At 35.0% G+C, this 106,299-nt stretch overlaps 1 protein-coding gene across 1 annotated transcript; it reads left to right on the plus strand.

Annotated features, from left to right (window-relative positions):
- The first annotated feature begins 12,725 nt into the window (after positions 1–12,725).
- On the plus strand, positions 12,726–104,843 carry LOC130458498 (sperm flagellar protein 2-like). The gene is made up of 10 exons (XM_056824546.1): positions 12,726–12,891; positions 25,081–25,183; positions 33,410–33,662; positions 36,432–36,602; positions 39,478–39,618; positions 40,894–40,958; positions 55,836–56,016; positions 70,561–70,749; positions 73,835–74,022; positions 104,611–104,843. The coding sequence occupies exons 1-10, from the start codon at positions 12,834–12,836 to the stop codon at positions 104,789–104,791; spliced, it is 1,530 nt and encodes a 509-aa protein (XP_056680524.1). The 5' UTR covers positions 12,726–12,833; the 3' UTR covers positions 104,792–104,843.
- Positions 104,844–106,299: the final 1,456 nt, after the last annotated feature.

Below are 106,299 nucleotides of genomic sequence, written 5' to 3' on the forward strand. Positions count from 1 at the left end.
TTTCCATTTTTTCCCCATTTTTTAAAATTTGCGTGCCTAATTCATTGATCTGCTCTTTATCTTATTGATGTAAGCATTTAGATATTTAAATTTTCCCATCAGTACTACTTTGCCTGCATCCCACAAATTCACAAATAAATTTCAAGAGAATTTGATACATACATAATCATTAAGGTTAACATTACAGATGACAACTGTCACTTTAGTTGCTTTTTCTACTTGTACATATTATTCCTCCTCTTCTTCCTCTTTCTGGGAGATTATAATCCCTTAAAGGAAATGGACTACATTATGTTTTCCTTGTCCCAAGCACTAAAAAAACATTGTCTTTAACCTAGTAGTTCACAAAATAAAGTGGCCCCAATAAATGTATGACCAAAACATTGAGTCATCCTGACAGCCTGTCATAAACTATGACTAGGAATCATATGTCATGCCATTTGCTAGATTTCTTACTCAGTGCTCAAGAAAGAAATATAGCTGGATAGAAGCGTATTCAGTGATATCATGGTTCATTAGAGTCTAGCACCTGATATATTTCTCTGACCAAGAAAATCTAAGGTTGACTTAGTCAATCTTTTATGAACCTCTGCCAGCCACTGAGCAAGGATATAAGATTATGACTGCCAAAATGTTATGGTATTGGACAAATAAATCATTTGTGGTCAGGAGAACTGGAAGACACATTCATAAGGTTTACCTATTGAAAAAAGATATGGAAAAAAATAGACAGTAGTATGTTGGCAAGAATGTTGAATCTGGAGTCAAAGGACCTGAGTTTAAAATCTTAGATTCTGCTTCTTACTGCTTATATGACCTTGGGTAGATTATTCAGTCTTTGCTTCATTCTTCTCATCAGTAAAAATGGGAAGGTTGGACTATGACATCTAAATTCCCTTCTAACCCTTCTAACTCTAAATCTGAAGAAGTTTTAATAATTGGTTTGACATCTTTATTAGCTCAAGTGTGAGGAAATAGAGAGTAGAAAAAATTTCATTGTTTTTTGTAAGGAGGGTAAGAAACTTTGATAAATGAGTATTGAACCATCCATCCCAGACATACATTATGTATACCATTATGCAGGAGACACAATGGTGGTTACTACAGGATTTTATTCAAAATTAGATGTTTTTCAAATGTTAACAACTTGAATATTTTGCTGTTTGTTACAGTACATATACAAGTAAATTGAAGTCAGTCTGAAAAGTATGGTCCAGGAGAGAAAGGATCATAGTTTTCTATGAAAAATTAGTAATAAACTTCAGGACTCCAGAAATGGAGTTGAACTTTCCAAGGGATTGTTATTTCTCTCTTTAAATAGCAAGAACTAAAATCTGTCTCTCTGAAGTCTAGGTCAACATACAAAACTAATCAGGAAACACACTCAGGCAGCAAAATCTGGGCAAACTGTGGGTGGGAGGCTAGGGCCAAAGAATTAAATAGGTGATGCAGTTCAAGTAGAAGACAAAAAATAAAAATTTAACTAAAGCTGGATAGGAATAAAAGGAGTTTGCAGTCGAGAGAGCATTGGAATAGGAATCAGAACATTTGATATACCGTTATGCCTCTAATCACCTCTGTGACTTTGTGCAATCCTTAGTTTCATCATTTGCAAAAACAGGGATAAATAATACTTGTTGGATGATCTCACAGGGTTATAGTCAGTTTCAAATGAAATGTGTGCAAAAATATTTTGGGAACTCTAATGAGCTACAGGCATGTAAGAACTTGAATTATTACATGCAGTGGCAGAATCAAGAGATCTTCATTACTGAGGAAGCTTTTGGCTTCCATTTCAGAAAGATTTACATCCTTCCTGCTTAAGCAGAAACTAATTCCAAAGAGAGACAGGCTGGGAGACCTCCCAGAAAGAGACAATGAGAACACCTGGGGAGTGGGGGAGTGGGGGAATGGGTGGCTAGCTGACGACATTAAAGTGAAGAACTTTTCTGTTTATTAACGTTTCAATATTTCAATTTTAAACATCACTCAAATTTTAAAGTAATCCAGTTGTTTCTGAGTTTTATCTTTTGACAAATAGGAACAATGTCCCTACCGTAAAGCCTAAAACAGTTAAAAATCAGTCAGGAGGAAGGTAAGAAGAAAATGGTAACTCCAAAAGCACAGACAAAAGTCACCAACATGCCCTTTGACACCAGGGACAAGGTGGCTGAGGAGAATCCTATTTTTAAAAATACATTTGCACTTATTTTGGTTTTACATTTCCTACATTGTCAATGAATCTTTCCCCTTCTCTCTCTGGTTATTTAAAATAAAGAATCAAAAAATGTTTAGCAAATCCAATTAACATATCTAAAGTCTGTAATTATATGTTGTTGTTCTATACTGTTTTGTCTTCTGTTCTACAAAGAACCATATCTCTTGCCTACCTCTTCTCTGGGCCCAACCTGAGTCACCATAATTTCCACAGTATTCAGATCAATTATTTTCTTCTTGATTTTTTCCACTGACATTTAGTCTGTATGCATATTGTTTTCCTTGTTGTTTTCTCCATTTTTTCAATTGTGAAAAGATCATTTTTTAAACCCTTCCAAGACAAAAAAGTGGTAAGGGCTAGGCAATTGAGTTAAGTGCTCTTTTAGTAGACATTTAATAAATAAAGGTCTGTTGACTGAGTTGTGATAGTAAAATAGGATCTACTATAGAATATCACTACTGAAAGCTTGCTGCTTCTTACTTTAACCATAATCATTGATGTTCTCTATGCATATGTAGGAGATTCTTATAAAAATTTATGTAGATGAGAAAGATTGCATAGAGTTGAGTATTTCCTTGGCCATCATTCCTTTTCTGGTGCCAATGCGACAAAAAATTAAAAAGTTGAAAGATATAAGGAATTTAATATCCTTCTTTGCTTTATTGAATGCTGATTACCAAAAGCACTTAATTCAATAGTATAAAATACTCCCTTAAAAAGGCTCTCTTCCAGCAGAGTTTCTACTGTTTGCCAATAAAAATTTGAGAGTCTTTGGAAAATTGAACAAGAGGGAAAATTTTTGTTTAGTGACCTTTTGATCATAAACACCATCAGTAATAAAACATGGAGACATATGCTTGGAAAAAGTGGTCCCCAATAAAAGGGAGGAAATGTAACCCATAATCCAGGTCAGAGAAGGATTCCTTGTGGATAGTGAGGTCCTCCAGAAGCTTCTATTTGTGGTTGCCATCATGCTGGTTGGATCAAGCCTTGGAGTATTACTGAATCCTATGGAAGAAACTCATATTCACCCAAAAGAATTTCTTCTAAGTGAATTTCAAACTAAGTGAATAAAAATAGGTTCTTACCCAGAAAACTGAAATTCAGCTAAATAAACAACCTATAGAACTATTTTATTAATGCATATAAGGGTGTGGAGACCAGATTTGTTGTTTCATTAGTACAGGGAACACTTGGGTGAGGAGACTCCCTTTATCATTGTAGGTTGGTGTCTTCTCTTCAACATATGATCTCATAAAGTTACCTGGAGCCCAGAAAAGTTGAAGGACTTGCTTAGGGTTTCATAGCCAATACATGCGAGGCAAGACTTGAACATGCTTCCAAGTCAAATCTTATTCACTATGGCACACTGCCTCTAGAACAGAAAGTGCAAATGGAGGAGTTGGGTCCAGAACTATATTAAGATAGAAGGTTACATTAACCTTTAAGAAATTGGAAAATTCCTTTATTCATCCCAAACTTTTCCGAGAAACAAAACTCAACATTTTTAATACCAAAACTGGTATTATATTACAGCAAAGTATAGAAGGAACACTACAATCTCAAAGGAATCAAAACTGAATATGAATCAGATAGTACTGGAAAAGAGCAAGGTGGATAGGAATAAGCTTTGTCATGTAACAAATAAGGAATATCCAAGAAGAATCAGAGTAAAAGAGGAAGCCTGTGAGCAAAAAAGATGGTCCAGCCATATGGGTGTCTCTGTACTTCATTGATATCTTATGATTACAAAAGAAGAGGAAGTCTCCCAGGAACATGAACCTCCTGTCATGAATTTTAATATGTTACATTGGAAAGAATACTATTTCTGAAGTCAGAATTCACGGGTTCAAAATATGCCCTGCCCTCCATTCTATGACTGTTTTCAGTCTGGAGAGGAAGATAGACAGCTTACGACAGGAAGTTGCTGCTACCATTGCTTCTCTGTCTCTCTCCATATCTCTCTCTGACTCTATCTCTCTTTGTCTCTGTCTGTCTGCCTGTCTGTCTCTGCCTCTCTGTCTCTCTCTGTCTCTGTCTGTCTGTCTCTCTCCTCTTCCCACCTGAGGGCTTATTGAAACTCCTCTCACTCCAACACAGCTAGTAGTACTTTTTGAATGTACAATCAGTTTCAGCTTAGCAGACAATAAAAAAATGTTTCTTTGCCATTTATTTAATAGATCTGTGTATTCTCCAAAATGCAGAACAAGGTCCCATTACCCATGTCTTCAGGCATTAAACATTCTTGCTCTGTGGTCTTAGACAAGTCTCTTATCCCTTTTGAATTTGTGTCTTCAACTATTAAAAAAATAAAAGGGAAAAGGATTGGTTTAGATGTCCTCTGAGGTCCCTTCTAGCTTTACATCAAGGGACATGTAGAAGTATACCGCAAAGAATAAATAGGCATAAGTTGACTTCAATATCCATGTTTTGAGTAAACATACAAATTGATGAGATTGCAAATACACTTGAGTTTTTGAAAAGGAAGCCCCTTTGTTTAGATGGTAGATATTAGTAGTGGAAAAAATTTCTGGAACTTGAATATCAAATGAAATACATGTAAAATTGTAATGACTATTATAAAAGTTAAAATATATTTGTTGATTATTTACTGATACTCGGACTTTAAATGAAAAAAAATTTACTTAAAATTATCCTTGTTACAGAATTGTAAAATGTAAAGCTCTTTATGAATTTTAACAGACATTATTGTTACTATTATTAGAGAAGCATTGTGGCATAGTGGGTCAAAAGCTAGACTTGGAGTCAAAAAAAACATGGATTCCAGCCTTATCTCTGTCATTCAGGCTATATCACACTGAGATCTGGGCTCTACACACATGTCTAAGAGGATAAGTTTCAAAGAAGTTGCTGACCTGCTATGGTAGAAGGGATTTCCTTACCTTAGAGTTTCATCATAATGGAATCAGAGACCCAGATCCTATCCTACAGATGGCAACAGAGTTAAGAGGAGCTGAACTTCCAAGTACAATAATATACAGGGAGAAGAGAAGTGGATCTAAGAGAGAACTCTGAGGGACTCCTATGGATAGTGTGTGTGATCTGAAATTGGATCCAGCTAAGGAGACAAAGAATAAGAAGTTAAATTGAGAAAAAGCAATTTTATTTGACAATTAATAAATCATTGATAATTTTGGAAAGAATAGTTTCATTGAAATGATAAAGTCTGAAGTCAGATTGTAAAAGGTTAAGAACAGAGTGAGAAGTGCATGCCTCTATTGTAAATGATCTTTTTGAGGAATCTAGCAAGAAAGGGCAGAAGAAATGTAGGATAGTAAGGATGGAAGGATTAAGTCAGGATTAGGGAGAGACATAGCTTGTAGACATAGTTTGTAGGCTGTAGGGAATGAGCCAATAAAAAGGGAGATATTGAAAATAAGTTATGGAGCAAGGATGATAAAATATAAATTTTATTTTTACTATAATGGTGAAAAATCTAAATAAAAATTCTAAAGCAATTATGAATATTTTATTTGAGAGTCTGTTAGAATTAAAAGAAGCAATCCATTAAGACCTTGTATGCTTTCTATTACCTACACAACTTCACATTAAATTTCTTTTTTAACAAATTTTGGATGACAAATAATATCAATGAAATAAGTTATATATGAGAAAATATATGATATAAGATAATAATCATATAAACTACTGACTTTTTTATTTGTACAAAAATTCACAATATTTGGCTCAACGACAAACCCAGTTTTAAATCGGATTCTGCATCTTCTTTTATTTCTGTGCCATTTTTATTTGTTTTATTTTTTATTAAGACAAAGTGAATATGCTCCCTTATACAAATATATAATGGAAAATGATATTTAACCATTTGTTAAAAGATGGAAATTTAGCTTTTATTTTAGTCACCTAATCAATTGAAGAAAACAAATAGCTAGTTATAATATATAAAATTTACCTTTCCACGAGCTATTATTGACAAATCCTGTAAGTTTCCATATATTGATTCATTTTAACATTATTGATTAATGAACTAACTTTTGTAAGGAAAGAATCTGCAGAAGTGACTTTCATCTCTTCTCCCACTTGCATACTTGTTATACTCTCACAGAAACTCTACTGAAAACTGGCCAATGTCAACAAATTCTTTTTAAAATCTTCCAAATAGGATAGCAATAGAACTATAGGATAAGTTTAAATTGGAAAACAATTTCAAAACTGCAGTGAGGGCAAGAGATAGTTAATTTCTATAGATCACACAGGGTGGTCCATGATGGCTTGAAAATGCCTTGGAATGGAAATGCCCAGCAATTATGGTTTTCGGACAGTCTGACATAGGCTTTTCAAGAACATATATGTTAAATAGCACCTTGATGACATAATTGTGCAACTAATAAGAGACGATTACAGAGTAATAGTGGAGAATGAAAGTGCTGCTCTCATGCAGTAAGCAGAATGACACCAAGGGAATGCATCTGAATCTGGACATCCAAAAGTTTAAACCATTGTGTTGATTTGGGAATAATTCAATCACACTCTGAGAAAGTCTGAGTATAGGTGGCATTGGGGCAGCTAGATGACTCAGTGGATAGAGCCAGGTCTAGAGACAGGAGGCTCTAGATTCAAATCTGACCTCAGATAATTCCTGGCTATGTGACCCTAGGCAAGTCACTTAACCATAATCTTTAGTATTAATTGTAAAACAGAAGGTAGGAATTTAAAAGGAAAAAAAAAATAGGAGGCATTTAATCAGAAGTAGTAAAAGTATATTTTTATTGTTATTGAAAAAGTTTTCTTTTAAACTAAGTTGGACACAATAGGGTAACCCTTAGAAGTAGAGGTCACCAGGTTGCCTAAGGAGGGAAGAACTAGCCTACATCAGAAATATGGTGGGTCAGACCTTCCATGCCACTCACCAATGGGAGGAGGATTGGACCTGTGAGTGGCTGCTAAACATCTGACCTGAGAAAAATAAAGACAACGAATCTTATATAACATATAGTGTATTTATGTGTATGTGTATATACATACATATAGATATATGCATTCATATTTATATATACATGCCACACAGATCTAGACTTTATCATATAACCTATATATTAATATAAACAGCCTTCTCCATTTTATATCTTTTTATATTCACTTATTTATGTGTATTTGTTATATATATATATATACACACATATATAGATATAAAACACATGTTTGTATGCATATATGCATGTATTAGCACCCAAGATAAGAAAAGCCTATTTTTGTAACATTATATAAATATTAAATGTTCAGGACACAAAGCATTGTACTTTTTCTAGTCTTAATTTACTAGAGATTGTCCTAAGCTTTAAGAAGTATTATAATGGAATAAGTGAGGAGGGAGGGAGCAAGAGAGATAATTCATAATATTTTTTGGAGGAATCCACTCCTAAATGATACATGGACATACATAACTTTAAACAAGTTTGTCAGAATATATCAGCTGTTTGCCAGTGTATGTAATGATCTATACTGTTTGAAAAAGGAGGGTACAGAGCAGTGCTGCTTATATTAATGCAAAAAAAAAAACTTAAGCAGAGTTGACCTCAAACATTTTCTGGAGAAGTGAGATACTTGTTTGGTTATAAAGGATGTCAATAAATAAGAGAATTCTAGTTGATACAGTAAAATAAGTTAAAATATAAATTCAACAGCAAATATTGAACACATCCAATCACTAGATATATTTTAATGGCTATTGATTTTTAACATAAATGGTGTCCTAGCAGCCTGGCCAATATGGCAGCAAAAGAAAGTAATGAATGCTGGAGGAAATGTGGCAAAAATCAGGACATTAATTCATTGTAGGTAGAGTTGTGAATTGATCCAACCATTCTGGAGGGCAATTTGGAACTATGCCCAAAGGGCGATAAAAGACTGTCTGCCCTTTGATCCAGCCATACCACTGCTGGTTTGTTACCCCAAAGAGATCATAAGGAAAAAATTGTACAAAAATATTTATAGCCACATTTTTGTGGTGGCAAAAAATTGGAAAATGAGGGGGTGTCCATCAATTGGGAAATGGCTGAATAAATTGAGGTATATGTTGGTGATGGACTATTTATTCTGCTGAAAGGAATAATTAACTGGAGGAATTCTGTGTGAACTGGAAAGACCTCTAGGAATTGATGTAGAGTGAAAGGAGAAGAACCAGGAGAACATTGTACACAGAGACTGATACTTTATGGCACAATCAAATGTAATAGACTTCTCTCCTAGCAGCAATGCAATGACCCAGGACAATTCTGAGAAAGATCACTATTCACATCCAGAGAAAGAATTGTGGAAATAGAAATGCAGAAAAAAAATATAAGATCAATCACATATCTCAATGTGGATATGATTAGACTTTTGATGTTAAAAGATGACTCTACTGCAAATATGAATAACTTGTAAATAGGTTTTGAACAATGATACATGCATATAACAGTGGAACTGCATGTTGGCTTCAGGAGGGGGGGAGGGGAAAATCATGAATCATGAAACCATGAAAAAAATAATAAAGAAAAAAAGATAAAAGATGTACAGCTAGAACTGAAAAAGTCACTAATCTGCTTTTGACAACTGAATAATCTGAATCTTTTATCACTGTTGCTCCAGTGAGAATAATTCAAATTTTACATAGCATTTTTATTACCACAGTCTTGTAATGTAAATGATGTATACATCATTCTGACAATTTTAGAGATAAAGCAATAGGCTCTTAGAGGTTAAATGATTTTCATCTGGCCACATGACTAATGTCACTGAAGACTGAATCCCTAACTTGAAGTGATCTAATACATCCTCTGAATCTTGCACACAAATTACATTTTTTATTCAATTCAACACACATTTGTTTAATACTGCGTATGCCTATGAGGCACTAACCTGGATGATGAGGAAGTTACAAAGTTAAAAATAAACCAAGATCCTGCCCTCAAGGTAGTTAGAATTTGGAAAACTCATAAGATCAATTTCAAATTTAATCATAGTGGTGTTTTAATTAGCCTATTAGAGTCACATGAGGTGCACTTGCCCCTAGGTCCCTGGTTGCCTTTTCTCCTTAGTGTTACCTTCCCTGGGCAAGTGACCAAGCAGCAGCCATCAGACATTAGAGATGAATGATAGTTTCATGAGGTTTGCCCACTGGTACCCAAACTGGAAGCAGAAAGCCTGCTGAAGAACAAGTATTTCTCAGAATATTAGTTTCTAGCTCTTAAGATCAAAGTAGAGACTTGGAAAGCTAGCATTAAAAAAATCTAAAACTGGAATTGGAGGGGAAATTAAAATTAATTTTAAAAAAGAAATCTAAAATAGCACAAACTTTAGCATCCTCAAGGTACCAACAACCTGAATGTTTCCAGCACACACTGATGAATATATTAGAGACATTGGAATCATAAGAAAAATGTGGCTTTCTAGGTACATGTATTCCATTTTACTTGGAATATCACCACCACTAACTTTATACCCTGATGAGACTCAACCATATGTTCAGGAAAGGAAATACAAAGCAGCTGTGAGAAGTACTTTCTAGTGTTCTAGGTATACATTAAGGGATTTGAATGTCTTTTTTCTATAGCCATTGGTTTGAGTCCTTAATAATTTTATGTCCTTCCAAAATAGTAAGTAGCAATTGTTGCCTCCTCCCCATTCTATTTAACTACTTAATATCCATTTTTACATAGTGATATTTATTTTAAAAATATAAGCAAGAAAAATAATAACAACATTGTCCTACCCAAATCCTCAGTAGCATTACACTGGTTCCAATGACTTCATGTCTAAATGTCATATGACTGTTGGCTGAGTCTCTGTCTCATCTGTCAATAGGCCACTCCTTGCTAATCTGGGTATTGACATTGAGATGAATGAAAATCCCGAATTCTAGTACTTTCTGATCCTCAGACACTGGGACACCTGGTAGCCCAGACCCTTTTACTCCTGACTTTTCAAAACTCTTCAGATTGGAAACTCTAATTCTGTCATCTAAAACAGAAACAAATAAACCCAAAGGCCAAGCAACGAGGCACATTTTATAGAGCTACATGTTGGCCCCAGAAGGAGGATTTTATCATAACTAAGAAATCTAACCAAGAGAATTTTTTTAAGTGGTCAAAGCGCTGACCTTTTGAAGGTGGCTCTAGTTCCATTTCTGCAATTAAAGGCAATCAATTATCTTGTAGTCCTACAAATGTTAGCAGTACAGAACCAGTTACAGAATTTTGATACATTCTTCTGAGTTTCTCTAACGTATTTCCATTACATGTTATTGCAACCCTTCCCAGAAGCAAGTTCCAGGCTCTTCCATGTAAAGAAACACAATAAGAGGTGTTGTGTGCATGTACCAATCCCATTATACAAACAAGGCAGCCAGGGAAGTAGGCTTAAGATGACCTAGTTGGTCCCAGGTTCCTCTTGGAAGTGGAAGATAGAGTTAAAGAAAATATAGCCTCTCCCATCCTATGTCTAGGGGAGTCTAGAGACAGAGTATACTCTTTATGAGACAGGGTAGAAGCAAAAAGCAAAATGGAAGAAATGGCTCTCTCTTTTTAAAAGTAGAACCACCAGCTCCTGTGGATGAGGAGCCACCAAAAGCATCATTTCATCCTTACAAAAACAACCTTACAAAACCACTGTTGGCCACCTACATCATCTTTTATGTTCCTAAATGCTGAGTCACCAATTCCCTGGCATCCCCCAAAGCTGCCAGGGGAGCACCTGGCATATACTCCCTGGAATGCCTTCCTCTGTTATGAAATAAATTAGTTTCTTTCTTTCTAGGCAGGCTACAAGCTTGGTATTACTCATGGTGATTAATATGCCGGCAAATACTTTTTTAAGCAGTCTTTTAAAAATAAAACTTTTCATCCTGATATTCATAAAAACAGTCAATATATCCATACCATGCCAGGGACTCAACAGGTCAATAGATATCCCTTACCACATTGCCTGCATGTAACTTTGTGCTGTGACACCCCTACCTTTCAATGAAAATCAAATTTCCCAGCTATCTGGAAAGCATTTATTTCATGCAACCAGTTTATTCTCTTCTCAAATTAAAAGTTTGGAAATGTTTTCCCTAAGGCGCTATAGGCATCCTTTAAAATACACCCGCTAGCCTGACAACAAACAGAAGTGCTGCTGAAGCCATTTCTAGTCCCATACCGTCACACTTTATGGTGTGCACTGGGAAAAAAGTTTGTGCTGTAGGGAGATATTTTTGTGAGATATTTTCCCCAGACTCTGGTGGTTACTTAGAATTTAATATTCTACTCAATTTGTCTAACTTTAAAGCAAAAAAGTTCAAAATACTAGGCTCTATTCTGTGAACTATGAATCTATCACCCACTTAAGCACTCTGCTTGAAATATTGTATGTGTGCTAGGTATGCTGAGCCTATTCCTAACTGGACAAAAATAATTCTGTCTCCTCACAAGGTGCCTGAAGCAGCCAGTCTTCAGATTTATCACCCTATTGGATTTTACACCGAAATGGGAACAAAATGATTTGTACGTAGAAGGTGGCATATGAGGGGAGAAGATATTTTTACTGCATTGAGAAGAAATGAGGAGCACTTAGAAAATATACAAAAGCCAAAAAAAATATCAAAATGAAAAGAAGAAGATGATTTGGCCAGATAGAACTCAGGTTGGCTGGCAGGTATAAAATACTTTGAAATACTGTATAAATCCAAGGAAGAGTTGACTGTTAAAATTTGCACCTTCTGCTCTGGTCACGCAGACTAATTTCAAAGGATAGCATTGCTTTGCTCTATACAAAAGAAGCAAACGAGTCTGTCTGGAATTACTGCAACCTCTAAATTCTATTCTTCTACTTTAACACTAAAAATTGGGTGTTAGCTAGATACAATACGGGGTGGGAGGGGGATACCATACAGGGGCTGATACGGGATTTGGAGTCTAGAAGAGTTCTAATTTCCATTCCAAGTACTGCCCTACTTTGAACAAGAAGTTCCTTACCTTCTCTGGGCCTCAGCTTCCTTATCTGTAAAATGTAGTTTGTAGATGAACTTCAAACTGATGGTTTTTTAAATGAAATTTTAAATTACTTGTAAGATGGGTGAAAAGGATTTTACTTATTCCTTTTAAAAATAAGAGGATAGAGATAGAAAAACAAGGGAGTCAATTTGAAACTTTCCCAATTAATTTTTTAAATTATTTAACATTATTTTTCTTTTCTTTGGCCTTTTAAATGTGTCTGAGAAGTTTGATATTTCTTCTAACTTGAAAATATTTTCTCGGATTGATTCCCTCCTTCTTCCAAATTCTTCTGCTCCCTCCCGCGGCCTTCTTCCAGGTGCTTCTATTACCATTAACTAAGGGCAAGGGTCCCTGCCTCACTGGCCTGAGGCCCTTTGGGGCTTTCTGCGCCTGCGTGTTAAACCTTTTGGGCTGCCTGGCCCCAGAACCTGGCCGCTCCTCAGTGGCCCCCTAGGATTTGATTCCTCCTCCGCCCCTAGCAACACTAGGCGCAAGCTTGGAGACCCGCCCTGCCCTTCGCAGCTGGTTGCCCCTAACAACGAGAGGACGCGGCCCGCTCCACCGGGCGGATCTCCCCAGTCTACAGGTGCTTGCTGCCCGGGAGAGCAAGCAGAGCCATGTCGGACATCCTGTGCAGGTGGCTAAACCAGGAGGTGAAGCTGTCCCGGACAGTGAGTGAGTGACCAACCAGGGGGCCCTGGGAAGGGGAGGGAGAAGCCCACTCCCCCACCAAGTTGAAGAATTTATATTGAAAAATAGTTCTCAAAATATTTTTTTAAGTTCACAGACCTCAGGTTAAGAACTCTTCCTATCTTCTACAGTAGCTGTTGATATCTCAGCCCATCTTGGGGCTAACCTCAGAAGCTTTCTCTTTCCAATTCCTACTCCAATGCCCTCATTCTCTTGTTAATTTAATTAAGATTTCACAGAATTTCACATGAGGAGGAATTTCTTTTCTCGTCTGAGGAAAAGGAGCTGATGAATGTCTCTTTTACAAGCATGGAGAGAAGAAAATACCACTCACTAGAAAAATATTTGAAGAATACCTTATCATAGATTAGAACCGGAAAGGATCTTAAGAGTTCATCTTGTCCAATCTCTGTTTTAAAGATGAAAAAAGCAAGGGTCAGAAGTTAACATTATTTAACTTGCACGAAATTCCATAGGTGGTAGCAAGAATTCAAACTCAGAGGTCCTTCTTACTCAAATATGACTTTCTTGAATATTGACCCCCTGTCTGTTATCAGCTTGGGCTACAGGTCAGCAAAATTCATACTTGCCTTATGCTGAATACTTTTTATCAGCAGTACACATATAACTCAGTGCCAATTTCAGGGTTGATCTGTATATTGATGATGATGACAATGATGATAATATCAATGACTCATTTATAAAGAATTTTACAGTTTGCAAAGCACTTCCTATATATTATCTAATATGATTCTCAAAACAACCACTTTGATCACTATTTTAGATCGGTAAACTAAGGTCTAGAGAAGATTCAACATATACCCACTGGCATACAGCTAACGGGTATTTAATATAACATTTAAGTCTAAGTCTTCCTTGACTACAAGTTCAATACTGTATCCACTACCCCACCTGCATCTTTCTCCTCCATTGTCATGAGAGACTAGATCCCATGAGAAAAAGTATCCCTAAAGTATGACAGGAGTTTTATTGATTAATTTCTCTGGGGCTAAATTTTCTCATCTGTATAATGAAGGGGTTGAACAAGATGGTTTCTAAGATCTTTTCCAGTTTTTAATCCTGTGATCTAGTTTAAGACAATGCTGTTAAACTTGAATTATCCCAAATCTATAGATCCTGTGAAGTGATATTCAAGGCTTCCATGGGGCTGGTACCACAGCAAGTACAGATGCTATATCTTTGTAGTAAAAAATGTAGTTAATTTCTGTGATGGGGCAGTGAGGTGTCAGAGAGGATAGAGTACCAGACTTGGAGTCAGGAAGATCTTAGTTCAAATCTGGTGTCTGATATTTACTAGCTGTGTGACCCTGGGAAAGTCACTTAATCCTGTTTGCCTCAATTTCCTCACCTGTAAAATGAGTTAGAGAAGGAAATGACAAACCAATCAAATATTTTGCCAAGAAGATTGCAAGTGGAATCACAAAAAGTTGGGCAAACTCAACAATTTCTGTGATGATATAAGACTTATTTCCCTACCCCCATTACAGAGAGAAACTTCACATGCTGGCAGACTTATATAACACTGCTGTGTTCCCGCAATAATGTACCCCATCAGTCACACCAGCTTGTCACGTTCCCCTTGTTTTAACAAAGCATTTTGTAATCTATGCTATCCAATTTCTGGACTTTTTACTGAAGAGATCTTACCATGGTACCAACCTCCTAGAAACTCTAATAGTATGTTTCCATGATCTAGTAGTTTTGGTGCAATTTCATCTTAAGGCCATCTCTCTAAAGTAGATCATGGCCTTAGAGATGATACAGTCCAACCTCTTTATTTTGTGGAAGTGTAAATTGTGTCCAAAAGAAATTAAGTGGCACAAATATTGGCTTTCATACAATAGTGATAGGTTTTTCAGTAACAATACACTGGGTTTTCAAAAAGCAGATTGCATTTTGCAGTAGAAACGTGATACTATTCTTTTACCAAACTACAACTCCTATATTGAGGTACAATAGGTAAAACTCAGTACTAGGCTCTGTCGTGGTCCCACAGTGGATCTTATTGTCCCCACAAAATATATTAACAGATGATATTTAATATCTTTTACTTAAAAACTTGCTTCTTTCATTGTGTAAGCTAGAATGCAATGATGTTTTATTAACTTGGATTTCTATTTAGTAAAATTATTACCAGATTGGTTAGCTTATTTTGGTTTGTTTATTGCTTAGTAAAAACCATTGCTCAAGATTCTCCAGGGCTAAATTACAGATTGAAACACTTAAAATAGATATATAAAATAAATTTTAAAAACCACAGAAGAACAGAAGCATCATTATAATTTTAATCCGTTTTAGTAATGCCAGTTTGAAAAAAAGTGGATTTTTTTAAGTTTAGAAGACTGTAACTTTTCAAGGAAAGGTCCTAAAGACATGAGCTATTAATGGAAAATTCCCAGTTTATGCTTGCTTACTTGGTGGTTATTAGCAGAAACATCCTGGTCTAATATAATGCTTCCTCTATATCCTACAAATAATTTTTCATCTTAACTGCTTGAGCAATATATTGAGAAAGGGACAAACCACTAGGGAACAAAATTCTATATTATATGGTGTTTTTCAGAATAATGGTAATACCTTGAATTACAATTGGAAATAAATATCAGTGGAAAATATAAACAAATGGTATAGTACATTCCTTACTGTTAAAACACATTTCTATAAGCTACTCTGTGCTACATACTAAAACTTTTAGATGATTTTAAGGAAAATAGGGAGCCAAGTTCAAGATAAAGAAACTTAAGGAAAAAAAATCTAATTTCCAATTAAAATAAAAACAGCATTATTGTTGATTATAGGGTGATGTTGTTTTTTTTTTTTTGCAAGAATTTACTCCCCCCCCAAATAGACTTCATTTTTTGTTGTTCAGGAATTTCAGTTGTGTCTGACTCTTAGTGACCACATTTGGGGTTTTCCTGCTAAAAATACTGAGGTGGTTTGCCATTTTTTACTCCAGTTCATTTCACTGATGAGGAAACTGAGGTAAAAAGAGCTAAGTGACTTTCTTACAGTCATACAGCTCTGAAATGTTTGAAGATAGGTTTGGAATCAAATTTTCTTGAATATAGGTCTGATGTTCTATCCACTGTAGAGCTAGCTACCCATACTTTGTTATCCAGGATTTTATTTGTTAATGGTAGAACCATGGAAGTATATTAAGAAATTAACTCTTAGATCATTTGTTTCTTTAAGTCTTTTCAACTGTAGTTTGTATGCTACCCTTGTGGTAGTATAGTCTGATATTTATATAGTGATTGATAACTTGTTTTGCCAAGTACATTTCCTAGACCAGCATGATGGAGGAATGCTTTTGCTCCACAGATCACACACTGGCTCCCATCTGGAAAGAAAAATGAAAGGCAGATTTAGTAGCTTATCTTAGGAAAGTGTGCATAGCACTGGTCAGGTTATCGGGTTCCCAATCTGTAAAATGAGATAGTTGGATTAGGCACCCTCTAAGTCAGCTGTAAATTCTTTGATCCAATACTGATCTTAGAGACTTGCTAAAACATAGGAAGCAAAATATGAATGATGGTCCTTCTATTGCCTCAATGACTCTGATTCTGGTTTACAGAATGAAGAGGAGTTAATTAAAATTGTTTAATAACTAGAAAGAGTAAGACTTGAGAAACTCATAATTTTTTTCACATGTTCTAAGCATCATAGAATTTGAAAATAAAGATCAATTTAGACATCAAATAAGATGAAAAGATACTGAACTGATGATTGGTATCCTTTTAATCTTTAGTATCCTTAGTAGTTTCCTCTTAAGAAAACAAAACAAAACCTTGCCTTCCATCTTAGAATCAATACTACGTATTGGTTCTAAGGCAGAAGAATAGTAAGGGCAAGGCAATGGGGGTTAAGGGAACTTATCCAAGGTCACATAGCTAGGAGGTTCCTGAGTCCATTTTTGAACCCAGGTCCTCCCGTCTCCAGGCCTGGTTCTCTATCCACTGAGCCCCCTAGCTGCCCTTTAGTATTTTTCTCTTAATTATAAATTTGGGACCTACCACCTTCACTAACAGTTAAAACAAAAATTATGGAGATGAGTAGATTATGAATAAATCCCAAAGAAGGAAAAATCAAATCTGTTCAGGATTCTGACACTAAGATCAGATGAACTACTTTTTGCTCTTCTATTGAGCAAAGACTATTCAGCAAATCAGATGTAACCATAATTACTTTTTTATTACGTATAGAAACAATTTTTAACAACTTGACAATTGTTTTCTGATATATTACAATTCAGATTCTTTCATTCTCTCTCTTCCCTCCCTGCCAGAGGTGGTAAATAGGTTACACCCAAGCTTTCATGCAAAAAATATTTCCTTATTGCTCATGTCGTGACAACAGACACATATTACACATATAATTAAAAATTTCATGAAGGAAGTAAAATGAAAGATAACATGCTTTGAATCTCAAGTTAGACAAAAAGTTCCTTTTATATCCTGCAACTTTGCAGTAAATAGCATTTTTCATCATGAGTCCAATGTGGATATTTTGGAAGTTTGTTTTGCTGAAAATGGTTTAGTCCTTCACAGATGATCTTCATATAATATCTCTATTGCTGGAACAGTGTCCTGGTTATTTTACTTTGCATCCATTCATGTAAGACTTTTCTGAACTCATCCTATTCATCATTTCTTGGAGAACAATAGTTTTCCATTACAACTATATAACACAATTTGTTCAGCCATTCCTCAATTGATAGATGCCCCTTCAGTTGCCAATTCTTTGTTACTACAAAAAGAGATGCTAAAAATACAGGTAGATCTTTTCCTCTTGTCTCTGAGCTCTTTGAGATACAGACCCAGTAGTGATATTGCTGGGTCAAAGGGTATGCATAGTTTTTTGGCCCTTTAGACATGGTTCCATATTGCTCTCTAGAATGGTTGTATCAGTTCATAGTTCCATCAACAGAGTATTTGTGTCTCAATTTTCCCACATCCCTTCAACATTTATAATTTTTCTTTTTGATTATACTAGCTAATCTGATAGGTGTGAGGTGGTATCTCAGAGATAGTTTTAATTTCTTCCTCTGAGAACTCCCTGTTCATATCCTTTGACCATTTGTGAGTTGTAGAATGCTTTGTATTCTTATAAATTTGACTTAGTTCTTTATATATTTAAGAAATGAGGCTTTTGTTGGAGATGCTTGCTATTAATTTTTTGCCCAATTTGTTGTTTCCCTTCTAATATAAATCTAATTTCTAATCATATCATATCATAATATCATATCATAATAATATAATATAAAATGATTCTAATATAAAATCTATTTCTAATATAACCTAATTGCTCTCCAATTTAACAATTTTTTATAATGTTCTCTGTGTCTTCCCTTCATAAGTCTGATAGGTAAACGTTTCCATGTTCCCTTAATTTATTTATGGTGTTACTTTTTATTTCTAAATCAAGTATCTATTTTTGGCTTTATCTTGGTGAATGGTGGGAAATGTAGCCTAGTTTCTGCTATAGTTTTCCATTGTTCTCAGCACTTTTTGTCTAATAGTGAGTTTTTCCTCCAAAAACCTGGATCTTCAAGTTTATAGAACATGAGGTTACTGTGGTAATTAATTATTGTGCATGGATTACCTAATATATTCCACTAATTCACTTCTTTTTTCTTAACCAATGCCAGATTGTTTTGATGATTACGTCTTTATAGTATAGTTCTAGATCTGGTATGGCTAGGCGTCCTTCTTTCTATCTATTTTTTTTTTCATTAATTCCATTGGTATTCATGACCTTTTGTTCTTCCAGATAAATTGTTATTATTTTTCTAGCTCTATAAAATATTTTTTGGAAAAGTTGATTCGTATGGCACTGAATAGGTAAGTTATTTTAGGTAGGATTGTCATTTTCACTCTTTTGACTCAGGCTATTCATGAGTAATAAATATTTTTCCGATTGTTTGGGTCTATATAAAGAGTATTTTGTAATTTTATTCACATAGTTGCTGGGTTTCTTTGGTAGGTATACCCCTGTGTATTTTATATTTTCTATAGGAATTTTGAATGGAATTTACTTTTCTGTTTCTTGCTATTGGACTTTGTTGGTGGTAAATAGAAATGATGATGATTTATGTGGTCTTATTTTATATCCTGCAACTTTGCAATAATTTCTTCAAGAAAGTAATCTAAAAGATAAATGTTAATTAAAATTAACTACTAAAATGTAATAGACTATGAAAGATTAATCTTAGCACAAAATTATTTTTGATATTTTACAACAGAAAAGAGCAAGTAGATAATTATACTTTCAATAATATTTTGTATAATTCTTGATGCATTTTTCCCTGATAATATTGTTTATATTTTTTACCACATTATTACATTTGTTAATACCTACCAGTACAATACACAATACTAGACACCGTGGAAGATACAAAGTTAAATCAAGATCCTTAAGGATCTTACAGTCTCCTAGCAATTGAGTTATTAAAAACATATATTTTCTCAAATAAAAGGGAACCCTCTTGATTTCATCTGTCATATAGATCAGCTTGAATATAAAGAATTCTAAGGGGGGCAGTTAGGTGGTTCAGTGGGTAGAGAGTCAGGCCTTGAATCAGGAAGACCAGGGTTCAAATGTGGCCTCAGAAACTTCCTAGCTGTGTGATTCTGAGCAAGTCATTTAACCCCATTCAAATGTCAAATGAGCTAAAGAAGGAAATGCCAAATCTGTCCAGTATCTTTGCTAAGAAAACCCCAAATGGTGTGACAATGGGGCTAGACATGACTGAAACAACTGAAAAACAAATTCAAAAGAAACAATACATAACAAAATTTCCAACTATTTTTTCACCTTTCTAGTGAAGTCATAGTGTAACATAGACTTTTATCCCCTCCTAAATTAAAATTATGGGATTATCTTAAAGTCACTTAAAATCAGAGAATTTCAGAGATACAAAGAACCTTTGAGTTGAACATTTTCTTTTAAATATTTTAGGACTCTTCCTTCCTAAGGAACTTCCTTAGGGTTAATTACAGATAGATCTAGATCTAGAACCAAGGTCTTCTGATATAGCTTTTCCCATATATCACAACTCTAACTTGTCTCACGTTTCAGACATCAGGTTCATCAGAAAATTTATTCCTTTTGATATTAATATAATAGACTGAATTCAGTATTCTTTGAATAACTTAACACCATCGTGCTTTACTATAGTTCAGCTCAGAATGAATAAAAGTCGAGATAGTGAGTCTAATAGCACCTAGGCATTGTAAAAAATAAAAATCAAAGCATTCAGATTAACTAATAAAATATTTTCCCCAAAATTTCCAAGAAGAGAATGACAGTCTTGTTGAACAAAGCCATAATGTGCAAATTGAGATTTAAGGACAGATACCAAGACTTTTTTTGAACCATATTAAATATTTAAAAGGGATAGGTCGTTAAAGTTGATAGTTTCATTGTCATACTAGAGAAAATTAAAATGGAACTAAATTGACCTGTTTTTCAAGTAGGCTTAGACACAGATTAGCTCTTTACTTGCTGAATGTTGATCTTTTAATAAAGCCATCCAACTTATATAGTAGTGTTTTAATTTTCCTAGCTTTAAATTTTTTCCCATTGTGAATGATCGAGGGAGATTAATTGCAGTCTTTATAATAACAGTGTGAGAATCAGAATTTTCTAAAAATATCTATTGAGATGGGCAACTAGGTGACTCACTGGACAATGAACCAGGCCTAGAGAAAAAGTCCTGTGATCAAATCTGGCCTCAAACACTTTTTAATTATGTGATTGTGGGCAAGACACTTAACCCCAATTGCCTAGCTCTTACCACTTTTCTGTCTTGAAACCAATACTTATATTGATTTTAAGATAGAAGGTAAAGAATTAAAAGAATGTCTTGAAGTAAATATGGAAATGTTTATGCAGATTCTGACATAGCTCGTCTGGGATGCTATGGAAACTCTTTCCTACATTAATCAGCAAGTCAATAAATATTTATTAAGCTCTAACTATATGCCAGGCTCTATTCTAAATGATGGGAATACAAAGAAAGGGCAATTCAATCAAGAGGATTCAAGGAAATTATAATTTAATCATTGAGTTTTAGTTAGGCAATTGCATTTAAGAATCCTACTTTTTCCTTGCCTTAAAGGACCTAGCTGCATTAGTTAGTACAGCTCAGATGTAACCATGGCATAATAACAAGCTGAGCCATGATACATGATAATTCTGTAGTCTATATAGGGAGTTTATACAAAAACAGTCGAATAGAGTTCTCTTTGTTATAGAAATCTTTCCAGTGTCTTGATCTCAAACTTTCTCTGGTGAAAAGATCAAAGGATGTCCCATCTCTAGGCTAAATGAAAAGGCAAAAAACTGGCCCATCAATTTGTACATTTGGAATGGAAACTTTTACATACATGTATATATAGATATATGTATGTACCTATACATATATATAGCATGCATATTTGGAGTACATGCTTTACTTTTATATGTTTTATATATATATATATATATATATATATACACACACATTTAAAAACATATATGACTTGTATAGACAGAGTGCTAAGTTCAAATCCATCCTCAAACACTGTATTAGTTATGTAACCCTGGGCAAGTCATATAACCTTGTTTGCCTCAGTTTCCTTATCTGTAAAATGAACTAGAAAAGGAAACGGCAAATCACTTTAATATCTTTTCTAAGAAAGCCCCCAAAGGAGTCAGAAAGTGTCAAACACAGCTGGAAAATAAAATTAGGATGTTATACAGTTATTCTCTCCTGTTATCTATATGAACAAATCAGGGAGATGTTGATTAAAGGATAATACCATTAGATAGATTCAGAATTAATTGAATAATTGGCTCCAAACAATAGTCATTAATTGCTTGATGCCATCTTTGACAGAAGTCTTTAGTGCATTGTTCCAAGGCTCTTCCTTTGCCTCTGTGCATGCTTATCAGTGGAAGACATAGAAGGCATACCTGTCACACTTGGATTTTTAAAAATATGAAAATTGTATGGCTAGATATCAATTCCTGGAAAATTATCTTAAGGTCATAAAAAACTGAAGTCTTTCATCTTGACAAGCCAGTCAAGAAAACAATGACATCCTAGACTACACTGAGCAATACAGTATTCAGAACTATGCAGAGGAGGATTATTACTCTTCTATTGTGCTCTGGATAGAGTAATGGGATAGCTGAGCATTGTGTTCAGTTCTGGGAACTGAATTTTAGAAAGTGTGTTGATAAGCTTATGTATTTTGAGAAGGTGCAACCAGTATAGTAAAGGAAATGATCAATCTACTATATGAGACTTGGTTTAAGGAAATTCTGATGTTTGGAGGGTAAAAGACACAGGGGGAGCCTGAAATCTTCAAACAATTGTAGGAATCATTTTATGGAAAAAGGATACTTGGACTGCTTGGTCATAGAAGTTAGAATTAAGAAGAACACAAGAACTTTCAACAAGTTATTTTACACCTGTATACACAGAAAACCTCTTGACAATTAGGGTTGTATCAAAATAGAATGGGCTGTCTCCCTTCACAGCCTTTGAGGTCTTTGAGTGGAAGTGGGTAACCACTTTTCTATGCAATTGTATGAGTCTCTTGCTCTTGTGGACAATGTGGACCTCTGAGGTCCCTTTCAATTCTGATATTCTTGGTATATGGCAATATTTTTACATTTTTCTTCCCGCCAGTTTAGTCACTTAACTTATATATCAGGACATTGTTTGGTGGCATTATAAATCTTACTGGAGAAGAGATTTTGTAACAAAATTTGATCTTATGCACTGACTCTGAGTAAGACTTTCAGTTTCATCACTAGGATCCAATATGCAATTTTCAAGATGTTTATCTTTGAAATTAGGTTAAAATATCAATAAGAAGTTGGAGAAAATGCAAACTGATTTTGTGCCTGTAAGACACCACTCTGGACATTTTTACTAGATTTCTCTCCTGCAACCCTCTCCTTCACTCTTATGTGCTGACTAATTTCCCTCAAATTGCCATTTTCTACAAAAAGCCTTTCCCAGTATTCCTTAATGTTAGTGTTTTCCCTCTGAGATTATCTCCAATTTATCTTGTATATCATAATTGTACATTTTTGCATGTTACCTCCCTCCATTAGATTTTTGTTGTTATTGTTGTTCAGTCATTTTTCCATATCTGACTCTTTATGACCCAGTTTGGTGTTGGAACTCCTTAAAAGCAGAGATTTTTGTCTATTTTACCTTTCTATCCCCAGTTCTTAGCCAAGTGCCTGGCACATTTGGGTACTTAATAAATGCTTAATGACGTTACTGACCACTCCACTTGATGTTAGACAACAAAATAACATGATAAAATTCCCCAAGTATTTTTATTATCAAGTCTTTTGCTTGCCACTCTAGCATTATAGTCATAGAATAGTAGAACTAGAAGCAACTCTAGAAATCATCTGATTTTAACTCCTTCATTTCATAAGTGATTAAATGGAATCAGAGGGAATTGAAATGATAGCTAGAGATTCAGGTGAAGAGTCAAACGTTGGAATACAGGTGTACTGAGTGACTATCCAGTGCTGTTTGTTTATAATTTTTTTTAATTTTACCAACTTCACTAGTATCTCATTTATTGTTGTCTATCGTGACTTTGGGCAGCTAGATGGTACAGTGGATAGAATAGTGAGCCTGAAGTCATGAAGACTCAACTTCCTGAATTCAAATTTGGCCTCAGATACTTAATAACCATTTGAGTCTAGGCAAGTCACTTAACTTCCTCATCTATAAAATGAGCTGGAGAAGGAAATAGCAAACCATTACAGTATATTCATAAGAAAACCACAAATGGGAACACAATGTGTCACAAACAACTGAAAATGGCTGAACACCAACAACAATGATTATATTTGTTTTCCAAAGATGAATATATTATAATGTGTAGTTAATTTGCACTTGTATGATTTATAAAACTATGTAGAGCCCAAGAGGTGTTGTGGGTAGCATTTTAAAGGTCAGATACTATCAGATGATGCTCATCCCCAAACTAGATAGCACTGAGGGATAACTTCCAATCTCTCTGACTCTCATACAAGTTCAGTTTAACTGCTCTTTTGTGGGGAGTAACATTTACTTTGTTAATTCAGTTCTCACTTCCCATCCCCCTCCCCTTGTCTTTTCTCTCCATTGCCCACTCCTTCACTTTCCTAATTCCACTAATAATTAAAATAAATGAATAGAATAATGATATAGAGATAAATATAACACATAATAAAATTACAATTAATTAGAATAAAAATTTAACTGATCAAAAATTATAATAAAATAGAGTATCAATGAGGTTGGGACTCCCATTTACCTATGTGCATAGCCACAAATTTTGATCTCCCCGTCCCTAGCCACCTCATTCCACCTCCAAACTAGCAAACATAGGCAAAAACCCCAGAATAAGGGAGTACACTCCAATTTATATGTAATTAAAAGATTAACTCTTGTCTTCTCATCATAACATAAACCTTCAATTTGGACCTTGGAGTCATTTGTCTCCAGGAACTCAGTTCATTGCAGCTTCTTCAGAAAGAGGTCTGATCTCATTTTATCTCTCACTTCTCTTCTAGCTATTCTTGTGCTCTTGTTTCTCTTGCTCTTCTAATCTACAATTTGCTTAGTTGCAATCTACCTATGGCCAAGCATGGGCAAAAGACTCCATCACACTATACCCAGAGAGCTTGGCATTCCTAAGTCCAAGCAAAGAGGGTATGATTTGGTTTCCCCTTTCTTTTTCAAAAAGTTCTGCCATTTGCCCTTTCCCCACCCTCCTGCCTCCTTGATCACAGGTCTATGGGCAACTCCAGCTTTAGCCTCATTCTCCAGCATACATTGAGGATGGAGTTAGGAGTAGGTTTTACAATCAGATTTGCTTTCCCTTGCTTTAAGCAAGGCCAGTAGTAGAGTGTCAGGTCAAAGGAAAAAGGAGTCCTATGTTAAAGAAAAATTCTCTTCCTTTTTGCCTTTAGATCTCTGCATGATGGATTATTTTTCAAAAACTTATTTTTATAACTCCAGTGATTAAATTTTTGTTTTGTTTTCTTTCGTGTGAATTTCATATGAGTGTTTTGTATTAATAAAAATAAATTTAAGATTTTCAAATGTGTTATGTCCATGATTTGAAATGTTTTAATCTTTTAAAAATTTAGGTTCAAAGGGGATTGAAAAAGATTTTTCTAATGGCTTCCTACTGGGTGAACTTCTGCACAAATATGAACTTCAGGATGACTTTCCTCTGTTTTCAGAAGGCAGGTAAGTGCTGATATGTACAGATTGTACTTACTATTAAGATCTCTTGAAGCTGTGGAGACAGAAAGGAAAAGGGCTAAACAAGTGTGCCCCCAGAAGCTTTAGGGGAACATACCTACCTACAGTCCCACTGGGTTACTGAAAAGTTCTAGAACATAATCTTATGTATGACTGGCATTGGTAAACTTGGAGGTTGAGAAATTGACCTAGCAGTGAGGAGGGAATGTAAAAAGAAAGCTAATGATTTGCAGTGTAAGTGGGGCTTCTTGTAAACAAATGGCATGAGATTGTCAGGGAGAGAGTAGTGGGTAGAGGTCTACTAGTGCTTGTTTACTTGAGCCTTAGAGAACCAGTGACTGACAGATTTCTCAGTCCTTTCTTCTCCTCTAGGGAAAGGGAAACAATAAGAGACATCTGGGCAAGGTGATAACATCGGAGAAATAGAAGTGCATTGCCAAGTGGTGATGAGAGGTCTCATACCATTTCTCTGCCTTGGAACCAATACAGAGTATTGATTCTAAGACGGAAGGTTTGGGGGAAAAAAAGAAAGAAGAGTTATGTCCAGGGCTAGGATAATCCTTTGATGCTAGTATTCTTCTCCATACTCCCCCTATACTCACATTTCAGTGTTTATCAGCAGAAGGAATTATGATCAAAAATCTATAAAATCATGCTTTGTGGTATAGATCATATTGGGATGTGGCTATGAACTCTTCCTATTTTGTTATCAAGAAATGATAAGCCAGGGGCCTTGGGGTGTTCTCGTTGCAGTTGTCTGACTTTATAACTCCATTTGTAATTTCCTTTGCAATGATATTGGAGTAGTTTGCCATTTCCTTCTCCACCTCATTTTTACATGTGAGGAATTGAAGGCTAAGTGACTTGTCCAGGATCATAGTTAATAAGTGTCTCAGGCCAGATTTGAACTCACTCCAGACTTGGTACTCTATCTACTCTATGACCTAGTGCCCCTTCTACCTACAGAGTTAACCTTAAAAAGTAAAATCTTCGCATCAAAAAGACAAAAAACATGTTGCTTACTGCTTTAGGTGGTTTTTCCAAGAAACATTCACCTCTTTTTTGTCACAATTCTCATGCCCCATTATTTCATCTCTTTGAATATCCCTTTCCACATCTCCTATGTGGCCCCAGCCTCACATGAAGATATCTATTTTGTTCAGCTGTCTACAATATGAATAAGATGAATAAGAAAATTTCGTGCTTGATAGCTGGTACATTTTTGAATAATTTTCCACATACATCTTCCAAACTTAAAAGGTCCAAATTGTCTCTTCCCTCCTTTCCCTCCCCCTTCCTGAAGATAGTAAGCAATTTGATCTGGGTTACACATGTATTTTCATGCAAAACATTTTCATATTATTCATTGTTATAAGAGAATATTCCTATAAAACCCAAATCCCCAAATACAAATGCAAATAATCTTAAGTGAAAAATAGTATGCTTTGATATGCATTCCAATTCCAACAATTATTTCTCTGGAGGTGGGTAGCATTCTTTGTTTTAAGTCCCTCAGAATTAGCTGATCATTGTACAATGTTGCTGTCACTATGTATAAAGTTCTGATTATATATCTCTGTGTCAGGCCATGTAGATCTTTCCAGCTCTGAAATCATCATGTACATCATTTCTTGAAGCACAGAAGTATTCCATCAATATCATATATACCTATATATGTATGTATATATACATATATATATATATATATATATAAACACTGTGTTCAGCCATTCCCCAAGTGATGGATATCCTCTCAATTTTTATTTCTTTACAACCACAAAAGCTGCTATAAATATTTCATACAATTATGTCCTCCCCCCTGTAGACCTAGTGATAGTATTACTGGATTTACTGGATCAAAGCCCTTTGGACATAGTTCCAAACTGCCCCAAGAATGGTTGAATCAGTTGACAATTCCACACCAACAATACATTAGTGTCCCAATTTTGCCATGTCCCCTCCAACACTTATTTATTATTTTATGATAATTTTGGCCAATTTAACAGGTGTGAGGTGGTACCTCATAGCTGAAAGTCAGCTTTTTGAACAGGAGGGTAAAAATCTGTATTCAGTCTTTTGTCATATTCTTCCTCCCCAGACTATATTCCTTTGAATGTCATATAAGTTGGTAAATTGATATTATTTCAGTGCCACAGAGCAAGCATACACTAAAAATAATTTTTTTCTCTTACCTTGTCAAAAGCCACTTTTATACTAGTTCTTAAGTCTGTGGTTCATTGCCTTTTGAAATATTGCTTAAAATTGTAAAAACTTTTTTTTCCATTGAAGAAGGATTAATTTTCCCTTCTTCCTCCTTCTTCCCCCAAAGAAAAGCAAAATCTATGTTGATTATATCTAAAATTTTGCATATCAAATTCATTACTTCTCAAGAGGTAGGCAATTTTTTTCATCATCATTACCCTGGAATCATTGGTAATCATTGTCTGGATCAAAGTTCATGCAAATCTTCCCTGGCTTCTCCGAATCTATCCCTGTTGTCATTTCTTATGGCTCAATAATATTCCATTATATTTATACGCTATGATTTCTTAAACTATACTTTTTGGATTCCAGTTCTTTGCCACTACCAAAAAAAATTTTGCCATAAGTATTCTTGAGACTATGGCCCTTTTCCTATTTTTTCCATCTCTTCATCAAGTAATAGTTTAACCAGGTCAAAAGATATGTATAATTTAGCATCTTTGGGGGCATAATTCCAAATTGCTTTTCTGAATGGCTATACTGATTCAAATCTCTACCAATACTGCATTAGTGTTCTTCTTTTCTCAAAGTCCCCCTGTTATGTCATTTTCTTTTTTTTTTGTCATTTTCATCAACCTAATAAAATGAAGTGGAACTTGAGAGTTGCTTTAATTTGCATTTCTACTATTATTAGAGACTTGGACTCTTTTTTATATAACTATTGATAACTTGGATTTCTTTCTTTAAGAACCACCTGTTCATATGCACTATTAGTTGAGTAATTGAGTAACTATTTTTAAATTTTGCAATATGCATAATTGGAATCTAGAGGATAGGAATAGGGACTAGACCTGTGATTTCACTGTTATAATGATAAAGGTCATCACATTCTCTGAAAATTATTGTCTTAGAGAATTGCTTGAAGCACTGAGAAGTTAAGTAGCTTTCTAGATCACCCAATCAGTATGTACCAGAGATGAGGCTTGAACCTAGGTCTTCTTGGTTTTGAATCTAGGGAATTGGAATAGGGATTCAATCTTTAATTTTCCTGCTATAAGAAATATGCAGAGCAGCACCTTTGCTAAAATCATTATCTTAGAGAATTACTTAGAGCATTGAAATGTCAAATGACTTTCTGAGAGTCCCAGAGCCAGTATGTGCCAGAGATGAGAGCTAGACATAGGTCTTCTTAGTTTTGAGGAAAATTCTTTTACTCTATGTCATGTTGCTTCTCAAATTAGAGTCTAAGGATGTGTGTGTGTGTTTTAAATTCAGCCTTAAAAAATGTTCTAAATTAGTTAAGAATATAAAATTGATAGGATCCCATTTTGAAACCTTCTTGTAATATGGAAGTGACTCTGGGTGCTTAAAAGATATGTAAACAGAGGACAAGCTCCTCTAGGCTAGAAATAGCCTTTGAGAATGGCCTCAGATATAAGAGTTATGCATTTCTGTCACTCTAGAACCAAATAGATCAATGTATGGGGGTAGCTCATCAGTAGAAGGATGACTCAGATTTTTCAGTAATGGAAACATGGATAAGTTATGATCTTTGTTGTTACAGAAATTCATACTTTGATGAAATCATTGTTGTTTCCAAGTATCAAAATAAGAAGCATTGGTTCTTATGGAGTTTGAAGGTACTTGCCTTGGGAATTGCCAAGGCTAGGGGCAATATTCCACATTCTGAAAGAATAATCTGCCTATGAAAATAGTTAGCCTTCCTGCTAAGGGTGAAAAGTGAGCAGAGTATGTACAAAAATGAACATGGATTTCCCTGGGAGAGTGAAATCTCCTCACTGTACAAGAAGAGTTATTCCCACAACAAACAGGGCACCAAAGGAGGAGAATGGTAGTCCCATGACAAATAAGAAGACAAGGTGGAAAGGGAGAATCCTTTTCCCAGAATACTTAACTTGCTCCTTAAGAAGTCATCATTTACATCATGTACTATCCCTCTAGAGCAAAGAAGTCCTTAAGGCTTAACTTACACACAAACAACTGTAGCATGAAGCCATTAATGATTATTATGATGCATTAACAAACCTACTTAGTGGGCAGACCATTGCCAATTTATGGATAGATCAAATTCTCAAAGTTTTAGAATTGTTTGGAACTCAGAAAGCATTTTCCTATTATAAAACCACTATTTTAAATGATGATTGCATTACCAAGTTAAATTGAAAAAATAATCTATTTGACCCACAATACAGCTAAACTGAAATGTTAATGCTACTTATCCTTATATCTGGGCTATTGGATCTGGGAACCATATTGGTGAAGAAAATTTTTTTCTTTCCTAATTCTAATAGAAGGGCCAGTCAAAGTTAAAATTAGGCATTTATTTTTAGTATATTCTGATCTTCCTTTCTCAAACTTCTCTCAAATCCTAGTGGTCCAACTTCCGTTGTGTCTATGATGCCCTAAGGTCCCCAACAATGGCACTCTACCCCCAGTCTTTCCAAAGACCCAAAGATTACTGTCCTTTAAGTTATCTGACTTCCTATGTCCTTAGCAAAAACAAACAAACAAAAAAACCTGTCACTTCAGCTAGTTAGTATGCTGATTGAACTAATTCTTTTTCCTTAATCCTTTCATAGGCACTAACTGATTCCAATTTAGGCAATAGCATGAAAAGTAAAGTGAAAAATTTCAGGTAGTAAGGGGAAAATAATTTTTGGTTGTTCTCATCATTCCTACTTTTTTTGTATTAAATTTCTCTTTTCCATCTTGTATTCATGGGAACAAAGATTCCTCTAGAAGACATCATATCCCTGACATCCCTCACTAGTCCTGGATTATATTCACTGATGCCTCTGGGCCAAGAGACATGTTTCTTATTCTTGATTATGACCTCCAGGTACTTTTTTTCTACCAATATCCCTGAACACCCTCTTCTCCTGAAAGGATTGCTCCATTCAGATGTATTATCCTCTTTTGATGCTGGTTGTTTACTGGTCTGAAAAATCATTTTCTTACATTTCTCAAGGAGAAGTACTGGCTCACATTCTTCCTTTTCACTGTAAACCCTACCATTTTTATTCAGACTTCAACAAATCAACTCTTGTTCTAATCTCATTTTCTTCTCCTCCAAATTATGACTATGTAGTTAAAGAGTGCAACTTTTCACTGCTCTCTATTCTTGATTGCGATTTTATGGTCAGTCATTCCTTTCCAGATTTCAGCCTTGGATTATTACCATCTACTTTCTCTACACCTTGTCATAGGAAGTCACATACGTGACTACAAATGCATCTTGTACATTTGAAACCATGTCATCACTGCTCTGGATCAATATTTTAAATTTCTCTTCCACTCCCCCGCAATGTTTGTTTAAAATTTCCCCTTCTTCATTCAAACCACATACAATGGTCAGCTAATTCCTCTCTAAGTAATCTACTGGTTCTTTTTTTTTTTAATCTATCCTTTCTCTAAGTTTAACTTTTTTTAATTAACAAAAATATGTTTTCTCTTCCCTTCATGTTCCATCCCATGGGGGAGATAGAAGAAAAATTCTTCATAATGCACATAGAACTAAGCAGAAAATCTCATTGTTTCTGTTCTACATATAATTATATTTGTGTGTGTGTGTTTAGTTGAAAGACATTTTTGAATTATATATATCAGAAAGTAGGCAATGTGCTTCATCTTTAGTCCTGTAGAATAATGAATGTCTTTCTGTTGGGCAGAGCTCTTATCACTTTCAGTTTTTTGCCTCTACAATATTGTTATTATTGTAGAAATCAGTCTTCATTAGTTGAACTGATCTGTAGATTTCTGAGAGGAGAAAAGTTGACATACCTAACTATTATAGTTTTACGGTTTAATTCCTCCCAATATTAAATTAATTTTTCTTTTAAGAATTTGGATGCCCTGCCATTTGCTGCATATACGTTTGGCATTGTTATTACTTCCTTGTCTATGGTACTTTGTAGCCAAATTCCATAGAGGGAAGTTTAAGTACTGACTGTGACACCCTCTCTCACTCCCATTTTCCCCTCTATTATAAAAGCTCTTTCTCATGAACTTTTTTATGTAAGATAATTTTCCATGTTCTTTTTCTCTCTTCTTCCTAATATATTCCTATTTTTCACTTTTGAATTATTTTTGGAGATCATTTTAACATAATCAACTCAGATCCATGTCCATGTAAGCTCCTCCTACTACCCTAATAATGATAAAGTTCTAAGGATTTACATTTATCACCTTTCTGTGTAGAAATAGAAACAGCTGAGCCTTATTATTTATGTCCCTTATGACTTCTCTATGTTTACTTCTTTAGACTTCTCTTGATTCTTATGTTTGAATTTCAGATTTTCATTTCAGCTGTGGTCTTTTCATTGGGAATGCTTTAAAGTCCTTTATATCATTAAATCATCATTTTCCCCTGAAGGATTAGATTCAACTTTGTTTGATAAGTTATTTCTAGTTGTAATCCTCTCTCTCTTCTGTCTATCACCCTGCCAAAAAAAAATCAGTGGAAGTATTTCTTTTTCCCAATGATAATTTCATCTATCACTCAGATCCCAATTTGTCTCCATAGCACCTGGCATTGTAGATAAGTTCTTCTAAATTCTTTTTGTTATCTTATACACATAAGAAAACATTCTCTCCCCAATACACCACTCTTTGAGCAATTACTGTGTTTTAAAACAATCTCAAAATGTAGCACTGGAAATGGTAGAAAGAAATACAACATTGACCACTCCAAAACATCTTGGAATTATGAAAAAGGAAGGTGAATCTCTAACAAATGTCAGACATAGGACTTTGTGAAATAAAAAAGGGGAAACAGAGAAGAGTTATTTGGAGCTTCTACAACCCCAATCTGGGCATATATTTGTAAACCCATAGGTTAAAAGCAAAGGAAAATAGATTCATGAAATAAGCGAGGATAAAGAAGTATCAGAAACAACTGTACTCAATAGCTTTATGTTTGGCAAATCTGAAAATGTAAACTCCTTAGGGACTGGCATATTTAATGGGAACTACTGAATAAATATATGAAGATAAGATAATGGGCTAAAAATAGAAACTGTCATTATTTGTTAGTCAAAACAGTGATTTCTGATTCTTTATGATTCTACTTGATTTTTCTGGGCTATAATACAAAAGTAGTTCAGTCTCCAGCTAAGAAAAGGGAGGTTAACAGGATTAAGTAATTTATTTGCCCAGGGTCATACAACTAATGAGTGTTTGAGGTGGGATTTGAACTCAGATCTTCCTGATTCCAGGTCTAGGACTATACTATCTAGATGACCTAGAAACACTGTAGTACCAGGGCAAGTATATTGGATTTATAGACAGGGATTTTTATTTAAATCCCCACTCTATCATCATCATCATCATCATCATCATCATCATCATCATCATCCTTAGGCAAGGTACCCTAACTCAGGTTCCTCACTTAAAAATGAAAGTTAAACCTCTTCGGACATGGCCAATTCTACATTGGTCCTAGGGTCTTATATGATTGCTATTAGGTGGCTAATAAGTGATGGAACTGAAAATAGAAAGAAGCTCTCCTGACTCTAGTACTGTGTTCATTGATATATGTGTGTATGTGTGAGGGTCTATACATACATACCTACATATACCTATGTATATATAATATATGGGTGTGTATATGCACATATGTATGAGTTTATTATATATATGTATATATATGTAATGTGTGTTGTACTTGTGTGCATAATTTTCTGAAGAAATTTCAAAAAAGACTGCCTTTTTTATTCAAGCTTAATATAAAATTAATCACTCTAGGGGCAGGGAAAAGCTTAAATTACAAATATTATAAAACTTTGAGTGAATTTATGGGAAAATAGAATTATTAAAGTGACATGGAACAATATGGAATCATGAAAGTACTTGTGGAATCTGAAATGTTGACTCAAAAAGAACCACTTCATACAATGATTAATTAATATTTTTATAGCTTCTTTAGCCATTGTTGATTTAGATAGGTCAACATCTAATAATATAAATTCTTTCTTTTTCTTTGCATTTTAGGGTTTCCAATGCAAAACTTAATAATTTTTCTCGCTTAGAACCAACATTTCAACTCCTGGGTGTTCAGTTCGATCAAAATGTGGCCCAGAATATTATGACAGAAAAGCATGGCTCTGTAACCATACTTCTTTATCAGTTGTACATTGCGCTTCAAAAAAAGAGAAAAAGTGGACTCACGGGAGTAGCAATGCAAACAATGAGACCTTTAGCACCTGCAAAGCTACAAACTATGAGAAGTGAGATTTATCGAGAGGTAGGTATATCAAATAATGCTAGTAGAACTGAATATGTTATACAGTGAGAGGAATAAGAAGAACTCCATGGAGTTCCATGAGAGGTCCCATTGGGCTTTTGAACAGTTTATCTTTCTTTTTTCCTTTTATCATTAATGGTAATTATTATTAGTAATATTAATAATTATATATAATCATATGCTAGGCAAAATTAATTAATATTATATTTAAAATTATACCTAATCAAACCATTATTATTAATGAAATTCAGAAATAAATTATTCCTTTTAAGGCACCTTGCTGACACAGTGAATAAAGGTGGCACCTGGACTCAGGAAGACTTGAATTCAAATTCTGAGCAAATCAATTAACTTCTGACTGTTTCAGTTTCTGCAAATGTAAAATAGGGATACTCACAGCACTTACCTCTGAGGGTTGTCACAAAGATCAAATGAGATAATATTGATGACGTGTTAGACACAGGGCCTGGAACACATTGTTCGGTTATTGTAATTGTGTCTTACTCTTTATCACTCCATTTCCCATTTTCTTGGCAAAGATACTGGAGTGGTTTGCCATTTTCTTCTCCAGCACATTTTATAGATGAGGAATTGATAGAATTAAGTAACTTGCCCAGGGTCACCCAGCTGGTAAGCATCTGAAATCATATTTTAACTCAGGAAAATGGGTCCTTCCTGACTCCAGGTCTGACTCTCTATCCATTGTGCCTCTTAGAAAAAACAAAAACAGCAAAAGGCATAGTAACTGGCATGTAGTACACACTTAATATAGTATTCCTTCCTCCCTTCCTTCCTTCCTTCGTTCCTTCGTTCCTTCGTTCCTTCCTTCCTTCCTTCCTTCCTTCCTTCCTTCCTTCCTTCCTTCCTTCCTTCCTTCCTTCCTCCCTTCCTTCCTCCCTCCCTCCCTCCCTCCCTCTCTTCCTTCCTTCCTTCCTTCCTTCCTTCCTTCCTTCCTTCCTTCCTTCCTTCCTTCCTTCCTCCCTCCCTCCCTCCCTCTCTTCCTTCCTTCTTTCCTTCCTTCCTTCCTTCCTTCCTTCCTTCCTTCCTTCCTCCCTCCCTCCCTCCCTCTCTTCCTTCCTTCTTTCCTTCCTTCCTTCCTTCCTTCCTTCCTTCCTTCCTTCCTTCCTTCCTCCCTTCCTTCCTTCCTTCCTTCCTTCCTTCCTTCCTTCCTCCCTTCCTTCCTCCCTTCCTTCCATCCTTCTTTCCTTTATTCTCCCCTCCCTTCCTCCCTCCCTCTTTGGTAGTTCTCCCTTATCCATCATTTACCAAAGCACAATATCATTCAGTATTAGAGGTCCTAGTAAAGACCTTACAGATAAATTCAGTATATTTCTCTCCTTTGACAAAGAAGGAAGGTGAAGCCAAGAGCTGAAGTTATTTCTCTAAGATCATACTGCAAGTAAACTATAGACCCAGAATTAAAATTGAAGCCTTCTGAATCCTAATGCTCTGGTTTCTCCATTATCCTCCATTTGATTCTTCTGATCTAAGACTCTCCTAATGTGTTTCATCTTTTCCCTGCCATCCCCCTGTTTGAGGCATTTATCATTTCCTGTTTCACTACAGGAGTCTCCGTCTTCCCTCCAACTCACCCTGTACATTGTTGCCAGGAGAATCTCATGCTATCGCTTTCATGGACTCACATCAATCTGTCCCATACCTTAACTATGGGAAAAATGCAAACTTTTTAATGTAACAGAATCTCTGACCCTATGACTTAGAGGTAGATAGACCTTAAGTCATCTGGTACCATCAACTAATGTTAAAGATGAAAAACAAACTGAGGGGCAGGGTTGTTAAACAGTGTGACAGCTGAGATTCAAATATGGGTCCTCTGATTCTAAATCTAACTCTCATCCTATACGACACTACATTCAATGCCTTTTACCTTCTGGTCTCAACTTACCATTTGGATTTCATGTACTAATGTTCCTCCCTTTATTTAACTACAGCTAGGTTGGTCTTTCCACTTTTCCTTTAATATACTTCATACTTTTCTACCTGTCCCAAAATAGCGCTTTTGGAAGGTTTATATCACTTGCTCAGATTTAGACATTTTGATATAGAAGTTAAAAACATTCAGTCAGATTCCTTGGGGAGATGTCAGTATGGTATCATCAGTGGTCCATCGTATCAGGAGAATCAAGAAGCAAAAGTATTGGCTCTTCTAGTTATTAGTCATGTACTCCTGATCACATAAGGGATGTTGACCTAGATGGTTTCTAAGTTTCCCTCCAACTCTAAAATACTTTCTTGGCTTCATTGTCACACCATCTGTTTCTATATAAGATAGGTTACTTTCCAGTGCATATACTGACAATCTAGTCACTTAAGGAGCTAATGTGCAACCATCTCCTAGTTTCCAGAGAGTGATTTGAATTGTAAGTTAAAGAGAATTTGCTTATTTTGTGTATGTGTGTTTGTGTGTGCATTTTTCAGGTGTTTATCAAAATAAAATTGGTACTTTAAAATTACTTTTTATGGCAAAGATCAAACTCAGGGTAAAATAATTAGCTATATGTGTAAATGGTAGATTATTTTATGAAAGTTCTAGCTTTTGTCTTTATTTTTAATTCCAAATTTTTACATTTTCCTTTGAATATATAACTAACATTTTCAAAGATATTTTGTGACTAAATTATTTTAAAAATATATTCAAATTATTCATTGCTTTTTATTTTTAATTTTTGTTGTGAATTGTAGTTTAAAAGACAAATGAGCCTATTAATTTCTAACTCCAGCATCTTTGGAAATGCTTTCTTTATTTAGAGACTTAAGAACCTGGTGCCTCGGCAAACTGATTTGAATCTAAGTCGGGTTTCAGAAAAGTTTGAAGCAAAGTATAAAAAAATGGAAGAAAAAATTGCTCGTGTTCATTTTCAAAATATCCGAAAATTTGAAAAGTTCCAGGAAGAACAAAGAATTCAAGATCTTGAAAAGGTTCTTTGAAATAGTATTTTTCAGGAATTTGATGCGATAAAATCAAAAGAGATCGCAAAGGGGCCAATTATAATTTTCTGCCTATAGTGTACTTGATATGAGCAGCAACATGCAAAGCTACATTTCCTGAATACCTTATTAAGTGTCATCTTCTCAGCCCTTCTGGAAGTCTTTTCTAAGAGCTGTTTTCTAGAGGGGATGAGGAGAATTCCTCCTGTATATATTGACAGAGCCTGCCACTATGATCTTAAGAGCTACCACCATTCATGGAAGCATGGGTCCTACCATCATTAACAGTGCAAAAGGTTAAAAAGGACCACTGAGACAGAAAGAAAATGTGGCTAGGGACTGTCAGGATTCCCTCATGCTTTTGTGCAATCTGCCCTGCTTTACTTCACCATCCTCTCCCCCCTTTCCTCTGTGGAAAGTCTATTCCTCTTTGCTCCCCCTTATAAACTGCCCCAGCAGCCTCATGCCATCCTTTTTATGCTAGCTTTGAACATCCTCTTGCCAGACCTAAAATTACCTTAAGATATCTTTAATGAACTCATATACATTTTTAGAACTAAATAAGAAAGTGGTATTTGGGGGACAGCTAGATGCCTCTATGGATTGAGAGCCAGACCCAGAGGTGGGAGATCCTGGGTTCAGACCTGGCCTCAGATGCTTTCTTGCTGTTTGACCCTGGGCAAGTCACTTAACCCCCACTGCCTAGCCTTTACCACTCTTCTGCCTTGGAACCAATACACAGTATTGATTCTAAGATGGAAAGAAGGGTTTAAAAATGGTATTTGAAATCATTGAAGACTTTTTAGGGAGATTTCAGGATGCTAGTTAACATGGAAGGTGTATACTATAGGCATAAAATTATAATTCCTATTCCATTATAAATAAATCTTTTTCTTTTGATTCTTGTGCTTACAATTCTAAGAAATTACTACGTATGATATGAATGCAGTTCTGCTAGTTAGTAGTTGTCATGATAAGGAATCTTCAAAGGAAAAAATTTAAAAGACAAATATAATCATAAAACTTTGTGATGCATACAGCACAAAGAAGGCAACGAATTAGGTTCCAAAAGCATGCTATTTCAGCATCTCCTTCTGTTTTATCAAGGAACAAAGAGTTATCAGAAAGTCTGGGCAGGGAGAGAAAGAGAGAGAGAGAGAGAGAGAGAGAGAGAGAGAGAGAGAGATTAAGTAAATTTTAAAGCCATAATTTTTTGTAAGAAAAAGCAAATGCAATAAAGTAAGGCTTATGTATTTCTGAGAAAAAAGAATATTGTTATTAAAAAAATAAAAATTTATTATATATTGAATATTTATCTTTTAAATTCTTATTTTTCTCAAAAAGTCAACTTTTGTGGTTCCTTTATGACATAAATCTAAATGCCAAAAAAATAGCTTTGTAGAAAGGAGATGGCAGAAAAATAAACTTGTATAATTATTAGTATAGCAAATGAATTACTAACTTTTTGGATGACTACTAACAAAAAGTTTCACTGCCTCCATTTTCTCACTTCTCATTCCAATACCTTTTGCCATTTGACTTTCAACCTGCTGCTCTGTTATCTTTAATTTTACAAAGGATCCATAAGTTTTTCTATCCAGTGGCCTTTTCTTTGTCATCAGCCTCCTTGAATTCTCTAAAATCTGGTCTCAGCTGGCTGTTCTCTCTAATGAGATATTCTTTTCTTCCTTTGGCTTCCATGACACTTCTCTATGTTGATTTTCCTCCTGTCTAATCTTTCTGTATCATCTTTGCTATATCACCATCTATTTCCCATCCCTTTAATGTATATCTGTCTTAAGGGCTTTGTTCCATTTCCTGTTTCCATTTGTATTTTATCCTTTCTTATCTGCTTTCATGGGTGTAAATATTATGTTTACATATATATATTTATATGTGTGTGTATGTATGCATGTATATATGTATGTGTGTGATTGTGTGTGTCCAGCCCACATCTCTCCTGAACCAGGGTCTCCTGTTGTCACTAGCCTGTTGAATATCTCCTAGAAGACTAGTAAGTATCTCAAATTCAGCCTGTCTAAAATGGAACTGGTTCTCCCCCACAAAAAGACATTCTCCCAAATACCCATTTCTATTGAATCGAATTTTAATGTTATTTAAAATACCAACATTTTGCCTGATGAGTTGATGTTACAATAATAATTTGAGTCACAATTTACATGTTGTATTAAAATCTTGGGCATTCTATCAAGATAAGTCCATGATTGTTAACAGAAGAGAGCCCAGGGTGTAATTTTAAAAAATCTTTAACTTTCATTGAAGAATATATTTTTCCTTTTAACCATGCCCTACTAATTCTGTTTCTCACAAAATAATTATTCCTTCAATATAAAGAATGATCACCAATATTCAGGGTTTTGAATGATGCAGTTCATTGTTTAAATATGATTGAATTTTTCAGAGGCTTATTAATTAACCTGGATTCAGCAGGAAATCTTCCAGAATCTTCAAATAAACGTGTCTTTCTAATAGATGTGTTTTTCTGCCAGTGTTCCACCAGGATGAAAATACATAATCACTTACCCATTATATGACAGTGTAGAAACTGCAACTTTCTTATCCTTCAAAGTGTTGCCAGGACAACCCAACCACCATTTTTCACAAAGTATCATGGAATGGGAGGACACTAAGTTGTCAAGCCCAGTTTACCTGTTGCTAAAGATTGCTCTGAAAACTCATCACATCATACAAAATATGTTTTAGAATATTCATTATATATGTAAAGAACATCAATTAATTTTTTTCAGCCATGCTATGAAATTTTCTATAGGTGAATTTTAACTAAAATATAGAGGATCCTTCTGAATAACTGACAAAAAAATTAACTTTCTATGTAAATATACAGCAGCGCCTGGGAAGAAGACGACAACATGAAATGATGGCTAGAATCCAAGCAGCCATTTTACAGATTCCCAAAACAGTACCCAATCGTACTCTGAAATCTATTGAGAGCCACAAAATGATGATGAAGAAAAAAGAGGAAGAAGTTAGTGATCTTTATTTTTTGTAATTTTATATCACATTACCCAAATATAGATTTTAAAAGCATATTGTAATTTAATATATATGGTGATTTAGAGTCCTAGAGGAGATAAGAAATTATTTTCTAAATTGCCCCTAACATTGTAGTGTTAACAATGTAACAGTCATCACATTGGGTGAGCAGAAACTAATTACATTTGTATGAAAGGAATTGACCCTACTCTTGGTAGACTTTATTGGACTGGAAATATTCCATGAAACAACTAGTTGACTTAGTGGAAAGACCAACTAGATGAGGAGTCAAGAAGACCTGAGTTCAAATGTAGTCTCAGATACTTATTAGCTGTGTAAGCCTGGGTAAGTCCTATCACCTCTTTGCCTCAGTTTCTTCAGGGATAAAATGGAGATAATAGCAGTACCTTTTTCTAGATGGTTATTCCAGAGAAGCAAATGAAATAGTATTGTAAGGCACTTAGCATAGTACCCGACATATACTATTTGCTATATAAATATTGGTGTTGTTGGGCCTATTGTTAGACAGAAACCAATGAAATGAATGTTCTTATTCTATAGCTATGTACTACACTAAAACTTACTATCTTTCATAGTAATTTCCCTTTTTATTTTGTAATATTAAAAATATATCACCCATACCTAGGTGGGAAGGGTCTTTTGTTTTTCAGTTTTCATTTCAATACAAAGTTCAATTTCTTTTTCCCTCTTACATGTGAAAATAATTTCTAGGATATAGCACAAATGAGGTTTTAGAAAAATATTTAAAATGTTTAAGTGAAAAACAAAGGGAAATATATATTTACATTAAATTGGTGATACATTAAATAACCAATGTAATGTAAATGTATTTTTTCTCATCATAAGTAAATTGGGTTTTAAGAGGACTTACTTTTCAACAAAAATGTTCCACATGTCAATATTATACCTTGGATTTTGGTCTTGATGGAATACTGATTGAGATTGATTATGGAGGTTCTTGTGACTTCTTAGGCAAACATTGTGTTGTAAGTAAGAAATCAATATTTCTTTTTAAATTCTGTAATTTAGACTTTTTACTTATTCAAACTGACCATGACCATAATTATAACAATTAATGAGGTCTTAATATAGCCTAATATCTGTATCACTTTATAAATTCTAAGCTGGTAGTTTAATACTTTTGTTTTTAGATATAATAATATAGTATATTATATGTTTGAGACATAATTATATATAGCATAAAGAGTAATATATATACTAAAATAATGGTATATATTTTCTTTAGGATGTGCTGAATGAAATTCAGAAGTTTGAAATGCTAATAAAAAAGGAGCTTGAGGCCAAAGGCAGGTAAGATTCAAACTATGAGTAAATGATGTTCGGGTTTATAGGATTGAATATTTTATAGAAACTGACATTCTAACAGAAGAATAAACAGGGGCATGTTGAAGCCAATGCACACCATCTTACAAGAGTTAATTATTAAATTTGGAGTGTGAACATTTATATTTTGGAAATAGACAGATACTATACAAAAAAGAACTTGATTTATTATTTCATTGTTTGCCTAGGCTTTGGAAAGTGTTGTTAATAATGTCGATTAAATTTTAAAGTATGTCATATGTATGTTTTTTCCCCAGGAGATCCAGTTGTTTATCATTTACCAGCACATCCCTAGGACTATGTCACATAAATTACAATCCATAGTAGTGCATAATAAGTGCAATAGAATGGTGTAAAACAATTTGCCTGGTGAGATTAAAAGGGGAAAAGACTGATAATATTGTGGGTGGGGCATCGATTAAGACTTTGCAAATTGTATTTTAATTGAATGGGTAATAACCCCACAGATAAAGGATAACTGGGATATTATGGGCTTTTGGAATAGTATGTGAACAAAGGCACACAGAATAAAAAGTATAGATTCTGTTCAGGTACAAGAGTAATTTAATTGATTGGCATATAGGGTGAGTGGAGTAGTATAATGAGATAAGACTAAAAATCTAGGGTGATGCTAGTCTGTGGAGAGCCTTCAATGCTGTATAAGAGTTTGGGTTCTACCCTGTAGGAGGCAGGAAACTATATTTAAGGATTGTGAACAGAGAATAAATGTAAAAATGGTTAATCTGGCTAGCAGTATGAAGGACAAATTAGGGGGAAAGAAAGTGGATCTAAGAAGCCCCTTTAGACTATAAGCAGTTTACAATTCTAAATATCTAGAGCATCAAACACATTGTAAAAACAGAACAAATTTTAATCAAAGAAGATAACATAATATTCAATAATGAAATGTATGAAAATTTAGAGGACACAGTGAAAGTAGTTCTGAGGTAAACATTTACATCTCTAAAATTTTCATGAGCAAAAGAAGGAACAAATCAATTAATTTTTATATTCAAATTTAAAAAAATGAGCAACAAAAATGAAATAAAAAGACCTAATTAAATAACAAAATGGAAATGATGGAAAAGATGAAATTAGTTCAGTAGAAAGCAAAAATGACTATTGAATTTATAAATAAAACTAGAAACAGTTTTAGAAACTAACAAAATAAACAGTTGGCTAATCATATTTGAAAAGAGAAGAAAACCAAATTGATCATATCAAAAAGAAAATTCACAATGTTTTGAAGAGGAAATGAAAGAATTTATTAGAAACTAGTTTGCCCAACTCTCTGCTAATAAAATTTGTTAGAGAAAACAGGTGAATACTTACAAAAATATAGAATATGGAGATTACCACAAGAAGGAATTAAATTTTTTAAATAATAAAGGAAATTAGATGGTGGAGTGGATAAAGACCTAGAATCATGAATTTGAAACTGGGTTAAAATTCTACTATAGACACTTACTAGATTTGTTTAACTGTAGGCAAGTTACTTATTCTCTGTTTGCTTCAGTTTCCTCAGTTTTAAAATGGGGTTTAAAAATAGCATCTATTTCTCAGTCAGTATGAGGATCAAATGAGGAATCTCCTGGATCTATGATAGAGTCCTCTCTTCTAGTGCCATTAGGACAGTGGCCAAATCTACTAGAGTTAGGTCATCCAGGACCAGAATATCATGTTTATCCTGATCAGAATCAGAAAGATGGTATGAGATGGCCCAGAAATGCTTGTCCTCTAGCTGGGGGAGAGAAGTACTCATTGAATCCATCAGCAGAGAGTTATATCTTTCCCTGAGGTCTCCACATTGGTAGGAATAGCCGTGAAGGGGAAGCAAAAGATATATTTCTAGATTAGGAGAGAAGATGCTGTATTTCCAGCAAAGATGCCTTTTCCTCTTGTTGGTCCTACAGACTTCTATTTTTTTCCTAGTAACTGATAGAGAAAGTTGACAGGTTTTACAAACTCTTTATTGCTAGCAGATATGTGGAAAGGTCAATGTTTAGCATGGATATCACTGAGCCAGGAGTTCCCCAAATCCAAATTATTGGGCTCTTCCTATTCCATTCCCAGCCTGAGCTGAGGGGTGGTTGGGAACATCATCCTTGTCTCTCCTCCTTGGTTCCAATGAGCCAGTTATGGGTTGGGGTTCTTTTTCCTCCCTCTCACAATACATGGAAGCTCTGGCCCATCCCTCCCACCTCTGAGGTCATAGAAAGTCATCTCTAAGGCTCCCCCTGAACTCCCAGGCTCCTGGCTGGACCAACTTCCCAGAATGACTCCAGGGACCTATCCAGTGAGAAAGAAGGGAAGTCCTCCGAGTCTCTCTGCAACTCTATCTAGTTTGTCTCACATCCTTGGACAACTCAAAGATGAATAAATATTTAGTTAAGAGGTAAAGTACTTGAGAGTTAGCCCTAGACCTATATAGTTTTTATTTTTCTCTTTAAAAGCATCGAATTCTCAGTGCCTAGCATGGCGCCTGGACATAGTAGTCACTTGCAAAATGTGAGCAATGCTTGTTGATTTTAACTAAATAGAGTTGGGTCTCAAGTCTCATATGGGTCCATGAAGACATTTTTAGTTGTTGAAATTGTTGGAGAAGCAACAACAGCAGCAACTTTGTTTATGGTGAATGTTTCCACAAGTGGAGAAGATACAATTTAATGAGTGTGGTCCTGAGAGTGAATTTATAAGAGCACAGAATTTAGAGCTAAAAGGAATTTTATGGAATATCTACGTGCCATATTTATGGGACAATAGTACCAGTACTTGCATTTTAAACATGAGGATTCTAAGTTCCCCTTGGGTTTGTAAAGCACTTAGCTCACTAACTGGATCATAGTAAGCACTACAGAAATGTTAGCTTTTTTTTTAATCCTCTGACATTCAAAGACCTTCATAACCTGGCCTTGTTCCACTTTTCCTTACTCTAACTTATACCTTATTCCTCCACACAGTTTCTATCTGTCTCTGCACCCTCTGGCCTTTACTAACAACCTCCCTGGATTCCTTTAAGTACCAACTTAAATCTCATCTTTTACCAAAAGTTTTCCCCAGTCCTTCCTAATTTTAGTACCTTGCCTTTCTTAAAATTACTTCTTAATTTATCTTGTATATAGCTTATTTGCATATACTTGTTTTCTTGTTGTTATCTTACCCTGTTAAATTATGAGCTTTTTGAGGGCAGGAACTGCCTTTTGCTTTTTTTATCTGAGTGCTTAACACAGTGCTTGGCATAGTAGTGTACACATAAATTTTTGTTAGCATACTATTTATTGACTAATAACCTAATATGGGGGGGAAGGGAGATTAAGCAAGCAATAAATGAATTCCCAATGGAATAAAAATTCAAGACCAAATGGACACAAATGAATTATATGAAACATTCATAAATCGTTTATAATAATAAGAAAAGACAAGCTTCCAATATTTTTCTATGATATAAATGTGGTATTTAAAGCAAAGCCATGGAGAGATAAAGTAGAGAAAGAAAACTGCAAAACAAATCCTAATGAATATTGATATTAACATTTTTAATATTTTAATATTTTCCAATTACAGGCAAAAACAATTTTCAACATTCATTTTTCAAAATCTTGAGTTCCAAATTCTCTCCTTCCATCCCCCTTGCTGAGAAAGCAAGCAATTTTATATAGTTTATTCATGTGCAATCATGAAAAACATATTCCCATGTTAGTAATGCTGTGAAAGAAAACATAGACCAAAAAAAGGTTAAGAAAAATAAAGTTTTGAAAAAAGTATGCTTTGATCTGCATTCAGTTTCCATCAGTTCTTTCTATGGAAGGTGGATAGCATTTGTCATTAGAAGTCCTTTCAAATTATCTTACATCATTGTATTCCTGAAAATAGCTAAGTCATTCACAGTTGATCATTATAGAATATTGTTATTATTATATACAATGTTCTCCTGGTTCTGTTCATTTCACTTCATGCATCAGTTTATTTAAATCTTTCCAGGTTTTTCTGAAAGCATCTTACATTTCTTATAGTTCACTATCATTCTATCACAATCATATACAACAACTTGCATAACCATTTTCCAATTGATGGGTATCTCCTCAATTTTCCATTCTTTGGCACCAAAAAAAAAAGAGCTACTATAAATATCTTTATACATATAAGTTCTTTTTTTAAATTTCTTTTGGGTATAGACCTAGTAATGATATGCAGGGTTTAATAGCCCTTTAGGTATAGTTTCATATAATGTAAGCATTTTAAGTAAAATGTTGGCAAATAAGCTACAATCACATATTAATATGAAAAAATATACAATATGATCAAGCTAGGAGTAATGCCAGAATTGCAGGTTTGATTATATAACAAATCATGTTGATAATATAAAATTAAGGGGGTTTGCACAAATAAACCTAATGTAATAAAAAATAGAATCAACTAAGTGACAGGGGAAAATCTTTGCAACAAGAACCTCTGTAAAGGCCTAATTTCCAAAACATATGAGAAATCAACTGAAATATATATATACTTAATATATATATATATATGTATACACAAACTATACAGATACTCATATGTATAAAACCAAGAGCCATTCTCTAATAAATGAACAAAAAGTTATAAATGAGTCTTAAGAAAAAAATCCAAGAATTCAATAATCATTTTGAAAATATCACTAATAAGTATATACATATATAATTATAGAAAGATATACTTTGCATTAAAATAATTTTGTCATTCATAATTATGATTTTCACAAAGAAGGGGAAAATGACAAATGTTAAAGTTGCTGTGGGAAATCAGCCACATCAAAACTGTTGGTAGAGCTATGATTTGAACCAGCCATTCTGGTAAACAATTTGGAACTACATCAGAAGGCATTATACTAGGTATCACCTTTGGTTAAGCTAATGTACGATTAAATCTGTTTGCCAAAGAAATCAAAGAAAGGAGCTATGTAGACACAAAAATAGACAAAAAATATTGAAGTGAGAACTGGAACAGTTTGTTCAATGATAATAGTATAGAATAATAGAATAAAACAAACTTGAAAGACTTTAGAACTATGATCAGTTTAATGATGAACAAAAATAAAGATGCAACTCATCTCTTTTTTTTTTTTTTTTTTTTTTTTTTTTTTACTTAGTAGATATTTATTTATTTTTTTTTTTTTAAATATATTTTATTTGGTCAATTCCAAGCATTATTCGTTAAAGACATAGATCATTTTCTTTTCCTCCCCCCCCCAACCCCCCATAGCCGACGCGTAAGTCCACTGGGCATTAGATGTTTTCTTGATTTGAACCCATTGCTTTGTTGATAGTATTTGCATTAGAGTGTTCATTTAGAGTCTATCCTCTGTCATGTCCCCTCAATCTTTGTATTCAGGCAGTTGCTTTTTCTCGGTGTTTCCACTCCCATAGTTTATCCTTTGCTTATGAATGGTGTTTTTTTCTCCTGGGTCCCTGCAAGTTGTTCAGGGACATTACACCACCACTAATGGAGAAGTCCATTACGTTCGATGATACCACAGTGTGTTTGTCTCTGTGTACAATGTTCTCCTGGTTCTGCTCCTCTCGCTCTGCATCACTTCCTGGAGGTTGTTCCAGTCTCCATGGAACTTCTCCACTTTATTATTCCTTTTAGCGCAATAGTACTCCATCACCAACATATACCACAGTTTGTTCAGCCATTCCCCAATTGATGGGCATCCCCTCATTTTCCAGTTTTGGGCCACCACAAAGAGCGCAGCTATGAATATTTTTGTACAAGTCTTTGTGTCCATTATCTCTTTGGGGTACAGACCCAGCAGTGCTATGGCTGGGTCAAAGGGTAGATATTCTTTTGTCGCCCTTTGGGCATAGTTCCAAATTGCCCTCCAGAATGGTTGGATCAGTTCACAACTCCACCAGCAATGAATTAATGTCCCTACTTTGCCACATCCCCTCCAGCATTCATTACTTTCCTTTGCTGTTATGTTAGCCAATCTGCTAGGTGTGAGGTGATACCTCAGAGTTGTTTTGATTTGCATCTCTCTGATTATAAGAGATGTAGAACACTTCTTCATGTGCTTGTTAATAGTTTTGATTTCTTTATCTGAGAACTGCCTATCCATTTCCCTTGCCCATTTATCAATTGGAGAATGGCTTGATTTTGTGTACAATTGATTTAGCTCTTTATAAATATGAGTAATTAAACCTTTGTCAGAGGTTTCTATGAAGATTTTTTCCCAATTTGTTGTTTCCCTTCTGATTTTAGTTATATTGGTTTTGTTTGTACAAAAGCTTTTTAGTTTGATGTAGTCAAAATTATTTATTTTACATTTTGTGATTCTTTCTATATCTTGCTTGGTTTTAAAGCCTTTCCCCTCCCAAAGGTCTGACATGTATACTATTCTGTGTTTACCCAATTTACTTATGGTTTCCTTCTTTATGTTTAAGTCACTCACCCATTTTGAATTTATCTTGGTGTAGGGTGTGAGGTGTTGATCTATTCCTAGTCTCTCCCACACTGTCTTCCAATTTTCCCAGCAGTTTTTATGAAATAGTGGATTTTTGTCCCAAAAGCTGGGATCTTTGGGTTTATCGTATACTGTCTTGCTGAGGTCGCTTTCCCCCAGTCTATTCCACTGATCTTCCTTTCTATTTCTTAGCCAGTACCAAATTGTTTTGATGACTGCTGCTTTGTAATATAGTTTTAGGTCAGGGACTGCAAGGCCCCCATCATATGTGTTTTTTTTCATTATTTCCCTGGATATCCTTGATCTTTTGTTCTTCCAAATGAACTTTGTTATGGTTTTTTCTAAATCAGTGAAGAAGTATTTTGGTAGTTCAATGGGTATGGCACTAAATAGATAAATAAGTTTGGGTAGGATGGTCATTTTTATTATATTGGCTCGTCCTATCCATGAGCAGTTAATGTTTTTCCATTTGTTCAAGTCTAGTTTTAGTTGTGTGGCGAGTGTTTTGTAGTTGTGTTCATATAGTGCCTGTGTTTGTCTTGGGAGGTAGATTCCTAGGTATTTTATTTTGTCTAAGGTGATTTTGAATGGGATTTCTCTTTCTAGTTCTTGCTGCTGAGCTGTGTTGGAGATATATAGAAAAGCTGATGATTTATGTGGGTTTATTTTGTATCCTGCAACTTTGCTAAAGTTGTTGATTATTTCAATTAGCTTTTTGGTTGAGTCTCTAGGATTCTTTAAGTAGACCATCATGTCATCCGCAAAGAGTGATAACTTGGTCTCCTCCTTGCCTATTTTGATGCCTTCAATTCCTTTATCTTCTCTAATTGCTACTGCTAGTGTTTCTAGTACAATGTCAAATAGTAGAGGTGATAATGGGCATCCTTGTTTCACTCCTGATCTTATTGGGAATGCATCTAGTTTATCCCCATTGCAGATGATATTAGCTGTTGGTTTTAGATATATACTGTTTATTATTTTTAGGAATGACCCTTCTATTCCTATGCTTTCTAGTGTTTTTAATAGGAATGGGTGTTGTATTTTATCAAAGGCTTTTTCTGCATCTATTGAAATAATCATGTGATTCTTGCTAGTTTGCTTGTTGATGTGGTCAATTATGTGGATGGTTTTCCTAATGTTGAACCAGCCCTGCATCCCTGGTATGAATCCTACTTGATCATGGTGAATGATCCTTCTGATCACTTGCTGGAGTCTTTTTGCTAGTATCCTATTTAAGATTTTTGCATCTATATTCATTAGGGAGATTGGCCTATAGTTTTCTTTCTCTGTTTTTGACCTGCCTGGTTTTGGAATCAGTACCATGTTTGTGTCGTAAAAGGAGTTTGGTAGAACTCCCTCTTTGCTTATTATGTCAAATAGTTTGTATAGTATTGGGATTAACTGTTCTCTGAATGTTTGATAGAATTCACAGGTGAATCCATCAGGCCCTGGGGACTTTTTCTTAGGAAGTTCTTTGATGGCTTGTTGGATTTCAATTTCTGATATGGGATTATTTAGGAATTCTATTTCCTCTTCTGTTAGTCTAGGCAGTTTGTATTTTTGTATATATTCATCCATTTCTCCTAAATTGGTGTATTTATTGCCATATAATTGGGCAAAGTAATTTCTAATGATTGCCTTAATTTCCTCCTCATTGGAGGTGCTGTCCCCCTTTTCATCTTTAATGCTGTGAATTTGCTTTTCTTCCTTCCTTTTTTTAACTAGATTGACCAGTACCTTGTCTATTTTGTTTGTTTTTTCAAAGTACCAGCTTCTTGTCTCATTTATTAAATCAATAGTTCTATCACTTTCGATTTTATTAATTTCTCCCTTAATTTTTAGGATTTCTAATTTGGTTTTCTGCTGGGGGTTTTTAATTTGATCGCTTTCCAGTTTTTTCATTTGCATTTCCAATTGATTGATCTCTGCTCTCCCTTGTTTGTTAATATAAGCATTCAGGGATATGAATTTACCTCTGATTACCGCTTTGGCTGCATCCCAAAAGGTTTGGAAGGATGTTTCGCCATTGTCATTTTCCTCGATGAAATTATTAATTGTTTCTATGATTTCTTCTTTAACTAAACGGTTTTGGAGTATCATATTGTTTAATTTCCAATTGGTTTTAGATTTGGTTTTCCATGTACCATTACTAATCATTATTTTTATTGCCTTGTGATCTGAGAAGGCTGCATTCATTATTTCTGCTTTTCTGCATTTGTGTGCTATGTTTCTGTGACCTAATGTATGGTCAATTTTTGTGAATGTGCCATGTGGTGCTGAGAAGAAGGTGTATTCCTTTTTATCCCTATTTATTTTTCTCCATATGTCTATTAATTCTAATTTTTCTAAGATTTCATTCACTTCTTTTACCTCTTTCTTATTTATTTTTTGATTTGATTTATCTAAATTTGATAATGGTTGGTTTAAGTCTCCCACTAGTATGGTTTTATTGTCTATTTCTTCCTTCAATTCTCCTAGTTTCTCCATTAGAAATTTGGGTGCTATATTGTTTGGTGCATACATATTGATTAATGATATTTCCTCATTGTCTATAGTCCCTTTTAACAAAATATAATTACCTTCCCTATCCCTTTTGATCAGGTCTATTTTTGCATTGGCTTTATCAGATATCATGATTACCACTCCTGCCTTCTTTCTATCAGTTGAAGCCCAGAAGGTCTTACTCCATCCTTTAATTCTGACCTTGTGGGTGTCAACCCGCCTCATGTGTGTTTCTTGAAGACAACATATGGTAGGGTTTTGGATTCTAATCCATTCTGCTATTCGTCTACGTTTTATGGGTGAGTTCATCCCATTCACGTTCAAAGTTATGATTGTCATTTGTGGACTCCCTGGCATTTTGATTGCCTTCCCTAATTCTAACCTTTTCTTCTTCGGCTCTACCTTTTAGTCCAGTGATTTACTTTGAAACAGTCCCCCTTGTCCCCTCCCTTGATGTTTCCCTTTTTAGTCCCTCCCTTTTTGTTCCCTCCCCCTCCCCCCTCTCTTACCCTCCCTTTTTGTTCTCCCTCTCCCCCTCCCCCCCTTGGTTTTCCCTTCTCCTTACCCTTGTTGAGTAAGATAGAATTCAAGATCCCAATGGATCTGGAGGTTTTTCCCTCTCAGAGCTGCTTTCCCTGAGATTGAGGTTTAAGTAACCCCCCCCCCCTCTCTTCCTCTCCTTCTTATAGGAGTTTTCTTCCCCTCCCCTTCCCATGTGAATCTTTGTGTGAGAATGATTATTCTATTTGGTCTTTCTTTACCCCCTATTTATACATTACATTTTCCCCACATGTTAGTATACATAGGTTGATATAAATGTAGTCCTTATAGAAGAGAGTTTGAGTAAAAGAAGAAGATAACATTTTCCCCTTTCCTTAATATTTACCTTTTCAGGTATTCCTTGCTCTTTGATTTTCGGTATCAAACTTTCCACAGAGCTCTGGTCTTTTCTTTGCAAAAAGTTGGAAGTCTTCTATTTTGTTGAATGCCCATACTTTCCCTTGGAAGTATATAGTCAGTTTTGCTGGGTAGCTGATTCTTGGTTGGAGACCCAGCTCTCTTGCCTTTCTGAAGATCATGTTCCATGCCTTACGATCATTCAGAGTAGAACTTGCAAGGTCTTGGGTGACCCTGATTGGCATTCCTTTATATCTAAATTGTCTTTTTCTGGCTTCCTGTAGGATTTTTTCTTTTGTTTGATAGCTTTGGAATTTGGCAATTACATTCCTGGGAGTTGTCTTTTGGGGGTTTAGTGTAGAAGGTGTTCTGTGAGCTCTGTCAGTGGCTGTATTGCCCCCTTGTTCTAGAATCTCTGGGCAATTTTCTTTGATTATATCTTGTATCACCATGTCCAGTTTGGTGTTTATTTCTGGCTTATCTGGGAGTCCAATTATTCTTAAATTATCCCTTCTCCCCCTATTTTCCAGATCTATCACCTTGTCGGTGAGATATTTTATGTTCTCTTCTAATTTCTTGGTATTTTGGCTTTGCTTTATTGATTCTTGCTCTTTTACACGATCGTTGTCTTCCAGCTGCCTGATTCTGGCCTTTAAAGCCTGGTTTTCTTTTACAGTTTGGTCAAACTGGTTTTGTAGATGCGTGAATTTCTTTTGCATTATTTCCAACTTTTCCTCCCAGAAGGCTTCCATCTTTTTGGTCATTTCTGATTCAAATTCTTCATAGGTTTGTGGAGAGTTTCCATTTCCTTTGGAAGGTTTTGGAGCATTTTCTTTTATATTATCTTCTGTCTGCTCTGTATTTTGTATTTTGGCTCCATAGAATGTGTCCAAAGTCGCCCCTTTCTTCTTATTTTTCTTGGTATTTTGGGGCTTCTGTGGTTCTGTGGAGTTTGTCATCTCTGAATGTGGAGGATTAGTTTTTCTTGTCTCTTTCTGGTGTTCAGAGGCAGTCCTGGGCAGATAGTTCTATGGGCTTTCCCTGGGTTAAACTGGATATGCCTCACTGGAACTGGAATGGAAGGGTCGGACCACAAGGCCACACTCTCCCCCCCGGCTCGCTTTCCGGAAGTTGCCTTCAGAATCGCTGGCCGTGAGGCTGTTTCGTCGGCCTGCGGGGGGATGGGCTGCCGCTTCCCCAAGCTCCGAGAGCACAGACTTTCACTGAGACTTGGATAGCAGGATCCAGCCCGTGAGGCTGTCTTGCCCGCCCTGAGGGTTGCTGTTGTTTTGACCAGCTCTCTGCAGCGGAGGCCCCAGGCAGTAACTTTCACCGGGACTGTAGAAGGCCCTGAGGGTTGTTGTTTCCGAGGACCCTGCTCTCTGAGCCGGCCGGGCTGCGGCTTCCGGGAGCCTTGGAGTCTGCGCTCCTACCCCTGAGGTCCGAGTGATCTCGGGTTCTGGCTTTTAAGGGGAGCCGTACCTTTTGAACCGGGTCCAGGTCCAGGAGGAGGGTTCCCAGGGTCTGTGCTGTTGATCGTTTTGAATTTCGGCGCCTTAGGAGCTTATCGTTTGAGATTGGTCGGGAAGGGTTTTCCGGAGATCTGAGCTTTAGCTTTCTCTAAGCCGCCATCTTAACCGGAAGTCCTCGCAACTCATCTCTTGAGAGAGGTGATGAACTTAAAATGCAGAAACATTCTTTATCCAACGTGGTTACAGAAAGTATTTGTTTTGCTGAACTATGTAGCCATGTATTGAGGTATTCCTTATTATTTTTAAATCTGTTCAGTGGTGGGAGTGAATAGAGTGTAAGCATTGTGAGGGCAGATTAATAAATCTTTTAATTTTAAAAATGATATCAACCATTAACAAATAGAAAAAAGGCAATAAGTAATGTGGTAATTAGCTCCTGTAGCAGTGGGATTAGAGAGGCAGGAACAAATATAAGAAGAATGGCATTAAAGAGTTTCAGAAAGAGAAGAGGACTCAATAGCCTTCTTAATCCAAATTATTCCCCCCAAAAGTATCTTTACTACAGTACATCCTGACATGTATTTATCCAGCCTTTGCCTGAAGACCACCAATTAGAGGAAATCCACCAGTTTCTATTTTTGGAAGAGGCACCTCTTGAATAGCTCCATTAGGGTTTTTTTTTCTTTATACTATGCCCTAAATATGCATCTTTGCAATTTCCAATAAATGTTCCTAGTTTGGCTTTCTGATGCCAAACAAAACAAATCTAAATCTTCTTCCACACAATAGCCTTTCAGATTTTTTAAAGCAACTATCAGACTTTCTCTAAACCCTTTTTTTACGGTAACCATACCTACTTCCTTCAACTTATCCTTATATGGCATGCATTTGAAGAATGTGAAACCATTAATCATCAAGGTTCCCTCCTTTGTGTGTTTCCTAGTTTATAAAGAAACCTTTGTACTTCCACAAAAAGGTGGCAAAACAATTTAAAGTTAACGTAACTTTCCCAAACTATACTGTATAAAATTAAACATAATTTTCCATTTGTAAACTGACCAGGCAGAATATATTGGTGCTATCTTCTCCCAATTCCTGGAAGGTGTGACTCCATTAATGGAACTCAAGGTTATATTTTATTTAATGGCTCCCATATCATGCATGGTTGAGTATCATCTTGTACATGTGGTACCTTGAAAGTACAAGATCTTTTTCAAACCATTGACATTTATGAAACTGATTTCTTGAACCCTAATGTAAGGCTTTATATTTTTCTCTATGAAACTACATCTTATTCAGTTCAATTTATAGCCTTTAATATCATTGTGGATCCTGACTCTATCATTTAGTACACTAGCCATCCATTACCCTAGCTTTATGTTGTCTGAAAATTTGATATATATGCCATATGTTCCTCTTTCCAAGTTTGAAAAAAATGTTTAAGAAATCAGAATCAAGCATAGAGCCCTGGTTTAATCCACTGGAAACCTCCTTCTAAGGTCACATTGAATAGATTATGATAAGCCCAGTGATTATTCAATGAATTCCAAGTCCATACACTTAATACTTTTGACTCAGCTCATATCTCTCCATCTTGGAACTGTTCTGTGTCTTTGTGCATACTCAGTTCACAGCTCTAAGCTGCCACCCCCTCCTGATGAGTTAACTCATCCAAGGGACTGTCAATAGAGGAATTACTTGAATGTGGAGTCTTTGAAGCTAAGGGTATATGGAATATCCAGGATCAAAGATTATATCTCTATAGCTAGCTCAAGGAGGTTGAAGACTGGCTAGGTATAGAAGGAAAGGACACTGAAATTGGTAATTAGACCATTGCCAGTCTTTGAGATATTTATTTCATTAGGATAGGAGAGAGGAAAACAAGATTGGAAAGGAACTAGGAAACTCATAGAAAAATTCTACCTATTCTCAGCTGCTTCTATCACTATCCCTAAGGATGGATATTAAGAAGGTAATTAAGCAAGGAAAAGAAAGAAGGTGAAGACCAGATTCATTATGCATTAAGACTTTTAAGAAGCTCAAGTGGGAAGAGATAAAAACCACTGAGTTATAAAGTTTTATGTTCACTTTTGTAACTATACTTTTGATTTTAATGTGGCTTAGAAAAGTAAGAATTGGTTTTTTTGTTGCTGCTACATACCATTAATTTTAAATAGTCTCCAAAGATTTTCTCCCCCCTAGATCACTGCTTGGCATGTTATGGTTCTTCTTTCTCCAACAGCATGTAAACTCCTTGAGGATACAATGCCTTACATATAGCAGGTACTTAGTAGATTCTTTCTGAGATGCCCTCAGTTGTTCAGAAGGAATTTAAGCATTTAGATTTTTCCCCCATTATACAACTTGCCAACTTATCTTTGCCTTTTTTGCATAAAGCGGGAAATTCCATTCTTAACCTCTAAATGACCCATGACAAGTTAGGTTTTTGTACCTCTACATGCTTCTTCCTTAAAGAAGTAGGTAAAAGAACTGAAAATACCTCATTTTGTCTTAGAGGATTATGGAGAAAGATTAAACTGAACCTACCATGGGAGTGGGTGGCATGCTAAATGAGACTTTTTTTTCAATGTTAGAAACAATTTTCCTATGATAGGAGATGGTCTCTACAATTACCATTTTGCTTTCAAATTAAGTTATACATCCAAAGGTGAGGAAGGAATAGTAATATTCTCTCCCTCCCCAATCCCAACAGGCAATATTTACATGGTACTTTAAGATTGGCACAGAACTTTACATATATTGTTCCATTGGATCCTGACAACCAGCTCTTTGGCTAAGCTAATATACTACTAAACCTGTATGCCAGGTGCTTTTACAAGTAAAGAAATTGAGCCAGGCAGAGCTTAACTGACTTCCCTAGAGTCATACAGCTGATAATATACTGAGATAGAATCCAAATCCAATCTGCCACCCAGCTGCCTTCTACCCTCAAACCATATGCAGTAGTTGAAATTGTGGAAATTTGCTTGGTATGCTCTTGTAGAAGTAGTGCAACCCTATCTCCTGAGTTACAAATCAACTGAATGCTGCTGCTCTCAATAACGAGACAAAGAATATTAATATAGAGACAAAGGAATAGAGGAACAGTAGTTAAAGAGAAAGAAAAGAACAATAAAACAGAAACAGTGAAAGTAAATAAAGAGAGAGGAGAAGGAGGTTGTGTTAGATTAGAAGATATAATAGGAGAGTGAAAAAGGGCAGGGAGGGATCTGGCAACAAAGGCTATTAAAGTGGTGATATACTCATGGCACTGAACTTCTACTATTTGGTTAGGTGTCTATGTTCAAAAATTAATCAAATTGTTATTGTTTTTGTTGTCTTTTCAGTCACCTTTATTGACCCCATTTGGAGTTTTCTTGGCAAAGATACTAGAATGGTTTGTCATTTCCTTCTCTGTCTCATTTTACAGATGAGGAATATCTATGTTTCAAAAGCCTTATATTAAATTATTATAGCAATTTCCCATGCAAAGAGTTATAATATTATGTCTTTTGTAAAAAATATTCTTCCTAGTGGATCAAAAGTTCCTTCGGCAGCCCAGACAACTGCTGACTTGTTAAGCACGTATTCAGATGAGGAATACATTAAAAAAATTCAAAAACGTCTAGAGGAAGATACCTTAGCCCGGGAACAAAGGGAGAAAAGACGCAGAAAATTGTTAATGGATCAATTGATAGCCCATGAAGCTCAAGAGGTAAGATGATTTAGGTTTAGAATCCATAATTGACATAAAATTTTTAACTTTTTAAAACTTTAATAAAATACTTTTATTTACTTCATAAATTTTAATTCTTGTTTTTTCAGTGTTCTTAATAATCTGAAGTAGTTTTATTTAAATTATCTAATTATGCCTCCACTTCAGCCGATCTGAATTCATATTATATGTCAATATTGAACATATAGTCAATCATCATTGATTCTCTTAGTGAAAAATAAAGGTGGGACTTCCTTTAAGAATCAGAGCCATTTCTCAGTAGATATGATAGTATATTTTAAAAATTTAGCTCATAGGGCTAGAAAATCAGCAACAATTTTAAAGCCAATAATCATTTAAAATTATATTAACTATTCAAACAATAATCCCTTAACTCTATTATTGTAGATCTTTCAAACCATGACCCAGATTACAACCTCTCCAACTTTAAGAGTTGTTATAGTTGTTATGGAACTGCTGTAGCCATTTTTCTGGTAATGTGCCTTCTCTGGTCTTTACAAAATTTGTGGAGGAAACTTTTCTGACTTTTTGTAGAATCTTCTAGAACTTGCCTCCACTGGTGTATACTTTAGGAAGGTCATCATAAAGATATAATGTGACATCAGAATATTATTTTAGTTCACTTTCTATCATTCTCGCTCTCTAATTATATTGTATATTATATTATATTTGGATATATAATTATATATGATATGTATACACACACATGCATATCCAAAGTTCCTCTGTTATCTATTCTCTTTTTTTAACCTTTACCTTTTGTCTTAGAATCAATATTAAGAATCAGTTCCAAGGCAGAAGAGCAGTAAAGGCTAGGCAATGGGGTTTAAGTGATTTGCCCAGTGTCACAGATAGGAAGTATCTAAGGTTAGATTCAAACCCATGACCTCCTATCTCCAGGCCTGATTCTCTGTCCACTGAACCACCTAGATGCCCCCTCTCATTCTTTCTTGCAGCATGAAGTTTAAATATATAATCCTTCTGATCTTCCCTGCAATCGTTTTTGCAAGTTATCATCATGAACACATAGTCTTGGCCATAGGAATATCTCTAGTCTTCTGAGGTTAGAACAGAAAAATACAAGCTTAGGTATCTTCTACCATGCTTGGAAAGGCCCCAAATATGGTTTCAGAAAAAGACTATACCTGATTCTTAAGGCCAGACTAGGTAATACAATGAAACAATGCACTATTTAGATTGACCACTTCCTGAAGAATTCTTTTGGACATAGTAATCCATGAGACAAAGAAAACTACAAAGAGCTCTTAGTCTTGTATGCCTCCCCTACCTCCCTCTTGCATTTCTAGAGTGATCATGATAGGCTGACAGAAAAGAGAAGAGGGGGAATTAGCAATCACCTAGTTTCTAAATATTGATTTGCCACATGGCACCATAAATATGAATTATATGGTTAGACAGTGGACATTCAAAGAGAGAAAAATGAAACCAATCAACCTTGACATTTCATTATAAAAGAGAAAGAAGGCAAGAGGATTTTGAAGCTAAAAGGAGAAAGGACTTCTAGGTTCTCCTTGCAGAGGAACTATGAGAGCTCCTGAATTTGGCTTCATCATCTTATAAAGGCAACGAGCAACATCATTTCAATGACATGTCTAGGGTGAGCTCTTATGTGTTCCTGATGATCATTTGCTAAAAGATTGCGAGGAAGATCATGGAATAATAGATTTAGATTTGGAAATGACCTTAGAGATCATCTAGTTCCACTCTCCAGATAAGAGACTTGCTTCACTATGATTTACTTCTGGGTAACTCAGTGCATAAAGTGCTGGCCCTGGAGACCAGAAGATCTGCTTTCAAATCCAGCCTTAAATACGTTCTAGCTGTGTGACCCTGAGCAACTGCCTTAAGCTATTTACCCCAGTTTCTTCAGTTCTAATGGGGATAACATAAGCATTTACTTTATAGGATTGGGGGGATAACAGTAAGAGAGTTGTAAAGTGCTTAGTATAGTGTCTGGTGTGTAACAGGTGCTAAATAAAGGTTTATTCTCTTCCCCTTTCTAGTGCACCACACTTCCTCTGTCACTTTAACTTATGCATCAATATCAGTTCTTGGGTCATGAGAAGTATCAAAATCCTGCTAAATAGTCAATAATCATTTCCAAATTAAATTAACACAAACTTTAACATTCAACAATTTTACTGAGAAGATGGATATAGGAGAGGAGAGTGAAAAATATGTTTGAAAAAATGGTTCCATAGTGTGAAATGTGGGAAGGCAAAGACTTCTTGAATTCAGGATATTCAGGTCTTCATGCATCTGTTTCACAAATACTTGATCCAAGAGGAGCTTTGGGGAAATTCTGGACATGGCAAACAAAGGGAAGCACAAAAATGAAAAAAAAAATCATATGCAAGCAGGAAAAGCTATATGTGTAGTCAGACACTGGTTTGTTATAAATAGCAAAAGATCAAAATCAAAATGATAAAAAAGCACTGGGGGCAGTTGAATTAAATCTGTCCTGACTCGATTAGTCAAATTATTGGAGCTAAAAATGGAAAGTAGATAGAATAATTATTCACAGACTATCAGCAGTGCTTGAGGAACTTTGATCAGATGTCACAGTGAAAAAAGAAGACACTACAATTGACCATATACAACAAACACTTGGTTTTCTTTTCCAACAGAGAGATATGACAGCCAATGATAACTACAGTTTAGAATATAAATTAATTTATGTAAAAGGAGAGTGGAAGATAAAAGAGTACTACAATTTTATAAAACAGTAAGAAGCTCTATTTGTTGAAGGTGAGAGAGAGTGGGACCCATTTATATCATTTATATTTATTTATGATTTTTATTGCTATCATGGAGTTAGGAAGACCTAAGCTCAAATACAGCCACAGACACTTAACTCTCTGTGGGACCTTGGTCAAGTCGCTCAACCCTATTTGCCTCTATCTCTTCATTTGTAAAATGAGTTGGAGAAGGAAATGGCAAACCACTCCAGTGTCTTTGCCCCCAAAACTCCAAATGGAGTCACAAAGAACTGAATATGACTGAAACAACTGACCAACAACATATCATTCTTTTAATGACTTCAAGCTTCTCTCAGAAACCAAAACCCACCTTTTTTTTTTTTAAGCTTACCTTCTATCTTGGAACCAATACTGAATATCAATTCCAGGACAGAAAAGTTGAAAGGGCAAGACAATGGGGGTTAAGTGACTTGCCCAGGGTCACAAAGCTAGAAAGTGTCTGAAGCCAAATTTGAATCCAAGATTTATTGTCTTCAGGTCTTGTTCTAAATCTACTGAGCCACAAAGCTGCTCCTGAAGACCCATCTTTTTAACATCAATATTATTCCACTGATACCATATGGATAGGAACCCTAAAATTCCACAATGTCCAAATGATTATTAAAGAACACTCTCAGGGGAAATGGTGAGTGGGAATAGACTGCATGTAAAGAGTTACTCAAGAGAAACAATGAAGATGATGTTGTCCAGCTTACATATGACCAAAAAAGGAGGTGATCTGTTTGGGTGGGAGGAAAAGGGGAATAACTGAAAGACAGACTAGATGTTCCATTGGTATCTTCACAGTCTTAAAAGCTCTAGGGAAAGACATCTCCTTAGCATATCGGGTGCCTTCTATAGGAGTTTACTGGCTGTTTAAAAAATTGTATATCAAAAGTTTTACTATCTCACCTTTTTTTTTCATTTTTGAAAATTTTAGAGGAACTTTAATATATATAGACAGGGACTGTTTTGTTTTGTCCTCATGTTCCCGATACCTAGCACACAGCCTTACAAATGGTAGGCATTAAATGTTTTGTTGAATTGAATTTCCTTTTTGTTTCATACATATATCATGTATGTACATATATGAATATAGATATTGCTTTTAGAATACTACTATTTTATAGCTATATTACTGTGTTTATGCTATGTTATATTTTTTAGAATGTGCTATATATAATATTACAATAAGTATACTTTTAGAAAAGACAAAAAAATCACCATCATGTTGTGAGATATTTTGAGACAGAAGGATCTTCATCTATCAACTTGTCCACATGCTCTTCATTAAAAAAAAAAAACAAACTCTTACCATTACGGGTAGTTAGGTGGCCCAGTGAATTGAGAGCCAAGCCTAGAGAAGGGAGGTTTTGAGTTCATATCTGATCTCAGACTCTTAGCTATGTGACCCTGAGCAGGTCACTCAACCCCTATTGCTTAACCTTTACTGTTCTTTGGCTTTGTAACCAATACACAACATTAATTCTGAGATGGAAGGCAAGGTTTTTTTTTTTAAAAAAAATTTACTTTCTGATTTATTACTAATATACAGGAGTGGCAAGAGTTAGGTAATTTTGGTTAAGTGACTTGCCCAAGGTCACACAGCTAGGAAGTACCTGAAGTCATATTTGAATTCAAGTCCTCACAACTTTAGGCATGGCGCTTTATATAATGTTCTACCTAGCTGCTCTGTTCCCCTCCTTTTTTTGAAGAAAAGAAATCTGAGGAAAATTTTGCAGCATTCAAGATCATGGACCACTTAGTGGAAAGATTTGTATAAGAACACAGATCTCCTGAGTTTTTTTAGGTTAGAGCTCTTTCTTCAAAGTTAATTGAAGGAGGTTGGCATAGCAGAAATTTAAAATTACGTTTTAGAAATTCAAATCTTAGTGCCCACAAACAATTTGGAAACTTACCTTGCATTTTCTGAATTTGATGCCTTTTCTATTCATACCCTCTGCACTGGCATGCATACACTGACATCATTGCTGTCATCATCATCATTATTGACATCACTATCATCAATATTTTAATAGATTCAGGAAATATTTCCATTACAACAATAGGGGAAGGGAGGATAGTGCAAATATTTTCATTCCCATTTCACGAATGAGGAGCCTGATTCAGAGAACATAAATTATTTTACCCTGGGACTACATAGCTATCTGACTCCAATAATGTTTTTCTTCTATGACATTTCATTGCTACATCCAAGAAGAAGTACCACATATTTTCCTATTCACACACAGACATCACCCACTACAAACAAATACCCCTGTTTCTCCTTCAGTTCATCTACTGATAAGATTCAGAAACAGAAGGGACCATAAATATCTTCTGGCCCAACTCCATATGAAAATATAGTTAAAGTAGCTTTCCAAGATTAGAAGATGATACAACAAGTATTTGAACCAGATTTTCTGGGTACAAATCAAGTGGTCTTTCCTGTCTTCCTTGACATTACTTTCTCTCTCTTTTCATGCCAGTATAATTCCTTTTCACCCAGAAAACTACTCTTGCACAATTACAGAAAACCTTTCTAAATGTTTCTACAGAGACCCAGCTTGAAGAAACTAGGGAAAAAACAACTGAGAAACAATGAGAATTCATATCCTTCATTGATGCCAACACCACTCACTTCCATCAGCCTTTTTTTTCTTTGTTGCTTCTGCCACAGGTCTATTGCCATCCTTTCAAGAAGTACATATAGATGTATGTATACATGTAATCATATACATCCATTTATGTGTATCCTTTTTATTCTTTTCAAAGGGATGACTATGTATACATATATATGCACACATGTATACAGATATATGTATGTTGCCATACAGATATTTATAGTTAGAAAAACACAGCATCAAAAAAACTTTAAAATCAAAGTTCTGACTATGCTTCCTAGCAAAGTGAAGGTAGTTTATCAAAGATCTAGAAAAACTTGCCAGAGTTTGGTCTCAGAGTATGTATGTATATATGTATGTATGTATGTATATGGATGGATGTGTAAATATATATGTATGTATATACATACACATCCATCCATACACACACACACACACACACACACATACATACACACATATATATGCCAATAGTCGGTGGAAGAATTCTGGCTTAACCTTAAGATACAAATGTTTCCATCCATCCAACCAATAAAAAGTTGTGCTTTGCCATAGAAGCCCAAATCTGGCCTCAGGATCAGGACCTGGGTTCAATTTCTGCTTTTGATACACACTAGCTATGTTACCTTGATGAAATCAGTTAACTTCATAGTGTCCCAGTCAACTTTCCAAAACCATAAATTTCAGGCACATGTCAATTTGTATTGGTAGATGAAGTGTTTCCCTGGAAATTCTCTACTCCAAATCATAGACTCAGTAAAACAATAAAATGTACAATGCTTGATCATTTTCAAATCAGTTTCATATACATTCTCTAATTTGAGCTACTCATTCCATATAACATCAGATTCTATTTTGTAAACATGACAATGCCTTCCTTTCAGGGTTGATGTGAGGAAAATGAGATATGATTTGTGAAATGCTCTGTAAACCTTGAAGCTACTTTTATTTTCTACCCTTAGACCAAATTCTGGATGGTTTTTCTAGATCCTTAAAAATCTACCTTCTCTTTGCTAGGAAGCAAAACCAGAACCTTGATATTAAAGTTCATTAGAGTTGTTTTTTTTTTTTATAATGTGTTCTGTAACTGAATATAATGATGCCAGTAAGTCCCGTTAAAATACTGTGAACCACTACTGAATTTTAGATTGTGACTTTTGTTTGGATCATGGCATTTTACTGTTAACCTCTGCCTGTTAGTAAAAAATGACAGTCATGTCCCCACTGCCAAATAATGAGGATCCAATATAACAGGTTTCATTTACTGCTTATTAGTCTGTAACAAGAAGAACAAGAACAGAAAAAATTAATAGACTTATCAGCTATGAATTTGGTTGACTTTAAGGGTTGAATTTCCCCTGCCAAGCATTAGGGAGAAATGCTATAATCCCAGAGAATGTGGCATTATTGTCAGCTAGATGCCCATTTAGACAAAGTTAATAATGTCTACAGTAATGATGTTTCTTGTCACCTTTTTATGAGACACCCATTAAGGTGCTTCAGTGAGAACACTCAAGTGACATTTTTCTGAGCGTCAGCACTGACACAAGAAACAGCAGTCAATCAATAAACATAAATGAAACACCTACTCTGTTAGACACAGGGCTGGTCGTGGGAGATACAAAAGCAGATATAAGACAGTCCCTGTCTTCAGGGAACTTACATTCTAATTTTGGAGTCAACACACACACGTGTGTTTGCATGTATGTATGTAGCTCTCTGTAGATATGAAACAAAACTCATAACTTTAAGCAGAACTGGGAAGAAAGAAGGCACAAACATCTGGGCAGGGTAAGAAAGGCTTCCTACAGAACCCAGCTCTTGAGCTGAGTCTTCAGGGAAAAGGGAGATTCCAAGAGACAAAAGTGAGGAGAGAGAATATTGTGGGCATGGGTAGCTGCCAGTGTCCAGGCACTGAAATGCGAGCTAGTTTCACCTTGTGGCAGGCAGAGCAGAACATGGTCTCAAGTTTTGATGGACAGCCATAATGGAAAATGTATGAGAAAGCAAGGTAATTGCATGAGTAGTCAATGACTTTGAGACAAAAAAAAACTACAATAGAGAAAGGAAATAAGCCAGGTTGATACATAAAAGGCTTTTTTTTTTTTTGAAGGATAGGAAAATATCTTTATTTCTTACACCAGCAAATCACACAAATGACTTAGCAAGAACAAGGCCAATAATAAACACATAAAAGAAGCCAAATAACATATGTGATTTGTGCAAATTTTTAAAATGGTGGCAAAAATTTAATATGAAAGAAAATATATCTAAATCATAGTCAAAGAAAAATGTTTGATCTACAGAATATGTTCCTTCATTCATCTTTCTTCAATGCCTCCAAATTAACCAAAAACTTTTGTAAAAATATATTTTATTTAACCTTTTAAAATGAAGTGTTTATGTTTAGTGTGAGATGAATGTTTCATTGGAAAGATGAAATACAACATCTTTGGATTATTTTCTATAAATATACATTACCTTTTATGTGTTTTCTACTGAGTTAAACTCAATCCAGAAATTTTATTTGAGTCTTAATTGAAACTACAGGCTTACTTTTGTTTGGGCAAAAAATTATTTAAAAAATATATTTTCAGTGTATTGTCTTAACAATCTCCATCATGTACTTTAGAGATCATGGTGATTTTATCATGAAAATAAGATAAATTAGCAAAAACTATTAAGTATCTATGAAAATATGGGACGAAGAATAATTACTAGTCCATGAAACTCATTTATACTTATTCCTGAATAAGTACTCTTTTGAAAATAATGTATTTAGAAGTAAAATGTAATCTTGAGAAAAGAGAAATAATCACTGACTACTACAATTAATCAATTATTCTAATTATTATGCAATAAGATAACATTTTTAGAGAATCCTAAGCATATAAAACTAAAGCAATATTAGAACATCCTCAAAATGATGGGGTGCCCTTGCTTTAAGAGCACTGTTCCTCATGCTTTTCATCCTGCCAATGGCAGATAACCTCTACTAAGACATTTATAAGAGACAAGGCTAAAAAGCAGAGTTTCCAAGAATAGAGAGTTATTTCTGTTGTTGTTTTTTTAATCATAGAAAAATACCCAACATGCAGATTGTAGAACAAGTCACCACACTAGTGTGTAGTCCTATCCTTTCTGATATTGCTATTTTGAGTGGATATATAGCATGTCAGTGCAAGAAATACACCAGGGAGATTCTTCTTTCTTCTTTCTTCTTCTTTATCCTACCATACTGGCAAGGAGGAATGATTCTACCATTCATCTTTCCCCAAACTTTGACATGCTCTTTAGCTATTACCACTATTGACTGAAAGTCAGAAGACCAAGGTTCTATGTCTAATTCTAGCACTAAGTAGGTATGTGACCTTGGACAAGTCACTTAATTTCCCTAGATCTCTTTGTTCATTTCTAAAATGAAGAAAACACTTGCTGTTAAGTCATTGTAAACTCTTAATGTACTCTGCACATTAGAGGGCTTACAAAATTAAAGACTCAAAAAAGCAAAGAAATTAACAAAGATTTGAACTGTATGTGTTTTGAATGTGTATTCTTTTTTTTATATTTTCTGTGAGAAAATATCAATTCGAAATTGCTACATTTTATGTAACTACAATTTAGCAAATCCAAATTAGTGCATGGCAGGTTGGTACCCAATGCAAATATTCACATTTTGCTCCCTCAGATTTCTCCCATCCATCCCTACCATTGCATAGCAAAAAGTACCCAAATCTCATAGTTCTGCCTCCTTTTGTCACTTTTTACATTTTGTTTTTTAGCCCCTCAGTTTCCTCTATGAGGAAAACATAGTAAACATGTTTCTGGTCGGCGCAGTACTGCCATCTAGTGGCGCAGTACTGCCATCTAGTGGCTTTAGGGAGTAACTGTGGGCGTCCACAATGGGTGTATTCCTTCATAGAGAGTTGTCTCACACTGCTTCAATTTTGTTTGGCAGATATTAAATATCTACCAGATATTTGACACTTTCTATGTGTTCAAATTCATTGAAAGATGAGAGAGGGGCTCTGGGTGCTTCTTGAATTTTATACTAAAGTCAGAGATTGCAATAGGTGGCAGAGTAGATAGAGCGTTGGATGTGGAGGCAGTAAAACCAAATTCACACCCAGCCTGAGGAAATGACCAGTCACATGATTCAGGCAAGCCATTCAGCACTTCTCAAACCCAGAGTCCCCATCTGTGCAATGGGAATAATTATAGCACATAACTCACTGGGTTGTCATATGGATGAAATGATGTGACATAAGTAACAGACTTTATGAACCTTAAAGTAGTCTTATAAATACTAGCTACCATTGTACCCCAAACACCAATTCACTGTAATTATTTTCTCAAGATGAAATAGCAAATAGATAAATAAAAAGAAATCATGAATGAATGTTTGGTTATTAATATAGTCAAAATAATTAGACCTCATCAGATATTGACAGTGTAGCCTTTTGTATACACCCTAAATCTTTTAACTTTGATTTGACCCCAACAAACAAAAAAGGTATTATACAATATTCAAAGTTAGCCTCCACTAAGAAATAGAATCAATCAAGTGTTGAAACCATTGGCTCATTACATTTTAAATGTGAAAGAGACAAATATTGACAAATTTGATGATTTTTTCTATCCTTGTTGAATACACCTTTGTATGAAGGGAAAAGGAGACACATATGGTTTTTTGGTTGCTCTAAGATTATTTGATCTTAAAAGGTACAACTTGTATTCTCAGTTCTCCAGCTATCGTCTTATCTCTTTCCTCCCAGCATTCTCTGCCAGACTTCTAAAAAAGCATTTACGCTCTAGACTTCTACTTCCTTCCATTTACTCACTTTTTGACAGTCTGATTTCTTTCCCCAACACCAAATCAAAATTGCTGTAAGATGTTCAATAAACTTCCCCCCCAAAATCCATTGCCCTACTCTTCCTCTTCCCTGACTCCTCTGCACTTAGATTTTTGAATAGATAAGTAGTACATTTTATGAAGCACTCACTCTCCATCAGGCACAATTCTAAGCAGTAGAATACATTAAAAGGCAAGCAAGAGAGTCCCAGACTTCAAGAAACATATATTCTATTGGGGAAAGACAACATATGAAGGGGATTTGGAAAAGGAGGGGATACATATGAAGAAGTGATGACCAGAAATGTTCTAGAACTTAGATAGAGTCCTAGAACTGAAAAAAATAAGGCCAAAACTGGGTTGTTAAAACACAGGCTATCTCTAGTGACTGAGTCCATTCAATTAAATAATGCTTCTAATAACCAGGCCATAGCTGAAGAGTATAGGATATAGTAGTCAGGGTGCAGATGCATAGTGTAGGATATTATAGAGTGAAGCTGTATAATGTAGGATATAATAAAGTAGAGTCGTAAGGTGTAGTGTATAATAGATTGTAGTTCTATAGTGTAGTATTTAATAGTTACAGTGTGGTTGTGTGGTGTAGGATATAAAGAGTGTAGTTGTAGAGTATAGGATAAAATAGCTACAGTTTAGCTGTATTTGTATAGTATTTAATAGCTACAGTGTAGTTGTATTTGTGTAGAAACAGCTACAGTGTAGTTGCATAGTGTAAGATAGAATATAGTTGTATAATATAACTACAGTGTAGTTGTATAGTATAGGAAATAATAGTGTATAGTATAGTGTAGGATATAATTGCCAGGGTGTCATTGAGTACAGACAGCATTTCCTAAAATATCCTGAGGCAACCTTACCACAGCAGAGAATAGAAAAACTATCCCCTTGTTCTGGAGAAAGCACCTTAAGACAGTATTTGACCCTCTTGACCACCTCCTCTTTAATGATGGTGATGATTCTTTGGTTTCCATTATCTGTACTCCTTATTTCTCCTCCCATTCCTTATACTTTGTCTTCTTCACTGATCCCACTTTCCTCTTCCTGTTTCCACAGAAGATGGGGATCTTCTCCTTTGACTACCTCATCGACTCCCATGGCTTCTAGTTGTCACTTCTGTGTGAATAACTCTCAAACAAGAACACTTATGTCTTTCCCAATTCTATGTAGCCCTGTATGGCCAATACTTGCTAAGTATTCGCCAGTTTCACATAGTTTTTGCAGGGGAATTGCCCTGTAAACTTTAACATGATATATAAGGGAAAGAGCAGATAATCATAGGAAAAAAATGGAAGGGACCTTTGAAGCAAGCTAGTCCAGCTCCCTCAGCTATGAAGTATCAGAGATAGGATCTGAACTATCTTTGAGTCTAAGGGAATCTCTGAGACTGAGTCTTCCTGACTCTTAAATGCTCATTTAACAATCTATCCACTCGTATCATGCTGCCCCATTCTATGAGCTGTTGATACTGTTACTATATTCATCTGAATAAAGCTAAAAGCATAAGTTATATAATATCATGGGGCAGCTAGGTGGCTCAATGGATAAAGAACCAGGCCTGGAGTTGGAAAGGACATGGGTTTAAATCTGGCCTCAGATACTTCCTAACTATTTGACCCTGGGCAAATCACTTAATCCTAATTTCCTAGCCCTTACTGTGCATCAATCTTGGAATTAATTCTTGAGACTGATTCTAAAACAGAAGGTATGGGATCTAAAAAATTATAGAATCACAGATTTACAATTGGAAGGGAAACCTCTTCATTTTGCAGATGAGAAAACTGTAACCTGGGAAAATAGGTTTGTCCAAAATTAAGCAGGCAACAAACATCAGAGGAAGAATTCAAACCCAGGTCCTCCATCTCCACAGTGAAGGTTCTTTCTATCTCGTACCATGTTGGGAAAAAGTAAAAGTGAACTTAACATCCTTCTCCCCCAAATTGGCTTTTCCTAATTTCTGCTTGTAGCATGTCACCAAATTACCTAAACTTGAAATCCTACTCATCACCTTTTTTTTGCCTTTTTCAATCATTCACCAAATATAGCAATTCTCAAATCCTTTTGCTTTTCTGATATGATCCTTTTGATGTGAGTACTCCCTTAAAATGGCATAGATCACAAACTGTTCATACCCTAGGATCATGTGTGACTCATTCATTACCTCCCCTCAAATAAACTATAGGGATTCCACCCAATAAGCTAGTGGTCTTCCTGAGAGAGAATACAATGGGAAAAATGTTGGATATTGAGTTTGAGGTATTAGACTCAAATCCACACTTTGCTACTTTCTATCTGTGTAATTTGAAAATGAATGTCTCAACTTTTGGGGGCCTCAGTTTCTATTTGTAAAATGTGAAGGAGATCTCTGAGATCTTTTCCAGTTCCGGGATGATCCTTACTTTTATGTGGGTATCAATGAAGCATAATAGCTATCCATTCCTCATTTTTGCTTTGGGAGAAATTCACTTCCTTTTCTGGTCATTCTTTCCCTTGTTACCTTTAATGCCATTTATGGATTCTAGCCCTATACATATCTCTCCTATCTGCTTCCTCCTTTCAAAGCCTTTTACATTCTGGCCCCAAAGGTCATGAAGAATGCACTTGATAAACTATAAAACATGATATAAATTCAAACTATCCTTCCAACCTTATTTCACATCTACATTATTCTCCATTCCCTATTTTTACCTTGCTCTTCCTCCCTGTATCTCTCTTCTAATAAAATCCTTCATTTCTTGAATAATCTTACTCTATCTCCACCTGGTAAAATGCTTGCCTTCCTTTATGACTCCTTTAACATCCCTTCCTTTCCATGAAGCACTGAATGCTTTCCACCACCAACCCTTTCACCCCATCACCTTTCTGGAACTGTAAGTGACCTTCTACTCCAAATCTCTCATGACATTTTATATGGGCTTATCTTTTACATTTGTTGTTTATTTTGTGTTAACAATCAATTAGCAAGCATTTATTAAGAAACTATTATATATGGCCATTGCCCTAGGCTGTGGGGAATATACAAACAAAAATTAAGTATAACCTGTCTTCAAGGAGCTTACATTTTATCTTTCATTCTAATCTATCATTGATGTTTGTGCACATATCTCCTTACATCCTTTTACTAGACTCTTTAAAGACAAGGATGACATTTGATTTCATCTTTGTTGCTCTGGCACCTAGAATTGTGCCTTAGATAGAGCAATCATTATTGATAGTTGAATTGTCAACAATAAAATATAAAAAGTCCTATGTTATTTAAATTTTGATTTTCACAGACTTAAATCTATTTTATCTTTATGACATCTAAAAATCACTGAACCATGAAACTACTCTTAAAAAAGCTTTAGTTTTTAAAAATTAAATAACATATTAAGAATTTTACATAGAAAATTCCAATGTTTGAAATTTCCACCCATCTCATATCTTCACCAATGAGCTTATGACTATCTTCCCCTTCCATAGGGCTAGAAAGGATCCTAATAATAATATAATTCAACTTTCCTTTTTCAGTTAACACAATCAAGGGCTCAGGGAAATTAACTGATATACCTAAAAGTTAACATTGCTAACTAATGACAAAGTGAGGACTAGAACTCAAGTCTTTGGTTTCAATAGCCCTTCTGTGACACTGCTCTTGATTCTAGGCTTTTATACTCTGGAGAAAGGCAGAATAAATATGTCTAATAATCCTGGAAAGCTATGGTGGCATAAATTCCTCCCCACCCCACCCCCAACTCAATCCCTTATATTTTCTTTAGGATAAAATATCCCCATCTCCCTTCACAGTTCTTCATGTTTCATTCCCGACTTCCTACTAGGAGTTATTCATGTTCTCTCTGAGGTTCATTTATCATCTTTAGGCAGGTCTGTTTGTATTACTTTCCAAACATTTCTACCATAACAGCATGACATATAACATAAAATTCCCAACACTACAGAACATCTTTAATAAAGTAAAAATCCTGTCTCTTGCTAATGACATTTTCACAGAGTAAAACTATTTATGATCAAATTTCAGAGGAAGTAATGTTACATTTTCTATATTGTAAGTTACATATAGCAATTTACCCAGAGACACATTACCCTGCTACTTGCAACTTATTTTGAGGCTTTTCACTATGCTATTTTAGAAATAAAATGGAATTATAAAATTAAATTTTAATTTTAAAATAAAAACCATGCCACTTAAATTATTTTCATATAAGTATAACACTTTTGGGAATTTCAGTATAAGTTTTGTAAATAATTTAATCTTATAATGTTGTATTTTTAGGAGGCTTACCGAGAAGAACAACTCATTAACCGACTAATGAGACAATCTCAGCAGGAACGTCGGATTGCTGTGCAACTCATGCATGTTCGACACGAAAAGGAAGTTTTATGGCAAAACAGGGTTTTCAGAGAAAAACAATATGAAGAAAGACGGCTGAAAGATTTCCAGGATGCTCTTGACAGAGAAGCAGTAAAATATCTCTTTCTTAAAATTTTTTGCATTTCCTTTTGAGCCATTTTCCTAAGTCACATGTAAACAAATTGTATTGTGACTCTAGAACTGCATATGTTGCTTAGGCATGTTTTTCTTTGCAAACTGATGCATTTGAGACAGAGGACAATCTCAGCAACAGACTAGATGAAAGCAAACATGAGGAACATATGGAAAAGGACAAGCAGTTCAGTTAAAACCCACTTAACCTTATTTATGTTTCATTTCTCTAGTCTCATGTATATGGCCTAGAAAAAACATTGACATCCAAAGAAATAAAATACAGATGTTATTCTTTAATTGTCTCCCATTCTGAATTTTCATCTGTATGCCAGTATGTTTGAAGTGTTAAACTTTGGATAAGATAGGACAGATTGAGAATAGAATGTAATTTTAGGTAGCTGTCCATCCTCTAAAGGTAGAGTTTGTTCATATTCAGGAACTATAAGACAGATATGTTGTTGTTATTGTTTTTGTTGTTTTGTGGTAAAATTTTCTATATAAACTCAATCCAAAAATAATAAATAGAACTACTTAAAGACCTGGAAAATTCACTCAATATTTTCTTTCTCCTATATAAAACTTATAATTCCTCCTAAGTTTGCATAATGAAAGTTGCCACCTCTCATGTAGATGTCTTCAGAAAACGATTGTGAGGTAAGGAAGATTCTAGATTGCAAACACTAGACAAAACACTGATGTTACCTGAGAATATGGAAAGAATATGATTCTGAGGAGAAGGCGCATAAATAGATAGAGGATACACATGTCTAGATGCAAGGTAGCATTTTACACAGAACAGCACAAAGACAAAGGGACCTTTTCATGGGAAAAGAGGTGAGAAAAACCCACAAAAGGAAAAATATGATCAGGAACATATGTAGAGCCATAGAAGGATACATGGGGATAGATATGAGATATGCATTTTTAAATTTTTATTTTTTAAACCCTTACCTTCTGTCTTAGAATCAATACTGTATATTAGTTCCAAGAGAGAAGAGCAATAAGGGCTAGGCAATGGGAGGTAAGTGACTTGCCCAGGATCACACAGCAAGGAAGAGATTGAGGATAGATTTGAACCTAGACACTTCTGTCTTCAGGATTAGCTCTCAATCCACTGAACCATCTAGCTGCACCCACAGATACGTATTTCAAGGACTCCCTTCCTACCTATTTTAGGGGAAAGGCAGGTACTTAGGCTAATGCTTCAGTCTGTGGGGCAGGTGTATAATTTTTTTTTATGCATGGAAGATTGGGAAAGCGAATAGACAAGCCCAGAGCTGGGTTGCTTATTACAGCAGTTTAGCAATGATAGCCTGGGTTCTCTTTCCAGTCCCATCATTATTTTGTGTGTTACTGTTGTGCTGCCAGGGAATATATTCAGAATCCCACCTGGCTTAGTTATTTTGCCCTGAGTTTCTTGTGGGCACCATTGTGTGTCTCATTGCTGACAGAAAGTAAACTTAAGAGTGTCTAAGGATGGAGCATTTCATGTATGTTCAGCCTGCATCCCACATATGACTGAATTGCCACAATTAAGATCAGTGCAAATGGGGAAACATATCCTGTGTGGCCATCTTTATAGTCAATAACCAATCTGTTTTGTTTTGAAACATTTTGCCTTAGAATTGATACTAATATTGGTTCCAAGGCAGAAGACTGGTAAAAACTAGGGAAGTAAAATGACACCCCACCAATCTATTTTTTATAGGCTAGGTATATTAAACTAGGGTAACCAAACACAAAAGTAATTACTGGAGCATTTTAAGAAAGGTCAATCATTTTTCTAGAAAACCTCACTGGTACCCATTGAACTGCATGACCATACTCTTACCTTTATTAAGATGAAATCAGCTTGATATTAGGAAAATCAGAATAATAATTTCATTCTGAATCTTTTCCCATTAAAAAAAAATCTTTGCAATCTAAACTTAATGTTGAGTGTAGAATACTTTGGTTCATTTTGACCAGGAGTGCTCTTTTTTGTCTGTAACCTAAATCATACTGGTAATTGCATCATTCTTCTACTTTGCCTTTTTCATAGACATACATAATGAGCATCATTTACTTTGGTGAAAAACTGACATGTGTTGAGTTGCTTCCACAAGGGATTTATTTGAATTCACTCCTCTATTCCCTAAGACTTAGTTGAGAACATTATAAGAATTCATTTTATTATAAGAATTCATTTTATTATACAAATCCAGTTTCCAATTTAGATATTCATGTAACTAACATTTTTTAGTTCCATGATGACTTTTCCAAGCTCCCCCTCTCCCAGTCGATAGACATGTTCGTTAGTATGTATGTAGTTTGTCTTAGGCTTCATTAGCATGATTATAATTCTGCCTCAGTTTCCCCTGGATTAAAACAAAGAAAGATATTCCAAGCATCCTTTCTTTCTCAATATTCAGAGTCCATTTACAAATTGGGGAATAAACATGAAAACTATTCCTATAAAAACAATGAATTGAGGTATAAAACAACATGACCCTATAAAAGTATTACATTTTGATGATGTTTCACAAGTGAATGGTATAATAGTTCTTAAATTCATACTATATAGGATAAAACTTCTTTTTTCCCCTCTAATTATGATCTAGTTGTCCTAGCCTAAAGTTTAAATTCTGTTCTTTAAAATGAAGGAATGATATAAATAAGGCTAAGGATATAGGTATATTCCTAATTAGTGAAAACACTCCAACAAATGTTTTTCATGTGAGCCAATTTTGCCTAATTATAATTAAGCATATCTATTCATTAAAATTGTCCCTTCAAAGAAAATTTAGGAATAACACTTCATAAACAGTTACTTCTGCATTTCGGTTTTGTAATTTAGATTTCCTCCCAATTAAACTAAATCTCTAAGTTTTTACAGTATTGTCCTTTGATTATATTGACCCCATTCTAAGGAATTGTGAATAAATTCTGATATTTCACACTTTTTCTTTCTGAATCTGAGTAAAAATTTGATTTTTTTCTGTACTGTTTCCCCCAATGAAGTTTGCTGAGATATTGTCATTTCAATCCAATTAAACAATTATACATTCATTTTATGTCATAGGCTCTTGCAAGACAAGCCAAGCTGGAGTATGAAGAACAAGCCCAAAAGGAAATAGAAATTCATGAAAGAATAGCAGCAGAAAGATCTCAAGCTCGTTATAAAAAGCATTATTCAATGTGCACAGAAATCTTGGACAATATCATTGATTTATCAACTAAAATAGCAGAATATCGAGAATTAACACATAAGTAAGTATGTACTTTTTAATAATTAATATAATGGAGAACTAATGATCAGAGAAAGAAAAGGAAAAGTCTGGTAAGGCCTTAAGCCAGAGGAGGATGAATTCAAGTGTTTTTTTGGCAAGAGTACTGAATTGGACCCTGCACACCTTCGTTGTTGTTCTGACATAGACAGGGATAAGATGCAGGAATTTGGATAGTCATTGTCTCACTGTACCTCAGATTTTCTGTTGGTAGTGATAGCTTTATACTACCAACATGCAAAAGAGAAAATGATATTTTTACCATTTTAGAAGACTAGAAGTATCCAGGAATTTAAAGTGTTATCATTACAGCTATGAGCATATCCAAAAGTATGCCTTTGTGATATCTGAATAAAAAGTTTATCCCATTCCTTTATAAACTTTATAGAATTCATACATTAACAGTAGTAATAATAAAAGTAATACCTGGCATTTACATAATCCTTTAAGTTTTATTAAGTCTTTTATACATATTTTATAATTTAAATTTAAAATATCCCTCTGAAGTAAAAACTGCATGTATTCCATTGCAACCATATGACACAACTTGTTCAACTATTTCCAAATGGACATCCCCTCAGTTTCCAATTTTTTGCTACTATTAAATGAGCTGCTAAAAATATTTTATACATATGCATCCTTTTCCTTTTTCTTTGATCTCTTTGGATTTCAGACCTAGTAGTGGTATTTCTGGGTCTAAGGAGATGCATCGCTTTATGGTCCTTTGAACGTGGTTCCAGACTGTTCTCCTGAATGGCTGTATCATTTCACAGTTCTACCAGCAGTGTATATGTGTCCCAATTTTCCTACATTTTCCCCAACATTTATCATTTTCCTTTTTGGTCATATTAGCCAATCTGGTAGTTGTGATGGTATCACAGAGTTGTTTTGATTTAAATTTCTCTCATCAAGAGTGATTTGAAGCATTTTTCATTGGACTATATATAGTTTTAATTTGTTCATATAAGAACAGCCAATTCATATCTCTTGACTTAATATATCAATTGGGGAATAACTTGAATTATAAATTTGAGTAATGGGATCTTTGTCAGAGACATTTACTACAAAGATTTTCCCCAATCTTTGGTTTCTCTTCTACTCTTGTATTGATTCTCAACTATATAAAAACCTTAATTTAATGTAATCAAATCCATCCATTTCACTTCTCATGATTTGTTTGCTTGTTTGCTAAAAAAATTCTTCCCCTGTTTATAAGGCTGACAGATGAACTATTCAGTATTACCCTACTTTGTTTATGGTATCACACCATATTCTATATCAAGTATCCATTTTGGTATTATCTTGATATTGGTATGAGATGTTGGTCCTTGCCTAGTTTCTGCCATATTATTTTCTAGTTTACCCAGAAGTTTTGCAAAATAGTGACTTCTTCCCCAAAGGCTTATGGAACACTAGGTTACGATGATCTTTTACTGTTGCGTGTTGATTACCTAACTTATTGCATTGTTCTGCTACTCTATTTCTTAACCACTACTAAATTGTTTTTATGAGTACTGCTTTATGATACAGTTGGAGATCTAATACAGCAAGGCTACATTTTTTTCCATTATTTCCCTAGATATCTTTGACCTTTTGTTATTCAAAATGAATTTTGTGATTATTTTTTTTTAGTTTTATGAAAAAAAGTTGGAGTATTTTATTGGTATGACATTGAATAGGTAAATTAATTTAGCCAGAATTGTCATTTGTATCATATTGACTCAGCTTTCTCATGAGCAATTAATGTTTCCCCAATTGTTTAGGTCTAAATTTATTTCTATGAAAAGTGTTTTATAATTGTGTTCATATAGTTCCTATGTTTGTTTTAGTAGATGAACTCTCAGGTATTTTACTTTGTCTAGTTATTTTAAATGGACTTTCTCTCTTTATCTCTTGCTATTGGGCTTTGCTGTTAGTAAATAGAAATGCTGAAAATTTATTTGGGTTTATATCCTACAAGTCTGCTAAAGTTGTTTATTATTTTGATCAGTTTTTTTGGTTGATTCTCTGGGATTCTCTACATATGGCATCATATCATCTGCAAAAAAAGTGGTCATCTTGTTTCCTTATTTCTTATTCTTATTCCTTCAATTTCTTTTTCACTTATTGCTATACCTAGTATTTCCAATACAATATTGACTAATAGTAGTGATAATGAAAATCCTTACTTGAATACAGATCTTATCTTCTAGCTTATCCTCATTACATAAAAGTTCACTGGTGGTTTAAAATAGATTTTTATTCATTTATTATTTTAGGGAATGTTCTACTTATTCCAATGTTTTCTAGTATTTTTATACAGAATGGTCGTTAGATTTTGTAAAAATCTTTTTATGCATCTTTTGAGATAATGGTTTCTGTTGTTTTGTCATTTATATGGTCAAGTATGCTGATAGTTTTCCTAATATTGAACCATCCTAATATTTCAAGTATAAAATTCACCTGGTCATGGTGTATGACCCTTGTGAAATATTACTATCATTTCCTTGAGGTGTTTTAATTAAAATTTTTGTATCAATATTTATTAGATAAATTGGTCTATAGTTTTCTTTCTCTATTTTTCTTCTTGCTGACTTAGTTTATGAACAACATATTTGTGTAATAAAAGGAGTTTGGAAGAATTTCTTCCTCACCTATTTTCCCAAATAGTTTATGTAGTATTAGAGTTTATTGTTCTTTGAATATTTGGTAGTATTCACTTGTGAATCCATCTGCCCCTGGGTGTTTTTTTTTTTTAATTTGGAAATCTTTATTTAATTATTTAATTTAGAATATTTTCCATGGTTATAAGATTCATATTCTTTCCCTTCCTTCTTCCCACCCTCCCTCTCTTGCAGGCAGTGCAAAATTACACTGGGTTTTTATATGTGTCACTGATGTCACTGATCAAAACCTGTTTCCGTGTTATTGATATTTGCACTAAGGTGATCCTTTAGAGTCTATATATCCCCAATCATATCCCCATCAACCCATGTGGTCAAGCAGTTGTTTTTCTTCTGTTTCTATTCCCACAGTTCTTCCTTTGAATGTAGATAGTGTTCTTTCTCATAAGTCCCTCAGAACTGTCCTGGATCATTGCATCTCTGTTAGTAGAGAACTCGATTACATTTGATTGTACTACAGTGTATCAGTCTCTGAGTATATAATTCTTCTGGTTCTGCTCCTTTCACTTTGCATCAATTCCTAGAGGTCATTCCAGTTCATTATTCCTTTGACCATAATAGTATTCCTTCACCAATATATACCACAATTTGTTCAGCCATTCCCCAATTGAAGGGCATCCCCTCATTTTCCAATTTTTTGCCACCACAAAGATCCCAGCTATGAATGTTTTTGTACAATCTTTTTCCCTGTTTTCTGTTGGAGTACAAACCAAACAGTGCTATGGCTGGATCAAAAGACAGGCAGTCTTTTAAAGCCCTTTGGGCATAGTTCCAAATTGCCATCCAGAATAGTTGGATCAATTCACAACTCCACCAGAAATGTATTAATGTCCCAATTTTGATATATCCCCTCCAACACTTATTACTTTCCTTGGCTGTCATGTTAGCTAATCTGCTAGGTGTGAGGTGGTACCTCAGAGTTGTTTTGATTTGCATTTCTCTGATTATAAGAGATTAGAACACTTTTTCATGTGCTTATTAAGAGTTTTGATTTCTTTATCAGAAAATTGCCTATTCTTATCCCTTGCCCATGTATCAATTAGGGAATAACTTGATTTTTTTATACAATTGATTTAGCTCCTTATAAATTTAAGTAATTAGACCTTTGTCAGAGGTTTTTCTTATAAAGATTTTCCCCCAATTTATTGCTTCCCTTCTAATTTGGGTTGCATTGGTTTTTGTTTGTACAAAAACTTTTAAATTTAATGTAACCAAAATTGCTTATTTTACATTTTGTATTTTTTTCTAATTCTTGCTTGTTCTTAAAATCTTTCCTTTCCCAAATATCTGACAAGTATACTATTCTGTGTCCACTTAATTTACTTATAGTTTCCTTCTTTATATTCAAGTCATTCACCCATTATGAGTTTATCTTGGTGTAGGGTATGAGATATTGATCTAAACCTAATTTCTCCCATACTATCTTCCAGATTTCCCAGCAGTTTTGGTCAAATAGTGGATTTTTGTCCCAAAGCTGGGATCTTTGGGTTTATCATAGACTGTCTTGCTGATGTCATTTACCTCAAGTCTATTCCACTGATTCTCCCTTCTGTCTCTTAGCCAGAATCCTATTGTTTTGATGACTACTGCTTTAGAATACATTTTAAGATCTGGTACTGCTAGGCTATCCCATCCTTCACATTTTTTTTCATCATTTCCCTTGACATTTTTAATCTTTTTTTTTTTTTTACTTTTTAAACATTATTTTATTTGGTTATTTACAAACATTATTCATTGGAAACAATGATCATTATCTTTTCCTCCCCCCAAACCCCCCACTTCTCCCATAGCCAGCAGCACAATTCCACTGGGTTTTACATGTATTCTTTGTTCAAACCCATTTCCATGTTGTTGGTATTTGCATTAGAGTGTTCATTTAGAGTCTCTCCTCAGTCATATCCCCTCAACCCCTGTAGTCAAGCAGTTGCTTTTCTTCGGTGTTTTTACTCTCACAGTTTATCCTCTGCTTGTGGATAGTGGTTTTTTTTTTTTTTAATATATTTTATTTGATCATTTCCAAGCATTATTCGTTAAAGACATAGATCATTTTCTTTTCCTCCCCCCCACCCCCCATAGCCGACGCGTAAGTCCACTGGGCATTAGATGTTTTCTTGATTTGAACCCATTGCTTTGTTGATAGTATTTGCATTAGAGTGTTCATTTAGAGTCTATCCTCTGTCATGTCCCCTCAACCTCTGTATTCAGGCAGTTGCTTTTTCTCCGTGTTTCCACTCCCATAGTTTATCCTTTGCTTATGAATGGTGTTTTTTTCTCCTGGATCCCTGCAAGTTGTTCAGGGACATTACACCGCCACTAATGGAGAAGTCCATTACGTTCGATTATACCACAGTGTATTAGTCTCTGTGTACAATGTTCTCCTGGTTCTGCTCCTCTCGCTCTGCATCACTTCCTGGAGGTTGTTCCAGTCTCCATGGAACTTCTCCACTTTATTATTCCTTTTAGCACAATAGTATTCCATCACCAACATATACCACAGTTTGTTCAGCCATTCCCCAATTGATGGGCATCCCCTCGTTTTCCAGTTTTGGGCCACCACAAAGAGCGCAGCTATGAATATTTTTGTACAAGTCTTTGTGTCCATTATCTCTTTGGGGTACAGACCCAGCAGTGCTATGGCTGGGTCAAAGGGTAGATATTCTTTTGTCGCCCTTTGGGCATAGTTCCAAATTGCCCTCCAGAATGGTTGGATCAATTCACAACTCCACCAGCAATGAATTAATGTCCCTACATTGCCACATCCCCTCCAGCATTCATTACTTTCCTTTGCTGTTATGTTAGCCAATCTGCTAGGTGTGAGGTGATACCTCAGAGTTGTTTTGATTTGCATCTCTCTGATTATAAGAGATGTAGAACACTTCTTCATGTGCTTGTTGATAGTTTTGATTTCTTTATCTGAGAACTGCCTATCCATTTCCCTTGCCCATTTATCAATTGGAGAATGGCTTGATTTTTTGTACAATTGATTTAGCTCATTATAAATATGAGTAATTAAACCTTTGTCAGAGGTTTCTATGCAGATTTTTTCCCAATTTGTTGTTTCCCTTCTGATTTTAGTTATATTGGTTTTGTTTGTACAAAAGCTTTTTAGTTTGATGTAGTCAAAATTATTTATTTTACATTTTGTGATTCTTTCTATATCTTGCTTGGTTTTAAAGCCTTTCCCCTCCCAAAGGTCTGACATGTATACTATTCTGTGTTTACCCAATTTGCTTATGGTTTCCTTCTTTATGTTTAAGTCACTCACCCATTTTGAATTTATCTTGGTGTAGGGTGTGAGGTGTTGATCTATTCCTAGTCTCTCCCACACTGTCTTCCAATTTTCCCAGCAGTTTTTATCAAATAGTGGATTTTTGTCCCAAAAGCTGGGATCTTTGGGTTTATCGTATACTGTCTTGCTGAGGTCGCTTTCCCCCAGTCTATTCCACTGATCTTCCTTTCTGTTTCTTAGCCAGTACCAAATTGTTTTGATGACTGCTGCTTTGTAATATAGTTTTAGGTCAGGGACTGCAAGGCCCCCATCATATGTGTTTTTTTTCATTATTTCCCTGGATATCCTTGATCTTTTGTTCTTCCAAATGAACTTTGTTATGGTTTTTTCTAAATCAGTGAAGAAGTATTTTGGTAGTTCAATGGGTATGGCACTAAATAGATAAATAAGTTTGGGTAGGATGGTCATTTTTATTATATTGGCTCGTCCTATCCATGAGCAGTTAATGTTTTTCCATTTGTTCAAGTCTAGTTTTAGTTGTGTGGCGAGTGTTTTGTAGTTGTGTTCATATAGTTCCTGTGTTTGTCTTGGGAGATAGATTCCTAGGTATTTTATTTTGTCTAAGGTGATTTTGAATGGGATTTCTCTTTCTAGTTCTTGCTGCTGAGCTGTGTTGGAGATATATAGAAAAGCTGATGATTTATGTGGGTTTATTTTGTATCCTGCAACTTTGCTAAAGTTGTTGATTATTTCAATTAGCTTTTTGGTTGAATCTCTAGGATTCTTTAAGTAGACCATCATGTCATCCGCAAAGAGTGATAACTTAGTCTCCTCCTTGCCTATTTTGATGCCTTCAATTCCTTTATCTTCTCTAATTGCTACTGCTAGTGTTTCTAGTACAATGTCAAATAGTAGAGGTGATAATGGGCATCCTTGTTTCACTCCTGATCTTATTGGGAATGCATCTAGTTTATCCCCATTGCAGATGATATTAGCTGTTGGTTTTAGATATATACTGTTTATTATTTTTAGGAATGACCCTTCTATTCCTATGCTTTCTAGTGTTTTTAATAGGAATGGGTGTTGTATTTTATCAAAGGCTTTTTCTGCATCTATTGAGATAATCATGTGGTTCTTGCTAGTTTGCTTGTTGATGTGGTCAATTATGTGGATGGTTTTCCTAATGTTGAACCAGCCCTGCATCCCTGGTATAAATCCTACTTGATCATGGTGAATGACCCTTCTGATCACTTGCTGGAGTCTTTTTGCTAGTATCCTATTTAAGATTTTTGCATCTATATTCATTAGGGAGATTGGCCTATAGTTTTCTTTCTCTGTTTTTGACCTGCCTGGTTTTGGAATCAGTACCATGTTTGTGTCGTAAAAGGAGTTTGGTAGAACTCCCTCTTTGCTTATTATGTCAAATAGTTTGTATAGTATTGGGATTAACTGTTCTCTGAATGTTTGATAGAATTCACAGGTGAATCCATCAGGCCCTGGGGATTTTTTCTTAGGAAGTTCTTTGATGGCTTGATGGATTTCAATTTCTGATATGGGATTATTTAAGAATTCTATTTCCTCTTCTGTTAGTCTAGGCAGTTTGTATTTTTGTATATATTTATCCATTTCTCCTAAATTGGTGTATTTATTGCCATATAATTGGGCAAAGTAATTTCTAATGATTGCCTTAATTTCCTCCTCATTGGAGGTGCTGTCCCCCTTTTCATCTTTAATGCTGTGAATTTGCTTTTCTTCCTTCCTTTTTTTAATTAGATTGACCAGTACTTTGTCTATTTTGTTTGTTTTTTCAAAGTACCAGCTTCTTGTCTTATTTATTAAATCAATAGTTCTATCACTTTCGATTTTATTAATTTCTCCCTTAATTTTTAGGATTTCTAATTTGGTTTTCTGCTGGGGGTTTTTAATTTGATCGCTTTCGAGTTTTTTCAATTGCATTTCCAATTGATTGATCTCTGCTCTCCCTTGTTTGTTAATATAAGCTTTCAGGGATATGAATTTGCCTCTGATTACCGCTTTGGCTGCATCCCAAAAGGTTTGAAAGGATGTTTCGCCATTGTTATTTTCCTTGATGAAATTATTAATTGTTTCTATGATTTCTTCTTTAACTAAACGGTTTTGGAGTATCATATTGTTTAATTTCCAATTGGTTTTAGATTTGGTTTTCCATGTACCATTACTAATCATTATTTTTATTGCCTTGTGATCTGAGAAGGCTGCATTCATTATTTCTGCTTTTTTGCATTTGTGTGCTATGTTTCTGTGACCTAATGTATGGTCAATTTTTGTGAATGTGCCATGTGGTGCTGAGAAGAAGGTGTATTCCTTTTTATCCCTATTTATTTTTCTCCATATGTCTATTAATTCTAATTTTTCTAAGATTTCATTCACTTCTTTTACCTCTTTCTTATTTATTTTTTGATTTGATTTATCTAAATTTGATAATGGTTGGTTTAAGTCTCCCACTAGTATGGTTTTATTGTCTATTTCTTCCTTCAATTCTCCTAGTTTCTCCATTAGAAATTTGGGTGCTATATTATTTGGTGCATACATGTTGATTAATGATATTTCCTCATTGTCTAGAGTCCCTTTTAACAAAATATAATTACCTTCCCTATCCCTTTTGATCAGGTCTATTTTTGCATTGGCTTTATCAGATATCATGATTACCACTCCTGCCTTCTTTCTATCAGTTGAGGCCCAGAAGGTCTTACTCCATCCTTTAATTCTGACCTTGTGGGTGTCAACCCGCCTCATGTGTGTTTCTTGAAGACAACATATGGTAGGGTTTTGGATTCTAATCCATTCTGCTATTCGTCTACGTTTTATGGGTGAGTTCATCCCATTCACATTCAAAGTTATGATTGTCATTTGTGGACTCCCTGGCATTTTGATATCCTTCCCTAATTCTAACCTTTTCTTCTTCGGCTCTACCTTTTAGTCCAGTGATTTACTTTGAATCAGTCCCTTTGTCCCCTCCCTTGATGTTTCCCTTTTTAGTCCCTCCCTTTTTCTTCCCTCCCCCTCCCCCCTCTCTTTCCCTCCCTTTTTGTTCTCCCTCTCCCCCTCCCCCCTCTCTTTCCCTCCCTTTTTGTTCTCCCTCTCCCCCTCCCCCCCTCGGTTTTCCCTTCTCCTTACCCTTGTTGGGTAAGATAGAATTCAAGATCCCAATGGATCTGGATGTTTTTCCCTCTCAGAGTTGATTTCCCTGAGATTGAGGTTTAAGTAAACCCCCCCCCCTCTCTTCCTCTCCTTCTTATAGGAGTTTTCTTCCCCTCCCCTTCCCATGTGAATCTTTGTGTGAGAACAATTATTCTATTTGGTCTTTCTTTACCCCCTATTTATACATTACATTTTCCCCACATATTAGTATACATAGATTGATATAAATGTAGTCCTTATAGAAGAGAGTTTGAGTAAAAGAAGAAGATAACATTTTTCCCCTTTCCTTAATATTTACCTTTTCAGGTATTCCTTGCTCTTTGATTTTCGGTATCAAACTTTCCACAGAGCTCTGGTCTTTTCTTTGCAAAAAGTTGGAAGTCTTCTATTTTGTTGAATGCCCATACTTTCCCTTGGAAGTATATAGTCAGTTTTGCTGGGTAGCTGATTCTTGGTTGGAGACCCAGCTCTCTTGCCTTTCTGAAGATCATGTTCCATGCCTTACGATCATTCAGAGTAGAACTTGCAAGGTCTTGTGTGACCCTGATTGGCATTCCTTTATATCTAAATTGTCTTTTTCTGGCTTCCTATAGGATTTTTTCTTTTGTTTGATAGCTTTGGAATTTGGCAATTACATTCCTGGGAGTTGTCTTTTGGGGGTTTAGTGTAGAAGGTGTTCTGTGAGCTCTGTCAGTGGCTGTATTGCCCCCTTGTTCTAGAATCTCTGGGCAATTTTCTTTGATTATATCTTGTATCACCATGTCCAGTTTGGTGTTTATTTCTGGCTTTTCTGGGAGTCCAATTATTCTTAAATTTTCTCTTCTCCCTCTATTTTCCAGATCTATCACCTTGTCGGTGAGATATTTTATGTTCTCTTCTAATTTCTTGGTGTTTTGGCTTTGCTTTATTAGTTCTTGCTTTAAAGCCTGGTTTTCTTTTACAGTTTGTTCAAACTGGTTTTGTAGATGCGTGAATTTCTTTTGCATTATTTCCCACTTTTCCTCCCAGAGGGCTTCCATCTTTTTGGTCATTTCTGATTCAAATTCTTCATGGGTTTGTGGAGAGTTTCTATTTCCTTTGGAAGATTTTGGGGAATTTTCTTGTATATCTTCTTCTATCTGCTCTGTATTTTGTATTTTGGCTCCATAGAATGTGTCCAAAGTCGCCCCTTTCTTCTTATTTTTCTTGGTATTTTGGGGCTTCTGTGCTTCTGTGGAGTTTGCTGCCATCTCTGAATGTGGAGGATTAGCTTTTCTTATCTCTGTCTGGTGATCAGAGGCTTTAGTCCGGGGCAGATTGTCCCTTCTATGAGCTTTCCCTGGGTTAAACTGAATATGCCTCACTGGAACTGGAATGGAAGGGTCGGACCACAAGGCCACACTCCCCCCCCCACCCCCCCCCACCCCCCCACCCCCCCCCACCCCCCCCCACCCCCCCCCCCGCTCGCTTTCCGGAAGTTGCCTTCAGAATCGCTGGCCGTGAGGCTGTTTCGTCGGCCTGCGGGGGGATGGGCTGCAGCTAACCCAAGCTCTGAGGGCAAGGACTTTCACTGAGACTTGGATAGCAGGATCCAGCCCGTGAGGCTGTTTTGCCCGCCCTGAGGGTTGCTGTTGTTTAGACCAGCTCTCTGCAGTGGAAGCCCCAGGCAGTAACTTTCACCCGGACTCGGGTAGAAGGCCCTGAGGGTTGTTGTTCCAAGGACTCTGCTCTCTGAGCCCGGGCCGGGCTGCGGCTTCCGGGAGCCTTGGACTCTGCGCTCCTACCCCTGAGGTCCGAGTGATCTCGGGTTCTGGCTTTTGAGGGGAGCCGTACCTTTTGAACCGGGTCCAGGTCCAGGAGGAGGCTTCCCAGGGTCTGTGCTGTTGATCGTTTTGAATTTCGGCGCCTTAGGAGCTTATAGTTTGAGATCGGTCGGGAAGGGTTTTCCGGAGATCTGAGCTTTAGCTTTCTCTAAGCCGCCATCTTAACCGGAAGTGTCGACATTTTTAATCTTTTGTTCTTCCAAATGAACTTTGTTATGTTTTTTACTAATTCAGGAAAAAAGTTTCTTGGTAGTTTGATAGTATGGCACTAAATAAGTAAATCAATTTGGGTAGGATTGTCATTTTTATTATGTTAGTTTATCCTGCCCATGAGCAATTAATGTTTTTCCAATTTTTAGATCTAATTTTAATTTTGTGGAAAGTGTTTTGTAGTTGTGTTCATATAGTTACTGTGTTTTCTTGGCAGATAGATTCCTAAGTATTTTATTGTCGAGGGTGATTTTAAATGGAATTTCTCTTTCTAATTCTTGCTGCTGAAATGGGTTGGAGATATATAGAAATCCTGATGACTTATGTGGGTTTATTTTGTATTCTGCAACTTTGCTAATAATAATGTTGATTATCTCCACTAGCTTTTTAGTTGAAGCTCTAGAATTCTTTAACTAGACCATCATATCATCTGCAAAGAGTAATAGTTTTGCCTCCTCGTTGCCTATTTTAATACCTTCAGTTTCTTTTTTCTCTAATTCCTACTGCTAGTATTTCTAGTACAATGTTAAATAATAGAGGTGATAATGGGCATCCTTGTTTCACACCTGATCTTATTGGGAATGCTTCTAATTTATCCCCATTGCAGATACTGCTTGCTGATGGTCTTAGATATATATTCTTTATTTTAGGAAAGGCCCTTCTATTACTATACTTTGTAGTGTCTTCAATAGGAATGAGTATTGTATTTTGTCAAAGGTTTTTTTCTGTATCTAGGGAGATATCCATGTGATTTTTTTGGTTTGCTTGTTGATACAATTCTCTTAAAATTTTTGCATCTATGTTCGTTAAGGAGATTGGTCTGTAGTTTTCTTTCTCTGTTTTTGATCTACCTGACTTTGGAATCAGTACAAAATTTGTGTTTTTGTTTTAAATACCAACTTCTAGCTTTATTTATTAATTTAGTGGTTCTTTAACTTTCAATTTTATTAATTTCTCCTTTAATTTTTAGGATCTCTAATTTAGTTTTCATCTGGGGATTTTTAATTTGTTCACTTTCTAGTTTTTTTTTAATTTTCATGCCTAATTTATTGATCTTAGGCCTCCCTAATTTGTTAATATATGCACTCAAGGACATGAATTTTCCCCTCAGTTCAGCTTTGGCTGCATCCCATAGATTTCAGTAGGATTTCTCATCATTGCCATTTTCTTCAATGAAAGTATTAATTGTTTCTATGATTTATTTTTTAAGTAACTGATTTTAGAGAATCATATTATTTAATTTCCAATTAATTTTGACTTGCCTTTCTATGTACCCTTACTAATTATTTTTAGTGCATTATGATCTTAAAAGTTTGCATTTATTATTTCTGCTTTTTTGCACTTGTTTGCCATGTTTTTATGTCCTAGTACATGTCAATTTTTGTGAATTTACCATGTGCTGCTGAAAAGAAGGTGTATTCCTTTTTGTCCCTATTTATTTTTCTCTACATATCTAATAACTAATTTTTCTAATATTTCCTTCACATCTCTTACCTCTTTCTTATTTATTTTTTTGGTGATTTATCTAGTTTGGATAGAAGAAGGTTCAGATCTCCCACTAGTATAGTTTTTCTATCTATTTCATCCTTCAGTTCCACTAGTTTCTCCTTTAGAAATTTGGATGCTATACCATTTGGTGCATACATGTTGAGTACTGATACTTCCTCATTGTCTATATTGCCTTTTATCAGGATGTAACTACCTTCCCTATCTCTTTTAATCAGATCTATTTTTACTTTGGCTTTCTCAGATATCATGATTGGGACTCCTGCCTTCTTTTTCTCAGTTGAAGCCCTATAGATTTTTCTCCTGCATTTTACCTTTTCCCTATGTATGTCTATCTGCCTCATGTGTATTTCTTGTAGACAACATATCGTAGGATTTTGGTTTCTAATCCACTCTGCTATTTGCTTTCATTTTATGGATGAACTCATCCCATTTTCAATCAGAGTTATGATTACCAGCTGTGTATTCCCCAACATTCAGCCAAATAATGACTAAAAATTGGTTTAATTTCTTCAATGCTTGTGAATTCACCTTTTCCATTTTTAACACTGATAATTTGTGTGGGGGGGGTTAGATTTTTAAAACTTTATTTACAACATCTTCCTATGGTTATATGATTCATGATTTTTCCCAACCCTCTTCCCTCCCCCCTCCCAGATCTGACAAGTCATTCCACTGGGTTATACATACACCATTGTTCAAAACCTATTTCCAAATTATTCATATTTACAATAGAGAGATCTTTTAACATCAAAACTCCAATCATATCCACATGGAACCACATGATTCATCATATGGTTTTTTTTCTGTGTTTTTGTTCTCATAGTTCTTTCTCTGGATGTGGATAGCATTCTTTCTCATAAATTTCTCTAGATTGTCCTCGTTCATTACACTGCTGCTAGTAGAAAAGTCTATTACATTTGATTGTGCCACAGTGTCTCAGTCTCAATGTACAATGTTCTCCTGATACTGCTCCTTTTGCTCTGCACAAACCTGGAGATCATTCCAGTTCACACAGAAATCCTCTCATTTCAGCACAATAATATTCTATCACCATCATATACCACAAATTTGTTCAGTTATTCCCCAATTGAGAGACATCCTCTCATTTTCCAATTTTTTTGCCATGACAAAGAGCATAGCTATAAGTATTTTTGTACACATCTTTTTACTTATTATCTCTTTGGAGTTCAAGCCCAGCAATGGTGTGACTGGATCAAAGGGCAGGCATTCTTTTAAAGCCCTTTGGGCAACGCTCCAAATTGCCCTTCAGAACGGTTGGACCAATTAACAACTCCATCAGCATTTTTTTCTTTTTTTTTAAATCAAATTGACAAATGCGTTATCTATTTTATTTTTTATTTTCTCCCCACCCAATAAAACCAGCCTCTTGTCTATTTTATTAGTTCAATCATTTCTCACTCTTACTTTTAACTAATTTCTCCCTTGACCTTCAGGATTTTCAAATTGGTATTTAATTGAGGGTTTTTCATTTGTGTTCTTTTTCCAGGTTTTTTTTTTTATTGTTTTCCCAATTCATTGAACTGTTCAATCTTTAATGTAAACATTCAGAGATATAAATCTCCCTTTGTGTGTAGGTTTGCCTACATCCCATTAATTCTAATGAAATCAATGATTTTTTTCTATGATTTGTTCTTTGACCCTACTCATTCTTTAGAATAAGACTATTTCTTTGCAAATATTTTTCAATCTCTCTGATGCCCTTTGTTGAATGTAATTTTTATTTCACTATGGTCTGAAAATAATGCATTTAGTATTTTTGCTTGTGTACATTAGATTGTGAGTTTTTATGCCTATTATATGGTCAGTTTTTGTGAAGGTTTCATGCACTTCTGGGAAAAAGATATGTTGCTTTCTATTCTCATTCTCTTTTCTCCAGAAGTCAATCATTTCAAACTTTTCTCAAGTTTTCTTTATTTCCTTAGCTTATTTTTTCTTGGATTTATCTTCTTCTGAGAGGAGAAGATTGAGGTCCTCCACTAGTATAGTCTTATTTTCTATTTATTCCTGTAACTCATGGAATCTCTCCTTTAAAACTTTTCTTATTACATCATTTGGTGAATATATGTTTAGAATTCATATTACTTCATTGTCTATTGTACCTTTAATCAAGATATCCTTCCTTATCTCTTTTATTATGTGTGTGTGTGTGTGTATTTGCTTTAGCTGAGGCATAATACATTCTGTTCCAGCCCCTTACTTTACTCTATGTGTGTGTGTCTCTCTGCTTTAAATGCACTTCTTTGAAATAGCATATGATGGGATTCTGGTTTTTAATTCACTCTGCTATCCCATTCCATTTTATGGGTGAGTTTATCCTATTCACATTCACAGTGGAGATTTTGTCTTTCCCCTCCATATTATTTTCTCTCTATTTATCTTTCTTTCTCTCTCCTTTCAGCCTCTTCCTGTTCACAAATATTTTGCTTCTAAGCCCTACCACCCCCAATTCACTCTCTCTTTTGTCCATCCTTCCCTTCTATTATTCCTTCTAACCTACTTCCCCCTAGGGAAAGGTAGGCTTCTATGGCTGAATGTGAATTTTATCCGCATTTTGAGTTAATTCCAAAGAGAGTAAAGTCCAAGTATTGCCAGACACCACCAATACCATCTTCTCCTCCAATTTATTGACTCTAATGTACCTCTTCATGTGAGATAATTTACCTCCTCCTATCCCTCTTTTTCTCCCAATTTGTTCCTGTTACTCATCATTTAATTTTTTAATATCATCCCATCCAATTCAACTTACTCTCTTCCTTCTTTCTATATAAACTCTTTCTCATTTTCCTAATACTGATGATTTTTATGTACCTTAAGAATCTTGAGTACTTTAAGTGTGTTAAGTTTCTCAAGTATCATAGATATCTTTAGTAGCTTTATTATCATCTTCCTATGTAGGAATGTAATCAATTAAAATTTCCTTTTTTTTCCCTTTTAATGATTTGCTTGAGGGTGGAATTTACTCGTCATACTTTCTTTTGAGCTATAATTTTTTTTATTAGGAATGCCAAATTTGTTACATATCCATTTCCCCCCTGGAAGATTATACTAAATTTTTCTGGATATCTGATTCTTGTTTTTTAACCTAGATCCTTTAGCTTTTAGAATCCTCTGATCCTTTAATGTTCCTACCAGTTCCTCTGTATATCATGACTATAGCTCCATAATATTTGAATTTTTTCCTTCTGCCTGCATGCAGTACTTTTTCATTGCCATGGGATTTCTGAAATGTGTCAATAATAGTCCTGGAATATTTTAATTTTGATGTCTCTTTCACCAGGTGATTAGTGGGTTCTTTCAATGTCTATTTTCTTTCTTGTATGAGGATATCAGGATGACTGACTCCCCAAATATTTTTGCTTTCCAGTGGGGACAAAATCAACTCTGATGGACCAGACTTGTCCAGGGATGTTGTGAATAAGCTTCTATATTCTGTCAACTACTTCAGAAAGACCTAGTAACTATCAGTTTCAAGCACAGCAAGTTGGTACTCTATGTGGGCAATTTACTTTTAGCATCACCAGATCTAAAGACGTGCTTAGAATATTCAAAAAGGCTACTACTAGAGCTTTATAAGTGAGGGCACAAGTCTCTAGGAAGAAGATTCAGTAGGTACCCCCAAAAGTAGAATATCTTGGATTTATCCTGGAAAATGGCACCAGGAACATTTCAAGTAAAAGGATAGCTGATATACAGAAGCTAGGCATCCCTAGTACCAAGAAATGACTCAGGGCATTCCTAGGGTTTGCTGGTTTCTCAAGACAGTATATCATAGGGTATTCCCACATTCCAAAATGTTTGACTGATTTTACAAATAATGAGGTTAAAAAACCATTACAACTAACTAAGGAACATCTACATGCTTTATCAAAGATGAAACAAGCCATTCTAACAGCTCTGCTTTAGAGATACCAAACTATAAAAAGGAGTTCCACTTACATGTACATGGAGCATCACTTCAGGGGCGTTGGCACAATATTTGAGGTTGAATTTAAGACCTATTGTATTTTACAGTTCTATCCTAGACTCAGTCACACAAGGAATGGTACATTGCCAGAGAATCATTGTTGCAACTGCTCTCATGATAAAGAAAGAAAATGATATCGTACTGGTTTTCAAGCTACATGTGTATTCTGCACATCAAATTGAAAAACTATTGCAATCACAGAATATGCATGATTTTACAAATGTAAGGATATCTCAATATGAAATCATTTTTCTGGGTAATGACAACATAACCATTCATAGGTGTGCACCGTTGAATCCAGCTACTCTGATTCTAGATTTGCCAATAGGTAGAGAACCACTGTAAGATTGTAACCAAGTGGTAGAAATAATGTATAAGCCTAGAGGAGATCTCAAAGACACACCTCTTAGTGATCCTGATATGGAGTTATGCACTGATGGATCCTCATACATCTGTAGAAGGCACGGGGTCACAGGGGCAGCTGTAGTAAACAATGACAAAACGCTTTGGAATGCATCATTACCAAGTCATGTCAGTGCCCAGGGCACTGAGTTAAAAGCTTTGCTTCAAGCCCTGGAAATAACAAAAGGGAAAAAAGCAAATATTTTCACAGATTGCCCTTATCTTTTTTCTGTGATTCATGACATGGGCTTTATTTGGAAAAGCAGAAGTTTTATTACAATGGCTGGAAAATCCATTGCATATAGTGAACTTATTCATAATCTGATAAAAGCTGCTGAATTACCAAAAGAGTTAGCCATGATCCAATGCAAGGCACATACTCATGGCAAGGACAGGATATCCCTTGGAAACCAAAGAGCAGATATAACAGCAAAATATTCAGCAAGATTTGGTCCCTACTGTGTGCTGAATCTTTCCCTGGTGGAAAAGCATGATCTTACCAAAGCTTACCATGGGGATGAGGTTCAGTCATGGAAAAACATCTAGGGGCTAGATTAGTTTAAGGCATCTGGGTAGCTCAAGGAAGAAAACCAATTCTCCCCATAAAATTCTACCAACATCTATGCAATGTGATTCATTCTAAAGGTCATTATGAAGTCCAATCCATCCTAAATGCAGTACAAAGTTTCTGGACGACTCCAGGGATTTCAACAAATGCCATCAGAATTTGTTAGGCATGTGACATATGTATGAAATTTAATCAAGGACATTTTAAGAACATAGCATTGGGAGGCAGACCTCTAAGTTATATGCCTTTCCAATGTTTACAAATAGACTACATAAACATGCCTAAAGACAAAGGATTCAAATATGCATTGGTTATTATGGATAGACTAACAAGAAGGGTTGAGGCATATCCAGCTAAGAAAAATGACACAGACACAGTAGTGAGATCTTTAGTGAAAGACAAAATTCCTAGGTATGGCATTTTGATACCATAGACTCAGATAGAGGGACTCCTTTAACTTCTTAACTTTTGCAAGAAGTATATAAGACCTTGGGTTTTAAAAGCAGTCTCCATAATGTATATAGACCACAGAGTTCAAGCCAAGTTGAACAAATGAATAAAGAATTGAAAATATTAATAGTAAAACTCTATTCAGAAACCCATTTGAAATGGACAGATATTATTCCATTAGCATTGTTTCAACTAAGAACAAGACCCAGAGGTGACTTATATGTATCCCCATTAGAGATATTATATGATCAACCTTTATGGCTTGATAGGACTGCAAAACCATCATATTAATCTATTAAAAGGAAAATGTCAACTTTATCATTACCTAGTAGAAATGCAAAATAGGTTGTAAGAACTATGGAAGGTAGGTTTGTTAATACAATGAGTACCATTGGATTTCTCATTACATAAAATAAAACAGGGAGATAAAGTATATGTGAAAAATTTTAATAGAGAAACTTCTACAGAACCAAGATGGATAGACTCTCTAGACATGAATATGGTTACTCCCACATCTGTCAAAGTAACAGGAAAAGATGCGTGGTATCATGCCTCACATGTGAAACAACATCATTCCCATAATATTACCAGAGATATAGAAGAACAAGAAGTAACATCATAAAGAAAATGTATAATAAAAAATCTGAAGTATTGCCAATAGCCCTAAAAATATCTTAACAATTGTCCCTATAAATGGAAATAATTACATGAGAGTAGAAGAAGACTAGCAAAATGAAAGCACTGCACAAAACAACACAAGAACAACAACAACACAAATGAGAGACACGAGAGTACAAATCAAAACAAAATATAAGCACTGGAAAAACACTGATGAAGTAGCCCCAATATGAATATTATAGCTACAATGAGAAAAGATCTCTGTTTACAACAACAAAAACACTAAGAATGAAACAAAATTACTTAATAAAGAAGACACATCTCTGCAAAACATCATGCATAATTCTATCTATTCCAAGAAAAAAATAAGAACCATAGAGTAAAGAAAAATTCTATCACCAAGAAAAATTCAGAAGTCCAAATAATCTCCTAATATAAACATATCAAAGAAGCCAAATCTACATGAAATAAACCCCTTGAAAAAATTAAACATCAAATGATATAAAACAATATCACATTTCAAAACCATAAGATATATCTTAAAAGTCTACTTAGTACAACACACTACATATACCCACACATAAATATTATCACATGGAAAAACATACATCCACACATGAATAATCAAACCATAAAGGATGACAGGTACACATGAAGAAGTCAAGCTTACTTCCATGCACATGCAAACAAGGAAAAATCAATCTTACACATAGGCATATAAAGAGCTTACATGCATGAATGTTCCTGTATGTTAAAGAATATGGGACTTCAATCAAGGTGAGACAACAGACAACATGTGTAACCTGAACAGATGAAGACCCCAAGACATGTATGTTTTCTACAATCAACATCAAGGACATTGAAAGAATTTGAAATATAGAACTGATGGTGATGAGGTCATATAAGAATTTATCATGAATGTTAACATCACACATAAGTAAATGCACATATACAAGCACACATAAGCACAGCATGGAAAGGAATCTCATGGATTAGGTAAATATGTAACATCTCATAAGTAGAACACACACAAAATTCATACTGATATAATTGTGAGTTTCTGTGGAAAATTCAAACAGACAAAGGAAATGTTCTTATCTGCATGACTTTGAACAGAACTCACATACAAAATGTATCATAATTGTACATATATAAAAATTTGTATAGACAAAACTATGTACTTTTGTAAGTTACTGATATTCTAACAACTAACACAAGGCAAGATTAGATAAATCATTTGAAATTCTAGATAGATTAAGGACAGATGGATAGCATATTTAACATAAATTAAGCTACATAGTAATTATAGGAATGATTATTGTGTATGAAATTTTTTACTTAGAACAGGCTATAGTTCATTAGGAAATAAGGAAGGTATATTGTTGTTTAAAAAACTGTTTAAACTGTTGCATTTGTTATTATTGTTTTAAAAACCATATTTCTGTATTCTATTCTATGACCTACCCCACTCTCCTTAATCAAAATCTTAGAATAGGGTTAGATAGAGTAAAAATAGTAAAGATAGACTAGGATTTTTATTGGGGGGGGGGTGTTGTGGAATACTTTAAAATAGTATAGTATCATAACTTAGACAGTTAGGAGACATTAACAATATAAGAGGTAAGTATGAAAAGACAAATGCAGAATTACTGGTTGTAAATTCTGCTAAAGACAGAAAATGGGGATTTTTAAATGAAGATATTGAGCAATGACAAATGGATCTGCAGAAAAAAGCAAGGAGTTCAGAATTTTGGAACACCAATAGAACCTTTAAGTTAGCAGTTAAGCAGCTTGAACTGGCTGAGAATCCATTCCTCCTCTGGCTGTTTACCAGAAGGTGGAAGACGGACCTCTTCATCTCCTCTCTAGTCATTGCCTTCTACATGAATGTGAGCAGCAGAGAAATTTGGTTTAGCCTAGAGACTTGTCAGCAGTGTTGTTAATACCTACCCTTAGGGAAAATATTTCTGTTTTTGAACTGACAATTTTTCAAATCTTCAATCAACAAGATAACTTAGAGATTAGAGAGAACCTAATTTCCCTCTTCCCTTCCCCTAACCTCTTCTTACCCCTTCTCCCCAAAGAATAAAAATCCCTTTAGTTAAAGGTCTGGTTGTGGGATTTTATTATTAAGGGGAAAATATTCAAAACTTACCATCTATGAGAAGACCATTTCTCAGACAGCTAAAAAGGAACAAGAAGTAGTGTAGAGGAGGGGCTCAAGATTCAGTCTTTTCCTTGGCTTGCTTCCTGGTGCAACCTCTCAAAAAATTCCCCCCTACTCTAATATACCAAGCTTCATTATCTACTACACTTGTAATATGTTACCTAAGCTCTTTTTAAAAAAAAATAATGTCTTTTCAGGTATTCCAGTGATTTTTAGATTATCTCTCTCTCCTGTGTCTGTTTTTTAAATCAGTCATTTTTCTAGTGTGATATTTCAGATTTTCTACCATTTTTCTATTCTTCTGATTTTGTCTTATTGTTTCCTGATGTCTTATTGAGTCATTAGCTACTATTTGTTCAATTCTAATTTTTAGGAAGTTGGTTTCTTCCTTGAGCTTTTGTATTTCTTTTTCATTTGACCAGTTCTATTATTGAAAAAAAGTTGTTTTTACTTCTATTTTCTTTTAGTCCATACTAGTTAGAAAGTTTTCTGCAGTGAATTTTCTTACAAACTGTTGACTCTTTCTATGGATTCTCTTATTATTTGATTTTTAAACTTCTTTTCAAGTTCATCCAGGGGTTCCTTTGAAGCCTGATAGCCATTCACACATTCCTTTGAAGCTTCATGTTTCCTTTTGGCATTTTTGTACTCTTCTGAATTGGTATTTTGATCTTCCCTGTCTCTAAAGTAACTCTCTAAGTTCAAGTTTTTTCTTTGCCTTTTACTCTTTTAAAAATTATTTTCCTCCCATTGCCTGCCAATCTTTTGAGGTTCTTCTCTGATTCTAGGGTGGGGGAGCATTGTTCCAAGCTTGCAGGGTACTCTTCTCTGGTTCTTGGGTTAGACCTGACTGCTTTTGGGTCCCACAGTGTGCACTTAGAGGGGGTGGCCCTACTGGCTTACTATGGAGAGGCTTGCAGCTGTTTTGTCCAGCTGGATTCTGCTCCTCATTCTGCTACTTCCTTTGTCATCTCCTGGGGCAGGCTGGTCCTAACTCTACTGGTTAGATGCCCTACAACACATGGCAGTGCTTTGCACTGATCCCTGCTTTGCTGTTTACTCCAGATGCCACACTCACTCAGCTATTCTTCCTTCTCACTCCAGAGAGTCATGTCCCTCTTTGCTTCCCTTCAAATCAAGGGGATTTATTTTCTTTGTGTGTGTGTGGAGGATTTTGGCAAATAGAGCAATACTCTGCTATCTTGGCTCTCAGAATAAATCTCCCCAACCAGTTTCCAATATAAAACAAGGTTTAAATGCAAATTTATTTATAAAATCATAAAAAGGATGATGGTAGAAGATTAAAAACAGTATCTTTTCATAAAAATATTTAAGTAGTAAAAGGAAAATGAAGTTAATAAAGATATTGACTTGAAACCTAATTAAGTCATATCATCTAAAAAATACTTAAAAAGAAATTAGGACAGCAATCATGATAAATGAGAACTTACTATTAACAAACTATACCTTAGCAGGGAAATATTTTGTAAAGCCTCTGGAGGGCTGAATGCAAAATTACTGTGTCCTAAGGACAGCTTCTGGTACATTGTTATACAAGGAATTTCATGAGAAGGTAGGGAGTGGGGAAAATTTAATTCATAGAGGATGAATCACCTTCTCTGAGAGGAAACTACAGGAACAGAGAATCAGATTCCTGGGAAATAAAATTCTTAAGCAGAAAAGCAAAATGTAAGGCATGTGTGCATGATGTTCATAGAGATGTTCAATGGAGTTGGTAATAAATGTTTTCTTCCATTTCCCATCTTTTGAAAGCACATACTTATATCTTAGAAGTAGAATAATTCATGGGGGAGGCATAGATAGGCAAGTTTGCATTTTCTCTTGATGGTGTCTGTAACAAATAAAAATGGTCTGGAGGCTCATCACCAGATTTATAAGCATTTATTGAGGGGGAGAGAGAGGGAAGAGAGAGAAAAAGAGAGATAGGAAAGAGAGGAGAGAGAAGAGAGGAGAGATTTTAGCCTCACTAATTTAAGGTAAGATCAGGTCCCAGGTTTCATCCCAGCATGGTAACTTCCATGGTAACTGATGCTCAAGCTAATGCCAGGACTAGACTCTGTACTCAGGATCAATGTCCCCTAAATAATTTCCTTAATAAATAGCAATGCCATAAATAAAATATAAAGAGACAGGAGCCAAGGATAGTAAACTCTATAAAGGTCCAAACTGTTAATCTTGTTTTTTTTTATTCTTTAAAATATTTCTTACTATCTCAGGAGTCATAGATTCCTATTTGCCATATTCTAGTTTTCAGAGCATTCATTACTTGTATTAAATTAATAACCCTTTTTTCTACTCTATTCTACTTCCAATTATTTCTTCTAGAGCTTTTGTTTCACTTTTAAATAAAAACAAGAATTATAACTAATGTTTACATAACACCTACTATGTACCTGTGTGCTAAGCACTTTATAAATACCATCTAAATTTGTCTTCATAACAACTCTGGGAGGAAAATGCTATTACTATCCCCATTTTACATATAAGGAAACTGAGGCAAACAAGTTAAGTGACTTGTCCAATGCTAAACAGCTAGAAAGGGTCTGAGGCCAGATTTGAGCTCAGATCTTTCTGATTCCAGTCACAATACTCTATCCACTGTTGCACCTACCTGTCTTCTTGCTTCAGTTCTTCTAAATATTTATATAGTCCATGTCTTTTGTGTTTTTCATTTGAAAGCAAGTTCTCTTAAGACCAAGATTGTTCATTTAAATTCATTCATATCCAGTGACTTTTAAATATTGTTATTTTGTTTGATTTGGTTTCAGTTTGCAACTTTAACTTCATCAGTGTAGGGAACTCTCAATGTAGAAAGTACTTCCACTAATAAAGATCAGCAACTCTTCTATAACTTTCAAATTTTCTCCCTCACTCCCAAACCATACCCCACCCACTAAGAGGATAAAAAATATATCAATTATAAATGTGAAATCATGCAAAGCATATTTCCATTATTAACACATACATTTTATTTTTAATGCAAGAAAGCTGACAAATTATACTTCATATTGCATTCAGTCTTCTCTTTGGATGTGGATAGCATTTTTAAATTGTTAGTCCTAAAATCGTCATGAAACGTTGTATTGCTCAAAGCAGCCATGTCTTTCACAGTTGAAAATCATTACAAATTGGTATTACTGAGCCCAGTGATCTCCCAGTTCTCATTTCACTTTCTATAAGTTCATATAAATCTTGTCATGATTTTCTGATAAACCATCCCACTAGTTACTTCCCAGAATACAATAGTATTCCCTCACAATCATATACCACAACTTATTCAGCCATTTCCCAATTGATGAGTATCCCCTTGATTTCTAATTCTTTGCCACCTCTAAAAAGGCACTATAAATATTTTTCAACATATGGGTCCTTTTCTTTTATCTTTTTGATCTTTGGGATAAAGATCTCATAGTAGTATTCCTGAGTCAAAGGATATGCAGTTTTATACATCTCTGGACCCAGATCTAAACTATTTTCCAGAATGATTCAATCAGTCTACTACTCCACCAACAGTTCTTTAGTGTACCTATTTTCCCCTGATCCCCTACAGCATTTGTCATTTCTGCTAGTTGTGAGGTAGTACCTCAGAATTGTTTGTATTACCTTCCTCTAATCAATAGTTAAGTACAGCATTTTATATGACTATAGATAGCATTGATTTCTTCTTCTGAAAACTGCCATTTTTATTCTTTGACCTTTTATCTATTGAAGAATGAGTCTTTTTTATATAAATCTGACTCAGTTATATGCACAATATATACTGAGAAATGGGGCTTTTATCTGAGAAGTTTGCTTTAAATTTTTGTTTTATATTACTTCATTATCTCTGGTACTTTCAAGCAAAATGTAATTTCTCTGATTATCTCTTTTAATTAGGGCTATAGTTGCTTTTAGTTTTGTTTTGTTTTGTTTTTTGAGACCATGATTGCTACCCCTGCCTTTTTTAAGTTTAATTGAATTAGATGCTGCTTTAGCCTTTTATATTAATTTTGTGTGTGTCTTTCTGTTTCAAGTGTCTGTTTTAAATAACATATTGTTGGATTCTGGTTTCTATTCCATTCTGATAACTACATGTGTTTTATGGGTAAACTCATTCACATTCTTAGTTATGATTATTAAATGTATATTTCCTTCCATCCCATTTTTTGTTTTTCTCTCTTTTTTGTCTCCTCCTCTAAAGTTAATTTTGCTTCTAATCAATGCCTCTCTTAATCTGTCCACCCTTTTATCACCTCCCCCTACTTCCTTGTTGCCTAACTTACATTTCTACATGAAATTGAGTATATATTCTTCCCTCTTTGAACCATTTCAATAAGGGAGGTTCAAGCATTGGCCACCATTCTCTCTTATATTCCCCTCCACTTCTTTACACCTCTTTTATGTGAGAACATTAACCATTCTTCCTCTTCCTTCCTCCTTCTTCTGGTGCATCCCTCTTTGTCACCCCTTGATATTTTTGGAGATCATTACAACATAATACATTTACATTCATGTCCTCAGTCAGTATAAACTCCTTTTAACTGCCTAAATAATGATAACATTCTCAGGTATTACAATTATCAAATCCCCAAATGGAAGTATAAACAGTTTAAACTTTCTGAGACTCCTTAACAATTAACCTTTTTATGCTTCTCTTGAGTCTTCTGTTTGAATATCATATTTGCTATACAGCTCTGATCTCTTCATCAGGAATGCTTGAAAGTCTCTTTATTTCATTAAATATTCATTTTCTTCCCTTAAGTTAGCTGGGTAGGTTATTATTGGTTGTAATTCTAGCTCCTTTGCCTTCTGGAATATCATGTTCCAAGCTAGCCTTACCTTTAACAGAGAAATGTCTAAATTTCATATGATTCTGAGTGTGACTCCACAATTTTTGAATTGTTTCTTTCTGGCTGTTTGAAGTATTTTCTCTTCACAAGAGCTCTTGAATTTATTATAATATTCTTGGGAGTTTTCATCCTGGGATTTCTTTCATAAGGTGATTGGTGAATTTTTTTGAACCTTCATTTTGCCTTCTGTATATATTAAAGCAATTTTCCTTTATAATTTCTCAAAATATGATGTCTAGGCTTTTTCTTTGATCATGGTTTTCAGATAATCTAGTAATTCTTCAGTTGTCTCTCCTTGATCTATTTTCCTAGGTCAATTTTCCAATGAGATATTTCATGTTTTCATGTATTTTTTAATTCTTTTGATGCTATTGATCATTTCTTGATGTCTCATGGAGTTATTAGCTTCTACTTGCCCAGTTTTAATTTTTAAATAGTATTTTATTTAATGAGATATTTTACTTTTTTTTTTCATTTGGCCAATTTCATTTAAAAAAAAATTCTTTTTTTCAATGACTTTTTATGTCTCTTTTTCCATTTGACTTATTCTGACTTTTTGGAAATTCTTTTCTTCAGTTTATTTTTGTGCTTCTTTTATCATTTGACCAGTTCTGTTTTTTAAGATGTTAATTTCTTCAGTATTTTTGTGCCTGTCGAAGCCGTTGCCCGGGGCTAAACCTTGTGAGGGTAGCCATCCTGTCATAGACCTCTGGTGAACTAGGGTTTTGCTCACCCAGCATGTGAAGACTGCTTTGGCGGAACACGATGCAGCAAGGCACTGTGGAGTGCTTAGGACATGTTGGAGCACAAAAGACAACACAGCCATCCAATGCAGCTGAGGAAGTCTCCAGTTGTAACGACTTTTCGTACCAATGGACCCAGGCTTCCACCTGGATTCTGTGCATCGACTCTTCCACTTAAATCTCCTTCACGCACAAGTGTCTTTGTTCACACTCATCTATCCCAACTATAGATGAAAATGCACAAAGACAAACATCATTCTCGGTTACTGAGAGACTACTACTACTACTACTACTACATTTTTGTGCCTCTTTTACTAAGCTGTTAATATTCTGCTTTTGTAATTTTCTTGCTTCACTCTCATTTCTTTTCCCAATTTTCCCTTTATCATTCTTATATATTTAACTCTTCCACAAATTATTTTTGGGTTTGTTGGGCTTATATCCAAATAACATTTTTCCGTGAGGCTTTGATGATAGCTATTTTCACATGATTGTCTTCTAAATTTATATCTTCACTGCCCCAGTAATGTCTTTTTATGGTCAAATTTTATCTTTTCCCAGCCTATTTTTAGACTTTAAAATTCTTGCTAAAATTGAGCTTTGCTCATCTGGGAATGGGGAGGTACTGTCCCAAGATCCAGACTTTTTCATGATCCTATTTTACAGAGTGGTTTCTGGAGTTATTTAATGTTTGTTGTTTCCAAGATTGCACGATTCTAGGCGAATTGTGATCTGTGCTCTCCTGTCTTCACTGTGGTCTTTACCTAAGAAGGCTCCAGGTCCCCTGCAACTATAAGCAATATTATTTTTTTTGCCATGAAACTGCAACTAGGGTCCCTTCTCCCTTGTGACTGACTTCCAGTATCACCTCTCTTCCCTGGCACTGTGAGCCAGAACTTCTTTGGGCAATAGAGTTGCCAGTCAGTGCCATCTGAGGGTACTAGAAAAGGGTCCCCTTAATTCTATTCCTGAGAAGTTGTCTGACTTTCTTACCCATATCTGAGCTTAGAGCTTCCAAAGCTGCTGCTGCTTCTGCTGCTGCTATAGCCACTGTTTCTGACACAATATGTGTGGGCTGTATATAGACCTTTTACCCTACAGTCACAAAATTCTCCTGCCAACCTCCTAAATTTTCTTCGATTGAAAAAATGTCTCACTTTGACCTTGTGTTGTCTCTGCTGCTTCAAAATGTGATTTGAGGCAGTATTTTTAAATTGTTTGGAGGCTAATGTTGAGAGAGTTGAGCCAGATCATATCTAATCCACCATCTTGGTACTATTCTATAGCTTTAAGGTCCTCATGTACTCAAAGGTTTTGGGACTTGTCCATGGTCTTATAGCTAGTACAAGGATTTTACCCCAAATTGGCTTCATTCCAGACCTGACATACAAATCACTACATGCTGCCTTTCATTGCATCATAAAAATATTATATAAATTTTGTTATGCATTTCTGCACATCTTTACCTGAATGTATATAGACACCTCAAATTCTTTGTATCCAGAATGAAATTAATTATCTTTCTCCAAAAGCTACCCTTTGTCCAAACCTCCTCTTTTTCTTTTCAGATTGTCATCATCTTTTTAGTCACAAATTTTTTTCAGCTTCAGTGTAAATCTCAAACCCCCTTTATCACCACTTCTCCACATCTAGTCAGTTGCCAAATCTTGATTTCTCTCTCCACCCAACATTTCTTGTATATATCCCCTTCTCTTACTTTATATGGTTATCACTTTAGTTCAAACACTCATCATCTCTTGCCTTTACTATTGCTATAGCTTCCTACTTGTTCAAAATAATGGCTCATGAACATCTTGAGAAGAAAGTAATGATTCCTAATATGCTTCTTTTTCTAGATGTTCATGAACCAATCTTTGGATAATAGCTTCTTTAATTTTAAGAATAATCTTAACAAAGAAACTACAGAAATGTACCCCAAATGTTACTTAATAGGATGAAGGTAGACGTAGACCAGAGGTATTCTGGGAATCACTCTATTACTTCCATTGCCCTAATTTAGCATTCTCTTTTCTATTAAAGTTTCAAAAGAATGATGGCTTCCCAGAATAGCAAGAACAGCCCTTAACTCGTTGTCTTACATCATCACTTCACCTTTACCATCATCCTAACTGATTTTTCTGCTACCAGTTTCTCTTTTCTTCAATCTGTCCTCCACCCAGCTGCCCAAGTAATCATCCACAAAGCCCTGATCTGCCTGCCTGTTTCTTATTGTTAAATCATTAGCTTCTAGCCAATTCTTTAGCTTGGTAATTAAAGATCTTCATGATCTGTGTCCAGTCTATTTTTCCAGACTCATTTCAAATGATTTGTACTCGCCACTAAATAGGTTTGCCTCCTTCTTGCCCTCTAAACTGAGCAACATTATCTCCTATCTTTGAAAAACATTGTGCATTCCACAGGCAAAATAACTGTGTGACCACAAAGTAACGAAGGTATTGGGATGATAGCAGGCAATTTAAATACAGTTGTTATATATCAAAGCTAAGATTATATCAGTCTGTAGGTAAGAAAGAAACTCATCTCAGCTTTGTATGTATTTTATTGTGTGATATGATCTTTGTAGATATTTTCCTTCACTTTGTAATGACAGTAATATGTATGTGTGCATATTTCACACCATAATCCTAAATTATTTGAATGAAGAAGCAAGTATAATTGTCAAATGACTGAAAAGGAAGGCAGCTATTGAAAATATTAGGTAATGTTTAGATAGTGTATACATATATACATATTTTTTTTATAGATGCCAATGACAGTTTTAAAACTTCATTATAAAGGATACAATGACAATATATACTATAAAGTTAAAATTAATTACTTTTTTAAACTTAGCATCTATTATCACTCATTAAGTACACATTTTATTCAGACATACCAAAAGTTGAAAGAGATAATATAAGACACAGCTCCTGCCCTTAGAGGAATATTAGTTTAAAGGAGAATTCTGCACATACCAAGATAACATACAAAAGAGGACTTGACAATTGCATATAAAGGTACAGAGCAAATGCTATAAAATGTTGGAGGAGTGAAATAGACAAGAGAGTTTTACAGACTAAAGAATAAAAGAAGGCTTCAGGGACTAGTTTGTATTCAAGGTAGATCTGTTTAACACATGAAAAAAGATGAAAAAGTCAAGAGGACAGAGAGGAAAATCAAGAAATAGGTTGCAGTGCTATGTTAGGGGAACATGCCAAAGATCGACTGAGAGTCAATGTTGACTTCAGTGTAATATATTGGGGAGTTGAGGGAGGATGGTTTAGGATAATGCAGAAAAGCTAGGATGATACCAAATTATGGAAAGTCTTGGGTCCCAGTATTAGGTGCCTGAACTTTTGTCAGTAAGCAATAGGGAGTCAACACTGTTCAATAAAGCATGCAATCTGGGGGCGTGGATTGAGAGCCAGGGCCAGAGATGGGAGGTCCTGGGTTCAAATCTGGCCTCATACCCTTCCTACCTGTGTGACCTTGGGAAAGTCACTTTACCCCCATTGCCTAGCCCTTACTACTCTTCTGCCTTGGAACCAATACCCAGTATTGATTCCAAGACATAAGGTAAGGGTTTAAAAAATTAAATTTAAAAATAAAGCATGCAGTCTAATGCAGCTGCTAGTATATGATGAAAAAAGGGGGGTATTAGAATTGACATTCAATTAAAATGATTTTCAATTTGGAAATCGTTTTTAAAAAACAAATTGTGACAGAAATATTTGTTTCTTAAAATAAGATTACTGGCTATGTGCCCTTAGGTGTTTTTCTTTTTACATCTCTGGTGCAAAAACAGCATATATATGTCTGTACACATGCACATATCCTATATCCCCTGACATATCATGAGCTTCATGAGGATCATACAAAACTGGTGTACCATTCCTTTCTTCTCTAGTCTCCTGTAACCAGGCTTTGTACTTTTAGAAGCTTAACAAATTTTGTTCAGTTGAATTGGCTCCATTAGATAAGTATTGCTGTTCTTGTCATTTGTTAAATCATGTGGAACCCAGGGAAATCTAAGGTGTAGTGTTATTTTCCATCTTTGGTAGACTTTTTTTCTTGTGAATTTCCATTTATACCCAATGAAGTGATATGAATTATATTAACATGATAGCAAAAAGACGTTATTCCAAGTGAACATTTAAGTTGTCACTAACTTGTCTCTTCTTTTTTTTTTCTGTAGTCTTATTCCAGTTAAAATTATGCGTGATTGGAAGGAGCTGTTTTTCAGTGGAAAGCCAATTTATGAAATAGCCTCCATTGACTCCAAGCCATCTCGTTTTACCTCAGAACAACTAATTGAGCTATCCAAAAGGAATTTACTAGATGACAATGATTATGAGGAGTACAAGGTACCTACATAATACAGGACAGTAAAAGAAGTCTACTTTAATAAATAATATCATTCTAATAATACTCAATATTCTGTTATGTATTCACTTGATTTTAGTGTTATTCATTTTTTTAAAATAGGAATAAACATGGTACCATATGGGTTCCCATGCCCTCTTCTTTAGTGTTTTAATTGCAATGCTAATTAATTGGGAACATTATGTCAGCACTAATTTAAAATGTATTTTATAATCACAGAAGTGTCATAGTCTCAAAGTAATCAGTATAGAGGGAAAAATAATCATAAAGTTTGGTGACTGGATTTCAGAGTTTTTACATCATTGTAAAAACATTATAAAAAACATCCTTTTTTCATTTTCCTGTGATCTCTGTTCCATAATTTCAGAAGTCCCATTAAAAACTATTTAGCAATAAATCTAAAAAGGCAAATCGGTTGTTTCCTTAGAAATCTTTGGAGAGACAAATCAGGATATGATTATTAGCATATTCACACTGGTAAAGAGATAAGGGAAACAAGAGCAATTAGGCAACAACTGAAGAGAGATTGAAGGGATGAAAGAATCAAGACTGGGCAATGAAATCTGAGCAAGAGACATGGGATTTTGGGTCCAGTGTGAAATGTAAGAGAAAGAATTCCAGAAGAAAAGTAACATGGCTTAAAGAAAAATGAAAATGATTTGTGCCCTAAGTAGAGAATAAATAAAAGGGTACCATGGTGTTGAGTCTTAAAAGAAAGAAGTTACCAGTAGTGAGGAAAAGAGAAAATGAAACGTGTTTTTAAAAGGCTATAAAGAGTTAAATTTTCATCATACTTCAAGTTGAACTAATCTGAATTTCTAAAACTGCATGAATGCATTCTATTTAAGTATTTTGGTGTAGCTGGAGGGTTCATTAGACAAACTGTGTCCATCAAAATTTTAATCGTAGTGATGGAATGTCTCAGGCTGAAAAAAGCATGCAAAAGCTCTTCCTTCTTTTACAAGATGGTTAAATGTTAACTACTAAGCAGAACTTTTACATGGTGTGTTTATTGACAAGTTAAAATTAATTTTATGCTACTGCTAAAGCAGCAAAATACAAAAGTTATGCTTTCTTATTTTAATAGTAAGTCAAGACATTTGGCATATGCTTTGGTTTAGCAAAGATTTTTCTATATTGTGTGTATGTGTGTGTGTGTAAGTGTGGGAAATGATTACCACAGTAATGTCTTTTTACCCACATCCTAAACCAACTGGTATACTTGCTTTTGCAGAAAATTAACAGCTTATTGTTAGGAGTAAGTGAATGTCTGGTAGCAGCTGTTTGCCGTTTGTCTAAAAATGCAAGTTGTCTTCAAAAAGGCCTGTTTTATGCATACACGGTACAGATAGGTAAAGTTGTAAAATAACTTTCCTTTGAAACAAAATAAAAAAAGAATAAGTAATGTGCATATTTGTATTTATTTCCATTGTATTTTAAAGTGTGTTTTGAGGAACTGTCCAAAACACCAAATTTTCATGTTTTTAGAGTTTAAGCTCAT

The sequence above is a fragment of the Monodelphis domestica genome, chromosome 3, assembly GCF_027887165.1.
Source record: "Monodelphis domestica isolate mMonDom1 chromosome 3, mMonDom1.pri, whole genome shotgun sequence".
Classification (NCBI taxonomy): domain Eukaryota; kingdom Metazoa; phylum Chordata; class Mammalia; order Didelphimorphia; family Didelphidae; genus Monodelphis; species Monodelphis domestica.

Bases quoted from the DNA above. Each gene is read 5' to 3' on its own strand.
- LOC130458498 (XM_056824546.1), top strand. From the start codon at position 12,834: ATGTCGGACATCCTGTGCAGGTGGCTAAACCAGGAGGTGAAGCTGTCC. The intron at 25,184-33,409 runs GTAAGTGCTGAT...TTTGCATTTTAG, and splicing joins CCTCTGTTTTCAGAAGGCAG to GGTTTCCAATGCAAAACTTA. The intron at 33,663-36,431 runs GTAGGTATATCA...TTCTTTATTTAG, and splicing joins GAAGTGAGATTTATCGAGAG to AGACTTAAGAACCTGGTGCC.